Genomic DNA, 144,179 nt, shown 5'->3' on the forward strand with positions numbered 1-144,179 from the left:
ATATTTATTAAGATAAACCATTTTTTGGTTCATAGAAGACTTCAGGGGATAGTTTCAGTTTATGGTTTGAAGTTTAAAGATTATCTCAAGGATACAGTTTCGGGGGTTCATCCAGTCTCAATGGCTCCAGAAAGTCTGGCTTCCATTGAGTGTTTGAAATTCTGACAAACTAATTTAACTTTTAAAAGCCCAAAGGCTCTAATGGTAGAAGAATGGCCCTACTAACACACTTCCTCCCCCCATTTTTTTCACTTTGCCTCTGTTGTGCTCCAAGTGAGCTGTGTGGTTTCCCAGAAAGTGCCTCAGGCTTAAAAGAATTATCTTAGCTTTCCCATGAACTAGCTATCATACCCTGGGCAGGTTACTTAACATCTCAGCTTTCTCATCTGTAAAATGACTAGGATGGATAGATCTCTAAAATCCCATCCCCAAGATTTTGAGCAATTAAAATAAAAATAAGATCCATGAGAGGCGGGACCAAGATGGCTGACTAGGCAGAAGCTTCTGCTGAACCCTCTTGCAACAAAGACTCGAAAAAAACAAGTGAATCAATTACATACATGACAATCTATGAACTCTGACCATCAAACACAGAACTAAGGAATCGACCTGAGTGATAGGGGAGTGAGAGACTGCATTGAAGCGGTGACTAGTGCCAGAGCCAGGCGCTCAGCACCCCAGCCTTGAGCCCTTGGTGCAGTACTTTGGTGCCAGTGCAATGGGGCTGATCGTGTCTTCCTGAGACAAGGCAAGCAAGGGATACAGCCCTAACCCCCTGGGGCAATCTTGGCAGGGAGCCAGCCAGCGCATGCAGGCTACATACCGACCTGGCTGACAGGGGAATGAGAGACCGCGCGGAAGCAGCGACTGGTTCCGGAGCCTGGTGCACAGCCCCCCAGCCCTGATCCCTTGGTGCTGGGCTTTGGAGTGAGTGTGGCGGGGCTGATGGTGGCTTCCTGAGACAAGGCAAGCACGGAACGCAGCCCTAACCCCCATCACTGCAGACACAGGCTACAAACCAACCTGAGTGACAGGGAAGCGAAAGACCGTGCAGAAGCAGTGCCCCAGCCCTGATCCCTTAGTGCTGGGCTTTGGAGTGAGTGCGGCAGGGCTGATGGTGGCTTCCAGAGACAAGGCAAGCACAGAACTTAGCCCTAACCCCCTGCGGCAACCTCGGAGGGGACCCAGCCAGAGCACACAGGCTACACACCCCTCTGGAATCTCAGATAAAACAGCCCTCACCACACAAGATAAGTGATTTTGTCTATTCTACCACACCACTCTCTCCTATCTATCTGATCCCTCCCCTCCATGCTCCAGCTGGCTTCATTAACATTTGAATTCCCTGGGCCAGATAGAGAAGTGCCCTGCTTTTTTTTTTTTTTCTCTAACCCATTCTCCTGGCCTGGGAAAAGCAGCAATTAACAATCAGGGGAAAAATCCTTTCCTGACTTCCCTAAACTGGAAGAACAGAACAGAAGCAGCTCCATCCAGGCATAAGAGATCTACAGTCTTTGGCATTCACTCCTACATGGAACCAGGTGACTATTATAATGCAAAAGCAATTCTGTTAAAGGTCTGACTGTAATTGTTTCAGCTGAGCAGTGGAGAGGCAGGTTTTGGAGGTCTGATACCACCCTACCTATCAAACAGAGCCCTCTCTAACCCACAGCAGGGAACTGAGGACTGAGGCTCCATCCATACCACCTAGCCACCCACGAAAGCGGTCTGAGGATAGTGGTGCCTACCAGTCTTTAGAGGTACAAGCATTGGGTGCCTAAGGTACAGCTGAAGAGCCCACCCACCAGAGCGCTCTAGAGAACAGAGATGCTGCTTCCTCACTGGCACTTGGGGGAAGGCTGTTACCACCCTGCCCTCCTCTGAGTGTGACTCCTTGCCTCTACTAGAAACCAGTGCATACAACCATCACCATTACTCCTCTAAGATAGTAGGTGAGAGCCTACACCACACACTAGGTGACCCACTATCAGGACACCTGAGCTGATACTATTCAAGAAGAGTAAAAGGACTCATAGGCTCATATACCTGATAACAGCTCTAATCATCTGGAAACAGGACATAAGTGACTGAAAGACTCCAACAATCAAGTTAGCACACTCTAGTAGCCCATCTGGGTATATTGAAACCAAACAAGAAGACTCAGTGAGCAGATATAAAATAAATTATTACAATAATGTACAGATGGCTCGGAGACAGCAGTCAATACCAAATCACATAAAGAAGCAGACCATGATTGCTTCTACAAACCCCCAAAACAGAGAATCAAGATCTTTCTTGGATGAAGATATATTCCTGGAATTGCCAGATGTAGAATATAAAAGACTAATATACAGAACACTTCAAGACATCAGGGATGACATCAGAAATGAAATAAGGCAATGTATAGAAAAAATTTTTTTTATAGAAAAAGCCAAGGAACACACAGATAAAGCAGTTGAAGAAATCAAAAAGATCATTCAAGAACATAGTGAAAAATTTAATAAGCTGCAAGAATACATAGAGAGACAGCATTCAGAAATTCAAAAGATTAAAAATAAATCACAGAATTAGACATCTCAATAGGAAGTCAGAGGAGCAGAACTAAGGAATTGGAATGCAGAACTGGGGAGATGGATGATAAGGCAATGGGCACCAATATATTTGAAGAAAAATCAGATAAAAGAATTTAAAAAAAATGAAGAAACCCTAAGAATAATGTGGGACTCTATCAAGAAGAGTAACGTGTGTGATTGGATTTCCAGAACAGGGAGGGATAACAGAAAATACAGAGAATTGTTGAAGATCTGTTGGCAGAAAACTTCCCTGACATCGTGAAAGATGAAAAGATATCTATCCAAGATGCTCATCGAATCCTATACAAGATAGATCCCAACAGAAAATCACCACGATATATTGTCATCAAACTTGCCAAAACCAAAGATAAAGAGAAAAATTTAAAAGCAGCCAGGGATAAATGAAAAGTCACCTACAAAGGAGAACCAATAAGAATAAGTTCGGACTACTCGGCAGAAACCATGCAGTCAAGAAGGCAACGGGTGACATATATAGAGCACTGAAGGAGAAAAATTCTCAGCCGAGAATCATATATCCAGCAAAACTCTCTCTCAAATATGAAGGTGAAGTTAATTCATTTACAGATAAACACAAGCTTAGAGAATTTGCAAAAACCAATCCAAAGGTACAAGAATTACTAAAGGAAATTCTTTGGTAAGAAAATCAATGATACCAGATATCAACACAACACAAGGACACAGAACAGAACATCCTGATAACAACTCAGATAGGGAAATAACAACAACAACAAAAAAAAAGATTAATCAAAAAAACGCACAAAAAGGAATCATTGATGTCATTATGTAAAACATGACAATAATCAATAAAGAGGGACTAAATACAGGACTCATAGATCTTCCATATGGAGAGGAAATCAAGGCGATATAGGGCGATACGACTTAGGTTTTTACTTGGAAAAATAGGGGTAAATATTAAGGTAACCACAAAGAGGACTAACAATTCCATACTTCAAAATAAAAACCAAGAAAAACATAATGACTCGGCAAAAATAAATTCAATTACAATGAAAAACAGGAACACACAATTTACAAAGAAAAACTTCTTAGTGCAAAAAAGTAATTGGAAAAATGTAATTGTCAACAACACACACAAAAAGGCATCAAAATGACAGCACTAAACTCATACCTATCTATAATTATGCTGAATATAAATGGACTAAATGCACCAATAAAGAGACAGAGAGTTGCAGATTGGATAAAAAAACATAATCCAGCTATATGCTGCCTACAAGAGACACACCTTAGATTTAGAGACACAAACAAACTAAAACTCAAAGGATGGAAAAAATATATATCAGGCAAACAACAATCAAAAAAGAGCAGGAGTAGCAGTATTAATTTCCAACAAAATAGACTTTAAAGTTAAATCCACCTCAAAGGACAAGGAAGGACACTATATAATGATTAAAGGGACAATATGCCAGGAGGATATAACCATATTAAATATTTATGCACCCAATGACAGGGCTGCAAGATACATAAAACAAACTCTAACAGCACTGAAAAGTGAGATTAACATTCCCACAATTATGGTAGAAGACTTCAACATACCACTTTTGGTGAAGGACAGGACAACCAGTAAGAAGCTCAATAAAGACACGGAAGATCTAATTGCCACAATCAACCAACTTGACCTCGTAGACATATACAGAACACTCCACTCAACAGCTGCAAAGTATACTTTCTTTCCTAGGACACATGGAACATTCTCTAGAATAGATCACATATTAGGTCATAAAGCAAGCCTTAACAAAATCCAAAACATCCAAATATTACAAACCATCTTCTCAGACCATAAGGCCATAAAAGCAGAAATCATTAACAGAAAAACCAGGGAAAAGAAATCAAATACTTGGAAACCAAACAATACCTTGCTCAAAAAAGACTGGGTTATAGAAGACATTAAGGAGGGAATAAGGAAATGCATAGACTCCAATAAGAATGAAAACACTTCCTATGAGAACCTTTGGGACACAGGGAAAGCAGTGTTCAGAGGTCAATTTATATCAATAAATGCACACATACAAAAAGAAGAAAGTGCCAAAATCAAAGAACTGTCCCTACAACTTGAACAAATAGAAAGAGAGCAACAAAAGAAACCATCAGGTACCAGAACAAATAATAAAAATTAGAGCAGAATTAAATGAATTAGAGAAAAGAAAAACAATTAAAAAAATTAACAAGACCAAAAGCTGATTCTTTGGAAAAATTAACAAAATTGATAAGCCATTGGCCAGACTGATTAAAGAAATATAGGAAAGGAAACAAATAACGCAAATAAGAAATGAGATGGGCCATATCACAACAGACCCAACTGGAATTAAAAGAATCATATCAGATTATTACGAAAAATTGTACTCTAACAAATTTGCAAACCTAGAAGAAATGCATGAATTCCTAGAAAAACACTACCTACCTAAACTAACACATTCAGAAGTAGAACAACTAAATAGGCCCATAACAAAAAACAGAGATTGAAAAGGTAATCAAAAAAGTCACAACAAAAAAAAGCCCTGGCCCTGACGCCTTCACTGCAGAGTTCTACCACACTTTCAGAGAAGAGGTAACACCACTACTACTAAAGGTATTTCAAAGCATAGAAAATGATGGAATACTCCCTAACTCATTCTATGAAGCCACCATCTCCCTGATACCAAAACCAGGTAAAGACACTACAAAAAAAGAAAATTACAGACCTATACCCTCATGAACATAGACACAAAAATCCTCAACAAAATTCTAGCCAATAGAATTCAACAACCTATCAAAAAAATAATTCACTATGACCAAGTGGGATTTATACCAAGTATGCAGGGATGGTTTAACATTAGAAAAACAATTACTGTAATCCATCACATAAATAAAACAAAAGACGAGAAACACATGATTTTATCAATTGATGCAAAAAAGGCATTTGACAAAGTTCAACACCCATTCATGATAAAAACTCACAGAAAAATAGGAATAGAAGGAAAATTCCTCAACATAATAAAGGGCATTTATACAAAGCCAACAGCCAACATCATCCTAAATGGAGAGATTCTGAAAGCATTCCCCTTGAGAACGGGAACCAGAAAAGGATGCCCTTTATCACCACTCTCATTGTGCTGGAGGTCCTAGACAGACCAATTAGGCTAGATAAAGAAATAAAGAGCATGCAGATTGGTAAGGAAGAAGTAAAAGTATCTCTATTTGCAAATGATGTGATGTTATACATAGAAAACCCTAAAGAATCCTCAGAAAAACTACTGAAACTAAGAGTTTAGCAGAGCATCAGGATACAAGATAAACATACAAAAATCAGTTGGATTCCTTTACACCAACAAAAAGAACTTTGAAGAGGAAATAACCAAACCAATACCATTCACAGTAGCCCCCAAGAAGATAATATACTTAGGAATAAATCTTACCAGAGATGTAAAAAACCTCTACAAAGAAAACTACAAGACACTACTGCAAGAAACCAAAAGAGACCTACATAAGTGGAAAAACATACCTTGCTCATGGATAGGAAGACTCAACATTGTAAAAAAAGTCTATTCTACAAAAGCCATCTATAGATACAATGCAATTCCAATCCAAATTCCAATGACTTTTTTTAATGAGATGGAGAAACAAATCACCAACTTCGTAAGGAAGGGAAAGAGGCCCTGGATAAGTAAAGCATTACTGAAAAAGAACAAAGTGGTAGGCCTCACTCTACCTGATTTTAGAACCTATTATACCACCACAGTAGTCAAAACAGCCTGGTACTGGTACAACAACAGATCCATAAACCAGTGGAACAGAATTGAGAATCCAACACAAATGCATCCACCTAGGACCAGCTGATATTTGACAAAGGCCCAAAGTCAGTTAAATGGGGGAAAAGATAGTCTTTTTAACAAATGGTGCTGGCATAACTGGATATGCACCTGCAAAAAAATAAAACAAGACCCCTATCTCACACCGTGCACAAAAACTAACTCCAAGTGGATCAAAGACCTAAACATAAAGACTAAAACGATGAAGATCATGGAAGAAAAAATAGGGACAACATTAGGAACCCTAATACATGGCATAAATGGAATACAAAACATTACTAAAAATGCCAAAGAGAAACCAGATAACTGGGCGCTCCTAAAAATCAAACAAAGACTTCACCAAAAAAGTAAAAAGGCTATCTACAGACTGGGAAAAAGTTTTCAGCTATGACATTTCCGACCAGTGCCTGATCTCTAAAATCTACATGATTCTGCTAAAACTCAACCACAAAAAGACAAATAACCCAATTAAAAAATGGACAAAGGATATGAACAGGCACTTCACTAAAGAAGACATTCAGGGAGCTAACAGATAAATGAGGAAAAGCTCACAATCATTAGCCTTTAGAAATGCAAATCAAAACTACAATGAGATTCCATCTCCAACAAGGCTGGCATTAATCCAAACAGCACAAAATAATAAATGTTGGAGAGGCTGTGGAGAGACTGGAACACTTCTACACTACTTGTGGGAATGTAAAATGGTACAACCACCTTGGAAATCAATTTGGCACTTCCTTAAAAAGCTAGAAATAGAACTACCATATGATCCAGCAATCCCACTCCTTGGAATATATCCTAGAGAAATAAGAGCCTTTACAAGAACAGATATATGCACACCCATGTTCATTGCAGCACTGTTTACAATAGCAAAAAGTTGGAAGCAACCAAGGTGCCCATCAATGGATGAATGGATAAATAAATTATGGTATATTCACACAATGGAATACTACGTATCCATAAAGAACAATGTTGAATCCATGAAACATTTCATAACATGGAGAAATCTGGAAGACATTATGCTGGGTGAAAGCAGTCAATTGGAAAAGGACAAATATTGTATAAGACCACTATTATAAGAACTGGAGAAACAGTTTAATCAGAGAAGAAAATATTCTTTGATGGTTACAAGAGGGGGTAGAGATGGATGGAGGGAGGGAGTATTCACTAATTAAGTAGTAGATAAGTTTCATTGTAGGTGAAGGGAAAGACAATACACAAAACAGGAGAGGTCAACACAAATGGACTAAACCAAAAACTGAGAAGTTTCCTTAATAAACAGAACATTCAAAGGCTAGTGTAGCAGGGGCGTGGGTTTGAGGACCATGGCTTCAGGGGACATCTAAGTCAATTGGCATAATAAAATCTATTAACAAAACATTCTGCATCCCACTTTGGAGAGTGGCTTCTGGGGTCTTAAATGCTAGCAAGCAGCCATCTAAGATGCATCAATGGGTCTCAACCCACCTGGAACAAGGAAGAATGAACACCAAAGACACAAAGTAATTATGAGCCTAAGAGACAGAAAGGACCACATAAACCAGAGACTACATCAGCCTGAGAGCAGAAGAGCTAGATGGTGCCTGGCGACAACTGATGACTGCCCTGACAGGGAACTCAATAGAGAACCCCTGGGGGAGCAGGAGAGTAGTGAGATGCAGACCCCAAATTCTCGTAAAAAGACCAAACTTAATGGTCAGACTGGGACTGGAGGGACCCTGGAGGCCATGGACCCCATACCTTCTGTTAGCCCAGGGCAGGAACCTTTCCCAAAGCCAACCCTTCAGACAGGGATTGGATGACACTGGTGAAGAACGAGCTTCTTAGATCAAGTGAACATGTGAGACTATGTTGGTATCTCCTGTCTGGAGGGGAGATGAGAGTACAGAGGGGGCCAGAAGCTACCTGAATGGACACGAGGAGAGAGAGTGGAGGGAGGTACTGTGCTATCTCATTAGAGGGAAAGTAATTAGGAGTGTATAGCAAGGTATACGTAAATTTTTGTGTGAGAGACTGACCTGATTTGTAAACTTTCACTTAAAGCACAATAAAAATTATTTAAAAAAAAATTATAGTTACATTCTTACGTCACATAAAAAAAAAAAAAAAAGATCAATTTATTTCTAAGGGCATTGATATTCTCAAAGTCTGAAAACTCCCAGAGAGGTGGGATTGTATTTTATTGTTCAGTGTAACTTTCCTAGCATGTATGAAATGATCCCCCAAAAGCTTGTCTTCTTCCATCTTTTTTCAGAAGTTGTAGTCAAACAATGAAATCATTAAAAGAAGGGTATTTCTAGTTCCTCAGCACCTGGGTTGATCTGCTCTATTCCACCTTTCTCAGGCACACAAAAGAATCCTTCTAAGTAGAATATTTAGACTAAATCTATATACGTGCTTACCAGTGTAAAACAATATCATTTTAATAACACAAGAAATAGCCTTATGCCCATCCCTGATTTTTTTTTTAGTTCATCAAATGGTGTCACAGAGAAGTATGAATTTTTAAACTATAATTCATCCACCTTTCATCACACTATGTTAATAGAGCCCTTTATGTGAAAACAATACTACTAATTCCTATTAAAACTTCCCTGAATAAAAAGCTCTTTTATGGACACAGAAATCCACTTTTTCTAAATCTCATTTCTTTTCATCTTTGCCACAGCCATTCTGCTCTTTCTTTGTGCAAAAGAGTAAATCCTTTCACAGCCAACGGGCTCAAATACCACAGCAACTGAGATTACCAATACTGACATCCCAGCTGAATAAACTGTAAGGAACATTTCTCCTCACCTTTCACCTTGAAATAGTCACAGCGCTGGAAGTGCAGGCTCCAATGACAGGGGTATTGTCCCTCACACTTTAGCCTTCAGTAATGGATTATATTAATGGATTATAAAGTTATTTTTTAAAAATAAATTTTGCCAGGAGTAATACCAAATTTAAAAATAAAAACTTAGATAAAACCATCGACAGAACCTCTTTATTTTTTCACTCACTTCTCAGGTGACTCAAATCTTCTCCACCCTTCTGTATTCAGCAAAAATATTTTCACTTATGATCGATTGAACACAGGCAGTCCCTGGGTTACAAATGCCGACTTACGTACAATCCACAGTTATGAACCAACCCCCGTAAAGCCTATTATATTAAAATTTTAAGGTACATACAACGGTTCATAATAACAAACAGGTGCTACTTCACGACATTCATCAAAATTATTATTACGACTGTATTATTATGTTAAAGATGACTTAGTGTATCTGGAAGTTTTTTTAACATTTCTTATGCACAGAATGGTACACTACATACTATATACTAAGACAAGCATTTGACTGACTGATGTTAGATACAAATCATACCTAACTGTTCTGACTTACAAATTTAACTTAAAGACAGACTTAGGAATGGAGCTCTTTAAAAATACTACCTGTATTTTTAAAGCGTTGGTTCTAAGTTTCTTTCATCCTAATATGGATAAATTATTTGAAGGGCACAGATTAACTCTTCCATTGCTGATGACTCCCATTTCATAACCACTGCATAGTTAAGTGCTCTGTGCCCAGAAACTTTTCTAAATACTCAATAATTTAAAATTCCTTGATTAATGCAAGGAAATACATAGGCATATCTAAGCCAATGCCCTCCTGGCAACAAAAACTTAAATCTGGTCAAAACTGCATTCCAAACTCATTATTTTCTCCCTTTTCTCCCCCATATCCTTTGTCATCAACTAACTCTTCAGCTTCACCAAATGAGGAAACATTCAAGTCCTCTCTCACCCATTATATTAACTCATCACTGAATCTTGTAATGTCTTCCTCAGAAATGTCAAATGTGGCCCCACGTCTCTAACCCACCTCCACTGCTTTAACGCAAATGCTCCACATCGCTTGTGTAGAAGACTATAACAGTCTCCACTCCTTTGTCTCCCAGATCCTGTCTCCCCACTTCACTCTGTGCTTGGCAGTGCCCCCTGTTATCTTCCTAAAACGTAGAGATGATCACGTCAGCCTCCAATCCACTGTTCCAGAGTAGGCAGACAGCGCAGCTACTGGCAGAAGGATGCACCAAAGCCGGGGGGTGGGGGGGCGGGGAGGAGCAGGAGAAGAAACAGTCCAACCTCTCTCCTCCACCCTCTGACAGTCTACCAGCGCCTCCCATTGGTTGAATCAAATGGTAACCAGAAGGGAAGGGATTCTGGGTGACACAGACTAAATGCAACAGCCCGCTAGGGTACACAGCAGGACAGAGCTGGAGAGAGAAAGGTTTAGGGAGGCAAATGGAGAATAACTCATACGCTCCCACCCCTTTGCCATCTGCCAAATGTCCACACAACCTATAAGACCTAGCTCAAAGGTTACCTCTCCAGGCAAAATTAATTACCCTCTTCTCTTTTTACTTTATTTTTTTCATATCTATGTCTATATATCACTTATATCATTTCATTGTAATTTATCTGTTTACATACCTAAATCCGTAGGCTCTCAAAGGTTGAAACAGTATCATATGTTTCAGTTACTTCATACAATTCCTGGCATGTTACTGGCCCTCAGTATACATGTTAAATCAACAGACTGAGACACAAACAGGGCTTTCCCCAATGTTTTACATGAAAAGAATATAACAATTAAATGCCATGTATATAAATCCACAGACCCTTCCTAATGCCAGACTGCAGCCTCCTCATCAAAAAGGAACTCTTAAATTAACTGCTTAATGGATCAGCCAGCATCACATCCACCAGTCACACGGACTTCTCTAAAGCTCCCTGGGGCAGCGGGACCTTGACGTCACTCATGGCACCCCTGAAGTACCAGAATTCTGCAGGCTTCTGAATACACTAACATTTGCTGAACAAACGGTTTCAAAGGGCAGCTCGAAAAGACAAAGTAAAGTATTATGATGACATGTGCAAACACATGGAGATAGAAAACCAAAAGGAAAGAACGCACTCAACATGAAAAAACTAAAGAAAGTAATTAAAGCCTCAAGTTGCAATCTGAAGTATTCTACAGGGAAAATACTAAACAACACAGGAAGCATCAAAAGAAGATGAAAGGAACACACAGAGTCACTACACCAAAGAGAATTGGTCTACATTCAACCATTTCAGGAGGTAGCATATGATCAGGAACTGATGGAACCGAAGGAAGAAGTTCAAGCTGCACTGAACGCAGTGGTGAAAAACAAGGTTCTGGGAATTGACAGAATACCAACAGAGATGTTTCAAGAAACAGATGCAGTGCTGGATGTGCTCACTGGTCTACGCCAAGAAATTTGGAAGACAGCTACCTGGCCAATTGCTTGGAAGAGATCATATTTATCCCTGTGCCCAAGAAAGGTGATCTGACTCAATGTGAAAATTATCAAACAATATCATTAATATCACAGGAGGGTAAAATTTTTTGAAGATCATTCAAAAGCAGCTGCAGCAGTATATCAACAGGGAACTGCCAGAAATACAAGCTAGATTCAGAAGAGGAAGTGGAACCAGGGATATCATTGCTGATGTCAGATGGATCCTAGCTGAAAACAGAGAATACCAGAAAAGATGTTTGTTTACCTGTGTTTTATTGACTATGCAAAGGCATTCAACTGTGTGGATCACAACAAATTACAGATAATATTGCAGAGAATGGGAATTCCAGAACACCTATTTGTGTTCCTGAGCAACCTGTACATAGATCAAGAGCAGTCATTCGAACAGAACAAGAGGATACTGCATGGTTGCAGGTCAGGAAAGGTGTGTGTCAGGGTTGTATTCTTTCACCATACCTATTCAATCTGCCTGCTGAGCAAATAATCCAAGAAGCTGGACTACTTGGAAGAAAAATGGACATCAGGATTGAAGGAAGACTCATTAACAACATGTGTTATGCAGATGACACAACCTTGCTTGCTGAAAGTGAAGAGAACTTGAAGCACTTCCTGATGAAAATCAAAGACCACAGCCTTCAGCATGGATGACACTTCAACAGAAAGAAAACAAAAATCCTTACAGCTGGACCAATAAGAAACATCATGATAAATGGAGAAAAGATTGATGTTGTTGAGGATTCCATTTGACTTGGATCCACAATCAAGCAGCAGTCAAGAAATCAAAAGATGCACTGCTTTGGGCAAATTGGCTGCAAAAGACCTCTTTAAAGTATTGAAAAGCAAAGATGGCACCTTGAAGACTTTTAAAGTGTTGAAAAGCAAAGATGGCACCTTGAAGACTAAGGTGCATCTGACCCAAGATGTGTTTTTTTCAATCGCCTCATATGCACAGGAAAGCTGGACAATGAATAAAGAAGATCAAAGTATTGACACCTTTGAATTGTGGCGTTGGCGAAGAATGCTGGACTGCCAAAAGAACAAACAAATTTGTCTTGGAAGAAGTACAACCAGAATGCTTCTTAGAAGCAAGGATGGCAAGAATATGTCTCATATACTCTGGACATGTTATCAGGAGGGACCAGTCCCAGGAGAAGGGCATCATGCTTGGTAAAGCAGAGGGTCAACGAATAAGAGGAAGACTCTCAACCAGATGGATTGACACAGTGATTGCAACAATGGGCTCAAGCATAATGACCGTGAAGATGGTGCAGGACCGGGCAGTTGTACACAGAGTTGCTATAAGTCAGAGCTGACTCAATGGCACCTAACAACAAGATTTGTACAAACATTTGCCCTTTTCACTCTGTGGCATTAAGACATGTGCTCTATGTGTCATACCCACACTGGATGACAATTCCCTCTGACTTGAAATTGGAGCAGCATTGTATTTATTCACATAAACTTGATGTATAATTTTCACTGTCATGGACTGAACTGTGTCCCCCAAAAATATATGTGTCGGTTTGGCTAGGCCATTGTCATGGATTGAATTGTTGTGTTCCCCAAAAATATGTGTATCAATTTGGCTAGGCCATGATTTCCAGTATTGTGTGGTTGTCCTCCATTTTGTGATTGTAATTCTCCTATATGTTGTAAATCCTACTCTCTGCCTGTGGTTAATGACGTAAGATTGGATTATATTAAAGAGGATTAGGGTGGAATTTTAACATCCTTACTAAAGTTACAACCCTGATGCAATGTAAAGGGAGTTTTCCTGGGGTGTGGCCTGCACCACTTTATATCTTACAAGAGATAAAAGAAAAGGGAAGCGAGCAGGGAGTGGGAAACTCATACCACCAAGAAAGCAGTGCCAAGAGCAGAGCGCGTCCTTTGGACCTGGGTTCCTGCACAGAGAAACTCCTAGTCCAGGGGAAGACTGATGACAAGGACCTTCCTCCAGATCCCAGATGAGAAAGCCTTCCCCTGGAGCCGATGCCCTGAATTTGGACTTGTAGCCTACTAGACTGTGAGAGAATAAATTTTTCTTTGTTGAAGCCATCCATTTGTGGTATTTCTGTTATAGCAGCACTAGAAAACTAAGACAGAATTTGGTACCTTGGAGTGGGGTACTGCTCTAAAAGACATCTAAAATATGGAAGCAGTTTTGAAACTGTTAATGGATAGAGGACCTGCAGCAGCAACAGACTGGAAGCAGCAGAGGACCAGCAGCGGCAGAGAAGCTGCAGCAGCACTAGATGACTAAGACAGTCATGTTTCCCAGCAGTGTGTGATTGTCCACCATTTTGTCATCTGATGTGATTTTCCAACGTGTTGTAAATCCTACCTGTCTTAGTCATCTAGTGTTGCTATAACAGAAATAACACAAGTGGGTGGTCTGAACAAAGAGAAATTTATTATCTCACAGTCAAGTAAGCTAGAAGTTCAAATTCAAGGCGCCAGCTAAAGGGGAAGGTTTTCTTCTCTCTGTTGACTCTGGAGGAAGGTCCTTGTCATCAATCTTCCCATGGTCTAGGAGCTTCTCTACCCAAGAACCTCGGGTCCAAAGGACATGCTCTACTCCCAGTGCTGTGTTCTTGGTGGTACAAGGTCCTCCATCTCTCTGCTTGCTTTTCTCTTGTGTATCTCAAAAGAGATTAGCTTAAGACACTATCTAATCTTGTAGATCTCATCAATATAACTGCCGCTAATCCATTAAAAAAAAATTATTTTATTTTATTTTTAATCCATTTCATTACATCATAGTGATAGGATTTACAACATAGGGAAACGACATCAGATGATAAAACAGTAGACAATCATACAATACTGGGAATCGTGACCTAGCCAAGGTGACAAATATTTTGGGGGGACACAAGTCAATCCATGACACTATCTCTACGATGTTAATGAGGCAGGATTAGAGGCAGTTATGGTAATAATGCCAGACTCAACCTACAAGTTTGGGTTGAATCTTTTGAGATATAAAAGACAGAAGTGAGCAGAAAGTCAAGGGACCTCATACCACCAAGATAGCAATGCCGGGAGCAGAACACATCCTCTGTACCTGAGGTTCCTGCACTAAGAAGCTCCTTGGCCAAGGAAGATTGATGACAAAGACCTTCCTCCAGAGTCAACAGACAGAGAAAGCTTTCCCCTGTAGCTGTCACTCTGAATTTGGACTTCTAGCCTACTTGACTGTGAGAGAATACATTTCTTTTTGTCAAAGCCATCCACTTGTGGTGTCTCTGTTACAGCAGTACTAGATGACTAAGACACTCTCTAAAAAGTATTTTCCAGAAAACAACATTTTCACAATCTCTCCTAGATTTCTTGTCTACATTTTTGAATGAGGTTGTATAATTTACATGGAAAATTATCTGTTATGGTATATCCATAAGATGAAACGGAATAATATGTAACCATTAAAATGTTTATAGAGATTTTTAGTGACACAAGAAAATGCTCATAATAAAATTTTAAGTAAGCTGCAAAACTGATTACTATGTCATGTAAAAATCTCAGAATTTCACTATTTTGTCCTCAACTCTGAGGATATAACAAATCTAATACATAAAAATCCCCACTTTTCACTTCTATTTTAAGTTCTGATACCAGTCGCCCATGTGGCACTTCCTTCTCTGGCCTTAGACACTAAAAGGACACTTAGCCATTAAAGGGACACTGTCTTTCAGACTACCAAATACGCAAACATCACCCACAAGTTTGGGAGTTGACACAACACCCTCACTTCTGACCCACTGGCTACAAATTTAGGGTTTCCCTTTACCCTTCAGGATGTCAGTCACAAGCTTGGGAGTCACCCCAGGCTCCCTATCTTCTGACCTGCAGGCTCCCATTACTCCTTTGGGTCCTATAATTCACTTGAATGACCCACAGAACTCACATGAGTGCTATACTTATGATTACAGCTTTATTATACCAAAAAGGATACAATCAAAGAGACACATAGGATGAGGTCTGGAAAGGTTCCCAACACAGAGCTTCCATGTTCCAAAGGGTATGCTACCCTCCCACATGCACAGATGCCTTTCACCAACCAGGAAGCCCACAGAGCTTCCATATCCAGAGCTTTTGTTGGCTTCATTACAATCATGACTGAGGCCCCACTGCATAGGCATGATTGGGGCCTCATTGCATTGGCAAATGAAGGGTTACTACATAAGCACGACTGACTGAGTCATCCTCCCCTCCCTCTCTGAGATCAGTGATATCAGACTAGCAAGTGGTCTTTGAGGCCTGACCAGCCCCTAACTCATTTGCCCAAATCCTCATGTGTTGTCTAGATAACAAAGGTACCTTGATTACTCAGGAAACTCCCAGGGTTTAGAGTTATCGTTCTGGAAACGTGGGTAAAAAACAAATGACTCTGGGTAAAGTTAAATTCTTTACCCCACAATTATAAAATGTGATTTAAACCAGGTGAAACAATATACGCTTCAAGAGGCAAATGCAACAAAATATATCTTACTAACAGCAGTTATCTCTGGTGGTACAATTGAGTGTCACTTTTAATCTTTTGTCTATACTTTTTTGTGTTTATTATAATTTTTTAAAAAGAACCATATTGGAGTTTTTAAAATAAATCAGTTTATTCTGCCGTCCTGTCCTTAAACTGTATTTCTGATGAGGAATCAGTCTACCAGAGCACTGGGAATTCTGGTACAATTTTCCTATTGTCATAGATAGGATCAGCTTACATTTCAGATTTTCTAAAAAAAAAAAAAAATCTATTCTTAATTCAAGACCAATAAAAACAAATGTGGTTTTTAAAGCTCTACATATTTGGTTGAGTTCCTGACATTGTTCCTCATTTCATCATCTCCAGCAAAGAAAAGTTTCCTTCTCAGGCCAGCTTATCTTCCTAATATTCACGGATTTTTTTCTTTCTTTTGATGATACAGCCTCTCTCCCTAGATACTCAGGCTCAGAATCTTGTACATTTTCATTTTTTATTTATTCTTTCATGAAACCAGCATTTATTTGGCACCTACTAGGTGCCAAATACCCAAGCTAGATGCTAATAACATGAGCGTGAAAAGACAGTCCTCCCTTTGGAGAAGTTTTGACTTCATGAAAGCAGACATGAAACAATTTCTATATGAATGTGATAACTGAGGCAGGTGCAAGATTCATAGTTAAAAGGGGCCCAGGTCCACCTGGGGGGAGTCACAGAGGAGGTAATGCTACATTGGTAGTGGGAGGATCAGTAGATCCTTGCCTGGTGGATAAGCAAGGAAGACCATTCCAGCAGGGGAGGCATGCACCTGAAGGCAGCAGAGAGGGTGGTGTGTTCTGCAATGCAGGTTGTTCAGGATGGCTGGCGTGTAAACTGTGAGTAGATGATGAGGCCACACTGCTAATCAGGGCACAGTTTGTAAAGAGCCTCGTATGCCACTCTGTGGAGCTGGGACATTACCCAGTAGGCAGTGGGCAGGTAATGAAGGGTTTCTGATTAGGGACACGACATAACCAGGTTTGCACTTGTGAACGATCACTCTAGAGCTGTGTTGTTCAATACAGAAGCCACTAGTCACACACGGCTATTGAGCACTTGAAATATGGCCCACCTGAATTTAAATGTGCTGTGAGTTTTTGTGAGTGTAAGACGCACACCAGATTTCAAAGACTAAATGTAAAATATCATAGTAGACTAGGTAAGAGAGAGAGTGTCTGAGCTAGAAAGAGGGTGGTGGAGATGGAGAAGCAGCAAATGAATACGGGAGACATTTAACAGGATAAACTGACTTAAACAGTGTGTAGATAGAAGTGAGGGAGGAGTCTAGAATGACTCCAGGTTTTTTGGGGGTGGCCAAGTAAGCGGGTGAGAAATTCACCAAAACAGCTTATCTGAGGGATGAAGCAGGTTTGTGACGGAAGATAATAAATGAACTCAACTCTAGAGCCACAGAAGAGAAGTCAAGTTTGAGAATAGGTATTTTTTAGTCATCAGCATAGAGGTGGTAGCGATTGCCCAGGGAGAGTGAACTAAGCAGGAAGAACAACAATTTTCAGAGCTTTGAAAAACACTGACATTGAGGAGAGAAGTATGAAGTGGTTTGGAGCCAGGCTGTGAGCTCTGAAATCAGATCCCCAGGTTTGAGCCCTGACTCTAACATACGCACTAGTTGCTACCTTGAATAAAGTACATAACCTCTTTATGCCTCCTTTGAGCCTACATACAATAGAGCTACTAATAGTACCTACTTCGTAAGGTTGTTGAGAGGACTAAACAAATTAAAACAGTTAAAGTACACATAACAGTGCCTGAAATACAGAAAGAACCCATAAATGTTTATTATTGTTATTGTAGTTATTTTCTTCTCCTCTTTCACACCCTCCTTCCCAGAAGTTTCCAATTCCTTTACAGTCCACCTTTGCAAAAACAAACAAACAAAACACCAAACCCATTGCTGTCGAGTCAATTCCAACTCATAGCAACCCTATAGGACAGAGTAAAACTTCCCCATAGAGTTTCCAAGGAGCACCTGGCGGACTTGAACTGCCGGCCTTTTGGTTAGCAGCATGTTTTAAATCTGCCCTCCCTTTCCGTTTCTACTCTCACCATCCTAATTCTGACCCTAATTACCTAGTCACCTGAATTCCTATAATAATCATGATCTTACCTCCTCCACATTTAAGTCTCTCTTCACTCTGATTCATCTCACGTCTGTCTGCCAATCACACTTTCTAAAGCACATCTATGTCATCCAATTTCCTGATCAGAAAATGTTTAATGGTTCTCTTTTGCCACAGAACCAAAAAAAAAAAAAACCGTTGTCTTCGAGTCAATTCCGACTTGTAGTGACCCTGCAGAACAGAGCAAAACTGCCCCATAAGGTTTCCAAGGAGCAGCTGGTGGAGTCGAACTGCCAACTTTTTGGTAGGCAGCCAAACACTTAAACACTGCACCTCCAGGGCCCCATGCCTCAGAAATTTCTGGCAAACATTCACCTTTCATTTCTGAACTTTCTGCCTCCTTTCCTATCCTAGCGATGTGGGTCAGAAAAGGAGGAAAGTAGGTCATCTCTTCCTCTCTCTCCTGAACAAGTCTGAAGTAAGCCATTGCCTACAAACTCTTTTCGGGGCCCTACCCTGGTCCCTTTGGTTCTATAGGCTGAAAGTATCTCAGAAACTTGAGACTACTCAATAATCATTCAAAACACCTTGCATCTCATCTCCAAAGTCTCAGAGGAGAGTAAATGCACTCAAAGTCATGCCATTTTCATAATTCTAGGAATATTTAACTACTGCTTTCTGTATTTAGGCTTTTTCTTCTCATAATTTTTTCTGATTTGTGATTTCATCTGTTTTTCACGTGGGTGACACCCTACTATTCCCTCCACATTTCTTCCACTTTGTGTCCTCTGTGATTATTCAGTCCTCCACTAGGGAGATTAGTTAATGTGACCTCATCACTCCGGTCTAAAGTGTATTTCCTCCTTCTTCTAATCTGGGGTGTTTAGTATCCTGATCCTCCCTCATCCAGGTGCATGGTGGTAGGCGCTCACTTAATGCATACCAGTGGAAGGTCAAAGAAATCATGACTTACCTGAGAGAATGTCTTCCACAATCCCTCTAAGATGTCAACCTAGGATCAATAAGTCTTTTAGTCAACAAGAAATCTTCAGGAGCTGAAATGCCTCAGGAATTTACTACAAGTTTCCACCTCGTGTTCTGATAAATGATCTCAACTCCTAGAGGGAGTGGGGAAGGACAACAAGGACATTGGACTACTGAGTCACTGTTGCTGATGAGGCTTATTCTGATGTCAGTACACAGGCTGAGACCACTTCATCAGACCAAGAAATAATATTTAGTCCATCTTTTATTCCAAGACGGGAAACCCTGGGGGCGTAGTGGTTAAGTGCTATGGCTGGCTAACCAAAGGGTAGGCAGTTTGAATCTGCCAGGTGCTCCTTGGAACTCTATGGGGTAGTTCTACTCTGCCCTATAGGGTTGCTATGAGTCGGAATCAACTCGACGGCCGTGGGTATTTTTTTTTTTAATTACTAGATAGCAATGCGGACAAAATTCCCTAAGTGTCAATCAAACAGCATCAATAGAATGTCACCAAAAGTTTTGCAATAGTTTATAGTATCAGCATGTCAAAAGTACATTGCAAAGAATTTAAAACATTCTACCCCTTTTGAAGCTTCCAGTCCAATTGATAACATTTCTCTCCCAGGCTACTGAAGTAATGAAACAATGAAAGATATAATAGTTAAAAGCATACAGCACATGGAATGATACTGAGAGAACAGAAACTTCCCCATGTCTCCAGAGACTGAATGAAAAGAAAAAGATATCAAAATTATATGAGAAAAATTAAGAGACATTGAAAGGGAGATTTAAGAGACATAATACCCATATAAGTGGAATTACAGAGGATAAAATGGAAATATCTGAATCTTCATATCTAAAAGCACCTACCAAATACAAGGCAGTGATAATGGAAAAAAAAAATTTAAATATAAGAGAAAAAAAGACACATCCAGTTGCAATTTCTGAACTTTAAAGATTACAAGAAAAACCTATGAGCTCCCAGAGAGAGAAAACACAGGTCATTTGCTAATGAATGAAAATGAGACTGGCATTAGACTTCTCATTTTCAAAACCGAAATTTAGAACATAATGAAATAACGAAGGATTGTCTACAAAGTTCTAAGAGAAAAGGATTTTGAACCTGGAATTCCATACTCATCTACGTATTATTCAGGTACAAAGGATGAATAGATATTTTTATTGATGTAAAAATTGTAATACTAGCCGTGTATTGTCCCCTACAAAAACTCTCCTTAAGTATGTAGTTGAACCCCCACACACACTTTCATGAATTTAACTTCATTACAAAAAAGAAAGCACCAGGTTCAGATGGTTTCTATCAATGACACCAGTTCTCTACGATATCATCAAGAAGACAGAAGTAAAGGGAACACTTCCTAACCTATTCCATGAGGCCAGCGTTACTCTAACAACAAGACCAAATAAAGACATCACAAGAAATGAAAATTACAAATAAATTATCTCTTATGAACATAAATGTAAAAATCCTCAACAAAACATTAGCAAATTGAAAGCAACAAAGTACAAAAATAATCTTACAACGCAACCAAGTGGGGTTTATTCCAGGCATAAAAGATTAGCTCAATATTCAAAAATCATTTAATGTAATCCACCACATCAGCAGGTCATATAGTTATAGAAAAAACCTTTGACAAAATCTACCACCCATTCATGACAAAAACTCTCAGCAAACCAGGAATAGAGGGAAATTTCCTCGATTTCATAAAGAATACCTACAAAACCCTACAGCTACCATTGTACTTAATGGTGAGAAACGGGATGACAAAGGAGCAAAGTCAGTTCAACGGAGAAAAGCTAGTCTTTTCCACAAACAGTGTTGAAACAACTGGACATCCAAATGCTAAAAACAAAAAAAAAAAAAAGAATCTAGACTTAGACCTTATACCTTTCACAAAAACTTACTCAAAAGCCTAAAAGTAAAATGTAAAACTGTAAGAGCTCTAGAAGAAAACATACGAGAAAATCTAGGTGAGAGTGGGCTTAGCGATGAGTTTTTAGTTACAATACAAAAGCACGATCCATGAATTTAAAAAAATTGATAAGCTGAACTTTATTAAAATTAAAACTTTTGCTCTGTGACACTGTTAAGTGACAGGACCCAGACTTACCAAAAAAATTGCATAACACACATCTGATAAAGGACTCGTATCCAGAATTTACAAAGAACACTTAAAACTCAGTAAGAAGACAAACTGTTGATTTAAAAATGGATAGAGCTGAACAGATACCTTAACAAAGAATATTGTTATTTTTTCACAAATAGCGTGCCCATATAAATAAAGCACACACACATATCACATGCAAAAATGATAAAATTACGTTAAAAAGTTCTGGCAATAGAGCACCATGAGTAAAAAAATAGGTATGCGTTATTTGCATTAAAATACTGCACTCCCGCCTCCAACCCTCTCAGCCTCTCCAACTCTTGTCTACTCTGTTCTCACGCATGTTCCTGACCCTATTTTTCCTGATTCTGGATTGGTGGGTCCTTGAAGGCCCCGCATCACACCCACCAATGAAAACACTGAACGGGGGAGTGACTCTCCCAGCAAGGGCGGAACGACGATGGCAGCTGTACAAGCCTGATCTGTAGAGCTAAAAATTAAGCAGTTCAGTGCCCAGTGGGAGTGAGCAACTGTATCTGGCACAGCCCTCCCCAAGGCCAGAGCAACAAAAGCTGAATCCTGGAGTTGACATTCCCAGGTTCAAGCTTCCCAGGCCAGCTAGGGTGAGAACCTTATAGAGAGGGCCCCATGAGCTTTGGTTGTAAAGAGAGGAGATGCGGACACTAGAGCCAGTCCGTGGAGAGATGGCTCCATAAACAGCTCCTTGATGTTAGCAACAGCTGGACCTAGCGGAGCTAGGGTGACCCAGCAATATATCAGTGTTTGTCAACAGGAGTCCGGGGGCCCTGCCCAAGGGGCAGCCCACATTGCCAGCAATACCTGTCATCCCAAATTGAAAATGAAGTCAGCAACATGTTTTAAAAAATACTGGTATAGCACACTTATGAAAATAATGGGAGGAGGGGTTGCGTACTTTGCAAAAACGTATGCGTGTCATTTGTGTAAAAATATGGTACAGCCAATCCTCGTTATTCCAGATTCCATATTTGTGAATTTGCCTAGTGACTAAAATTTATTTGCAAGCCTGAAATCAATACTCCTGGAACTTCTGCAGTCATTCACAGACATGCATAGAGTGAGGGGTCTGGTATGCAAGGTCCCAGCCGAGGTCACACAAGGAGAACCTCTGTCTTCTTGTTTAAGCTCTCATAATGCAAACAAGTGTCCTTTTCATGACCTGTTAAGTGCCATGTTCTTTGCATTTTTGTGCTTTCTGTTGGCAATTTAGCTGTTTAAGCAGTCCTGGTGGTACACTGGTTAAGGTGCTCGACTGTTAACAGAAAGGTCAGTGGCTCGAAGCCACAAGTGGCTCCACAGGAGAAAGGTGGCAATCTGCTTCCATAGAGATTTACAACCTTGGAAACTCTATGGGGTCACTATGAGTAGGAATTAATTTGACAGCAGTGAGTGTGGTTTGGGTAGCTGTTTGAAATGGCTCCCAAGTATAGTGATGAAGTGCTGTCTAATGTTTCTAAGTGCAAGGATGCTGTGTTAGGCCTTATGCAGAAAAAACATGTGTTAGATAAGCTCCATCGAGACATGTTATAGTGATATTGGCTGTGAGTAAATATTAATGAATCAACAATATGCAGTTGGCCCTCCCCACCCATGGGTTCTGCATCCGTGGATTCAACCAACTGCAGATTGAAAATATTCAGCAAAAAAGAGAGCTCCAAAAAGCAAAACTTGAATTTGCCACATGCCAAGCACTACAATGAATCAACAAAAATGAAGCGATGTGTAGACATACCCTGCTGTAGCCTCCACCATCTCACAGCTCCTCAGTCTCTCCAGCACTTGCTGTTTGAGCATTGTTCACCTTGAGTCTTGTCATTATTCCCTAAACAATACAGTATAACGACTATTTACATAGCATTTACATTGTAGTTGGTATTATAAGTAATCTAGAGATTATTTAAAGTACACAGGAGGATGTGTGTTACGTTATACACAAACATTACACCATTTCGTATAAGGGACTTGAGCATCCGCACATTTTGGTATCCATGGGGCAGGGAGGGAGTCCTGGAACCAATCCCCCGCAGATACTGAAGGACCAGTGTATATTAAATAAGTAAAACAAGGTTGTGTACTGACCATTTGACAAAAATGTTGTGACCAGAGGCTTGCAGGAATTTAACCCTGTATTTCCTTCAGGAGTAATGATTCAGTATTCACTAATTCAGTGCCTTGTGACATTATAGAACATACCCAAAACCCAACCCACTGCCGTTGAGTTGATTCCGACTCATAGTGACCCTATAGGACAGAGTAGAACTGCCCCATAGAGTTTCCAAGGAGCGCCTGGTGGATTCAAACTGCCAACCTCTTGGTTAGCAGCTGTAGCACTTAACCACTACACCATCAGGGTTTCTGTAAATAATGAGAACCAACTGTATAAAGATGGCAAATACATGAAGATGCTCCACATGATTTGTCATCAGGGAATCGCAAATGAAACAAGTATGAGATACCACTACACACCTATTAGAATAGCCAGAATCCAAAACAACAATAATTATGTCAAATACTGGTAAGGATACAGAGCAACAGCAGCTCTTCTTCACTGCAGGTGGAAATGTAAAACGATATAGCCACGTTGGAGGACAGCTTGGCAGTTTCTGACAAAATGAGCATAGTCTGATCATGTGACCCATCAGTCAGGCTCCTAGGTATTTGCTCCTAACTGATTTGAAAACTTACGTCCACCCAAAAATCCGCTCAAGAATGTTTATAACAGCTTTATTCATAATCACCAAAAATTGGAAGTAACCAACATATACTTCGACAGGTATGTGGATAAACTGTGGTACATCCATACAATGGAATATTATTCATCAATAAAAATAAGTAAGCTATCAAGCCACAAAAAACATGGATCAACCTTAAATGCATATTGTTACGTGAGAGAAGCCAGTCTGAAGAGCCTACATAACGTATGACTTCAACTATATATCATTCTGGGAAATGCAAAACCATAGACAGTAAAAAGATCAGTAGTTGCCAGGGCTCAAGGGGAAAGGGGAGTTTGAATAGATGAAGCATGGGGGATTTTCAGGAGATTAAACTATTCTTTATGACCCTTTAAGGGTGGATACATGGCTCGATGCATTTGTCAAAAACCATAGAACCTTATAGCACAAAGAGTAAACCTTAATGAATGCAAAATTAAACAAGTAATCAATGAGGTAGATAAATACCAGGAATGAATACAGACTGTGACAAAACAATCTAACTGTATTGCAAATGTATGAAGGGGTGGGGTATATGCTGACCTAAATAACTGTAGAAATGAGTGGAGTCTGTGAGACTTGAGGCGAAATGAATTGTACATAAACCCTGTACTCTAGTTGATAAAGTTATTTCCCCTGAGTATACAGGTGGACAAGTAGAACTGAACAGTTAGTAAATGGATGGGAGATGGTGAGGAGTCAGGGTTCTCACTATAAGAGTGGGTAACCAAAAAAACCCAAACCTGTTGCCATCAAGTCAATTCCGACTTATAGTGACCCTACAGGACAGAGTAGAACCACCCCATGGGATTTCCAAGGGGTAGCTTGTGAATTTGAACTGCTACCCTTTTGGTTAGCAGCCAAACGTTTAACCACTGTGCCACAAGGGCCCCATTAGAGTGAGTATTTATAGATAAATAAGAGAAGAAGGCTAGAATGATCCAAGTGGAAATGGATTAGGGTTGGAAACATCAGTGTGAACCCATGTTTAGCTTAATATTGATACAGACGTTACATGTAGAAATATTTATAGATATATACATGGGTATATATACATTTATAGATATGTATATATACATGATCCATGTGGAAATGGATTAGGGTTGGAGACATCAGTATGAACCCATGTTTAGCTTAATATTGACATGAAGAAATATTTACAGATATGTACATATATAAGTTTTTTTCTTTTTACATATATGGGTCAGTATACACACACATATATACTTGCTTTGTCAGCTGAGAAGGCCTAAAAGTAATGATAGCTTCAGTAGCGATGCAGAAACCTAGTGCCCAGGTCTTGGTTTCGTATATCATTCTCAAATAAAAGAAACCAGTGCTCCTCTGGATGTGGCTGCTTCTAAGACTAGGGCAGGAAATATACAAGATAAGCCTGGAGCATTCTGTAGTGCCAGAAAGTAAGGAAGTGCTCAAAAACAACACAAACGAACAAACAAAAGAAGTGAACCACACTCATTGGGGGATGTCAAATGGGCATAGGAACCACTGAAAGAGTGCCCAACAGGCAAAGCTGGAGCAGTCTGAGCAACACGATGATAGTATTAGATTATTATAACCCCGCGTATAAAATAATTATACACAAATTCATGCTGATATAAATAAATTATTGAATAAATCAATAAATGAAAAAGAAGAGACAAGTATCTTGGGCAGAAGAATTCTAAATACTATGTAGATACTCTGCCCTCAAGGATGAGAAGCACATCTCCCCACCCCTTATATGTGGGCTGTGCACAGTGTCTTAGTTTCTCAGTGCTGCTGTAATAGAAATGCCATAAATGGGTAGCTTTAACAAACAAATTTATTTAAAAGCAAACATTAAAAAATAAATAATAGCTGAGAAACAAAATCTAGATGATTACAACAAATCTTGATGAGGGATGGGTTTAGTATACAGCTAACCATTTTTTTACATAGGAAAATATGTTTCAGTACGTTCATTGGAAAATTTAAGATAAAGAACAGCTATAGAAAAAAATTTTTTTAAACCATAAGGAGGAGAAAAGGAGCAAAGTAATTTAATCAAGACAAAGTTAGGATAAGAAAAAATATATATAAGAAAGCATGATAAGATGAAATCATAAAATAAGATGGAGAGAATAAGACCATAAACATAAAAAAAAGAAAATTAACATTCAAGCAATATGTGATTTATAATAAACAACAGAAAGGTTAAAAATAAAGCTAAGACAAATACATGCAAGGCACATCAAAATAAAAGCAAGCATGTGTGGTATTATTAACATCAGACAAAACAGAAGGCAAGTAGCTTGAAATGGGATAAGGAGGGATTTATAGTAACATAAGTTTAAGCTATAAGCTATAATCCCCCATGAAGATAACAGTTGTCATAAATCTTCATGTCTAAATAGCAGACCATGCCTAAATAGCAAAAACTGTCAGGAAAAATGTGGATTTATCCAACTCAAAATTTCTGTATAATGGAAAGCCTAAACCCATTTCTTTCATAAAGGGCTGGGTTAAGTGAGCAAAAATAAAGAATTACAGAGAATTTGAATAGCACTATTACCAAATGTGGAATCCTGGCGATGTAATGGTTAAGAACTACTGCGGCTAACCAAAATGTCAGCAGTTCAAAGCCATGAGGCGCTCCTTGGAAACTCTATGAGGCCGTTCTACTCCGTCCTATAGGGTTGATATGGGTCAGAATTGGCTCCGTGGCAAGCGGTTTTTTTTAATCCTACCAAATGTATTTTATTAATGTATATAGAATGAATATCAAACATAAAGGTTATTCTTTTCTTTCAAACAACTCTAAAACACTACAAAATATTGGCCATGTGTTAAACCAAAATAAAACTTCCAATAAATTCCTCAAAGTTGAAATGTCCAGGCCATATAATCTAATTACTACACTAAAAATTCGCTAAAATTATACCATTTACAAATAAACAACTATGAGGAGACTACATATTACAACGCATAGGGTGCAGCTACAGTGATATTTAGACAAAAATATATAATCCTAAGAACCCTTGGTGGCGTAGTGCTTAGGTGCTACGGGTGCTAACCAAAGGGTTGGCAGTTCAAATCCACCAGGTGCTCCTTGGAAACTCTATGGGGCAGTTCTACTCTGTCCTATAGGGTCACTATGAGTCGGAATCGACTCAACGGCACTGGGTTTGGCTTTTTTTTTTTTTCGGTTTAAGTACATTTACTAGAAGACAACTGAAAAAAAACTAAGCATTCAAGTAGGTATCTAGGAAAAAGGATGACAAAATCATTCAAAACATAATTTATAGAAGGAATTAATAAAGACAAAAGCAGAAATTCATACAATAAAAAACCAAATAAATAAAAATGGCAGCCCTAACAGACAAAATCTAGAACTGGTTCTTTGAAAAGACCGCTAAAATTAGGAATATTTATAACTAGTTTAACCAAGAAGGAAAAAGAGATGACACAACTACAAAATAAAAGGATTGGGAAAAAAGAAGCAATCATACCATGAAAAAAATTTTTTTTTTTAATTTCAAGGAAACACTATGCACATCTCCATAAGTGATAAATTTGAAACTATAAAAAAGGGATTATTTCATGAGAAAATTTAAAATTCAGACTTATATCACAGAAAAAAAATTGATAATTAGTCAGAAGTCTATTTCTCAAAAAGACACCAGGCATAGGTATTATCACATGAAAATTCTATCAAAATTTCAAGGAATAATTAAATGCTATGCACTTTAAACTTCTCCAATTCAATATACAGTATTTATCAGAAACCAAGAGCAAATATCTTTACTAATCATAGAACATAAATCCAGGGCAAGAAAAGCATGCCTACAACTCACAACTATGATTCTGATAGTTCTATACAATAAAATAACCCATTGCCATCGAGTTGATTCTGACTCGTGTTACTTGTATACACAATCAACGCCCATGGAAGCAGCAGTCAAGAAATCAAACAACATATTGCACTGGGCAAATCTGCTGCAAAAGACCTCTTTAAAGTGTTAAAAAGCAAAGATGTCACCTTGAGAACTAAGGTACGCCTGACCCATGCTGTGGTGTTTCCATCGCCTCACATGCATGCGAAAGCTGGACGATGAATAAGAAAGACTGAAGAAGACTTGATGCCTTTGAATTATGGTGTTGTCAAAGAATACTGAATATACCAGGGACTGCCATAAGAACAAATATGTCTTCAAAGAGGTATGCTCCTTAAAAGCAAGGATGGCAAGACTCCGTCTCAGGTTCTCTGGACACGTTATAGGGAGGGTCCAGTTCCTGGAGAAGGACATAATGCTTGGTAAAGTAGAGGGTCAGCAAAAAAGAGGAAGACGAAGGGAGCCAAAATGGCTGACTATGTAAACACTACCTCGGATCCCTCTTGCAACAAAGACTCGGAAAAACAAGTGAATCGATCACATACATGACAATCTACGAACCCTGAACAACAAACACATATTTAAAGAGTGGACCTGAGTGACAGAGACGGAGAACGAACAACTACGGAGAAGCAGCGACTGTTTTCAGAGCCTGGAGCCAGCGTCCCAGTCAGGTAACCTTGGCGCCGGGCTTAGGACTAGGCGCAGCGGAGCTGAACATGACATCTGTGACGGCGCAAACACGGGGCACAGCCCTACCCCCCTGAACTGACCCCGGGAGGGGGCCCAGCCGGTCCTCATGGGCGGCGTGGCGACGCGGCTGGTGGGAGGAGAAGTCCCCGGGAGGCAGTGACTGGTTTTGGAGCTGGGAGTGCAGCGTCCCAGCGGGGAACCTTGGCGCCGGGCTTTAGACTGGGCACGGGGGCTGAACACGGCATCCGGTCACGGCACAAACACGGGGCGCAGCCCTACTTCCCTGAACTAACCCCGGGAGGGGGCCCAGCCAGTCCGCAGAGGCGGCGTGGCGACGCAGCTGGTGGGATGAGAAGTCCCCGGAGGCAGCGACTGCTTTTGGAGCCGGGAGTGCAGCATCCCAGCAGGGGAACCTTGACTCTGGGCTTTGGACTGGCAACGGAGGATCTGACCGCGGCTTCAGCAGGCCAGACCCTCGGGGACAATCTCCACACAGCCAGCACACATAGGCGACATGCCCCTCGGGAATCTCAGATAAAATAGTCATCCCAAGCAAGATAAGCAACGTTGGCTATATCCCGGGATGCTACTCTCTCCTGTTTTTCTGAACCCTTCCCGCCCCTTCCCAGGCGGCTTCATTAACATTGGAATTTCCTGAGCCAGAGGGAGAACGGCTCAGGCTCCGTGGCCTTGCTTTCCCCCCTTTTTTTTTTTTTTTTTGGTCTTTTCCTAGCCCATTCTTCCGACCTGAGAGAAGCAACCACAAAAAACCCAGGGACCAAAAATCCTTCCCTAATTGGACTAAAAACACAGAACCAGCTCCAGCCAAGCATATATGATCCAAATCTCTGGCTTTCATCCTTACAGGGAAAAAGGTGGCTGTTATAATGCAAAGGCAATTCTGATAGGGATCTGACTGCATTTTTTTTTTAGCAGATTTACTGGAAAAACAAGTTTCCCAGGTCTGATATCTCTGCTTATTCAACAGAGCCCTAACTGACCCACAACAGGGAACTGAGGGCTGAAGCTCCCCCCAGACCACCTAGACTCCTGCCTTAGGGGTCTAAGGAGGGTGACACCTCCCAATCAGTACAGGTACTTGCATTGGGGGCCTAAGCTACAGCTGCAGAGCCCTCCCACCAAGGTGCTATAGGAATAGAGACACACCTACCTCACAGACACTTGGGGGAAGCCTGTCAGCATCCTGCCCCCCTTGGAGTGTGAACCCCAGCTGCTAATAGAATCTGGTACACACAACTATCACCACTACTTCTCGAGGTGGATAGGTGTTAGGGTGCAGCACACACTTGATGACCCAAAATCAGATTCTACTCAAGAATACTGAATAGACTCAGGCATATATATCTGGCAACAGCCCAAACCAGGTGGTAATAGGTCGTAAGTAAGTCAAGGGCCACAACAAACAAGACAGCACAATCTAGTAGCCCATCCACATATATTGAAAGAAAACAAAACAAGATAAGACTCAGTGAGCAAATATAGAATAAATCACTACTCTTAGTGATGGCTCGGAGACAGCAGTTGATATCAAACCACATAAAGAAGCAGACCATGACAGCTTCTAAAACCCCCAAACAAAAGAATCAAAATCTTTCCCAAATGAAGATACAGTCCTGGAATAATCAGATACAGAATATAAAAAACTAATTTACAGAACGCTTCAAAACATCAGGGATGACCTCAGAAATGAAATAAGGCAAACTGCAGAAAAAGCCAAGGAACACACTGATAAAACTGTTGAAGAACTCAAAAAGATTATTCAAGAACATAGTGGAAAATTAATAAGTTGCAAGAATCCATAGAGAGACAGCATGCAGAAATCCAAAAGATTAACAATAAAATTACAGAATTAGACAACGCAATAGGAAGTCAGAGGAGCAGACTCGAGCAATTAGAATGCACAGTGGGAAATCTGGAGTACCAGGGAATTAACACCAATGTAGCTGAAAAAAAATCAGATAAAAGAATTAAAAAAAATGAAGAAACCCTAAGAATCATGTGGGACTCTATCAAGAAGAATAACTTGCGTGTGACTGGAATCCCAGAAAAGGGAGGGAGGACAGATAACAGAGAGAAAATAGTTGAAGATCTGCTGACAGAAAACTTCCCTGACATCATGAGAGATGAAAGGATATCTATCCAAGATGCTCATCGAAAGGCATTTAAGATTGATCCAAAAAGAAAAACACCAAGACATATTATCATCAAACTTGCCAAAACCAAAGATAAAGAGAAAATTTTAAAAGCAGCCAGGGAGAAAAGAAAGCTTTCCTTCAAGGGAGAATCAATAAGAATATGTTCTGACTACTCAGCAGAAACCATGCAGGCAAGAAGGGAGTGGGACGACATACACAGAACACTGAAGGAGAAAAACTGCCAGCCAAGGATCATATATCCAGCAAAACTCTCTCTGAAATATGAAGGCGGAATTAAGATATTTACAGATAAACACAAGCTTAGAGAATTTGCAAAAACCAAACCAAAGCTACAAGAAATACTAAAGGAAATTGGTCAGAAAACAAGTAATATCAGATACCAGCACAACACAAGGTCACAGAACAGAACATCCTGATATCAACTCAAATAGGGAAATCACAGAAAAAAATTAAGATTAATTAAAAAAAAATGCTCAAAACAGGGAATCATTGCAGTCAATATGTAAAAAATCACAATAATCAAAAAGAGGGACTAAATACAGGTGGCATAGAACTGCCATATGGAGAGGGATACAAGGCGATATAGGACAATACAAGTTAGGTTTTTACTTAGAAAAATAGGGGTAAATATTAAGGTGACCACAAAGAGGTATAACAACTCCATAACTCAAAATAAAAGCCAAGAAAAACGTCAGGACTCAACAAACATAAAGTCAAATACTATGAAAATGAGGATCTCACAATTTACTAAGAAAAACGTCTCAGCACAAAAAAGTAAGTGGAAAAATGAAATTCTCAACAACACACATAAAAAGGCATCAAAATGACAACACTAAACACTTATTTATCTATAATTACGCTGAATGTAAATGGACTAAATGCACCAATAAAGAGACAGACAGTCTCGGACTGGATAAAGAAACACGATCCGTCCATATGCTGCCTACAAGAGACACACCTTAGACTTAGAGACACAAACAAACTAAAACTCAAAGGATGGAAAAAAATATATCAAGCAAACAATAAGCAAAAAAGAAGAGGAGTAGCCATACTAATTTCTGACAAAATAGACTTTAAACTTAAATCCACCACAAAGGATAAAGAAGGACACTACATAATGATTAAAGGGACAATTGACCGGGAAGATATAACCATATTAAATATTTATGCACCCAATGACAGGGCTGCAAGATACATAAATCAAATTTTAACAGAACTGAAAAGTGAGATAGACACCTCCACAATTATAGTAGGAGACTTCAACACACCACTTTCGGAGAAGGACAGGACATCCAGTAAGAAGCTCAATGGAGACCTAATTACAACAATCAACCAACTTGACCTCATTGACTTATACAGAACTCTCCACCCAACTGCTGCAAAGTATACTTTCTTTTCTAGCGCACATGGAACATTCTCTAGAATAGACCACATATTAGGTCATAAAACAAACCTTTGCAGAATCCAAAACATCAAAATATTACAAAGCATCTTCTCAGACCACAAGGCAATAAAACTAGAAATCAATAACAAAAACTAGGGAAAAGAAATCAAATACTTGGAAACTGAACAATACCCTCCTGAAAAAAGACTGGGTTATAGAAGACATTAAGGAGGGAATAAGGAAACTCATAGAATACAACGAGAATGAAAATACTTCCTATCAAAACCTCTGGGACACAGCAAAAGCAGTGCTCAGAGGCCAATTTATATCAATAAATGCACACATATGAAAAGAAGAAAGAGCCAAAATTAGAGAACTGTCCCTACAACTTGAACAAATAGAAAGTGAGCAACAAAAGAATCCATCAGGCACCAGAAGAAAACAAATAATAAAAATTAGAGCTGAACTAAATGAATTAGAGAACAGAAAAACAATTGAAAGAATTAACAAAGCCAAAAGCTGGTTCTTTGAAAAAATTAACAAAATTGATAAACCATTGAGTAGACTGACTAAAGAAATACAGGAAAGGAAACAAATAACCCGAATAAGAAACGAGAAGGGCCACATCACAACAGACCCAACTGAAATTAAAAGAATCAGATCAGATTATTACGAAAAATTGTACTCTAACAAATTTGAAAACCTAGAAGAAATGGATGAATTCCTGGAAAAACACTACCTACCTAAACTAACACATTCAGAAGTAGAACAACTAAATAGACCCATAACAAAAAAAGAGATTGAAACGGTAATCAAAAAACTCCCCCCCGAAAAAAAGCCCTGGCCTGGATGGCTTCACTGCAGAGTTCTACCAAACTTTCAGAGAAGAGGTAACACCACTACTACTAAAGGTATTTCAAAGCATAGAAAATGACGGAATACTACCCAACTCATTCTATGAATCCACCATATCCCTGATACCAAAACCAGGTAAAGACATTACAAAAAAAGAAAATTATAGACCTATATCCCTCATGAACATAGATGCAAAAATCCTCAACAAAATTCTAGCCAATAGAATTCAACAACATATCAAAAAAATAATCCACCACGACCAAGTGGGATTTATACCAGGTATGCAAGGCTGGTTTAATATCAGAAAAACCATTAATGCAATCCATCACATAAATAAAACAAAAGACAAAAACCACATGATCTTATCAATTGATGCAGAAAAGCCATTTGACAAAGTCCAACACCGTTTTATGATAAAAACTCTCAGCAAAATAGGAATTGAAGGAAAATTCCTCAACATAATAAATGGCATCTAGGCAAAGCTAACAGCCAACATCACTCTAAATGGAGAGAGCCTGAAAGCATTTCCCTTGAGAACAGGAACCAGACAAGGATGCCCTTTATCACCGCTCTTATTCAACACTGTGCTAGAAGTCCTAGCCAGAGCAATTAGGCCAGACAAAGAAATAAAGGGCATCCGGATTGGCAAAGAGGAAGTAAAATTATCTCTATTTGTACATGACATGATCTTATACACAGAAAACCCTAAGGAATCCTCCAGAAAACTACTGAAACTAATAGAAGAGTTTGGCAGAGTCTCAGGTTATAAGATAAACATCCAAAAATCACTTGGATTCCTCTACATCAACAAAAAGAACATCGAAGAGGAAATCACCAAATCAATACCATTCACAGTAGCCCCCAAGAAGATAAAATACTTAGGAATAAATCTTACCAAGGATGTAAAAGACCTATACAAAGAAAACTACAAAGCTCTCTTAAAAAGGACCTACTTAAGTGGAAAAACATACCTTGCTCATGGATAGGAAGACTTAACATAGTAAAAATGTGTATTCTCCCAAAAGCCATCTACACATACAATGCACTTCCGATCCAAATTCCAATGTCATTTTTTAATGTCATAGAGAAACAAATCACCAACTTCATATGGAAGGGAAAGAAGGTCAGATAAGCAAAGCATTACTGAAAAAGAAGAAGAAAGTGGGAGGCCTCATTCTACCTGATTTCAGAACCTATTATACAGCCACAGTAGTCAAAACAGCCTGGTACTGGTACAACAACAGACACATAGACCAGTGGAACAGAATTGGGAACCCAGATATCAATCCATCCACATATGAGCAGCTGATATTTGACAAAGGCCCAGTGTCAGTTAATTGGGGAAAAGAGAGTCTTTTTAACAAATGGTGCTGGCATAACTGGATACCCATTTGCAAAAAAATGAAACAGGACCCATACCTCACACCATGCACAAAAACTAACTCCAAGTGGATCAAAGACCTAAACATAAAGACTAAAATGATAAAGATCACGGAAGAAAAAATAGGGACAACCTTAGGAGCCCTAATACAGGGCATAAACAGAATACAAAACATTACCAAAACGGACAAAGAGAAACCAGGGAGCTCCTAAAAATCAAACACCTATGCTCATCTAAAGACTTCACCAAAAGAGTAAAAAGACCACCTACAGACTGGGAAAGAATTTTCAGCTATGACATCTCCGACCAGCGCCTAATCTCTAAAATCTACATGATTCTGTCAAAACTCAACCACAAAAAGACAAACAACCCAATCAAGAAGTGGGCAAAGGATATGAACACACACTTCACTAAAGAAGATATTCAGGCAGCTAACAGATACATGAGAAAATGCTCTAGGTCATTAGCCATTAGAGAAACGCAACTTAAAACTACGATGAGATTCCATCTCACTCCAACAAGGCTGGCATTAATCCAAAAAACACAAAATAATAAATGTTGGAGAGGCTGGGGAGAGATTGGAACTCTTATACACTGCTGGTGGGAATGTAAAATGGTACAACCACTTTGGAAATCTATCTGGCGTTATCTTAAACAGTTAGAAATAGAACTACCATACAACCCAGAAATCCCACTCCGTGGAATATACCCTAGAGAAATAAGAGCCTTCACACAAACAGATATATGCACACCCATGTTTATTGCAGCTCTGTTTACAATAGCAAAAAGCTGGAAGCAACCAAGGTGTCCATCAACGGATGAATTGTTAAATAAATTGTGGTATATTCACACAATGGAATACTACGCATCGATAAAGAACAGTGACGAATCTGTGAAAGATTTCATAACATGGAGGAACCTGGAAGGCATTATGCTGAACGAAATGAGTCAGAGGCAAAAGTACAAATATTGTATAAGACCACTATTATAAGATCTTGAGAAATAGTATAAACTGAGAAGAGCACATACTTTTGTGGTTACGAAGTGGGGGGGGAGGGAGAGTGGGGGGGGAGGGAGGGTGGGAGAGGGTTTTTTACTGATTAATTAGTAGATAAGAACTGCTTTAGGTGAAGGGAAGGACAATACTCAATACATGGAAGGTCAGCTCAACTGGACTAGACCAAAAGCAAAGAAGTTTCTGGGATAAACTGAAGGCTTCAAAGGTCAGCAGAGCAATGGCGGGGGTTTGGGGACCATGGTTTAAGGGGACTTCTAAGTCAATTGGCAAAATAATTCTATTATGAAAACATTCTGCATCCCACTTTGAAATGTGGCATCTGGGGTCTTAAATGCTAACAAGCAGCCATATAAGATGCATCAATTGGTCTCAACCCACCTGGAGCAAAGGAGAATGAAGAACACCAAGGTCACACGATAACTAAGAGCCCAAGAGACAGAAAGGGCCACATGAACCAGAGGCTTACATCATCCTGAGACCAGAAGAACTAGTTGGTGCCCGGCCACAATCGATGACTGCCCTGACAGGGAGCACAACAGAGAACCCCTGAGGGAGCAGGAGAACAGTGGGATGCAGACACCAAATTCTCAGAAAAAGACCAGACTTAATGGTCTGACTGAGACTACAGGAATCCCGGCGGTCATGGTCCCCAAACCTTCTGTTGGCACAGGACAGGAACCATTCCCGAAGACAACTCATCAGACATGAAAGGGACTGGACAGTGGGTAGGAGAGAGATGCTGATGAAGAGTGAGCTAATTATATCAGGTGGACACTTGAGACTGTGTTGGCAACTCTTGTCTGGAGGGGGGATGGGAGGATAGAGTGAGTTGGAAGCCGGCAAAATTGTCACGAAAGGAGAGACTGGAAGGGCTGACTCATTAGGGGGAGAGCAAGTGGGAGTACGGAGTAAGGTGTATATAAACTTATATGTGACAGTCTGACTTGATTTGTAAATGTTCACTTGAAGCTCAATAAAAGTTAATAAAAAAAATTATAGAAGGAAAAAAAAAAAGAGGAAGACCCTCAACAAGAAGGACTGACACAGTGGGTGCAACAATGGGGCTTAAACATAAAAATTGTGAAGATGGTGCAGGACTGGGCAGTGTTTTGCTCTGCTGTCCATAAGGTCACTATTAGTGGGAACTGACTCGATGCCACCTAATAGCAACAGCAAGTAAAACAAGTCAGAGACAAAAGGACAAATAGCGTGTGATCCTACTTATGTGAATTGCCTAGAACAGGCAAATGCATAGAGAATTGCATGCTTAAAAATGATTAAAATGTCATCATTTTTTGTTATTTATATTTTACCACAATAAAATTTTAAAAAAACAATAACATGGTCCTGATACAGGAACTGAAAAACAGATCAACAAGAGAAATAGAATGCATAAACAAAAACTAGGCGCATGTGGGAACATAATATAATAATGGCAGTATTTCAAATCTGTGAGGAAATGATGGATCACTCATTAAATAATATTATATGGGCAACTTTCTAAGGAACATTTAGAAAGTTGTAATTATTTTGATTTGTGTAAAGACAAAGCAATGGTCATACTGAATATGTTTGTTTCCACATTAAGCATATTTTAGTTTGAAATATGTCATTTGATCAAATAAGTTAGAAATAACTTTATATTTGTAAATTGATATTAGCCATAAAAACGTTTTCATTTTCAGTGGCATTAAGCTTTGCTTTTGTAAGCAAGATAAGGCAACCGATTCAATTAAAGGAGCCCTACTTACTCTAGGGGAGATGCGTGCAAAAGACAAGTTCTTGCTTGGAAAGAGAGGCAGCCTGACACAGTGCAACGAAAAGACTGAGCCCTGGCCTCAAGCCCTGACTGCTAGGACTAGCAAACTTCATCCATCCTGATCTGCAACACTGAGACTTAACCATTCTCCTCTGTCTTTCCTGAACCAGCGCTGTGATTCCTTCAGTGTCTGATGCCAACCTCATCAACCCCACAAAAGGCTGTCAGGACTCTGAGATTATCTCCTCCTGAGACCTAAGCTGGGAAGGAGGAACCAGGAGCTGCTTGCCTATCAAAAACAAACTAAACCATTGCTGTTGAGTTGATTTCAACTCATAGCAACCTCATAGGACAGAGTAGAACTGTTCCACAGGGTTTCCAAGGAGCAGCTGGCAGATTCAAACTGCCGACCTTTGGTTAGCAGCCAAGCTCTTCATCACTGCACCACCAGGGTTCCCATACCCTCTTTTTTTAAGAGCCTATGGCATTTTTTTTTTTATGGTTTCTAAGTTCTTGCTATGATTTGTTGACCACTTTTTTTTTTTAGAGTATTAGGAGAGCCCTCGTGACATCAGCAGTGGTTAAGAGCTACAGTGAACTTCGGCTGCTAACCAAAAGGTTGGCAGTTATAATCCACCAGCTGCTCTTCGGAAACTCTATGGGGCAGCTCTACATTATCCTTTAGCTTTGCTATGAGTCAGAATCAACTCAATGGCAACTAAGTTTTTGGTTAGAATATTAGGGAGGAATAGCAGATTACCTAACACTATTGCTTAAACTATTAGACCTTTCTGTGGACCCAAAATTCAGACAAGGACTTAGCTGTCATTTAATACCAAGAAGACCAAGCACAGTTACTTGAACTCAATTAAAACCCACTGAAGACAACCGGATCCCTGGAATATCAGGACAGTGATAAAATTCATAGGACATGCACTGGGTCTTAGAAAATTTGACATTTCAGGGAAATTTCCTGTTTTTCTCCCATGGTGTGCCTGCTGACTTCAGGAGGTGGCCTGTTCTAACTGAATACTGCATCCACCAAACCAGACAGCCTCTCCATTCCCCCGGACAAAACACGTAAAAATAGCACAAATTCAAAGAGTGTCATTTCATATTCCCAAAATTTTATTCCTAAAGTTCTAACCTGGAGCAACTGCAACCAGTAAGGCTGAGAACTCTATGCAAAGAGTATGCAGACTCCGATTGACATCAGTGAGTAAACGCACACAGAAGATGTATGGAATGTGAACGAGCAGGGGCTGCAGGTGGGGATCGCTAGACAATGCACCCTGGGCCAGACAGAGATACTTCCTTATCTGTACCAAGCTAGCAGGAGAAAGATGTGGCAGCCTGCTTCTGTATAGATGTATAGCCTGGGAAACCCTACAGGGCAGTTCTACTATGCCCTATAGGGTCACCATGAGTCGGAATTGACTCGATGGCAATGGGTTTGAGTTTTTTTTTTGGTATACCAATCTAAGGATTTTACTAATTTCCCAGTGAGATCAGACTAGAAAGACATTTATAATCTTAGGAGTAGTTTGTTGCTTATCATAACTTCAGTAAACTTTACACAGTTCATTTCAGACCATATTTTGGCCATTCTCAACTAATCATTTCCATCTTTATTCTTAAAAGTTCCAAGTTAAAAATCACAATAAATCAGGTGGTTTCAAGTGACAAGAGGGCAGTTTTGAAAGTCAGGCACACAGATGAGCAGCCCGACTTTCTTCCTGAACAAAAACGTACTGTCTTCCTCTCTGGGTGTGCCATAGGCACTGCGTCTTTTACTGCAGTTACGTTATCTTCACCTAAAAACACCAAGCTCTCTCTTCTCCACCTGCCAAATAAAGCATTACATTCGCTCTTTTTATCATCTCAGACTTCACTGACTGTTCCTCGTGCCTACAGGTTAAAGACATACAAATAGTGTTTCCTCCCCAGCTTTAGCCTTATTCAGATCAATTCAGCAAAAGAAGGATTATTCAGGTTTCTGATCAAACCTTGAGTCTCTCGTCAACACTTCCTACTTGCAGGGTGATCCACTGGAGCTGGAAGAGGGCCATCAGTCAAATTGGACAGTGATCTGTGACCTCCCAGGCTGAGTGTTTCCTCACCGTCAAGGCAATGTAGAAAATACTGCCTAATCCCTGGCCTGTCATATGTCTCATTTCTTTTTTAAATTTTCGAGGAGTATTAGCGGTGCTTAATAATGTCAAATCACACCAGGAAAATTAGTGTTTGGTATCAAAGCATCACCAAATCCCAAAACCATGTACAACCCCATTTGGCTTATCACCTTGATCCTCCATGTCATTTTGAGCCATGGACTTTGAAGCAGCTATCTATCCAAAAACAGGTAGCAGTCAGAGAAAATGCAAAGAAAAGAAAAAGTCTGTCCTGACTTGGGATCATAAACTTTTATTGGGAAAAATCTTTCCTAACTAGAGATTTACTGTGGTGCTCATATCCCCACTCAGAAATAATCTCCTGGCTCATTAAGCCAAAACCAAAACCATTGCCATCAAGTCGATTCATAGCGACCCTATAGGACAGAGTAGAACTGCCACATACTATTTCCAAGGAGCAGCTGGTGAATCTGAACTGCCAGCCTTTTGGTTAGCAGCTGAGCTCTTAACCACTGTGCCATGAGGGTTCTTTTTTTCCTGAAGAGTAACATTTTTAAACTACCACTCATCAGACACTTATGAAGCATCAGGAGTCCCTGAGTGGTGCAAATGGTTAATGTGCTCAGCCGTTACCAAAAAGATTGAAGGTTTGAGTCCACCTGGGGTGCCCTGAAGAAAGGCTTGGTGATCTACTTCTGAAAAACCAGCCATTGAAAGCCCTACAGAACCCAGTTCTACTCTGACACACATGGGGTGCCATGAGCTGGAATCAACTCGACCACAACTGGATGAAGCACCAAGCACTGTGCCAGAATACTTTGCTTTCATTATGCAATCCCCATAGTAACACTGCATAGTAGACATAATTAGGGTCACTATGAGTCAGGATCAACTCAACGGCAATAGGTTTAATCCCATTTTCAGATGAGTCAACTAAAGTCACAGAGACATTAAATAACAAGATGCAGAAACAATAAACAGATAGAGTGGGACTCACACCAGCTCAGCCTGATTGCCAAGCTTGTGCTCTCTCCACTCTACTGCACCTAGTCCGTCCCTGCCTGTTCACAAATGCACATTCTGGGCTCATCCTAAAACACATCCTACTTCTGCAGCTCTCTCACACATGCTCAACCTTGGGTCTAACAACTCCGGTTTTTCATTTTTTTGATGATATCTAACATTTATTGAGTACAGGTTGTGTACCACACATTGTGCTAAATGCTATACATGCCCTATCTCATTTAACGCTCACAACAACCCTAGAGGGTAAGTACTAATGTTGTTGCTGTTGTTAGGTGCCATCAGTCAATTTTGGTTCATAGTGACCCCACGTGACAGAGTGGAACTGCCCCATAGGGTTTTTTAGACTGTCATTTTTTTTTTTTTAATAACTTTTATTAAGCTTCAAGTGAACGTTTACAAATCCAATCAGTCTGTCACATATAAGTTTACATACATCTCACTCCCGACTCCCACATGCTCTCCCCCTCTTGAGTCAGCCCTTTCAGTCTCTCCTTTCGTGACAATTTTGCCGGCTTCCCTCTCCCTCTATCCTCCCATCCCCCCTCCAGACAAGAGTTGCCAACACAATCTCAAGTGTCCACCTGAGATAATTAGCTCACTCTTCATCAGCGTCTCTCTCCCACCCGCTGACCAGTCCCTTTCATTTCTGATGAGTTGTCTTCGGGGATGGTTCCTGTCCTGTGTCAACTGAAGGTCTGGGGAGCATGGCCACCGGGATTCCTCCAGTCTCAGTCAGACCATTAAGTTTGGTCTTTTTATGAGAATTTGGGGTCTGCATCCCACTGATCTCCTGCTCCCTCAGGGGTCCTCTGTTGTGCTCCCTGTCAGGGCAGTCATCGATTGTGGCCGGGCACCAACTAGTTCTTCTGGTCTCAGGATGATGTAGGTCTCTGGTTCATGTGGCCCTTTCTGTCTCTTGGGCTCTTAGTTGTCGTGTGGCCTTGGTGTTCTTCATTTTCCTTTGCTCCAGGTGGGTTGAGACCAATTGATGCATCTTAGATGGCCGCTTATTACCATTTAAGACCCCAGACGCCACATTTCAAAGTGGGATGCAGAATGATTTCATAATAGAATTATTTTGCCAATTGACTTAGAAGTCCCCGCAAACCATGCTCCCCAGACCCCCGCACTTGCTCCGCTGACCTTTGAAGCATTCATTTTATCCCGGAAACTTCTCTGCTTTTGGTCCAGTCCAATTGAGCTGACCTTCCATGTATTGAGTGTTGTCTTTCCCTTCACCTAAAGCAGTTCTTATCTACTGATTAATCAATAAAAAAAACCCTCTCCCACCCTCCCTCCCTCCCCACCTCGTAACCACAAAAGTATGTGTTCTTCTCAGGTTTACTATTTCTCAAGATCTTATAATAGTGGTCTTATACAATATTTGTCCTTTTGCCTCTGACTCATTTCGCTCAGCATAATGCCTTCCAGGTTCCTCCATGTTGTGAAATGTTTCAGAGATTCGTCACTGTTCTTTATCGATGCGTAGTATTCCATTGTGTGAATATACCACAATTTATTTACCCATTCATCCGTTGATGGACACCTTGGTTGCTTCCAACTTTTTGCTATTGTAAACAGAGCTGCAATAAACATGGGTGTACATGTATCTGTTTGTATGAAGGCTCTTGTATCTCTAGGGTATATTCCAAGGAGTGGGATTTCTGGGTCGTATGGTAGTTCTATTTCTAACTGTTTAAGATAACGCCAGATAGATTTCCAAAGTGGTTGTACCATTTTACATTCCCACCAGCAGTGTATGAGAGTTCCAATCTCTCCGCAGCCTCTCCAACATTTATTATTTTGTGTTTTTTGGATTAATGCCAGCCTTGCTGGTGTGAGATGGAATCTCATGGTAGTTTTAATTTGCATTTCTCTAATGGCTAATGATCGAGAGCATTTTCTCATGTATCTGTTGGCTGCCTGAATATCTTCTTTAGTGAAATGTGTGTTCATATCCTTTGCCCACTTCTTGATTGGGTTGTTTGTCTTTTTGTGGTTGAGTTTTGACAGAATCATGTAGATTTTAGAGATTAGGCGCTGGTCGGAGATGTCATAGCTGAAAATTCTTTCCCAATCTGTAGGTGGTCTTTTTACTCTTTTGGTGAAGTCTTTAGATGAGCATAGGTGTTTGATTTTTAGGAGCTCCCAGTTATCGGGTTTCTCTTCATCATTTTTGGTAATGTTTTGTATTCTGTTTATACCTTGTATTAGGGCTCCTAGGGTTGTCCCAATTTTTTCTTCCATGATCTTTATCGTTTTAGTCTTTATGTTTAGGTCTTTGATCCACCTGGAGTTAGTTTTTGTGCATGGTGTGAGGTATGGGTCCTGGTTCATTTTTTTGCAAATGGATATCCAGTTATGCCAGCACCATTTGTTAAAAAGGCTATCTTTTCCCCAGTTAATTGACACTGGTCCTTTGTCAAATATCAGCTGCTCATACGTGGATGGATCTATGTCTGGGTTCTCAATTCTGTTCCATTGGTCTATGTGTCTGTTGTTGTACCAATACCAGGCTGTTTTGACTACTGTGGCTGTATAATAGGTTCTGAAGTCAGATAAGGTGAGGCCTCCCACTTTCTTCTTCTTTTTCAGTAGTGCTTTGCTTATCCGGAGCTTCTTTCCCTTCCATATGAAATTGGTGATTTGTTTCTCTATCCCCTTAAAATATGACATTGGAATTTGGATCAGAAGTGCATTAAATGTATAGATGGCTTTTGGTAGAATAGACATTTTTACTATGTTAAGTCTTCCTATCCATGAGCAGGGTATGTTTTTCCACTTAAGTATGTCCTTTTGAATTTCTTGTAGTAGAGCTTTGTAGTTTTCTTTGTATAGGTCTTTTACATCTTTGGTAAGATTTATTCCTAAGTATCTTATCTTCTTGGGGGCTACTGTGAATGGTATTGATTTGGTTATTTCCTCTTCGGTGTTCTTTTTGTTGATGTAGAGGAATCCAAGTGATTTTTCTTTGTTTATTTTATAACCTGAGACTCTGCCAAACTCTTCTATTAGTTTCAGTAGTTTTCTGGAGGATTCCTTAGGGTTTTCTGTGTATATAATCATGTTATCTGCAAATAGTGATAACTTTACTTCTTCCTTGCCTATCCGGATACCTTTTATTTCTTTGTCTAGCCTAATTGCCCTGGCTAAGACTTCCAACACGATGTTGAATAAGAGCGGTGATAAAGGGCATCCTTGTCTGGTTCCCGTTCTCAAGGGAAATGCTTTCAGGTTCTCTCCATTTAGAGTGATATTGGCTGTTGGCTTTGCATAGATGCCCTTTATTATGTTGAGGAATTTTCCTTCAATTCCTATTTTGGTAAGAGTTTTTATCATGAATGAGTGTTGGACTTTGTCAAATGCCTTTTCTGCATCAATTGATAAGATCATGTGGTTTTTGTCTTTTGTTTTATTTATGTGATGGATTACATTAATGGTTTTTCTGATATTAAACCAGCCTTGCATACCTGGTATAAATCCCACTTGATCAGGGTGAATTATTTTTTTGATATGTTGTTGGATTCTATTGGCTAGAATTTTGTTGAGGATTTTTGCATCTATGTTCATGAGGGATATAGGTCTATAATTTTCTTTTTTTGTAATGTCTTTACCTGGTTTTGGTATCAGGGAGATGGTGGCTTCATAGAATGAGTTGGGTAGTATTCCGTCATTTTCTATGCTTTGGAATACCTTTAGTAGTAGTGGTGTTAACTCTTCTCTGAAAGTTTGGTAGAACTCTGCAGTGAAGCCATCCGGGCCAGGGCTTTTTTTTGTTGGGAGTTTTTTGATTACCGTTTCAATCTCTTTTTTTGTTATGGGTCTATTTAGTTGTTCTACTTCTGAATGTGTTAGTTTAGGTAGGTAGTGTTTTTCCAGGAATTCATCCATTTCTTCTAGGTTTGCAAATTTGTTAGAGTACAATTTTTCATAATAATCTGAAATGATTCTTTTAATTTCATTTGGTTCTGTTGTGATGTGGTCCTTCTCATTTCTTATTCGGGTTATTTGTTTCCTTTCCTGTATTTCTTTAGTCAGTCTAGCCAATGGTTTATCAATTTTGTTAATTTTTTCAAAGAACCAGCTTTTGGCTTTGTTAATTCTTTCAATTGTTTTTCTGTTCTCTAATTCATTTAGTTCAGCTCTAATTTTTATTATTTGTTTTCTTCTGGTGCCTGATGGATTCTTTTGTTGCTCACTTTCTATTTGTTCAAATTGTAGGGACAGTTCTCTGATTTTGGCTCTTTCTTCTTTTTGTATGTGTGCATTTATTGATATAAATTGGCCTCTGAGCACTGCTTTTGCTGTGTCCCAGAGGTTTTCATAGGAAGTATTTTCATTCTCGTTGCTTTCTATGAATTTCCTTATTCCCTCCTTGATGTCTTCTATAACCCAGTCTTTTTTCAGGAGGGTGTTGTTCATTTTCCAAGTATTTGATTTCTTTTCCTTAGTTTTTCTGTTATTGATCTCTAGTTTTATTGCCCTGTGGTCTGAGAAGATGCTTTGTAATATTTCGATGTTTTGGACTCTGCAAAGGTTTGTTTTATGACCTAATATGTGGTCTATTCTAGAGGATGTTCCATGTGCGCTAGAAAAAAAAGTATATTTTGCAGCAGTTGGGTGGAGAGTTCTGTATAAGTCAATGAGGTCAAGTTGGTTGATTGTTGTAATTAGATCTTCCGTGTCTCTGTTGAGCTTCTTACTGGATGTCCTGTCCTTCTCCGAAAGTGGTGTGTTGAAGTCTCCTACTATAATTGTGGAGGTATCTATCTCGCTTTTCAATTCGGTTAAAATTTGATATATGTATCTTGCAGCCCTGTCATTGGGTGCATAAATATTTAATATGGTTATGTCTTCCTGACCAATTGTCCCTTTTATCATTATATAGTGTCCTTCTTTATCCTTTGTGGTGGATTTAAGTCTAAAGTCTATTTTGTCAGAAATTAGTATGGCTACTCCTCTTCTTTTTTGCTTATTGTTTGCTTGATATATTTTTTTCCATCCTTTGAGTTTTAGTTTGTTTGTGTCTCTAAGTCTAAGGTGTGTCTCTTGTAGGCAGCATATAGATGGATCGTGTTTCTTTATCCAGTCTGTGACTCTCTGTCTCTTTATTGGTGCATTTAGTCCATTTACATTCAGAGTAATTATAGATAAATAAGTTTTTAGTGCTGTCATTTTGATGCCTTTTTATGTGTGTTGTTGACAATTTCATTTTTCCACATACTTTTTTGTGCTGAGACGTTTTTCTTAGTAAATTGTGAGATCCTCATTTTCATAGTGCTTGACTTTATGTTAGTTGAGTCGTTACATTTTTCTTGGTTTTTATCTTGAGTTATAGAGTTGTTATACCTTTTTGTGGTTACCTTATTATTTACCCCTATTTTTCTAAGTAAAAACCTAACTTGTATTGTTCTATGTCGCCTTGTATCACTCTCCATGTGGCAGTTCAATGCCTCCTGTATTTAGTCCCTCTTTTTGATTATCGTGATCTTTTACCTATTGACTTCCATGATTCCCTGTTATGTGTATTTTTTTTTTAATTAATCTTAACTTGTTTGGTTTTGTGATTTCCCTATTTGAGTTGATATCAGGACGTTCTGTTTTGTGACCTTGTGTTGTGCTGATATCTGATATTATTGGTTCTCTGACCAAACAATATCCTTTAGTATTTCTTGTAGCTTTGGTTTGGTTTTTGCAAATTCTCTAAACTTGTGTTTGTCTGTAAATGTCTTAATTTCGCCTTCATATTTCAGAGAGAGTTTTGCTGGATATATGATCCTTGGCTGGCAGTTTTTCTCCTTCAGTGTTCTGTATATGTCGTCCCACTCCCTTCTTGCCTGCATGGTTTCTGCTGAGTAGTCAGAACATATTCTTATTGATTCTCCCTTGAAGGAAATCTTTCTTTTATCCCTGGCTGCTTTTAAAATTTTCCCTTTATCTTTGGTTTTGGTGAGTTTGATGATAATATGTCTTGGTGTTTTTCTTTTTGGATCAATCTTAAATGGGGTTCGATGAGCATCTTGGATAGATATCCTTTCGTCTTTCATGATGTCAGGGAAGTTTTGTGTCAGGAGTTCTTCAACTATTTTCTCTGTGTTTTCTGTCCCCCCTCCCTGTTCTGGGACTCCAATCACCCGCAGGTTATCCTTCTTGATAGAGTCCCACATAATTCTTAGGGTTTCTTCATTTTTTTTAATTCTTTTATCTGATTTTTTTTCAGCTATGTTGGTGTCGATTCCCTGGTCCTCCAGATGTCCCAGTCTGCATTCTAATTGCTCGAGTCTGCTCCTCTGAGTTCCTAGTGCATTGTCTAATTCTGTTATTTTATTGTTACCCCTCTTTTGGATTTCTACATGTTGTCTCTCTATGGATTCTTGCAACTTATTAATTTTTCCAGTATGTTCTTGAATAATCTTTTTGAGTTCTTCAACAGTTTTATCAGTGTGTTCCTTGGCTTTTTCTGCAGTTATCCTAATTTCATTTGTGATATTATTAAGCATTCTGTAAATTAGTTTTTTATATTCTGTATCTGATAATTCCAAGATTGTATCTTCATTTGGGAAAGATTTTGATTCTTTTGTTTGGGGGGTTGGAGAAGCTGTCATGGTCTGCTTCTTTAAGTGGTTTGATATGGATTGTTATCTCCGAGCCATCACTGGGAAACTAGTTTTTCCAGAAAATCCACTAAAAAAAAATGCAGTCAGATCCCTATCAGAGTTCTCCCTCTGGCTCAGGCTATTCAGATGTTAATGAAGCCGCCTGGGGAGGGTGGGGGAGGGAACAGAGAGATAGGAGAGTAGCACCTCAGAATATAGCCAGAGTTGCTTGTCTTGCTTGGAATGACTATTATATCTGAGATTCCCGCGGGGCGCATCGCCTATGTGTGCTGGCTGTGTGGAGATTGCCCCCGGGGGGTCTGGCCCGCTGGAGTCACGGTCAGATCCTCCGCTTCCAGCCCCACGCCCAGCGTCAAGGCTCCCCTACTGGGACGGTGCACTCTCGACTCCAAAATCAGTCGCTGCCTCCCGGGGACTTCTCGTCCCTCCAGCCGCGTGGCCGTGCCGCCTCCGAGAACCAGTTGGGCCTCCTCCCGGGGTTAGTTCAGATGGGTGGAGCAGGTCCCCGTGCTTGTGCCGTGACCGAGTGTCCCGGCTGGGACGCTGTTCTCTCCGCTCCAATACCAGTCGCTGCCTCCCAGGGACTTCTCCTACCGGCTGCGTCTCACGCCGCCCGCGCGACCCGGCTGGTCCCCTTCCCGGGGTTAGTTCAGGGGGGTGGAGCAACTCTCCGTGTTTATGCCGTACCTGCGTCCAGTCCAAATCCCTGCAGGACGGTTCCCCGGCTCGGACGCTGCTCTTTCTGCTCCAAGACCAGTCACTGCCTCCCGGGGACTTCTTCTACCGGCTGCGTCCCACGTCGCCCGTGGAACCGGCTGGTCCCCCTCCCGGGGTTAGTTCAGGGGGGTGGAGCAGCTCTCTGTGCTTGTGCCGTACCTGACTGGTACGCTGGCTCCAGGCTCTGGAAACAATCTCTGCTTCCCCGTATTAGTTCGTTCTCCATCTCTAAATCTGTGTTTGTTGTTCAGGGTTCGTAGATTGTTATGTATGTGACCGATTACTTGTTTTTCCGTGTCTTTGTTGCAAGAGGGATCCGAGGTAGCGTCTGCCTAGTCTGCCATCTTGGCTCCGCCCCTCGGTTTTTCATTTTTAACATGCCTGATATTCTCTTGATGTCCCCTGGGCTTCCTCCCAACACTTGTCTTCTGCTTGTGTTTCTGTTTTGCCAACCACAGTAAATCCCCAGTTTTAATCTCATACTGCCATTTCTTCATTGCCCAAAGATGTCACTTGCTTCCCAACACCTAAAGCAGGACATTGTACATGGTAAGAATTATGCTTTCAATATATAGTTGCTGTATCCTCTTGGAAAACAATTTAGCAATATGTATTAAGAGTTAAAGAGGTTCATACTGTTTAGCTCAATATTCCTACCTGGAAGAATTTATGTTGGGTAAAAAAAATTACATAGGAAAAAAGTCATACGCACTGCAACATTATCTAAAGAGTGAACATTTGGGAATAAATCTAAAATATTCAATGTAGAAGAATGATAAAAATAATCAAGGTACCTACATCCACTGATGCTTTTGAATTACACTGCTGGCAAAGAATAATGAATATACCACAGACTGCCAGGAGAACAAACAAATCTGTCTTGGAAGAAGCGTAGCCAGAATGTTCATTAGAAGCAAGGATTGTGAGACCTCATCTTACATACTTTGGACATGTTATCAGGAGGGACCAGTCCCTGGAGAAGGACATCGTTCTTGGTAGAGTACCGGGTCACTGAAAAAGGGGAAGACCCTCAAGGAGATGGACTGACACAAATGACTGCAACAATGGGCTCAAGCATAGTAATGATTGTGAGGATGGCGCAGGACCAGGCAGTGTTTCATTCTGTTGTACATCGGGTCGCTACAAGTTGGAACCGGCTCGACATCAACTAACAACAACAACATCCATTGAACCATCAAGGATTCACAGAAAAGGATATTTAGAAAGACTATATAGAAACGTGGGAAAATATTTTGTATGTCAAGTGAAAAATGGTAGATAAAACTGGAAATATGAGTGCAACTACGAGCCATATAAGGAATTTCTCAAAGTCTAGAAAAAATATGCAAAATAAATATACACAAATAATTTGTATGTTTTTATGATCTAAAAAAGTTAGGGAAAACTCTGTTTAATTAGTTTCCAAGCGTATCTCTTATGTATTTTGTGTAACTGACATAATGCAGTAGTAAATTCTTGAGCACGAACCCTGACTACAGTCTTACAAATCACAAAGGCCAGTTCGATAGCACTAAAATTGTTATTTTCAGCCCCTTTCCTCATCGATGGCTCTGAGCATGCTATTTATTTCTGATCTAAAACAACAGGAAGAACATGAATCCAAAATGAAAAATTAGTCAAACTCTACAAATAGACAAAACAGCTGCAAATCAAAGGGCAGTCTTAACATAAACACGTCTAGAAGTACCTGTTTCCACATCAGTCTTTTTACCCCTACCTGAACAAACTGGAGGTTCTCTGAGTGTGTGTGTCCAGGAGAAAGTGGTGGCAGTAATCCACACCAGGATGATTCTCCTGGAGACTTCTAGAAGACAGTTCTGTGTCATGGATTGAACTATGTACCCCAAAAAATGTGTGTATCAATTTGGCTGGGCCATGATTCCCAGTATTGTGTGGTTGTCCTCCATTTTGTGATTGTAATTTTATGTTAAAGAGAATTAGGATGGGACTTAACACCCTTGCTCAGGTCACATCCCTGAGCCAATGTAAAGGGAGTTTCCCTGGGGGTGGCCTGTATCACCTTCTATCTTACAAGAGATAAAAGGAAAGGAAAGCAAGCAGAGAGTAGGGGGACCTCACATCACCAAGAAAGCAATGCCAGGAGCAGAGCACGTCCTTTGGACCCGGGTCACTGCATGAAGAAGTTCCTAGTCTGGGGGAAGACTGATGAGAAGGCCGACAGAGAGAGAAAGCCTTCCCCTGGAGCCGACGCACTAAATTTGGACTTCTAGCCTACTTTACTGTGAAGAAATAAATCTCTCTTTGTTAAAGCCATCCACTTGTGATATTTCTGTTATAGCAGCACTAGATGACTAAGACACTCCGTTTTCAGAAAATCGGGCTCACTGCAGTTTTTGCCTTTCTAGTTAACTCTTTCCTCACAGTATCTCCGACATCTAAGGTTTTTCTTGCCACTGCTACCAAAGCAGCTCACACTCTTATCACATCTTGATTGGAACACTCTAAACTGGCTTTATTCTGCCTCCTCCAACTCTTCAGACAACTGTACTATCTCCATGCTGCAACCAGACACACATTAAACCAAAAAAAAAAAACCAAACCCTGTGCCGTCGAGTCGATTCCGACTCATAGCAACCCTACAGTATGGAGTAGAACTGCCCCATGGAGTTTTCAAGGAGCGCCTGGCAGATTCTAACTGCTGAAACTTTGGTTAGCAACCGTAGCACTTAACCACTATGCCACCAGGGTTTCCCCAGACACACATACACAAACTCTATATGCACATATATATATACGTATGTATACATATACACAAGGAGCCCTAGTGGCGCAATGGTTAAGCACCTCGCTGCTAACTGAAATGCTGCTGGTTTGAATCTACTCAGCAGCACCTCAGGAGAAAGACCTGGCAAACCACTCCTGTAAAGATTACAGCCTAGGAAACCCTATGGGGCAGTTCTACTCTGTCTTGTGAGGTCACTATGGATTGAAATCAACTCAACAGCACCTAATAACAATATACATATACACACATACATACATATATATGTAAAATTAGTAAGCATTCATTCAATATCCACCGGTTGCCAGCCAGGCCCTGTGCTAACTCCTGGGAATTCAATTGTGAACCAACCCTACCCTCATAAAGCTCACAATCTATGGAAAACACAAGTATTAATTAAAACAAGTGGACAGTTTCAACTATGGTAAGAGCTACAAAACCAAGGTACATGGTGCTACAGGAGAGGAAACAGTCAGGAGGACAAGAGAGAATTGCCTGGAGAGATGGAGGATCCAGTAGATACTCAAAGCAAGAGCAGGAGTTAAAGGGGTAAAAGCTGAACGAGCCTGGGAAAGTGGCAGGGCCACAATGTGAAGATCCTGTCGGCCATGGTAACGATTTGGTCTTACCCTAAGAGCAATAGGAATGTACTTTAGCATTTTAAGCTTTGGAGGAACATAATAACATGATCATATTGGCCTAGAGAAAAATTCTCTTGGTTGCTAAACAGAGATTTTCTAGAGGAATATCAGAGTGGTTGCAAGAAGATCAATACAGAAACAACTACAGTGGTCCTGGGATGCACTGCTTGCAGCATGGACTGGTGAAGACAGGGAGAAGTGGGCTGACCTGATACTTAGAAGGAAAAATCTATAAAAGCTGGTCATACATGGTGGATAGGAGAATAGGTTAAGGCTGACGCTTTCTCCTTACCCCCCCGCCATGAATTAATTAATAATTATATTGTGGTGAGTATATATAAAACAAAAAATTTGCCGTATCAAAATTTTTTACACTTACAGTAGAATAACATTAATTATTTACATCATGCTGTACAACCATCACCACGAGGCTGACTCCTGGGTTTCCAGCTTATATAACTAGATGGTAGTGGGATCACTCACTAAAATATGAAAAACTAAAGAGAATCAGGTTTTGGTTGGAAATTCTGACATCGGTGAGGAACATACCGACTTTGAAGCACCTTTGGATCAGATATGTCATGAAGGCATTTGAATACGTGAATCTGGAGCCCAAAGGAGAGTTCTAGGCTGGGGGAAAAAACTGATGGGTCACTGAGGCTACTCCTCTTAATTTCTTCATTCAATTCAGACATTGGTGAATGCCCTCTGTGCGCCAGGTACTGTGTTAGAGACAGAACGGAGAAAGTGATAAGACACCATCTTTTCCCTTTAGTAGTAATGCCTTCCTCACTCCATTGAATAAACTCCAAACATTTTATATTAGTAATATATGTAATTGATGCCTTTGAATTATGGTGTTGGCAAAAAATACTGCATATACCATGGACTGCCAGAAGAACAAAGAAATCTGTCTTGGAAGAAGTACAGCCAGAATGTTCCTTAGAAGCGAGGATGGCAAGACTTCGTCTCACATTGGATATGTTATCAGGAGGGATCAGTCCCTGGAGAACATCATGCTTGGTAAAGTAGATGGTCAGCAAACAAGAGGTAGACCCTCAACAAGATGGATTGACACAATGACTGCAACAATGGGCTCAAGCATAACAACAATTGTGAGGATGGTGCAGGACCAGGCAGTGTTTTGTTCTGTTGTATACGGATCGCTATGAGTTGGAACTGGCTCAATAGCACCTAACAACAACCACCACCATATACAGGTTACTTTACAATCTGGTCCCTACTTATTCTTAGGGATAAACACTCAAGTTCTAAATTCTTCAGGCCCAGCTGGTGAGCTTGCTGCCCTCCAGCAATGAGTGATGAGCTCCCACCTCTGCACCCTTGCCCATGATGTACCTACCTCCGCCTCCCCGTGCAGGACAGCTTCTCTGTTCCCTCAACCTATGGAAAACTTTCAGGAGGCTGGTCAAGTCCATCCTCCTCCCCAGATCCTCCTAAAACCTAAGCGTGAAGATGGCTTTGAACATGTTTGGCAAAGACAACCTTCCATAAGGTTAGCCTTACAATGTAGATGTTGTTGCACATAACATTAAACCAAACGGAAAAATAAGAATTCTGGATATCCCTAAATTTGGAATCCCTGGGTGGTACAAACAGTTGACACACTTGGTTGATAACTGAAAGGTTGGAGGTTCGAGCCCATCCAGAGGCACGTTGGAAGAAAGGCCGAGCAATCTACTTCCGAAAAATCAGCCATTGAAAACCCTACAGGACACGGTTCTACTTTGATACACCTGGGATTACCGTGAGTCAGAATCAGCTCGATGGCAACTGGTCCTGGTAAAATAAATTTCACCTTCTGCCTTTCTCATCTTATATCTAAGTATTCCCCATTTTCACTGTCACAATTTTCAGAACTTAAAATTTTCTTTCTACCTCTTTTTTTTTTCAGTCTAGAAAATTATAGTATTTAAAAGAGCTGAGTTTCACGTTTCAGCAAAAAGTACTACCATCTATAACATAACGCCTCTGATCAAGGTCCCAGATTTTGTTATAAAATTCTGTGCACTACTTTATCAGTCTGTGCATTTTTGCAGATCTAGATAACAACACTTTAAGTGCAAAATAAAGAGCAACATGTGCTCAACCTTGTCATAAACTGTGTAAGAAAGACTACAAATCCCAAAATGGTTGACAAAAAGCCATAAAACATCAAGTCTGATGAGTTTAGAAATGTGTGGTCAAGGGCATCTACACTGAAAACAGTAAATGAAACACAAACAATGTAATGCAAACTGCACATGCACAATTACAGGCGGAAACAATACAACAGATGACAAGCTAACATCATGGCTTTGCCCTTGGGAAAAACCTTCACACAACAGCACTTTTAAAATGGCATTTACCCAACCTTAACACAGGGAAATCATTCCACTCACTTCTGAGATGTGTTAACCAGTTGAACGAAATATAGTTAATAGCACAGCCATATTGTAATGTGTTGGACAGGAAGAAAAGTATACATATTTTTCTCTCAGAAAATTCAGAACCACTCATCACAGGGGTTAACAAACAAGCCAACTCCCAAAATATAATTAAAAAGGGCCTCTTGAGTGATCCTTCCCAGAACAAAAATGATCTTTAGAAGGTGACATGCTATCTCTTTCCATACAGAGAAGTGTCAAGCAACTTTTAGATGGAGGCCTTTCCCCCTAAACAAGTGTAAAGAGGTGTAAAGACTGTAGTAGAAAAGAGAATAGCTAACCTTGTCCAGGGGGCATTGGTGGTTCAGTGGCAGAATTCTTGCCTCCCATGCAGAAGGCCCGGGTTCCATTCTTGGCCAATGCCCCTTGTGAGCAGCTGCTACCTGTCGGTAGAGGCTTGTGTATTCCTATGATGCTGAACAGGTTTCAGCAGTGCTTCAAGACTAAGCAGGACTAGGAAGAAAGGCCTGGCAATCTCAAAATCAGCAAATGAAAACCCTATGGATCACAACGGTCCATTCCTAACCAATCACAGCATTTTGTTCCACTGTGCATGGGGTCACCAAATGGTAGCTAGCAACAACTTTGCCCTGGAGAGTCAGGGAAAGCATGGAAAGGGACATTTGGGCTTAGTCTTCAAGAATGGGACGAGTTCAAAAGGTAAAGTAAAGAACTCTCTTGGTAGAGGGAACAGAGTGCAAGAGGCATGGAGATGTGAGGGAAGGTAAGAAGCTGAGGTATGAGAATGAAGGGCAATAGGAAAGAAAAACACAAAATGCCAGGGATATAAGCAGAGAACCAGGAGAGTCATTCTAGGGTGTTTGGAGTTCATCCCCTGGGAGATAAGGAATTACTAAAGGACTTTCAAAATAGGGTGAGTGGCATGCTCAGATGTGTATTTGAGAATAGTAACTGGGATCCATATACTGTCAGCCTTTTTTTTTCAGTATCTTGAAAGAAAGAAGAATTTTTAGATGTGGGCCTGTGGGAGGACGCTAAGGAAAGATGTGTGCACAGAGAAGTAGGAGCGAGAGAGATGTGACTGTCTCAAGAAACACCAAGCTGTGCTGCTCAGCTGCTTCCTTCTAAGGTTTATGTTCCGTTTGCAGTCAATGTTCCAGGATGCAAGAATACCAGCCTGCCTCGCAGGATGCTCAGACGTCTTCCAATGGGAAGGACAGGCAACTCTGTGCAAGGCGGGGCTGCAAGCACCACAGAGGGCCTGGAGTGAGGCATTGGTCACGTTCACCAGACTCAGTCCTCCAAGCATAGGTAATATGGTGGCACGTATAATGATGTTAATTCCATTTCACAGATTAGGAAAGTGAGATACAATAAAAGTTAGGAAACGTGCCCAAGGTCTCACAATTAGTGAATAGAGGAGCCGGGACTGATTCCAATCTAGGCGACCTGGCCCTGGAGCGGCATTCCAACTATATCACAAAAGTGAGCTTAGACATCCATGTTCCTCTCTTAGGAACAAATACCACAAGCTCACTCCCTGTGACAGGCAGTGCTCAATATATCAAAGGTCTTGATAACAAAGAGGGGTGGTGATGGGGTGACATTTAGACGGTAGCTAGAGTACACAGAAGAAAGTGGACCAAGCTCTAGTCTGTCTAGGCATGAATGACACATTCTGTGGAAGGGTCAGCCCTGCCCAATCTTCCCAGCAGAGTGCATCTCCCAGGCTGTTTTCTGAGAAAAGTCCTGAGTCTCTGAGCAAAATAGATTAGGAGACACGTGGTACCATGAGAGTAAAACATGGCGGTGTGGAGACAAAGGGGCAACACAGTGCTCAAGGAAGGCCCGTGTCTAGAGACAGCAGGGACAAAGTGGTCAGGTGACAGCTGAGATGTCTTTTGGGTCACACAGAGGTTACCAGGTAAAAGATGTGGGAGAGGCACCCCAGGGGTATCTGAGTAGAAGAATCAACAAGGGAAAGGAAGGACTCGGTAGACACAAAAGCAGGTCAGTTTACTACAAGACAACGGACAAATGAACTAATCTCTCATGTCTTCTAATGCCTTAAACAACCAATGTCCAAATCTGAAAGCTGGACATTATCTAATGTACAAAACTGTTTTTTTTTTGTTTGTTCATTTGTTTGTTTTTAGAATGAATTAGGTCCTCATAAGTCCCCTTTTGATTCCCTTCAGGAATAGAGATAGATGGACATTGATGTATATACACTTATAATTTTGTCCTTAGCTTTTCAGAATTTAAACCCATAAATTAAATAACGATGTTGTTTCAACTGCAATTAAGGAGCGTCTACACGTGGCTGGCTCCTGGGATTGACACAAGGAAGCAGTCTTATATCGCTGATAAATAATCTGATCTGTGTCATTCTTCCCCTCCCTCAGAGTAATAAATCCTAACAGACGAAATTACAGCAAAAGAAATCAGAAAAAAAAAAAATCACTTGGTTTGATGTTCTCTGAAACCTACACTCTACGTTCTCATAAATGCTTTGCTATTGTTGTTGTTGTGGTTGTGAGGTGCTGTCAACTCATAGCAACCCCATGTACAACGGAACAAAACACTCCCTGATCCTGCGCCATGCTCACAATACTTGCTATGTTCGAGCCCATTATTGCAGCCACAGTGTCAATCCTTCTTGCTGAGGGTTATCCTCTTTTTCACTGACCCTTTTTCTTTTTTTTTTACTTTACCAAGCTTGATATTCTTCTCCAGGGACTGATCCCTTCTGATAACACCCAAAGTACATGAAGTGAAGTCTCGCCATCCTTGCTTCTAAGGAGCGTCCTGGCTGTACTTCTTCCAAACAGATTTGTTCATTCTTCCAACAGTTCATGGTATATTCAATATTCTGTGCCAGCACCATAATTCAAATACATCAATTCTTCTTCGGTCTTCCTTATTCATTGCGCAACTTTAGCATGCATATGAAGTGATCGAAAATAACATGGCTTGGGTCAGGGGCACCTTAGTCCTCGAGGTGACATCTTTGCTTTTCAACATGTTAAACAAGTCTTTTGCAGCAGATTTGCCCAATGCAATGCATCTTTTGATTTCTTGACTGCTGCTTCCATGGGAGTTGATTGTGGATCCAAGTAAAATGAAATCTTTGAAAATTTCAATATTTTCTCTGTTTATCGTGATGTTACTTATCGGTCCAGTTGTGAGGATTTTTGTTTTCCTTATGTTGGTGTGTAATCCATAATGAAAGCCATAGTCTGTGATCTTCCTCAGTAAGTACTTCAAGTCCTCTTCACTTTCAGCAAGCAAGGTTGTGTCATCTGCATAACGCAGGTTGTTAATGAGTCTTCCTCCGATCCAGATGTCCCATTCGTCTTTATATAGTCCAGGTTCTCAGATTATTTGTTCAGCATACAGATTGAATAGGTATGGTGAAAGGATACAACCCTGATGGACACCTTTCTGATTTTAAAATGCAGTATTCCCTTGTTCTGTTCAAATAACTGCCTCTTAGTCTATGTACAGGTTCCACATGAGCGCAATTAAGTATTCTGGAATTTCTATTCACAAAGTCATCAATAATTTGTTATGATCCACACAGTCAAATGCCTTTTCATAGTCAAGAAAACATAGGTAAACATCTTTCTGGTATTCTCTGCTTTCAGCCAAGATCCATCTGACATCAGCAATGACATCTTTCATTCTACATCCTGTTCTGAATCTGGCTTGAATTTCTGACAGATCCCTGTCAATGTACGGCTGCAACCGTTTTTGAATTATCTTCAGCATAATTTTACTTGCATGTGATATTAAAGATATTGTTTGATAATTACCACATTCTGTTGGATCACCTTTCTTTGGAAGGGCACATATATGGATCTCTTCCAGTTGGCTTTGATTTATAACCTATCTATGTCTTTGTGTCTAAGGTGTTTCTCTTGTAGGGAACCTACTGATGGGTCATATTTTTTTTTCCATTCTGTTATTCTCTGCCTCTTGACTGGTGCATTTAACTCATTTACATTCAGTGTGATTACTGATAAGTATGAATTCACTGCTGTCATTTTGTTGTGATTTTTTTTCCCACGGTGTTGACGGTTTCTTTGCTTCACTTACTCTTCTGTGGTGAGTTCTTTTTGTTTATAGATTTTCTTTTCATTTCTTTTGTTGTTGTTGATTTCGTGTTTACTGGGTCTTTATGGTTTTCTTCTTTTTTATTTTGATGAGTAGGTTTATTAATTTTGTGATTATCCTGATCTTAACATTTATCTTCCTAAGTTTAAAACACAGTCTGTTATATCTTGATATCACCTTGGCTTACTCTCCATATGGAAGTTCCACAGCTACACCATTTATTCCCCCTTCTTATTTTGAAGTTGTCATATACAGATTGACATTGCTTGTTCCCTGTTTTCAATCTTTATTTTATTTTTATGAATTCTTTGTCCTGGTTGGTATCTGAGTGATGTTGTCATGTGTCTTTATCTCATGTTGTTGTCTGATGCTGTTGGTTCTCTGCCTGGAGGACTCCCTTTAATATTTCTTGTAAGGTTGGTCTGGTTTTTACAAATTCCCATAATTTCTGTTAATCTGGAAATGGCCTAGTTTTGTCATTGTATTTGAGACACAATTTTGCTGAATATATAATTCTTGGTTGGCATGTCTTTTCTTTCAGTTTTATGTATATCATCCCATTGCCTTCTTGCCAACATGGTTTCTGCCAAGAAATCAGAGCTTAGTCGTATTGGTTTCCCTTTGTAGGTGACAGTTCATGTTTCTCAAGCTGCTCTCCGGATTTTTTCTTTGTCTTTGGTTTTGGAAAGTTTGATTATATGTCTTGATGACTTTCTTTTGGGATCTATCCTGTATGGGGTTTGTTGAGCTTCTTGGATGGATATCTTTTCATCTTTCATGATATTAGGGAAGTTTTCTGCCAGCAAATCTTCAAAATTTTTCTTTTTTTTTGGTATCCTCCTGTTCTGTAATTCCTATCACATGTAAATTATTCCTCTTGATAGTGTCCCATGTAACTCTTAGGTTTTCTTCATTCTTTTTTCTGAATGTCCCTCAAAGAATTAGTATCAAGGGATTTGTCCTCTTTTTTGCTGATTCTGTCTTCCATTGATTCAATTCTACTCATATGTCCCTCCACTGAATTATCTATTTCTGAAATTTTATTGATAATCTTCAGGATTTCTTGTTGCTGTTTTGTGTGGTTTCTAATTGTCTATTTATTTTGTCATTTTGTTCTTGTATTGTTTTCTGAATTCTTCTAGAGTTTGGTCTGTGTTTCTTCAGTTTTGTCTGTTTTCCTTGATGCCTTTCTTAATCTCTTGAATGATCCTATCCATAAGTCTTTTGAATTCCTTGTCAGGTAGTTCCATTACTATTTCTTCCACAGGAAGGTTTTCTGGCCCTTTATTTTGGTCACTTGCTTGAGTAATCTTGTTCTGCTTCCTTATGTGATTTGATATTGTCTGTTGTCTTTGAGACATTGAGGTGTTATTATATTTGTTTATTGGTTTTAGGTTTGTTTGCTTCATCCCAATTTTTTATTTGGTTTTCTTTTGATATATCTGGGTGGGCGGGGCAGGTTAGCTACTCTGGTTGCTAGTCTCGTGACACTGGAACACTGACCACCTGTTTCTGGGAGGGTGAGGCAGTGGCTGGGAGTGTAAGTGTGGGTCTCTATTCACTGGTTGTGCAGGGCAACTGAGGGTAAGCTTGGTGGGCACTGGCTGCCATCTGTCATCAAGCTAGTGGTACAGGAGTGGGCAGGGGTACTCACTAAGTGGATGAGACAGCAGGTGTGGTGGGTGTAGCAGGCAAGTGGGGGGACATGGTCCTCACCACTCGCCAGGTCGGGGGGGTGGGAGTGTGGGTGCATGTGCACTCGCACAGTCGCTACTGCTCACCAGGTCAGGGACAGGGGTGGGTGGTGGATAGGGGAGCTCAGGGGTGTACAGTTGCCACCACTCATCATGTCGGGGGTCGGTGGCAGGAAGGCGTGTGCATGGTCATGCAGTCCCTGCCACCTGCCAGGTTGGGGGGTGAGTGATGGAAATGCATACATGCAGGTATTCAGTTGCCGTCACCCACCAGGTCTGGGCAGGAAGTGGACGGCAACTTACTGGATCAGGAGGGGTAAGTGGTGGGTACATGAGTGTGCAGGTGCAAGCTTACTGCTGCTCTTTTGGTGGGTAGGGGGTGGCAGACAAGGCTGGCTGAGGGGAAAGTAGGGAGAATCGTATTGTGGTCCCTGATCGGACTGGGTGGTGGGGGTATGGAACCTTCTGCTGCTTCTGATCAGGAGGGAGAGGAAGGGAGTGATTCCTTTGGCTAGCAGACATGGGTGCCTGGACACTTCTAGTTCACTGCATCCAGCAGTTGGGACCTTCCCCCAACCAATTTGAGGAGGGGACAGACAGCCCAGGGTCTGGACCGCTGCTCGTTAGTATACCTGGCTCCATCCCAGCTCTGTGGACAGCAGTGTTCCTGGAATTCTCATATCCAACCGATTCTTGAGACGGTCCCTAAATTTTTTGGCTCCTGTGGACTTGCTTTAATTTTCTTCCACTTCAACTTGAACTTGCATATGAGCACTTGATGGTCTGTCCTGCAGTTGGTCCCTGGGCTTGTTCTGACCAATGATATTGAGTTTCTCCATTGGCTCTTTCCACAGAGGTTTTAGTAACATGTAACTGTTAGGATTAAGTGGCTCCAGCTGGTGATAATTATAACTGGAGAGAATGGTGAGAAAGGCAGAGAGTGAGGGGTGGTTGGGGAGAGCTCCATTACCCACCAGGAAGAAGATGATTTTCTATTTCATTTGTCTCTACCACATCATCACCTCCTACCTCTCACTCCTCATCTCCCTCCACCCACCACACTCTCCTTCCTCTCCAGCAGCAGTGAGAGGCTGGTGGCACAGAAAGATTAATCCAACCTGTTTTCATATCTGGTACAATGTTTATGATGATTCTTTGCCATAAATATGACACTTAAGTTTTCTTTCATTCAACAAATATTATTGATTTAACATATGCCAGGAATGGGGAGTTGCTGGTGATGCAATAACAGATAAAGTAAACTTGGCCTTCCATCATAGAACTTACATTCCAGTGGGTGATATGGACAAGGAATGGTGTGATAAGAGCTGTAAAGGCAGAAATACAGGATACGGTTGTTGCTGTTAGTTGCCATCAATCCAGCCCTGACCCAATGGTGACCTCATACACAATGGAACAAAACACTGCCCTGTCCTGCTCCATCCCAGGATTGATTGCAAATCAGGACGTTGTGATCCACAGGGGTCTGTCTTAATCTGGAAGTACCAGCGAAACCTGTTCAGCATTATAGCAGCACACAAGCCTCCACTGACAGATGGGTGGTGGCTGTAAGTGAGGTGCATTGAATCTAACCTGAGTCTCCCGTATGGAAGACGAAATTTCTACCACCTAGACATGGAAGTTTTAAGGGTGGCCAGGGTGGGATAGGTGAGCGTTCAGGGAAGGAGAGAGGGAGTGTCCAAATGCACAAGGAGGAGAGACAGCACAGTCCAAACAAGGAACTGAAAAATAACTCAATATAGCCAGGATATTCAGTGGAAAGCTCCTTGGTGGTGAGAGGCATCTTGTACATAACAAGTTTGAGATGTGTGTGCAACATCCAAGTGGAGATGCCAGGGACAGACGCATATATGGGCCTGAGACCCAGGAAAAAAGTCGAGTGTGGACATCCAGCTCTCTCATCTCTCCAGTGGAATTTTCCTTCTTCATAATACTCTTAAAGAGTACATTATTTCTACAGCAATGAGAACACTTGGTGGATTTTTACAGAATTTCCACTAATGTGAAAGAAGTTTGAGGTTAGGGGCACAAAATTACATTTTTCCTGCTGTTGTATTATCTTGTCTTAGAAAGCCTTTTATTGATGATCTACTCTGCAACCAACTGAAACCTAAATGAGGGTTCATCTTTTGTCTGGGCAAGTAGCTACAAACTTACTTTTTTATGCAAACAAAGGCTTTTATCTCCTTTGTTGAAAGTTCTTTCCCATCGTTTTCTAACTATGATTGCTATTTATCCCTTAACTTAAAAAAAGGGGGGAGGGGAATCCAGTGTTATATTACCGCTTGAAAGTTAACACCCTCAAATCTAGAGTCTGCATCACAAAACTATCAACAAAATATTTTATATCTATATTTTATTTTCATAAATCTCATATTAATTACAATGACAAGAGGCATATATAAACATTTTATGTATTCAAACAAACAAATTTAGATACTTACAAAGAGGTACTTTTCTTTCCAAAACAGAGTCAAGACCTACCCAGCCCTGTTGTCACTTTAGGAAAATCCCTGGTTGCCTCATAATAGGTTGCAAAAATCTTCTCATACCTTTCCCAAGCCTCAGTAGCTTTAAGTGCAAACGGCACTGCCAACAGTCACATTTTTGACTACATCTTTCTCGTCCCTAAAACTATCTACAAGTTTTCCATATGATAAAGTCTAACTTTTATCCCCTCTGCCTATTAATCTCTAATGTTTCCCCAGTTTTCTTTCCCGATTTTTTTGCCTATGTTTTTCCATAGTGTTCCAAACTTTCACAAAAGTATTCTCCAGATATGAAGAGCTACTTTACTTTTTTTAAAGATAGGCATAAATTCACATAAAAATAAAAGTTTTGTAAAAAGATTTATTAAGATGACCATAAATTTTTAATACTGTTCACATGTTGATAACTAAAACAGTGAAGCCCCTTTCAAACGAAGGAAAAACAAAAGAAAGACTACTTGAATTGGGTGAAATACTGGTGCTTGCTGGTAGGTCATCACTTATTAATTCAATAATTACTGAGAGAGCTTCTGAATGTAGGTCCCTCACATCTTACATGTGAACAGGAAGTCCTTTACTCTTTCTACTCTGATGACCCTTGCACCCAGAACAAACTTCCCATACACACCGAAAAGCAACTAAGCTGTCCTTACATGATGGCGCAACCTGGCGGTTGGTTTATAAATCTGTTAAAGACCGTGTCTCTTACGCCCTCGGTTTCCTTTATAGGCACACCTTAGAGATATTGAGGGCTGGGCTCCAGGCCACCACAACAAAGCAAATATCATAATAAAGTGAGTCACATGAGTTTTTTGGTTTCCCAGTGCATACAAAAGTTATGTTTACACTATTCTGTAGTCTATTCAGTGTGCGATAGCATCACGTCTAAAAAAATAGTGTACATACTTTAAAAAATTCTTTATTGCTAAAAATGCTAACCATCATCTGAGCCTTCAGTGAGTCATGGTCTTTTTGCTGGCAGAAGGTCTTGCCTCAATGTTGATGATGCTGACTGATCAGGGTGGTGCTTGCTGAAGGTTAGGGTGGCTGTGGAAATTTCTTAAAATAAGACAACAATGAAGTTTGCTGCATCGATTGACTCTTCCTCTCATGAAAGATTTCTCTGTAGCATGTGATGGTGTGTCATAGCATTTTACCCGCAGTAAAACTTCTTTCAAAATTGAAGTCAGTCCTCTCAAACCCCGCCACTCCTTTATCAACTAAGTTTATGTAATATTCTAAATCCTTTGTTGTCATTTCAACAATGTTCACAGCATCTTCACCAGGAGTATATTCCATCTCAACAAACCACTTTCTTGGCTCATCCATAAGAAGCAACTCCTCATCCATTAAAGTTTTGTCATAAGATTGCAGCAATTCAGTCACATCTTCAGACTCCACTTCTAATTCTAGTTCTCTTGCTGTTTCCACCACATCTGCAGTTACTTCCTCCACTGAAGTGTTGAATCTCTCAAAGTCATCAATGAGGGCTGGAATAAACTTTCTCCAAGCTCTTGTTAATGTTGATATTTTGACCTCCTCCCATGAATCACAAATGTTTTTAATGGCATCTAGAATAGTGAATCTTTTCCAGAAGGTTTTCAGTTTACTTTGCCCAGATCCATCAGAGGAGTCACTATCTACGGCAGCCATAGCCTTAACAAAATGTATTTCTTAAATAATAAGACTTGAAAAATCAAAAGTACTCCTTGATCCATAGGCTACAGAATGGGTGCTGTGTTAGCAGGCATGAAAACAACATTAATCTCATGTATATCTCCATCAGAGCTCTTGGGTGACTAGGTGCATGGTCAATCAGCCATAATATTTTGAAAGGAATCTTTTTATCTGAGCAGAAGGTCTCAACAGTGGACTTAAAATAGTCAGTAAACCATGTTGTAAACAAGCGTGCTGTCATCCAGGCTTTGTCGTTCCATTTATAGAGCATAGGCAGAGTAGATTTAGGACAATTCTTAAGGGCTGTGAGATTTTCAGCATGGTAAATGAGCATTGGATTCAACTTAAAGTCACCAGCTGCATTAGCCCCTAACAAGAGAGGCAGCGTGTCCTTTGAAGCTTTGAAGCCAGGCATTGACTTCTCTCTAGCTGTGAAAGTCCTGGATGGCATCTTCTTCCAATGTCTTGTCTACACTGAAAATCTGTTGTTTCGTGTAGCCACCTTCATGAATTATCTTCACTAGATCTTCTGGATAAGTTGCTGCAGCTTCTACATCAGCACTGGCTGCCTCACCATGTACTTTTATGTTATGGAGACAGATTTTTCCTTAAACCTCATGAACCAACCTCTCCTAGTTTCAAACTTTTCTTCTGCAGCTGTCTCACCTCTCTCAGCCTCCACAGAATTGAAGAGAGTTAGGGCCTTGCACTGGATTTGGCTTTGGCTTGAGGGAATGCTGTGGTTGGTTTGATATTCCATCCAGGCCACTAAAACTCTCTCCACATCAGAAATAATTTATGTGTTCACTGGAGTAGCACTTGCAATTTCCTTCAAGAACTTTTCCTTTGCATTCACAACTTGGGTGTTTGGTGCAAGAGGCCCAACTTTTGGTCTGTCTCAGCTTTTGACATGCCTTCCTCACTAAGCTTAATCATTTCCAGCTTTTGATTTAAAGTGGGAGACATGAGACTTCCTGTCACTTGAACATTTAGAGGCCATTGTAGGGTTATTAACTGGCCTAATTTCAATATTATCATGTCTTAGGGAATAGGGAGGCAAGGCCTGAGGACAGGGAGAGAGATGGAGAAATGGCCGGTCACTGGAGCAGTCAGAACACACACAACATTTATCAATTAAGTTCGCTGTCTTATGTAGGCACGGTTCATGACACTCCAAAACAATTACAATAGTAACATCAAAGATCACTGATCACATATCACCATAACAGATACAATAATAATGAAATAGTTTGAAATATTGGAGGATTACCAAAATGTCACACAAAGTGAGCACATACTGTTGGAAAAATGGCGCCAAGACTTGCTCGATGCAGGGTTGCCACAAACCTTTAATTTGTACAAAATGCAGTGTATGTGAAGGGTAATGAAATGACGTATACCTATATTCCTCTTCTAGAGGTATTTTACTGTCCTTTAAACTCTTTTCTCTCTCTCAAGTTACTTTTCCTTCCATACTCTTTTCTAATTCATTCCTTGTTGTCTCATATAGAGTTATCTTCCTCTTCCTATCTTCTCTGTTTAATTTGTGAGAAAAATAACTAGGAGCAGGAATGAGAAATGACCACATCCTGCAGTGGGCCCCTACCCTGGAATGTAGCTGCCAGGGGAAGGGGCCAAGTCCAGAGATTCAGGAACCTATAAGTTTAGAAGATCTGCTACTGATTGAAGTCCCCACCCTGTGAAAACTCAAAATCCTCATTAGTCAGGTGATGCTTACTTACACAAATTCAACATCCAAAAGACAATTTAGGAAAGTTCATGTAAGATGTGAAAATACGTAGGTCCAGGACCACCCAGGCCACCGAGTGCTCACTCCCACTGCGTCATTGAGAGCCTCTCCCTCCCCATGTGGTTCTGTGCTAGGTGACCTCACAGGAAACCTGGGGAAGGACCTCTCCTGCCTGACTGGCCTGAGGCACTGTGCAGCTCTAGCCTTCTGCTTGTCCTAGGAGCTACAGCTTGTCTGAGGACCTAGCCTCTACAGGCTAACCCAATTTTCCCTTCCTGTAGGCTATGCTTCAGGAAAACGATTCCCTTTTCTTTGGGATATTTGAGTTAACAAAATTCCTGCCCAGCCACTATGCTCCACAAAAGCTTGCTCAGGTGCCGTCTGTCTTCAGGAGGGTCCCCCACCCAGTTATACAATCTCTCTGTACAGTCCTCATCACACAGGTCGGTGAACTGCTCTGAAGACAATTATGTACTATGAAATTATGTACTATTACACAATAAATAACCATAATGCTAGGATTGTTGGGGTGAGGAGGTATTACCAACGTATCTGAAATTGACTGAAATCATGATCTCGATCCAATAAAAATGACAGATATCCTTCATATCCTATAATCTCTTTGAAAAGACACAGGGAGGATGGGGCCCCCTGGACCCATAAGGACCATAAGAACCTACCATATGCAGAAAAAGGATCACAAGGGACTCCAGAGTGGGCAGCAAGAATTCTATGAAGACAAAGTCTTCACATCACTTTCCTACTTCATATCACTTTGCTACTATGACAGAAAAAAAACAAAAGGCCATGTAAAGCAGAATTCTTGAATGGACTGATGGTCCATCTTGGAGAAGATGAAGTTACCAAGAGCTGCAAATCCTCCCTGCATCCCCCCGACCGTGGAGTAAATACATATATTTACTAAACACTCCTCCCTATTCTGACACCTGCATCCCAGAGAAGCTCTCACCAAAAATGACTGGTCTCATTTCTACTGCAAACCATTTGAATCCTTTTGGGTCTACCACTCCTGAATTCATGATTAAGAGTACTGCCCGAAGAAGAAGACGGTTACTTACTGAATACAAGGAGCCAAAGACTACAGATACGGTGAGTGAACTGAAAGACTCAGATGGATTCTCGAATCAAAGACAGGTTATTGGTGCTGTTGTCACCTCTACGAACAATCCCAGCCTGACACTTGAAAAACCTAGTTCATACTGAGGGGTCTACCAACACAGAATAAAGGCCATCAGTTCAAGTATTTTGATGACTTGCTTTTAAATTGGATTTATATTCTGTGATATTTGCTAGAAAGTAAGTCTACAAGGGCAGGAATCCTTGTATGTTTTGTTAAGTGATACGCTTTCTACGTGCCAGGCATTGTATATTTTTCAGTTATTGTGTGTCACTCCATCTAGGAAGAACCAATATTAGATATGAAATAATCACAGAAAATTCTGTAACCTAATGCCCATTCTGTTGAGGATTCATCTAAGAAACACAAACTGTTCAACAGATCTTAATGTTGAAAAAACTTACAAATATCTATGTAACTTAAGCTGAAGCAAAAGAGTTATTCAAAGGATCAGCTGTTAGCTAGATATTGCTAAAATATGAATGTGTTTATTCACTGAGAGAAATAAAAAAGAAATTAAGCAAGATGAAACAGATGCACACAAGTTACGTGTAAATTTGCTCACAAAATTACCCAATTGTCCTACAACAATAAGCAATTATAGCCACCCATAGGCACATACAGTCTTTAAAATGCTCTCCACAAATTCTTAAAGGGACACAGTAAAACTAGTTGTTTCCATATCATCTAACTATATCAAACCAATTTCATACCTAACTCAGTAACCCCAGACTTTAACCCTTAGAAATTTCAAACTTTAGGACTCCTCAGAATCACCTGGAAGGCTTGTTAAAACACAGAGATTCTGGGCAGTAGATCTTGAGTGAGGCCCAATAATTAGCATTTGTAATAAGTTCCCAGGTAATCCTGATGCTGTTGGTCCAGGGACACAATTTGAGAACCACTGCCCTAGAATGTTCGTCTTCCAACACATGTTTGTTTTCAAAATCTCGGGCCCCAGTAACTCATCCTTAGGCCTATGTATCTGATTGTGTGAATAGCAGGTCATACGTGAAAAAGGCTAAAATCAGCTTTTTCGTATGCTTCTCACTTAATTCCAGATATGCTTTAGGTAAAACCGATCTTCCAAAAGTATCTTTTGCTAAGTAAATTTTTCAAAGAAGTTAACTTCTTTTTCTTAGAGCATATTCAAATTGAGATAAATTCCTTCAAACACAGGGTACATTATCTTGAGTTCTGAAACCTTTCAAATGCTTACCCTGTGTCTTTTGAAGTCATGTAATCTCAATACAGCTAAATGCTTTCACCTGAAGGTGTCAAATGAAGTTTTATTATACAATATCAACTACTCTAAAAAACTGTAGAACAAACTGACCTTGACTTCTTTATGAAGAACTTCTCATAATGTGTGAGTTTCTTCAAAGTATAATAAACTCAAACCAAACCGATTGCCTTCAAGTCGATTCTGACTCATAGTGACCCTATAAGACAGAGTAGAACTGCCCCATATGGTTTTCAAGGAGCGGCTGGTGGATTCAAACTGCCAACCTTTTGGTTTGCAACCAAGCCCTTAACTACTACACCACCAGGGCTCCTCAAAGTATAATAATTGGGTAGATTTAGGAGATTTCACTCTTTAAGCCAAAATAAAAATGAACCAGTAAAATGTTGAAGACATTTAGAATGAAAGTAATGATTTACAGGCGCTATGAGGTTTTTAAAAAAAAAAAAAAAATTTTTTTTTTTTTTATGAGGTAATTGTGGAGTCCTGGGGTGGTACCAACAGTTAGCCATTCAGCTGCTAACAGAGTGACTGGAGGCTCAATTCCACCCAGGGGCCACTGGGAAGAAAGGCCTGTGATCTGCTTCTGAAAAATCTGCCACTGAAAGCCTTATGGAGCACAGTCCTAGTCTGACACGTCATAAGGTCACCATGAGTCAGGGTCAGCTTGACAGCAACTGGTTTTTGTTTGGTGAAGTGATCATAAGTTTTAAAAAAGCACTTTTTAAACAATAAAAACTTATTTTAATGTTTTGTTAATACTGAAGACACTCGCTTTCTTCTGAAATGCTGGAAATTCACAAGAAGAGCAGAGAGAATGGAAGCTGGAGGCCACACCGTGGCACATGATGACGCCTGAGACAGCTCTTCTGCTGACTGAGGTGCCCAAGCTCTTTCCTTGGTCCTCTCATGACCTGAGGTCACCAGCATGTCGTCCATGTGTAAGGGCCAGTGTGAGGGCCTCTGCTTCTTCTATGGGAGCTGACGGATACCACAAATTTGGGGTGTTTTTAGTGGTAGTCTCTAGCATCTGATCTTGATGCCAGCTAGGCTTAGCAATGGAAAGAAAAGCAGAGCAAGGTGATAGGAAAAGCAGCCTGGCCAAGCAGAAGCACATAATTGCTCCTATCCCAGTGCATCGTGGGGTCACTCCTGAGGGGCAATCTGGCTTTAGTATCTGCTAGGAAAATATGTAGGAACTATTTGAGTGAAACTCATCAGGCTATTTTTTGTTCTTCACAGTCAGAAACCCCCAAACTCTTTGCAGTATTTTAGATCCCATTGCTATGGGCTGACAACTCTTATACTATGGCAAATATTTAGGTTTATTTTCAGGGTACACCACTGTATACTTCTCTAAAGAATCTTCTGAGCCATGAGGTTCCCCTGAATTTCTTATGAATGACTTCAATAATTCCCTAGAGAATATTCATCTCTAGAATGTACAAGCTATATATTCACCACTCAGGTTAATCTAATTGTTAAATTAGCAGAAAAAATAAGACACCAAAAAGTCCACCCAATTATTAGAGCTATCTTCATGAGGGGGTTAAATACTCTAGCGAGTTATTTGATCAATTGCTGACACTGGTTGGTTCAAAAAGCATACATTGATTTGATCTGTTGTACATGCTTATTGAGTTTCAAATCAGAATTAGCTCATTAGATTGACATGCCAACTTAAGACAATTATTTAAAACATCCTTGAATAATACTGGAAAGGAAGACTGTTCAAATGCACCAACTATACAATCCAGTGGCTCTCAACCTCAGCTGCATGTTGGGATTACCTGAGAAGCTTTAGAAGACACTGACACTGGGCCCTACCTCTCAGAGATTCTTATTCAATCTGCATTTGAGGGATTTAAGTGTGAGTCTGATGTGCAGCCACAACCACGAACCTAGCTGAGAAAATTCCAGAGAATATTTATTGATCAATCAAAACTTTCTATTTTCCTTAAGTACCAAAATACACAATTATTTATTTCCTAATCATTTCTATAATTGGATAAACTTGGTTTATAGGCAGGGTAAGCACATAATTTATTCTCCAAATCAGGGCACTTTAGCAAGTGAAGGAAGTTACTACTCATGATGGGCCCGGGACAATAGGGTAAACCAAGACCGTCCTAACCAAAATATGTGACATATGGCCAACCTACTTACAGAAGACTTACTGGGTACTCTTTTAAACTATGTCGTTTGTATTTGGGATTTTTTAGAAGCAGTGTATAGTTAAAGATACCAGGAGATTTTCAAGGTTTTAATGACATAAGATAGTTCAAGTCACAACACTTGAAAGGTTAACATTTAGATTCTTGATCCACTGGGTAAATGCCTATTTACTTAGAATCATGTGTAACAAGAAGATTTTTCGACTAAATTAAGATTTGCTGGGAGAGCTAACTAAAATAGTAGAGATAATATTCTAAATATCATTATTTTTTCTGTGCCAAGCCTATTTCAGTGGATAATCACATACAATAATGCTGACTCTCAAAAACGGCAGATTAAAATAATTCATCTCTGCTTTTAATTAAAATTGAGAAAGTAGGAACTAATAATATAACTCGTGTCAGAGCTGCATGTGTGCAGCATCAAAGATAAGAAGGGGATTGCAACGAGGGCCTGCTTCTCCAGTTCCTCGGAAATTCACAAGAAGAGCAGAGAGAATGGAAGCTGGAGGCCACACCATGGCACATGATGACGCCTGAGACAGCTCTTCTGCTGACTGAGTGCCCAAGCTCTTCCCTTGGTCCTCTCATGACCTGAGGTCACCAGCATGTCGTCCATGTGTGAGGGCCAGTGTGAGGGCCTCTGCTTCTTCTATGGGAGCTGATGGATACCACAAATTTGGGGTGTTTTTAGTGGTAGTCTCTAGCATCTGATCTTGATGCCAGCTAGCTTAGCAATGGAAGGGAAAGCAGAGCAAGGTGACAGGAAAAATGCATGCTATGAACGGAGGCTTAAATGAAAGAGTCACAGGTGCCTGGGGATAGAGTATGTCGCTCCATAAATAAATCCCAACAGAACTTTAGATAAGGTTGATTTAGTGCTTCCTCCATGCCCTTCCTGAATTACTTCAGCCCTCAGAGTGTAATGAATTAATTGTCTGTTTCCTTATTTTACAAAAAGCATGACATGAGGGTCATCGGGACGGCCCCCTCCACACAGATTACAGACATCACTAACCCAAAGCACAACTCAGTTTACAGGGGCTTTGCCGCTTGTACCAGAACTGCCCATATTTACTCGTCACACTGTGTTGTGACTGCAATCATGAAATTCAGATCCACAGAAGAACTTGTCTGTAGCCAGAAATAGGAACAACAGATTTTAAGAGTATTTCAGGTGACAGAGAGCAGCCTAACTTAAAAAAAAAAACCCTCACTCAGATATTTTTATTTGTATCCCAGAACCACAAGAGTCCTTTGAAAGCTCTCTCGAAGTGTATGCTTCATTATCGCCAGGTGCTTGAGGTCTTTATGAGAGATTACCCAAAACAACAGTTTCCTGATCAAATACCTTTGTGGAATGTTGAATTAACAAAGTTAAACAAATTTTTATCACAGTGGCCTCTTCAGGGTCTAAAATGCACAAGGAATTCCATAAGAGGGAGAGAGGATGTATGCTCTTACAAAATTATGGGACCATGAATCCCTTTTTGTTAGAGAAGCTCATGGCAATGTGTCCTATAGTAGAGTCTAAAGGCTCTACTATAGGACACATTGCATCAAGATCAAAAATTCTTATGTCATCATCCTTCCTTAACCTTCCTGATAAAACTTAAACCAACTACCTTTTGTTCCAACCTTTGTGGAAAGAGAGATACGAACTACCCCTCTATTCTTTCAACTTTTCTATCATCTTCAGTCTATTCTAGGAGATTGCAATTAAGTCCATTACACACGTTAAGGAGCTTCAATGTCTTTCCTTACTCATGAAGCAGAAAAATTCTCAAATAATTTCTTATCTCCTTTACTATAGCCTAAACCAGGGCTTAGAAACTATGTGCTGCAAGCCAAATCATTTTTGTAAATAAAGTTTTATTGGAACACAGCCACACTCATTTGCTTATGTATTGTCTAATGACAGCTTTCACAGTACAAAGGCAAAGTTGAACAGATGTGAGAGAGACTGAAATATTTAGCCTTAGGTGGTTCTCCATCTAACCTCTCCAGTCTCAGCTCCCATCACCTTCTCCCATGACCCACCTCCCCACTCACACTCCCCACTGATCTCACCAAGCTGGTTCCTACCTCAGGGCTTTGCACTTCTGTCTCCTCAGCTTGAGATGTTCTCCCAGGTAAGAGTTCAAAAGGCTTTTCCCAATCACCCTATTTAAAGTTGTCACTCTAGTCACTCTCTATCACATTACTCAGTTTTATTGTCTTTAAAGCGATTATCACTGCCTGAAATAATCTTACTTTTTATTTACTTATTTATCTGTCTCTCCCATAAGAATGTACATAACCCAAAAGAAGGGACATTGCCTGTGTGGTTACCATTGTATCCTCAGTACCTTAAAGACGGCAGGTTCTCAATAAATTAAAAAAAAAAAAATTTTTTTTTTTCTGTGAATAAATGGATAATCTCTCAGATCTGAGCTACATGCAAATTATAATACTTAAATCAGATTGTAAAATACTTCGACATTCTCCTTGTCAATCATTTATTATTCATTTGGTTCACACTTAATAAATACCTGTTGTCTGGCAGGCATGAGAATATAAAGGTAAAGGAGATAAGTACAACGCTAACCTGCAGTTATAGTCTAGTGGTGACTACAAAGAAGTAAATAAGCGATAGAGTCAGTATAGCAGGCTACGCAGATACATCATTTCTATCATCACTGTGTTTTTAAATGAAGTCCTATGTAGCAATTTCCTGGATGCATGCATTATAGTGACCTGAAAGTCAAACATGTTCTAATGAAAATAAGGGGCTGTGGGGAGGTCTAAAAACCAAGAATCTGTTGCTGTCGAGTGGATTCCGACTCATAGAGACCCTATAGGACAGGGTAGAACTGCCCCATAGGGTTTCCAAGGAGTGGCTGGTGGATTCAAACTGTCAACCTTTTGGTCAGCAGCTGAGCTCTTAACCACTGCACAACCAGGACTCCTGACCAGGATAAACTGTTGCAAAAAGCAATCATTTCTATACATTAGCTACAAACAGTAAATGAATTTTTTTAAAAGACACTATCTACAATAGTATCCAACAGTATCAAATACCTAGGAATACAGTGAACAAAAGATATATGAGACCTATACACAAAAGACAGTAGATTTTATTGGTAGAAATTGAAGAAACTCTAAACAAATTGATGGATATACTATGTCCACAGACTGGAAGATTCAATAGTGTTACAATGTCATTTCTCCCAAAATTCATCCATAGATTCAATACAATCCCATTCAAAATCTCAGCAGGTGATTTTGTACAAACTGACAAGCTGATTTTAATATCATATTGAAACAAAAATGACCAAAACGACCATGATACTTATAGATACGGAAAAAGGTGGGAGAATTTACTGTACTAGATGCAGGGGCTGATTATCCAACAAGCAAGGTAAGCACGGTGCTTACCTTGCTTACCAGATCATCTATAGTAAACAATTTCACATTTTTTCACCACATGAAAGATTCTGCTTCTAAGTATGGCTGGCATCTGTCTCTCTCCTAACCCCACAGCATATTCCTACAGAATCAAAGCCTCTTTTCAAATATACAGTCCCTGACAGGTACGCATGGGAACAATTTCATATGTGAAATTGCTCACTACATGATCTGGTAAGCACCGTGCTTACCTCGCCTGTTGGGTAATCTGCCCCTACTAGATGTCAGACATGATTTATTATAAAGCTGTAGTGGAACTGGTGCAAGCACAGAAAAACCAAAGTTAACAGAACAGAGAAACAGATGCATACATACGGGACACCTGAAGAACATCAAATGGAACACTGCAGAGCAGTGGAGAAATAACCACCTTTCCAAAAAAAAAAACGTGCAGGGTCAATTGGATAGCTATCTTTAAAAAATGAAATTTGATCCCTTCCTCACATATTACATGAAAAAATAAATTCAGTTCCAGGTAGAATGTAGATCTACATGTGCAAAGAAGACAACAAAGCTACTAGAAATAATAGATGAGAACATATTCATGACCTTTGGGTAGAGAAAGATTTCTTACACAGGCTACAAAAAGCTCTAATTATCAATGGAAAACTGATAAAGTAGACTACTTTAAAATAAAGAATTTTTGTTCATCATACTGCACACTATAGAAAGTAAAAAATTGAGTTAAAGACTGGGAAAAGATGTCTGCAAAATTTATAACTGGCAAAAGGAAACGGAAAAATAGGAAGAGATTTGACTGGGTCTTCACAAAAACGAAAACCTAAATGGCCAATAAATATTTGAAAATAGGCTTGATTAAACTCATCAGTCCACCACCCGTCTGTCAGTTTGTGGTACTGTGGTGGCTTGTGTGTTGCTACGAGGTTGGAAGCTACGCCACCTGTATTACAAATATCAGTAGGGTCACTCATGGTGGACAGGTTTCAGTGGAAACTGCAGACGAAGACAGACTAGGAAAAAAGGTCTGATGATCTACTTCCAAAAATTAGCCAATGAAAGCTTTATGGGTCACAACAGAACACTGAAAATAACGCTGGCAGGTGAGCCCCTCGGGTTGGAAGACATTATATAATAGCTGTTACAATGGACTCCAACATACCAATGATCATGAATATGGCACAGGACCTGGCAAATTTCATTCTGTTATACATATGATCGCCATAAGTTGGAGCCAACTGGGCGACAACAACAACTAACAAAACTCATCAATAATCAAAGAAGTACACTTAAAACCACAACAAGATCTACACATTCACAGGAATGCCCAACCTTTAAGACTATCGATCACAAATGTATCTCCTATGACCCAGCAATTCCACACCTAGTATACACTCAGTATAAAACTGAGCACATGTGACTCCAAATACAAGTACAAAAATGTCCCTAACAGTAGTATACTTACTAGCCCCAATCTGAAACCCACTAATGTCTTTTAACAGTAAAATCGATGCATAAATTGTTGTATACAACAGAATTCCACACAGCAATTAAAGTGAAAGAATAAGTATATGAGATATGAAATAAATCTCAGAAAAAATACTTAGCGAAAGAAGTTAGAAACAGAAGATATATGTAATAATGGCATGGTGGGGGAGTCTGACCTCCTCTAATCTCAAAGACTGAAGGAGAATCAAGATCAACAGCCCAAGGCTGATTCCTATGAGGCTGAGGTCAGAGATACCTCCTCTCCCCAAACTTTTTACCAATTCTGACATCAGCCATCCCTCCCATGGTACTTTACTTCTCTGCTGGGTTCAATAGTTCATTGCAATGGCCACACAGAACTCACAGACCACACTCACAGTTATGGGGTTTATCAGGGAAGTAACATGTTACAATTCAAGATACGGTTCCTCAATTAGGACAGCCTCTTTTCAGCCATGCCCACAGGTACACCTTTCATTGCCTTTGGCCCCTCAGTCCAGTCTGTGTCCTGCTCGGGCAAGTGTTACAAACCTCTTTAGCTCCAACAATAAGAGCCCAGAGGCACCCCACTCCTCCAGGAAGCCTCCTGCTCAAAGAAGGCACTCAGCTTTCTTGCTCCATGGGCCGGGAAGCCCATCGCATCGTCTCCTGGTTCTGCGCCTCTGCTGCCACCATTTCTCGCCATCTCTTGCCATCCCTGGGATTACAGCTCTCTCTCTGTCTCCTGGGTCTGGGAGGTTCGCAGCACAGGGATCCCAGGCCCAAAGGATGCTCTCCACTCCTAGCTCTTCTTTCTTGGTGGTGGTGACAACCCCTCTTTCCGCCTCTGAGATGGCTCATTTTAAGCCTAGCAGGATAGCAAAACTGACCAATCCCCTCATTAGGGTTCCATACACCTTATTTGTATGGTCCCATCCCCACAAGGGTGCCAGGCACTTTATTTGTATTATTAGCAAGGTTTCCAATTCCTTTGGTGAGCCAAAAGCACCTTATTTGTATAGTCCCACCCAACCACTTGGTGAGAGTTACAAGATCATGGCTAGAAAGGCCATATAAAAGCAATCCATGGCACTACAACATACTATGCAACCTTCCTCACATAAAGTTTAAAAAACAGACAAAAGTATTCTGTGGGGCTGAGTCCTCTTTAAAGAAGATAGAGGGGGACAGACAGCCCATAAGAAAGGCTTCTGGGGCAATGTTCTAGCTCTTGACTTGGGTAGGGATTACATGGGTGTGTTTACTTAATGAAAATGTGTTGAGTTCTAAATTCTGTCTATGCAGTCTTTTCTGTATGTGTGTTATACTTCACTGAAAGTTTTTGAAAGTAGTTAAATCATTTTAAACAAAGATACTTGAGTTTAAAAAAAAAAGGTAGTCAAGTAACAATAATAAAATATTGCAAACTAATTTCTAAAATCTCATTTTAATCTCAGCCAGTCTGTAACTTGTGAGGGAAATAATATGTAAAAAAATATAAAGAAGATATGTAATACATAAGAGGTTCATACAATTGCCCTGATTTCAACAGAAAACCAAAGGCTTTCAGTTGCTATTAGTTGTGATTACTCAGTGTCCTACTGAGTAAAAACTAAACACTGCTGCTACCAGCAGAACCACTCAGCTGTTAAATATTTTGAAAGAGATGCCATTATTTAAATTATCAGACAAGAATCTCAATGTAGAATTTATAGTTTTGTATTGAGATGAGGAAAGGATAAATCATTTGAAGTCATTTCCTAGGACAATAGGATGTTGGATTAGGGAGGAAGAAGACAGATTACCTACTCAGTCTAACAGATAAACTGACACCTGAGGAGGTGGAATAACTATACAAGGTCAAGGTCAAGGTCATGCGCAGGGAGGCAAAGCTGGGCAAGCAACCCAAGTCTATTCCTGGTGCATAGCATTTTCCATGCCTCAAGGCTGCTTCCCACCCCTCCTACCCATACCTGCTTTTTGTTTTTTTTTTTTTTAACTTAAGAATACTGAAAGTAAAGAGTTGTGTAACTTCAGTCTTGACTTGCTCTTAAGAACAGGTTCTTAGTTTTCTTCACGTGACCTTCTTTGTATCACTTGCTCACAGCACTTCTGCCAGAACTTAGACCTTTGCAAATGCAACAAATGTTTTTACTTAGAAATTAACTTCACTGCTTACCTTTCAAATTCTGTTCTTAGGAGACAGTATATGTAACTCTTAAGTAGGTGAAGAAATGTTGTTGTTAGGTGCTATCGAGTCGGCTCCCACTTATAGCCATACCACGCACAACAGAATGAAACACTGTCTGGTCCTGTGCCATCCTCACAATTGTTGCCATGCTTAAACCCATTGTTGCAGCCACTGTATGAATCCATCTCATTGAGGGTCTTCCTCTTTTTCGCTGACCCTCTATTTTACCAAGCATGATGTCCTTCTTCAGGGACTGATCCCTCCTGATAACATGTCCAAAGTATGCAAGATGTAGTCTCACCATCCTTGCTTCTAAGGAGCATTCTGGTTGTACTTCTTCCAAGACAGATTTGTTCATTCTTTTGGCAGTCCACGGTATATTCTATATTCTTGGTCAACACCACAATTCACAGCCATCAGTTCTTCTGTCTTCCTTATTCATTGTCCAGCTTTCGCATGCATATGAGGCGACTAAAAAACCATGGCTTGCATGGTAGCTCCATAGACACATCCAAACTCCCTGAGGGACCGAATTGCTGGGCTGAGGGCTGTGGGGACCGTGGTCTCAGGGAACATTTAGCTCAATTGGCATAACAGAGTTTATAAAGAAAATGTTCACATTCTACTTTGGTGAGTAGCATCTGGGGTCTTAAAAGCCTGTGAGCGGCCATCTAGGATATTCCCCTGGTCTCACCCCTTCAGGAGAAAGGAAGAATGAAGAAAACTAAAGACACAAGGGAAAGATTAGTGCAAAAGAACTAATGGGGCACATCTACCATGGCCTCCACCAGGCTGAGTCCAGTACAACTAAATGGTGCCAAGCGACCACCACTGACTGCTCTGACAGGGATCACAATAGAGGGGCCTGGACAGAGTTGCAGAAAAATGTAAAACAAATTCTAACTCAAAAAGAAAGATCAGACTTGCTGGCCTGACAGAGACTGGAGAAACCCTGAGATTATGGCCCCGGATATCCTTTCAGCTCTGTGATAGGCCACTCCTGAGGTTCACCCTTCAGCCAAAGATTGAACAGGCCCAAGGAACAAAACAAGACTAAAAGGGCACACCAGCCCTGGGGCAGGGACTGGAAGGTAGGAGGGAGCAGGAAACCTGGTAATAGGGAGCCCAGGGTTGAGAAGGGAGAGTGCTGACATGTCATGGGGTTGTTAACCAATATTATACAACAATGTGTGTACTAGCTATGTGATGAGAAACTAGTTTGTTCTGTGAACCTTCATCTAAAGTTCAATTAAAAAGAAAACACCATGGCTTAGGTCAGGTGCACCTTAGTCCTCAAGGTCACATCTTTGCTTTTCAGCACTTTAAAGAGGTCTTTTGCAGCCAATTTGCCCAATGCAACGTGTCTTTTGATTTCTTGACTGCTTCTTCCATGGGTGTTGATTGCGGATCCAAATAAAATGAAATCCTTGACAACTTCAAACTTTTTTCCATTTATCACGATGTAGCTTATTAGTCCAGCTGTGAAAATTTTTCTTTTCTTTATGTTGAGGCATAATCCATACTGAAGGTTGTGGTCTTTGAGCTTCATCAGTAAGTATTCCAAGTTTTCTTCACTTTCAGCAAGCAAGGTTGTGTCATCTGCACAACACAGGTTGTTAATGAGTCTTCCTCCAATTCTGGTGCCAAATTCTTCTTCATACAGTCCAGCTTCTTGGATCATTTGCTCAGCATACAGATTGAAGATGTATGGTGAAAGGATACAGCCCTGACACACACCTTTCCTGACTTTAAGCCATGCAGTAACCCCTTGTTCTGTTCGAATGACTGCCTCTTGATCCATGTACAGATCCCTCATGAGCACAATTCAGTGTTCCAGAATTCCCATTCTCCACAACGTTATCCATAATTTGTTATGATCCACATAGTTGAATGCCTTTTTGGCTAATAAAACACAGGTAAACATCTTTCTGGTATTCTCTGCTTTCAGCCAGGATCCATATGACATCAGCAATGATATCCCTGGTTCCATGTCCTATTCTGAATCTGGCCTAAATTTCTGGATATACTGCTACAGCTGCTTTTTAATGATCTTCAGCAAAATTTTGCCTGCATGCGATATGAATGATATTGTTCGATAATTTTGCACTCAGTTGGATCACTTTTCTTGGCAACAGGCATAAATATGGATCTCTTCCAGTCGGTTGGCCAGGTAGCTATCTTCCAAATTTCTTGGCATAGACAAGTGAGCACCTACTTAGGGGAAAGTAAGCAAAGATGTCACCTTGAGGATTAAGGTGCACCTAACCCAAGCCATGGTATTTTCAATCACCTCATATGCATGGGAAAGCTGGACAATGAATAAGAAAGACTGAAGAACTGATGCCTTTGAATTATGGTGTTGTAAAGAATATCGAATATACCATGGACTGCCAGAAAAATGAACAAGTCTGTCTTGGAAGAGACACAGCTAGAATGCTCCGTAGAAGTGAGGATGGCAAGACTTTGTCTCACATACTTTGGACATGTTATCAGGAGGAACCAATCTCTGGAGAGAGGCTTCATCCTTGGTAAAACAGGGGTTCATCAAAAAAGAGGAAGACCCTCTACGAGATGGATTGACACAGTGGCTGCAACAACGGGACCAAGCACAGCAACAATTCTGAGGATGGCGCAGGACTGGACAGTGTTACATTCTATTGTACATAGGATCACTATGAGTTGGAACCAACCTGACAATACCTAACAACAACAACAGGAGAAAGTACCAGCTATCCAGTAAGCATATATTTGTCTTTTGTATTCAGAGCCTGTGGGTTTCCAAATTGCCCAAGGGAAAAGGGGCAACAATGAATGTCCTCCGTGGAGGAAATCTGCAATAATTCCATTTCAGTTCTCTGTACCTTTTTATTCCCATTATGCCTATCACCTGGTAACCATGGAAGCATACATCACAGAGACACTGCAGGAAAAACAAATCTCAAATATACACTTTGAAATACATTGGTACAAAAGAGGTCCCTTTCAATAACCATTATGCTTTGATTCTTTCTAACAGATTTTAAGTCATCTATTAATAATTGTAAAGAGGGTTATTCTGATAGATAAGGATCACACAGGGGAGTTGATACTGAGGTCATAGAATGAACTATCTAAATGGGATCAATTTGACAATAGCAACTCGAAAGATTAGGCAGGGTCCTTTGAGGGCAGTGAGTTTATGTTAATAAGGAAGGAACAACTCAGAAAAGGAGGGTGAGAATGGCTGCACAACCATAAGAATATAATTAATGTCACTGAACTGTACACGCAGAAGCAGTTGAACTGGTATAGGTTTTGCCCTGTATATTCTCAACAAAAATAAAATAAATAAAACTTAGAGGAAAAAAAACTTGAGAAAAAAAGCCAATGTAATTGAAAAACAAAACGCAATGAAGTAGCCTTTACTTGGGGGGGGGGAGGGGAGAAAATGCCATATAATATTATAAAAAAATATATTAAAAATTATCTCCAAGTATTTATCTGGAAGTATCCTTATCATTTATCATTTGTGTAAAACAAAAATACTTATTACACATAAATAGCTGAAAAGATTCACACACAAAAAAAAAAAAACCTTGAAATGATAGTTGCCTTTGAGAGGGGAACTCTGAGAGAATGAACTTGGAAGGAAATGCATTTTTATTCTCTTTTGAACCATTTAAATATTTATCTGCTATCTTAAAAAGAATTAAAGATAATAAAGATAATAAAGGCCACAGTTATTAGTAACTTGATTTTAAATAATAAAGTATTTTTATATTCCCCTGTTCCCCCTCTTCCCCTTTCAATTGCTGGCCCCTCCTTGAAATACACTCACATAAAAATAGGAGCCTAAAAAAAAAAAAAAATTTCTTTTTTTTTTTTTATGATGAGTTTAATTAAGCCAGTTTTCAAATGCTTATTTTGACAATGAGCCTAGTTTTCAAAAGAGCAGAGAAGAATACCTAGTTACCCTTCCTCCGCTTTCTCTCTCAGAGCATGTTCTTGGATAGTTTCCCCTTTTAAACACTCAAAACATAAAAATTAGGAATTATATCCAGCCAGCTGCTAACCAAAAGGTCAGCACTCGGAATCTACCAGCCGCTCCTTGGAAACCCTGTGGGGCAGTTCTACTCTGCTCTACAGTGTCACTACAAGTCGGAATCCACTCAACAACCACAGATTTGTATTCAGAGCCTTGGTTTTCCTAGACAGCGGGGTCCCTAACTGCACCTACCATTTCCAAATTGGCTGACCTCAGTGCCTCCAAGAGGTGCTAAACTACTTCCCCATTTAAGAGAAGCCACCATTATATTCTCTTGGGGACGATCAAAGTGACTCTGTGATACCTATAATGAATGCTAAGAGGAAAGTTTTGACACTCCTGGCGTTGCGACCAGTCTCTCATTTCCTCGCCTTGCAAGTGGAGTGAGTTAGCCAATTGGAGGACCAGCACCATTGGGCCGGGTTTTTCAGTTTTGTGAAACTAATTTAACCAAACTCCTGGCATGGGAAATTACATCTCTTTCCCCTTTTTTCTCCACCCGGATTAGTGGGAGGCACCAACCAAGATAAATGTTACTATTTAGAGTACTCAAAGTAAGCTTTTCACCAATGAAACTGATAAATTTATTCTCAATCTGTATATTCTATCGTCTTGTTTTTCAATTGGCTTTGAACTGGGGTAGAGAGGAGGGATGCCATTTATTAAAACCCACCAAAAACAACAGAAATATCATCATACAAAATGTATACGCAGGTAATAAAATACGGTCTAATTTCAGAAACATTAAAATGGTGGAAGTGAGGTTCTTTGAATCAAAAAAGCAGGGTGTGTCCTTATTTATTTATTTGTATTTTGTTTTTTTTTTTTTATTGTGCTTTAAGGATGTGCCGTTATTACCCATCAGTTCATACTCACTCTTCCCTCAACTGTTGAATTCACAATTCTGGCATCCCTTATTACCCTAAACCTAGCCACTCCTGACAGCATATTTGGAAACTAATCCTCAGATAATGGGCGACTATATTTCATTGTCTTAAATGAGAAAAACAATAATGCATCCCCAACCCATCCAAACCCCTACTAATCACCCCAAATATTAGTAACTGTTCTTAAATGACTGTATAAAAACCCAAGGATTTCTGCATATCATAAAGTGTTTAACACATGAATAACCTATTCATTAAAACCTAATGAAATTATTAACTAGGTCTGTTTGTAGACAGAACACATGGATATTTGATACTGGACAGTATCAGATAAAAATTGCTTCCTCACTATAAAGAACATGTTTTTAAGATAAATGACAATGAAATAATGTGATAAAAATAATATCTAATTTGAACACTGAATTAGTAGCTCCAGGTACTTAGCAGAAGAAAACACAGGACCCATGAAGGGTTAACCCTTCAAAGACCTTTTTATTCAACCTTTTTACACAAGGGAGGCAAAAAGACAGGATCTTATTGAAAGAACATCTAAGATGCAGCCTTCACTCATTCCACATCCTCCCTCCAGGCAAATACTAATGAGCCTCTGCAAACTCTTTGTAGCTGGTTTCCCAGTCAGACAGTGGCTTCTGTGTAAAATTTCTTGTAAGTCATTAAAGTAAATATTCAAATACTGGGAGTTAGGATAGGGAGGGATATCTGCTTTCTCTCTCGCAGAAATGCTTTTCCCTCTCTCCTCCCTTCTCCCACCTCTGAATTCCCACAGTCACTCTTCACAGTACATCAGCCCCTGTTCTACATGATTGGTTCAATATTTCATTTTGAGCTTAGGGGAGAGAAGGAGGGTTTGTCTGACGGGGACATATAATAGGCCTTCAATAAATAACTTGTTGAATGAATAAATGCCTTCTTGATTATCCTTCCTAAGGAAAGACACAAGGAAAAACAATAGTTAATTCTAGTTAAATCCTTGGTTTTCTCTTTTAGTCATTGATTAGCTCCCCCTGTGGTCAAAAGACATTTCCAAAGTACTAAGACACATTAAGAAGCATTTTTCTGGTACAAACTTTATCCTTTCTATCATGGAAATTAAAAATATTCAACATTTACCATGTACCTCTTCTAAGCACACCACTGAGGAGGGGCTATGGTGCATGAAGGGAGACATCATCCTACCCTTGAGAAGCTAACAGCAGAGTAAGAGACGTAAGACACATTCTAACTAATCCCAGTTAAAAGGTGGAAGTTAATGTGTGCTGTGTTTTAACACTTTATGACATGAATGTTATTACCCTACTTACACTGTACTGCAATGTGCTGGTGTTGCCTTTTGCCACCAATACTAGACTGTAATCAGGGGTAATTACAGTTGGTGTCTTTTCATTAATGTGTTTACAGTCTCTTAATACGTTACAATGTCTACAGTGCTCACACATACTAAATGATCAGTGTATCTTAAACGACTGAATTAATGAAATGCCATAAGAGAAATATTGAAAAAATGCCATGGAATGTCAAAAGTGGGGACAATTATGCTTAGTTAGAAGGACAATGGGAGTGAGGAAGGCCTTAGACCAGTGTACTTCAACACTTAACATACATGTCAGTCACCTGGAGGTCTTATCAAAACACAGATTCTCACCTGATAGGTCTGGGGAAGGGCATGACGTCCTGTGCTTCTAATAAGCCTCCATATGATGCTGATGGTGTTGGCTCCTGGACCACAACTTGGCTAGCAAGGTCCTAGAGGAAAAAGCATTTGAGCAGGGACTTGGAAGATGCACTGTATTTGGATGATTTGATGTAGGGGTTAAAAGAAAAAAGGACTACTGAAAAAGTATGTATGCAGGCTTGTCATGGATTGAATTGTGTCCCCCAAAAATGTGTGTTAACTTAGCTAGACCATGATTTCCAGTATTGTGTGGTTGTCCACCATTTTGTGATCTGATGTGATTATCCTATGTGGTGTAAATCCTAACCTCTCTGATGTTAATGAGGCAAGATTAGAGGCAGTCATCTTAATAAGGCAGGACTCAATCTACAGGTTAGGTTGTATCTTCAGCCAATCTCCTGAGATATAAAAGACAGAATTGAGCAGACAGGAGAGGGACCTCACAACACCAAGAAAGATGCGCCAGGAGCCAAGCACATCCTCTGTACCTGGGGTCCTTGTGCTGAGAAGCTCCTAGACCAGGGGAAGATTGATGACAAGGACCTTCCTCCATAGCTGACAGACAGAGAAAGCATTCTCCTTAAACTTGTGCCCTGAATTCGGACTTCTAGCCCCCTAGACCATGAAAGACTAAATTTCTGTTTGTTAAAGGCATCCATTTGCAGTATTTCTGTTATAGCAGCACTAGGTAAGTAAGGCACACACCAACTGGAGTGATCCTCTTATATCCTAAGTCAGGTCACGTCTCTCCTCTCTTCAAAACTCTCCAAGGGCTTTCCACGGTCATGTACAAAGACCTACAAGGTACTGCTTCATGTATGTGCGTGAGCACACACACACACACACACACACGCACACACCATTCCACTCTGACTCACTCCCCACCACTCTCACCTCACTCACTCCAGTCCACCACTGGAGACGTACCAGGTATGCTCTAAGTCATTGCATCTCCGTGTCATCACACTAGCTGTTCCCTCTGCTTGGCATACTCCTCCCTCAGATATCCACATGATGTTTAATTCCCTGTCCAAGATTTTACTAGAATGTCAATTTTCTCAATAAAATCTACCCTGAAATCACAGCAGCACTTTGTCCACCCCCCTCCCCTACACACCATATTCCTGATGTCTCTTACCCTGCTTTATTTTTCCCATGGTATTTATTATCCTCTACCATACTGTAAAATCCATTATACATATGGTTTATTGTCCATCTCCCCCACTAGAATGTAAACTTCATGAGGTTAGGATTTTTTTTGCCTTTTTTGTTCACTGAAGTGTCAAGAGCCTAGAAAACTGCTGTCTACAGATCTCCCACGACCACATCCGTGATTTATTTTTTGACCTTTTTAAACATCTTTTGTTCATACAGCAATCTGAGAATCTGATATAAACTATGGACTCTCTTTCCAGAAAAATGTATAAACACACATTTAAAAATAATTCTTATATGTAGTTTCGGGGGGTTCATGGACCTCCTCAAGACCAGCCAGGAAGACCTAAACCCACAAGGATCCACAGACTGCTTTTAGGTATTATTGATCGGCCATGTGGGATGCCATGAATGGAGTAACAGTCGCTGACGTGGCAGAGTGAATCCACAAAGCACCCAGTGTCCCATTTTGTGGCAAACACTGGAGAAGGGGCTTCTGGGAAGAGGGCTTTATGGAAGTAGAAGAGGCTTAGAATAAGGCCATGCAGGGACCAGAGGAGCAGGAGTGAAAGACCACTTCAGGGGCTTACTGTTCTCTTATTCCTGCTGTCAGGACAAAGTCACACCTAAAACCCCACCCTGGATTGCACTAAAGTTAGCTCAGGAAACAGGAACTGGCCTCCCATGGGGTGGAGGAGGTCCACAAGTGGCTCTGGGGTCTATAGTGGTGACTGGGGAAGACACTACCAAACAAGGGCAGGTGGAAGAACAAGAAAATTCCAATGGGCTTCCAGCTGGCACAGCCATTCCTACCTGATCACTCACATGTGGGTGTGACTACCTCAGACACTTCCAGAACAAAGAGAAAATAGAAAATGTTTAAGGCCTTTTTATTTCTCCTTACTGCATCTACAAATATGTAATCAAAATCAATCAGAACTTTAATGTACTAAGAAACAGAAAATATGTTTGTTAGACTACAAAAGATGTTTTAGAGAAAATGAGTGGTCTCAATTTTCTTTGTGAAAAATAAAAAAATATAGTAGACCATTAATTGAAAAATTACCATACTGAAAAGACTGACTTCACTTGGAATATTTGGCCTTTGGTGCATTTGCTTTCCCACCACAAAGAGAGCTCAGGTAAACAACGAATGGAGCAGGGATGAGGAGGACTAAAGGTGTCATTCCAGGAACTAGAAAGCAAACACTAATTTCAACAAAACCAGGCCCTCTTTCAAAGTGAGCTATGACTGGAGCTGTGAGAGCAGAATAATGAAGCTGAGCAGAATAATTGCTTCAAACGCCTGTTTAAAGGGCTGGTATAAAGAGAAAGAGGCTGGGACAGTCCCCTGTTGTGGAGAAGGCAGCACTGTTAGAGCCTGGGACAGGCCACTGTGCGGGCTCAGAGGCTGGAACAGCCCACCGCTGCGAAGAAAGCAGCACTGTGCAGGCTCAGGAAGAGGCTGTCAGTGAGAAGGGGGTGCACAGAAGCAAACAAGCAAAGTGGGGAGAAACGTCTCCTGAAAAATCTGCCAGATCAAAACGCAGTTCATTTCATTTTCAGAATTCCAAAAATACTGCAAATGTTGTGGTCAGGCTCCCTGGGGAATGACAACCATGTGGATTGTTCTCAGGAACAGATGTGTATCATCTATGCAAATAAAACCACAACTAATCCCCACAAATGGATGGGAAATAAATACTGTGTGTTTGGGAGCTGCTTGTATAGGGAAGTAACTTGTACAAAGTCCTCTGTCCCCTGTGGATGACCTTGAACGCTGCCCAGCCCTAAATGCGGCACTGGCACGGGGTGGGGGGTAACATCTGTTAGAAACACGAACGCCCTCTACTTGAAGAGCAACCCGAATCTTGCACCTGTAAGATCTCTGAGTGCCTCAAGCAGCCCTGTGACTTAACAGCCCCGTTAGAAGAGCTCACTGAGCTCAGAGTGACTTCCCCAGATGGCACAACGTGAAACGTCTGACTGCCATCTCAAAAATAAATAAGCCAGATTATATGAAATACCTAGAATAAGCAAACTTATCATGACAAAGGATTTAGTGGTTACCAGGGGCCTCAGGAAGGGGGTACGGTGACTTAAAAAAGATATTTTGAGCAAATTAAAATATATATAACAATCAATCAAACAATAAGTCAGAGAGCTTCACTGATGTCACATGTCAGGAAATCTCTGCCTCTGATCTGCAAGCTTTAGAGCCCCAGAGAAAGCCCATGAGGGGCGGGGACTCTACATTGGCTCCTAGATGCTGTCTGTGGAAGCTCCAACTCCTCCCACTTAGGCACTGTCATCCCCACACCCTAAGACCCTTAGGAAGTGCTGCAGGTCTCCAAGGCTAAGGAAGCAGCTAGCTGTTTAAAGTGTCTTTAAGAGCAGGTTGTAAAATTTCCTAGAAAGTTCAGGAAAATCTAGTCCTGATGCCTCAGCACTCCCTACCTCCTCATGGATTTAGAATTCTAATCTCTATAGATTAAACACCATCATTTTTTGTATTTGCTCTTCTTTCTCCAACATGTCCACCCACTCCTGAGTCACTCAGTGTCTACCTAAAACTCCTCACTGGCACAGCTGCTCTGATACATTAAGCTGAAATGTGACCAGCTATCTCTTCCCTCTGCTGACCTCTGATACGGTAGGGAATAAATCCAAGTGTCTTCAGATGAGAGTCCTTCATATATTTGCACAGAGCTACCAGACACATCACCAGTTAATGTGTAAAAAAAAAAAAAAGACAAATACACTTAATTAAATCTCAGACCAAATTAAACACAGTTAGCAAAGTAGTATTTTTTTTTTTTTTAGCAAAGTAGTATTAGATTTACAGCTTCCAATGCCAATTATAGACAGACACAAACATACAGATGTAGAACTCTCTCTTCAAAGTTCTTTGGAATTTGCCCTTACGGTAGTTACCATCAGTCCTGTGCTTATATTTAGCCTTAGGTGGAGTTTACCAAGGCTTTCAGCTGCATTCTCGAGGAACCTGACTCTGGGAAGACCCTGGCCAGTTCCCACAGGTACTCAACACTCAAGACAGAAATGGTGAAAGTCCTTGCTCTCAAAGTTTCACAGTTTCTAGAAACACCTGGAGTCCCTGGCTGGTGCAAGCAGTTAAAGCACTTGGCTGCTAATCTAAAGGCTGGGTGTTTAAGTCTACCCAGAAGCACCTTGAAAGAAAGGCCTGACAATCTAGTTCCAAAAAATCAGCCATTGAAACCCTATGCAACACAATTCTACTCTGATACACATGGGGTTGCCATGAGTTGGAGTCCAGTCAAGGGCAACTAGTAGAACTACCTTGGGTTTTTTTGTTGTTGTTGTTTTAAGTCTTGGTGCTCATTTGAGTCAGAATTTCTATTGGGGGCTGGGAAGGGCTGGGTATTAATAACTTTTTAACTCCCCACATAATTCTAATGCATAGCCTGGGTTGAGAATCATTGCATCTAAGTCAGTGGCTCCCAGACAGTAAGGTGCAGAAAATTGCCTGTGAGGTGGATCCTGTAGATCCCAAAACCCAGGGAATCCAGTTTCGCAGACCTGGGATGCATCTTCAACAAGCTCCAGGTGCTTCTGAACAAGGTGGTCCTTGAAACACATTTTGAGAAACTCTGTCCTGGGTTTTAGATTGGCAGTTTTGAAAGCGTGATCACTGAACCCGTTAGAAATAAAATTCTTGGACCTACACCTCAGACCAATTGAATTATAAATTCAGAAGTGGGGATCAGCAAAGAGTGCTTTAACCAGTGCTCCAGGTGATGTTGATACTCAAATTTGAGAATCTGTGACCTAGAAGTCTAAGCATGTCAAGTAGAGATGGTTCCGATGAAGTAAATAACAGGTCCTGTTGGCACACAAAGTTCTGCATTGTATCCTATAGGGAAAGTAGCCTTTGGAAGCATTTCTGAGTGCCTGTCACAAGGCTGGAGCCCTGGTGGCGCAGCAGTGAAGAGCCTGGCTGCTAACCAAAAAGTTGGCAGTTTGAATCCACCAGCCGCTCCTTAGAAACCCTATGGGGCAGTTCTACTCTGTCCTATAGGGCCGCTATGAGTCAGAATCGACTCCACAGCAGTGGGTTTTGGGTTTGTTGCAATTCTATTCTAAGTTAAAACCTATAAAACTAAGAAAATTTGCCACCAAAATAAAAGAAATTGTTAAAGAGTGATGAGGACTTGTCTCAAAGGAAAAACTAAAGGACAAGCACAGAAAAAAATGTGACTGTGAAAACAAAACTCTAATGGTAAACTCCCAGAATCACTGTCCTGAAAATCCCCGAACCCCCACTAGTGGGCACAGACCATTTTCATAGGTGCCAAGAAAAGCTGCTCCCCCTCAGACAAGCCAACAAAGTCATGGAGCAACAACATTTACACAGCAAAGTATAGGTCTCGGGGCATTTTCACATTCCACGGTTGGACCAAAACTCTAAGACTAAGAAAAAAAATAATGGTCAACAAGGTTAGTTGAAGGAGCCATGGTGGTGCAATGATTAAGCACTTAACTGCTAACCAAAAGGTCTTCAGTTCAAACTCACCAGCCTCTCCACAGGAGAAAAGGCCTGGCACTCTGCTCCCTAAAGATTACCTAGGAAATTCTATGGAGCAGTTCTACTCTACCGTACTGGGTCACTATGAGTCAGAATCAACTGCACCTAACAACAACAACAATGAGAACCATAAAGAAGTTCTAAATTAGAAAAGTCCTAAGTTAAATTCTAGAACACATCTGAATTTTGCAAAAATCCTCCTTTTAATAAATTCTTATCAAATCATATTTTAGACTTTCAGCAAAATTAAATTGCTCTAAATCCTTAAACTTTCCTCAGGGTTGATAATCATAAATCCTAAGTTTCCCAGAATGAACAATCCCGATTTCTTGTCATGTTAATAAAAGATATTTCTTTTAAACAATGTCACTTAATGTTAGACTTTAGCAATACTCTTCAAAAATATGCATACAAAAAAAATTCTTTGGCAGTATTTATGTCCTGTATTCAGTTCTAAAAGTACAGTCACCTTTCTCACAAGTTCTTTTTAGTGGGCTTTTGAATAATGTTCTTCATTGAAAATGTAAAACCATAAGTTAGTACCCTATGCTCACAAATCAAACTCCAGTTCAAACATGTCAGTAACATGCTGGGATAACATGACAAAGTTGGTGTTTGACACTAGAGTAACTAGAAAGGTGAATAAGGGTCAGATCACTCCATTCCAAGGAGCTGGGATTTAATCCCTCAGTTGATATGACGCCATTGAAGAATTCTGAGTTGTGGAGTAGAATGATGAAATGTCTAGTTAGAACGATTACTCGGATTGCAGGGTACGTAATGGAATGGGGGAGGGCAATACCGGAGGTTATTGGATAGTTCAGATGTTGTTGTTGTTGTTAGGTGCCCTTGAGTTGGTTCTGACTCATAGCGACCCTATGCACAACAGAACAAAACACTGTCCAGTCCTCCGCCATTCTCACAATCACTGCTATGCTTGAGCCCATTGTTGCAGCCACTGTGTCAATCCATCTCATTGAGGGTCTTCCTCTTTTTCGCTGACCCTCTACTTTACCAAGTATGATGTCCTTCTCCAGGGAATGATCCCCCCTGATAACATGGTGAGACATATTCTCACCATCCTCGCTTTTAAGGAATATTCTGGTTGTACTTCTTTCAAGACAGATTTTTTCATTCTTTTGGCAGTCCATGGTAAATTCAATATTCTGCATGGCCACCACAATTCAAAGGCATCGATTCTTCTTTGGTCTTCCTTATTCAGCATCCACCTTTCTCATGCATACAGACCACTGAAAACACCATGCCTTGGGTCAGGCACACCTTAGCCCTCAAAGTGACATCTTTGCTTTTCAACACTTTAGAGAGGTCTTTTGCAGCAGATTTGCCCAGTGCAATCCATCTTTTGATTTCTTGACTGCTGCTTTCATGGGAGTTGATTGTGGATCCAAGTAAAATGAAATCCTTGACAACCTCAATCTTTTCTCCATTTACCATGATGTCGCTTATTGGTCCAGTTATGAGGATTTTTGTTTTCTTTATGTTGAGGTACTGAAGGCTGTGGTCTTTGATTTTCATCAGTAAGTGCTTCAAGTCCTCTTCACTTTCACCAAGCAAGGTTGTGTTATCTGCTTATCTCAGGTCGTTAGTGAGTCTTTCTCCAATCTTGATGCTGTGTTCTTCATATAGCCCAGCTTCTTGGATTATCTGCTCAGTATACCGACTGCATAAATATGTTGAAAGGATACAACCCTGACACACACCTTTCCGGACTTTAAACCATGCAGTACCCCCTTGTTCTGTTCGAACACCTGCCTCTTGGTCTATGTACAGATTCTACATGAGCACAATTAAGTGTTCCAGAATTCTCATTCTTTGCAATGTTATCCATAATCTGTTATGATACACGCAGTCAAATGTCTTTGCATAGTTGATAAAACACAAATAAACATCTTTCTAGTATTCTCTGCTTTCAGCCAAGATCCATCTGAGATCAAAAATGATAACCCTCCTTCACATCCTCTTCTGACTCCAGCTTGAATTTCTGGCAGTTCCCTGTCAATGTACTGCTGCAACCATTTTTTAATTACCTTCAGTAAAATTTTACTTGTGTGTGATATTAATGACATCGTTTGATAATTTCCATTCTGTTGGGTCACCTTTCTTTGGCATGGGCACAAATATGGATCTCTTCCAGTCAGCTGGCCAGGCAGCTATCTTCCAAATTTCTTGGCACAAATGAGTGAGTACTTCCAGCATTACATACGTTTGTTGAAACACCTCAGTTGGTATTTCATCTATTTCTGGAGCCTTGTTTTTCACCAATGCCTTTAGTGCAGCTTGGACTTCTTCCTTCAATAGCATTGGCTCTTGACCAATTCTTTTTGGTACAGTGGCTCTGTGTATTCCTTCCATCTTCTTTTGATGCTTCCTGTGTCATTCAATTTTTGCTGCTAAAATCCTTCAGTATCACAACTCGAGGCTTGAGTTTGTTTATTCAGTTCTTTCAGTGTGAGAAATGCCAAGCACGTTCCTCTCTTTCAGCTTTCTAACTTCAGGTCTTTGCACATTTCATTATAACGATTTACTTTGTCTTCTCAAGCTGCCCTTTGAAATCTCCTATTCAGTTCTTGTACTTTATCATTTCTTCCACTCACTTAGCTACTCTATGCTCAAGAGCAAGTCTCAGAGTTTCTTCTGACATCCATTTTGGTCTTTCTTTCTTGTCTCTTTAATGACCTTTTATTTTCCTCATGTAAGATGTCCTTGATATCATCCTACAATTTGTCTGGTCTTCAGTCATTAATGTTCAGTGAGTTAAATCTATGCCGAAGATAGTCTCTAAATTCATGTGGGGTACACTCAAGGTCCTACTTTGGCCCTCGTGGACTTGTTTTAATTTTCTTCAGCTTCAACTTGAACTTGCATGAACAATCGGTGGTCTCTTTTGCATTTGGTCCCTGGCCTTATTCTGATTGATGATATTGAGCTTTTCCATTGTCTCTTTCCATACATGTAGTCAATTTGATTCCTGTGTATTCTGTCTGGCAAGGTGCACATGTATAGTCACCGTTTACGTTTTTGAAAATAAGTATTTCCAGTGAATAGATTATTGGTCTACCATGTGATCTCCAGTGTCATTTCTATCACCAAGACCATATTTTCCAACTACCGAGCCTTCTTCTTTGTTTCCAACTTTTGCATTCCAATCACCAGTAATTATCAATGAATCCTGATGGCATGTTTGATCAGAATATGACAAAGGTGATGGGATGTCACTTCTGTGATTACATTACACATGACTGTAACTTCCACCTGATGACAGACTCTCTCTCTCTCTTTCCTTCTCTCACTCTATCTCCGACAGACTCTCCAGCCTTCTCAGCTCGCACGTTTGACAAAGCAAGAGGCCATGTGGCAAGTTACTGAGAGCAACCTCTGGCCAACAGGCGGCAAGGAACTGAGGCCCTTAGTCTAAAACACAACTGAATATTGCCACAACTGTGTAAGCCTGCAAATTAATCTTTCCCCAAATAAGCCTTAAGATACCTGCTGGCCCAGCCAACATCTTCACCACAGCCTGTAAGAGAGGCTGAAGTGAAAGACCCAGAGATACTTCGGCCAGAATCCTGACCCATAGGAACTGTGAGGTAATAAATGTCTGTGGCTTGAAAACTAAGTTTGTGTTAATTTGCTATGCAGCAATAGAGGACAAATTAAAAAAAAAAAAAGATGACAAATACAGGGGCACAAAACAAGTAAAGAAAAATAAATATTAAGTGGTATATTAAAAACAAAGATTAAAAAAAAAAACGCTGCCCTCGAGTTGATTCCAACTCATAGCAACCCCATAGGACAGAGTAGAACTGCCCCCACAGGGTTTCCAAGGAGTGCCTGGTGGATTTGAATTGCCTGCCTTCTGGTTAGCAGCCATAGCTCTTAACCACTAAGCCACCAGGGTTTCTAAAGATACTGGTAATTATCAAATGTAAATGGAATGAGTGATTCATTATTTGGTATGGGGGACTACTGCACTCATCTCTGCTGCCAAGGCCCACACCACAAAGTCCCCTTGGTAATGAACTCCTCCTGGTGGAACTTCTGCTGCCTTCCTAGTCAAACGAAAATCAGAATTTTAACAGCCCCAGCAGATAGAAAGAGTCTTAAAAATGGAAGGAAGACTTCCTGATTACAAAGAGGAAAAATAAAAATCTGGTCAAAAAATAAGAAGACAGACAAGACAACCCATTACGCAAGTGTGTCCTGTTATTAAAAAAATCATACATTTATTCAACAAATATTTTGGGAGTACTAAGCACTTTGCTAGGCTCTGGGCATATGACAGTGAGCTCTCATGGTGCCCTCAGTCTAGCAGAGGGAGAGGCAAGAAACATCCAGTGTGATCAAGCATCTGAAGGGTCTATCAAGACTGACTGGAGCGTGGATTGTCCTTAGGCAGACAGGATGAAAGAGAAGGCTGCTGAACTGAAGCATGAGAGAAATGAGGGTTGTTAATGGCTCTGAAGTTGGGCTTACCCAAAGAAAAATTAAAAAAAGAAAAACTAGGGAGGTAATTATCCCTGTTTTAAGAGACGTGCTTGAAATTAAGTTTAAAAGTGATACATTATTAACCACATAATAGACAAGTTGACAAGACCCCAAAACAAATAATAGAACTAAGCTCCAAATCTATACCAAAACCAAAAACCCACTGCCATCGACTCGATTCTGACTCATAGCAACCCTTTAGCACAGAGTAGAACTGCCTCATAGGGTTTCCAAGGAGTAGCTGGTGGATTTGAACTGCCAGCCTTTTGGTTAGCAGCCGAGCCCTTAACAACTGCACCACCAGGGCTCCTTAAATCTGCAATGGCCAGGAAATCACTCACAATAAAAAATGGTGATATTTATAAATTTAAACCTTAAGTCTATGGGAAAAGATCTACCTGTTAATCAAATTGGCCTTTTCAGATACTATTTAAAGCAAATTCTTTCAATATTATTTTTCGCATCTAGCTGAGTCTCTAAATAAAGATAAGATCCTTTATTCATCAAATAGAACAGGGCTCCTTCCTCTCTTTTCACTCAATTTTAATTAAGGCAAATCTTATCACAAAGAAACACCTGTTGTTTCTAAGAGGTGGACCTAAAATGAAGGGAATAATAAGAGTAAAGGAAAAATACTAAAAACACAAGATTAAAAAAAAATCAAAGCCACCTCCTTTAGAATAAAAGAACTAGAGATAGCTATAAAATGGCAATTAAAAAGTCCTATTTTTAGCTCAGCTGAAAGGATTAATAAATGTGAATGAAGGGAAACAATTCATGAAAGACTTTAAACGGCAAGAATTCTTGCAAAAAAGAACAAAGCCCAATAATTTTCAGTGGGAGCAATGGACAGACAGTACAATTTTTAATGCATATTCTAAACACAGTCATTAATATTTAGTCATAAATTTAAATGTATCTGTAAACTTCATACAACATTAAAGAAGAGTTTGAGATTTTTGTATTCGTTAAGAGGGAGTATAGGTTAAATAAGTCTCACTCCAGATCTACTGGAGCCCTGGTGGTGCAGTGGTTAAGAGCTTGGCTGCTAACCAAAATGTCAGTAGTTCAAATCCACCAGCTGCTCCTTAGAAACTATATGGGCGCCTGACAAAAACAAACCCATTGCCACTGAGTCGATTCCAACTCATAGTGGCCCTATAGGACAGGGCAGAACTGCCCCATGGAGTTTCCAAGGAGGAGCTGGTGGATTTGAACTGCTGGCTTTTGGTTAGCAGCCATAGCTCTTAACCACAAGGGTTTACAAACGACAACCAGATCTGCTAAATCAGAACCTCTGGTGTCCTTGAACAAGCCTTTGGGAACCACTGCTATAAAACACCATCTTAAGTATATAAAATACCAAAACAATACTATAATTCTTTTAAATGAATCATTTCAAAACGGTTTAAAAGTTGACAGTTCATAAGTGTGCCTTCAAAAGTAAGCACACCAGAAATTAACTCCTTTCGGAGTACATTATAAATAATACAGCACAGTTACATTGTCAAAACATCCCTCAGGCCTTAACGTTGTTTAACAGGTAAAAACCCCAGGATTCAGCTGGCCAGGAGCTCAGCAGACCTCCAATCCAAGCCATCCCATGCCAAGTCCCAGGTACTTTCTGCTGCAGCATGTGGTTTCCCATCAAGAGGTCCAAGAAATGGAGAAGCCCCCGTGTGAGTGGCCTTGAAGAAGGCTTCCTCTGACAGCGCTCTCCTTTCCCTCTGAATGTGGTTGTCTTTGAAGCCTTCCTTTTTTTATGAATAACCTTTCTGGAGATCTCATTTTCCTCTATACCTCATGAATGCACTCCATTATTCATTTACGCTATCTTCTTTTTAGTTGCCTCAGCATCCTGCCTAACTTTCTGAATGGAGTAAAAGTTTAACAAATATCTGTGCTCTGGACCAATTCTTTTTTCTTTTTAATTTATTGTTGTTGTTACTGAAAATATATACAGAAAAACATACACCAATTTAACAATTTCTACACGTACAATTCAGTGACATTGATCACATTCTTAAGCTGTGCAACCATTCTCACCCTCCTTTTCTGAGTTGTTCCTTCCCCATTAGCATAAACTCATTGCCCCCCAACCTTCCTATGTAAACTTCCTAGTTGCTGTTGTCAATTTGATTTGATCCTATATAGTTCTTCAAAAAAGGATAGTGCTCAAGGAAGACATTCTTTACTAATCAAGCTATCGTTTGGCTTAAAGAAGACTTCAGGGGATATTTTTGGTTTAAGGTTTAAAGATTATCTCAGGGCAATAGTTTCAGAAGTTCATCCAGCCTTGATGGCTCTACGAAAATGTAAAATTCTGTAACAATTTCCCCCCCTTTTGGTCAAGATTCTTCTACAGTACATTCAGTTATGATAGCCACGCACTATCTAGTCCCTCTGGTCTCCTGGCAAAGGAGGCAGTTGTTTATGGGGGCAATTAGCCACACATTCCATTTCCTCCTCCTATTCCTGACTCTCCTTCTTTCTCTGTTGCTCCAAGTGAGTAAGAGACAAATTGTTGTACCCTGATTGGCCGCTTGCAATATTTTAAGACCCCAGACACTACTCAATGAACTAGGAGGTAGAAGAGAAACACTAAAAACAATATTAGGCCAATTAACTGGGATGTCCCACGAAACCATGACCCTAAACCTCCAAACCAACAAACCAAATGCCATGAGGTGTCTGGTTCCACATAAGCAGCCTCTGCAGCTGCTCTTCTGTCCTTGTTATTGCTGTAAATATATATATCACACAACATTTGCCAATTCAACTTTTTACAGGTGTACAACTTAGTGACATCAATTACACCAATGGACTGTGCAACCAACACCCTTAATCAATGCAAATTTTCTGTCACCATAAACAGACACTCAGTGCACCATAAGCAGTAACTCCCCCTCCCCCTCTTCCTCATGCCCCTGGACTAACAAACTTTGGTCTCTACATTTGTCTGTTCTTGTCTTCCTGGGTCAATTCTTCATGAGAATAAATCGTCCTGAGAATTGGGACTATGCCTCACTCATCTATTCACCCCGGAAAGCAAATCACTAGATGTCCCATTCTGAAATTTTCTGTGATACTTTTATATTCTTCTGGTTAATAAATCGAGGGCTCTCAACCTTAAAATGTGCGTCAGAATCACCTGGGGAGATCATTAAATCACCTGGGGACCCCACCTCAGATACACTGAGCCTGAACCTCTGCTATCCTTGAACCAGCTTCTGGAAACCATTTCTATAAAACACTGATAGAAACACCAAAAATTTTTTTTATACTAAGATACTCTATTCTTAGGAGTCCCTGGGTGGTGCAAACAGTTTACGTGCTCGGCTGGTAACCAAAAGGTTGGAGGTTCAAGTCCACCCAGAGGTGCCTCTGAAGAAGGCCTGTGATCTACTTCTAAAAAATAAACCATTGAAAACCCTGTGGAGCACAGTTCTACTCTGACTCACAGGGAGTCACCGTGAGTCGGAACTGACTCAACGGCAACTGGTTTGGTTTATTCTGCTCTTAGATTTTTATGTGCTATAAATTGAGGGACTAACACAATTTAAAAATAATCAGAACAGATCTCTGTAGAAAGAGGGATCCTGTCCTGGACTGGAACCAGTCAGAAAACACCAAGTATTAACGGAGACACTGGGCCTACATTTACCTGGCTTCAGTCAGATTCTCTTTGAACTACACACACTGTGGCTCATCTCATCAAACTTCCATGTCTTAAATGACCATCTACTGAAGACTCCCAAACCTGCATCTTCACCAGGGTCCCCAGCTGCCCTCCAATGTACAAGATGGGGAAACGCAGACTTAGAGTAGTAACAGATACCTTTGCCCTCCCCTCATCATCAACCTATTTCCCACCTGCCACAGTGGAGAACGTTTAACTTTTCACTCTTCCGTCTGGAATATCTCTCTTGTGAAAGTTGATAAAGCCAAACTACCAACAATAGGGAAACGATTAGTAAACATGGTTATGTAAATTACGATACCTGTATTTAATAGAACATTATGCAGCCATATAAAACAACTTCATCTGTCTGCTCAGATCTCAAAACACTTTTCCAGAAGTGTCACCGTCTTCTACACAAGGATACAGTATTATGCTTAAGAGGTAGAGGAGACAATTGCAACTAATTTGAAATGGGGAAACTGAAGGACAGGAAGTTTTCAGTACTTACTTAAGGGCCTGTCTTAGTCATCTAGTGTTGCTGTAGCAGAAACACCACAAGTGGATGGATTTAACAAAGATATTTTCTCACAGTTGAGTAGGCTAGAAGTCCAAACTCAGGGCTTCAGTTCCAGGGGAAGGTTTCCTCACTCTGTCGGCTCTGGAGGAAGATCCCTATCATCAGTCTTCCCCTGGACCAGGAGCCTCTCTGCTCAGGAACCCCAGGTCCAAAGGCCACACTCTGCTCCCTGTGCTGCTTTCTTGGTGGTATGAGGTCCCCATTTCTCTCTGCTCACTTCTCCCTTTTATATCTCAACAGAGATTGGCTTAAGACACTGCCTCATCTTATAGACTTCATCAATATAATTGCCGCTAATCCATCTTATTACTTCATAGTGATAGGACTTACAACACATAGGGAAATCACATCAGATAAAATGGTGGACAATCATACAATACTGCGAATCATGACCTAGCCAAGTGGACAGATATTTTGGGGGGATATAATTCAATCCATGACATTGTGGCTAAACACAAGTTAGAGTGGATTTATGACTCATTGATACTTACCTGAGTAACAATCTGGCTAAATTTTGTATTTCCATACCAATTGCTATTAGCTATTAATGGACAATACAATTTGCCTGAGTAAAGGGAACACTATATGACCTTGATTGTTTAATTTTTGAAAACTATGCAGAAGTATGGGGAAATAGGTATGTTGTCACAAAAGAAGATATTAAATTTTATCTCTGTTGTGATTCAACTATGTAAAAGGGACTAGGACTGGAAAGGAATATGGAAAATGACAGTTTATTTATTATGCAGAATTCTGTTTTTCCCATTAAGAGATTTCCATTGTTGTTATTATTATATCATTTATGCAACAATATATTGTTGACATATGATCATATTAATTTTTACAGTTATTTTACTTTTAATAACAAGTTTGTAGAGCTAAACAATGTTATAATAGGTGCTCCTTAATTCTGTAAACAATAAGGTGCTATAAAGCAACCTGGGCTGTTCCTATAAAATGTTTGCTGTATTAACACACTATAGAAATGACAACCACGACAACTGCATCTTTCTGCCCATATCCCAAAACACTTTCCCAGAGGTATCACCATCTTCCATACAAGCATATAGACTTTTTCTTAAAAAGGCGAGGATTATTGCAACTAATATGAAATGGCGAAACTGAGGAGAGAAAGATTTCAGTACTTACTCAAAGGCTAAACACAAGTCAGAGTGGATTTACAACTCACTGATGCTTACTTGACAAAGAATCTGGATCAATTTCATATTTCCATACCAACTGCTCTTGGCTGTTAATACACAGTGTAATTTGCCTGGGTAAAGGGAACGCTATATTACCTTGATTCGTTAATGTTTTTATCTTACAATATGCTCTTCTTTCTATTTGGTTAGCAGATTTAAAAAAAATTTTCAGATCCTCATTTATACATGATGGATCGCTTTCAAAGGCAACACTGTAAATAGAATCTTTGATTTTGGGTACTCTATTTACATGCAAAATAAAGCTGAAACTGAAGTTCAAGTACACATTTCTTCACTTATTTTCCTATTCGACAGAATAATGACGCTTTTGGTAGGCTAATTCTGATACTGTAATGCCTACAGGTTACTGAGTTTTATAAAATGACCAAAAAAAAAAAAAGGTAAATTACTAATAAGTATCTGCTCAACACTCAATAAAGCTCTAAGCCAGAGTTGTTCTGCATTACTTGGTCTATTGATTTTAGAATTGAAAGAAATGAAAACCAGAGCAGGGGTGCTGCTAATCTACCTTGGAAGAAGGACACTGTTACTTAAAAATGGCATTAATCTGACCAGTATTCAGCCCATTCTAACCTTGTTACTTCATGTATGCTAAAAGAGCCCACCACAAGATTCCCTCTGTAAACACACAGGTCCCAAGAGCTCAGAAAGTGATGGTTCCTTTGACTACTTCCTGAACTCTGGGCAGTTACAGACTTGAGAATGAGACAGTTCATACTCCTTTGCATGAAACTGACAGTTTTACATTCCCATCAATAAACTTGAGTTTTACAGATCCCATCCTGCTTTTTTTATTTCCATAAGGACCTATGTCTCGAACAACTCTGTAGAGGGATAGTTCAAGTATTTGGGAATGTTGATAATACAAACTACCAATAAACTGTCAAAAGTTTACTGACAGTGGAGCTTCCAGGCTAAGGCAGACTAGGAAGAAAGGCCTGGTGATCTATTTCCAAACAATCAGCCAAAGAAAACCCTTTGGATCACAACAGTCCTCTCCTGTTATGCATGGGATTGCCATGGGGGCCAACTCGACAACAGCTAACAACAACAACAAAGTTTCATGAAAGATGTGCAAATTCAAGCCCCCAAATTCCAGTAGCTTCTTGATCGAAGCCCCAATAATGAATCTGGTTTTCTCTGCTCTAACGCGGTACTGCAAGTACATTTCATTTTAACCTGTAGCTAAGAAGCACGAATGCACAATATTCGAGCTGTATTCAGTCCACAATCTGTTTTGGTTGGCTCATAAAAAGTTTTTAAGTCAATTTATAAAAATCAGCAAATTCACATAAAAATTCAGAAATCTGGTCTCTCAAAAAATTGGAAAAACTGGCAACCATGGGAAACTTTGGTGGCATAGTGGTTAAGAGCTACGGCTGCTAACCAAAAGGCTGGCAGTGTGAATCCACCAGGTGTTCCTTGGAAATCCTATGGGGCAGTTCTACTCTGTCCTGCAGGGTAGCTCTGAGTAGGAACTGACTCAACAGCAATGGGTTTTGTTTGATTACAGTTTTGGCAACCATGAGCCTGCATTCCCCCAGGATAATAATTCAGCTGGTGCTGAGTGGTGGCTGCCCCCTTTACACAGCAGGTGATCTCCAGTTGCCATGGTCCCTGCCCATCCTTCCCCCAACCCCTACTGTCTTCCTGGCACCAAGATTTCTCTTAAACCCAACTTGCTTCATGTAATTACGCCACTGCCTAGTTTCTGTAAACGTCCCTGGGTGGCGCAAACAGTTTGCACTCATCTGCACTAGTTTTTTTTTGCTAACCCAAAGGTTAAAGGTTTGAACCTACCCAGTGGCACCATGAAAGAAAGACCTGGCAATCTGCTTCCATAAGGATTATAGACAAGAAAACCTTATGGGACCATGAGTCAGAATCGACTGGATGGCAAGAGATTTTTTTGTTTGTTTCTGTAGACATTTGAATGGGACCTCTTGTCATGAAGTGTATTCCATCATATTTCATTAGCACACATTAGCACACCCACTGCATGAAAGGCTCTTTGGGTGGAAAGGGAGAAACAGCATGTTACGAGCCCCTGACCTCAGGGAACTTGCACTCTAGCAGCAGAGACACAAATGCACACGAAGTGTGACAATCCAAGGTGCCAAGCACTGAATGCCATACAATGGTCTGGAGCAAGGCTCTCCAATAGGATTATGATACGAGCCAACAATGTGAGCCACAGACGCAATTTATAATTTTCTAGTAGCCACATTTAAAACACTAAGAGGAATAGGTAAAAATTAATTTAAGTTTTATGTCAACCAATATTATCAAAATATTAGCATTTCAACGTATAATCAATACAAAAAGCTACTAACGAAATAGGTTACATCTTTTTTTTTTTTTTTTATTGTACGAAGTCCTTGAAATCTGGTATATAACTTCTATTTACCAAAAACCAAACCCATTGCCATCAAGTTGATTTCAACCATAGGAGAGAGTAGATCTGCCCCATGGGGTTTCCAAGGAGCAGCTGGTGGATTCGAACTGCTGACTGGATTATTTACAACATTGTCATTTTTATAGAAGTGTGGCTAGATTATTTTATTATTTTTAGATAGTAATTTAGTCATTATTATATTATTACAGTGAGCATTTCCTTTCAAGATAAAACCGGGAGACTTCATGGAAAGACCATGTTTTGACCACTGCCTGCCACCTGTCCAGACCACATGTATATCTGCTTAACTGTCCACTATTGTAGGGATACTTCAGTGGGTAAGTTTGTGACTCCCTGGCCTTAACCATGCCAAGGACTTGCTAAAGACGAGCCCTGAATGGAGATCAGCTGTCCTTCCACAGCTATCTACAAGTAGCCTTTGATTGTATGCCAATTTCTAAGCAGCCCTGGGGACCCATCTGGTAGGCAGCATAAATCGCTTCATTATCATCATCACACGGCATTCAAAGGCGCACACAAATGCAGACATCTGTCTATAAGCTTCAAGTAAAGCTAGATAAATAAAGACACTACCTGCTGTACGGAACTCACAGGCTGGGGTGACAACCTAGCATTCAGCAGAACATACAACACAGGCCATGGAACACATGGACTGCAGTTGCGCGCTGACTGTGCAACAGAAGACTGGAGTTACGACAGACGAGAATATCAGTCAAGCATGATGGCTAAAAGCAAGGGCTCTGGAACCAGCCTGCATGATCCAGAACCTGGCTCAGCCACCTCCTAACACGGTGACCCTGGCATGTCATTTGAAGCTTCTGTTTCTCAGTGAACCAGAGACACCAATTATTCCTGCTTCACAGGGTTTTGAGAAAAATTTAAATGAGATAATATTTGTAAAGCACTTATCCAAGTGCCTGTCACAGACTAAGTGCTCAGTAAATGTCGTCTTTCTCTTTTTTAAATTGAAATGGTCCCATATATGTATTTGGGTGTCCTGGGCACTGTGCTATACCAGAAGGCTCCATGCTAAGACAAAATGCTCTTAGACTAATGAGGTTGCCCTGTAATACAAGACCGGCTGTGATGAACACTACAATAGAGGTAATGAAGTACTAGTAGAATATTAGACCAGTTGCCATCAAGTCAACTCTGACTCATGGCGACCCCATGTGTGTCAGAGTAGAACTTTGCTACATAGGGTTTTCAATGATTCATTTTTTGGAAGTAGACCACCACACCTTCCTTCTGAAATGCCTCTGGGTGGATTCAAACCTCCAACCTTTAGGCTACTGAGTGCATTAATACTTTGTACCACCCAGAAACTCCTGGAGAATATTAGCCTGACCTTCTGGAAGACAGGGACTGGTCTCATTCATCCTTGTATCCTTAGCTTATTACCTAGTATCTAGCACAAAATAAATGCTCAATAACTTCTTAGAAAATAAACAAAGGATTTAAAAGCAAGGGGTGGGCAGAACAAGGAAAGACTCCTCAGAAGAGGCTTGATAATGTAAACGGAATTTCAGGAGGATGTGGAAAAGGAATAAGAGAATATGAGCCAAGGAGAAAAAAAAAATGAATCAAGGAAGCAGTGAGAAAGCAGGGAAAAGAGAGAGCTAGGGTTGTCTCACATACTACATCTCTGATGTAAAAAAAAAAGCAAATCTGTTCCCATGGAGCTGATTTCGACTCACAGCGACCCTACAGGACAGAGTAGAACTACCCCATAGAGTTTCCAAGGAGCGCCTGGTGGATTCAAACTGCCGACCTTTTGGTTAACAGCCATAACACTTAACAACTACGCCATCAGGGTTTCCTGATGTCAAAAGAATTTCCAAAAAAAAAATATATATATATATGAAACCCTGGTGGGGTTATATTATATATATATATATATATATATATAAACTATCCTTGACCTTGATGAAATTATGGCCTCAGCAAGGGTGAAAGTGAAAGCCCACTGTCCAGTTCAGAAGAAACTCCACTGGCAAGGGAAAGAGCCTCAGACCTGTCAGAGAACTGGGCTTATCAGAGATAAATACTGTACCGATCAGGAAGAGCCAGCCCACCTGACCACCTGGAATGCTACCAAGGTTCCAAGTTTCTCTTACCTCAGGAATGAATGCAATGAATGCTTCCTTCCCTTTTCCAGGATGTCTCCCCAAATTGCCCACCACTCCCTCCCCTCCCCCACTCCACGTGTTTAGCTCTCATTTGTCCCAAAGGATTCAGTTCAGATACAGGCCCCTCTGGAACGCCTTCCTTGCCCCTCTCCACCCAACCCTGGGGATAGGTCCCACTCACTCTGTATTTCTCTAGCTACCCGCACTCACTTCCGTATTGTCTTACATTGCAATTGCCTGTTTACTTAGGTATCTTCCCCCATCACACTGTAAGGTCCTCAAATGCAGGGACCAGGTCTTATTTATTGTTAAATGTTTGATAAACTAATAACTTGGAAGAAAACTGAAATTCCCCCCAAACTGCAAATTATATAGATTGAAGCAATGCTGTTTATGTCATTTAGGCAAACTTTTTAATCCAGCTCTGACTGAATCATTTGAAAATTAATGAATAATGTATCACTCAATCTGTTACCCATTACAGCCTGGGTTAAAAGCTCTAGTGTGCCTCGTTTTCCCCATTCCCACAAACAGGACCAGCTGCATCCTAAGTCCAGCACCTCAAGGAACTTCACAGGCACAGTTTCTGTTCATTCTTAAGAAAGTATTGATTTTTCACCTATTAGACTGCCAGGAAGATAAAAATGTAATACACTCCATTAGGATGTGAGGAAACACACACCTTCGTACACAATGGTGGAAAGGTAAATACTACCAAAATTACAAATGCACATACATTTACACACCCTAGGAAATGATCAGGAGGATGAGCTCTGTGCATGCAAAATCATGGATGTACAAGGTTGCTCACTTTTCCATTCTTTATAACTGCAAAAGATTGCCAGGAACCTAAATATCAACCAATACGTGAATGGTTAAATGATGTATGATGCATTCTCTCAATGGGATACTATGCAACCATAAAAATAGAATAAGGACTCCTTTTATTTACAAATAAGGAAAGATTTCCAGCATACATATAAAATGAAAAAGCAAGGTGCAGAACAATGGGTATACTACGCTGCCATTTATGTAAAAGAGAAGAAGAAAATATGTATACATTTGCATTTGCTTATAAATACATAAAATATCTCCGGAAGAGGAACGTAATCATATCTGTTGCTGCTGGGATGGAGAACAACATGGGGGTACAAAGAGTTTTCACTGTATAACCTTTTATATTTTTTAATTTTTAAGCATATGATTATATGCTCTACTTGACAATAAAATTTTTAAAATAAATAAAATACATTGGATTTCCTGAGTAAAACGCATTTGACCCTTCACACTGAGTGCTCACACCAGCATCTCAGGTGGTGGAAGGGGTAGTCTCTCTCCTGCTGCTGCACCACAGGAAGCCATCAGGGAAACTCCTCTCCCTTTTGCTCCACAACCCCCTCCCTCATCCTCCCTGTTTTCTAAAACAAGCAACTGAGCCCCAGCTTTAACCTTCTCCCTCCTAACTCTTCCTCTTTACCTCCCCACAGGGGAGAGGTGACCTCAAAATTATTTTGCCCAAGCCAGAACACCACTCCAAGCCTGTGCCAATGACTTCACCAAAAAGGTGAAATATCAAATGAGGTGAAAATATCAAACACAACAAAAAAATTCAGATCTTTCCTAATATGGTAAAATCACGGCATTAAAATAAAAGCATGCGTAAATACAAAAGTGAATCCATCACCGCAGCTTTGAAACGCCTTACTATCTCAACGTATCCTTGACCCGGTAGTCTTCTGAGCACTCTAGACTGGAAAATGAGGACAGCGTTGTTTTTAGTATCTTTGAGTAAATCCGGAAAAGTAAAGTAGCTGATCTTTCTAGGCAACACCATAACAAGGACAGAATGAAGGAAACGAGAAAATGCTTGTCCTTCCATTATCTAAGTAGGCCAATTCGTTCAACATATAAATACATATACGTACACACATACATTTGTATACACACACGTATATACATACATATATATACAAATATATGTGTGTGTGTATATATATATTTTTTTTTAATGGTTATCCCCAGGGTTCCAAATTACTTCAGCAATATTCCCAATTTGTGCTCCTGTTGACTGCAGGTCCTTGATAAGTTACACATGCTTTGAGTCATTTGCCTTTTTGCTTCTTTCTTGAAAATCCACAGTTGATAATCACAAAATTCAAGCTGAGGTAAAATATTGTCAGTATTTTTACACACCATTTGGCTGAAAATACTGCCCGAGGACACACACACACACACGCTGGTGAGTCATAGACAGATTGTGGTGTGTGATTTCGAGCCTTCCCTGCCCACCATGACACCACCACACATCTGGCCCATCTTCAAAATGGTGACTTGTTCTCGCGGTGTTCAGTGCTTCTCTCCCAGGCAGGTGGCACTAATGCAAAGATGGTGCACCCCTTCCGGCTCCCTGCTTCCAGAGTTTACACAGGAAGCATGAAAGAAAATACTTAAAGCCAATGTGGAAAACACTTGCTTTCGTAATCTTAAATTAGCCTTTAAATTAATTCTTTTCGCAACAAATTTAATTGATGTGGAAATACGCTGCAGTTCTTTGGAAAATTGTAGATTTAAAGATTTGAAAACTATAGTTTAATGTTTTCATGAAAAGAGCAGGGATAATGATCAGGACAAAAATGTAACAGAAACATTTTTTGGAGCAAAAGATGTACAACAAAGACGTGGAAATTTTTCAAAGCGATGCCCAGTGGTTTGCTGCCTCTGTACTCATCTGGTTTTGAGCTAACATTTGCCTTGCGTTATTACTGTAACAAGGGTGTTATCTGGATCAGCAGAAAAATACACATTTAGAGCTCCTCAATATTCCTGTACTATTCACCTGGCAAATTTGCATTATAAGGACTTTTATTTTCTTCTAATAAAATAATTTTTAGTTAAAAAAAAACTAAAAAAGTTTTTTTTTAGTTACATCATATCAATAAGCATATGACAAAAAATGCTTTGTAATATGATGCAAGTTAACTCTCCTACCATCAAAATGCATAATTAAAATTCTGAATTGTTCTTCATTTAGCCAAACCTTGTTTTTAACGGTATATATTTACTTTAAAGCATAATTTTTAAATTCATCATAAGTACGGAGGTAAATGAATGTGAACATGGACTATAATTCATAATCAACTTCCTACAGTCATTCAGTTAAATACTCTATATAATTAATAGGCAGATTTAAAATTAAATCTCAGGAATTAAAATATTCCTTTTATAAAGAGCCAGGTTGCAGTATAATCAGAGTATTTTCAGAAGAAGAACGAAGGCAGAATCAAAAGCTTTAGATAACAAGCCCTGACAATGAAATGGGAGAAAAATGTGTGTGTTTGTTGCTGTGATGAGGTAGGTGTATTTGACTCTGTTATTCGGAAACAGGATCAAAACATTACCTGGAAATAGTCATTGGAACTCACTGTTACTAATCCTGCCTGTCTGGTAAGCAGAAGCTTCTGGGCCTTTTTGAAATAATAACAAATACGCAAACTGTCACTTTCACACAGATTCTACAGGTCAGTGGTTTTCTTCAAAGGAAAAAAATTAAAATGCCAAAGTCAACCCCAAGCCTTTTATAATCTAAATAAACATCTACATCCAGATTTACCAAAAACAATGCATTCAAAGGTAAAGTGGCCATCTTTTGTTTTAGGGCAGCTGAATGCAAAGCTTTGGAAGAACAATAGGTATGGCAACAGCAAAGTGGATTTACATATGTCTAACTAAATCACCTTTCTTGTTTTTCACTGGGTGCAAACAACTTCAGAAATAATTCAGCACAGTTAATTTACTCTACATTTACAACCCTTAAATACAAGCTCCCTCACATGAACAAAGGCTTGGTCAACTGCATGCTAAATACTTTAAAATAGAAATATATCCCCAGTACAACTGTACATCTGATGCTGCCAACAAAAATAAATCGGAATATGGAAAATTCCCATCCAAAGTAGTGGAATCTGAAGAAGATTATTGTTACATTACTGTTATTTTTTTTTTTCACTTGTTTCTTTGGTTTGCGTTGTTTGTTGCTGGTATTTTTTTTCCTGCCACAGCAAAAATATTAGATCACTGTAGTATCCCTTTCCCAGGAAAAATACCTGATCAGCGGAACAACCTGCTTCGCAGAAAAGTAGCAGGACATTTACATTTACCTTAGCAATACAATTAGTAAATTTAAACTCATGGAGTATTAGAGGTTATGATATATAAATCATGTTTCATGTGGACATATAAAAACTTACACATATTCTATATTTGTGTCTATTATATGCACTTAGTCCTAGACATGGAAATCTGATTTAAACATTTTAAAATCCATTGATGATTTTAGAACTGATAGGAAAGTCAAACAGACATGAAGACCGCTACCCTTGATGGAATATTTCTCTAGCAATCAGGCTGAAACATTTTAATTTTTTAATCATCAAAAGATTTTTCCTCTCATTAAAAACAATACTCATTTTTGTCACGCCTAGGGTCTCATGTATAGGGATATACATTTTAATAGATTTAATATTAACAACGAAGATATTTCCCAATTTCCTATAATAAAGCTAAGATTCAACATTTGTTTAATACCAATTAAAGGTGGATAGTGTACTAATAAAGGGAAAGGTAAATAATACGTTAAGACCCTATTGAAAATTTTCTTTCCTTCAGTAGAGAATGTTACTCGAGAAAGTTATTTATTAAAAGGCGGGGGCGGGGGGGAGCTTAAAAGGTGGAAAATGTAAAACTTTATTCCTAGCATTCAGTTATTGCCCCAACCAGTTTTTTGAGTCGTACAAACTATTAATTTACAAATAGTAAGCCTTTCCCATGGCAAGCTTCCAGAATGCACAGGATGGCCATGATTCTATTCAAAATCACAACCCACGGCATATTAAGTACAGTAAATACATAAGCTAAAGGTCAACTGAATTCCGACCGTGTTCCAATAAAATCTGAAATGAATTATTTTCATAAACAAACATAAATTTCACCTGCAAATGGGCAAAGTTCCTACGTGCATATAAGGCACTCAACAGGCAAAGTTCCTCAAAGGAATTCCAATAATTTCAATAACATCAAAATCTGAGATGGAAAGGTAAAGTTAGGGAGTAGAGAAATTTCAGTTCTTATTATTTTCCAATTTTTCTGTGTAAGCAGCAAACCCTAAGAGGATCAACCATATTTTATGTCATCAGCATTTTATAAGTGCCATATTTAAGAACCTCACTGAAAATGCCATGAGTATGTATAAAGATGAAAGGCTTATGAATATAAATAAAGCTAAGACTCCAACTGCAAACCTTATCATTTTCTAAAATGCATTTTGTTAGAAATAGCTAAGGATACTTGAATTTTGCTTTCTAGGTTCATACTTATGAGGATTCAAATGCCAAAATATGCATTAAAGAATTTATCATAAAACTAGGCTGAAATAAAGAAAAATCAATAACTAGCCCCAATTCAAAATAACCGAAGGTCACTCGAACCACAGCAATCTATCTGGCAATATCCTATGTGATGGCTCCAACCCTAAAAACAAAGTCATTGATATTAACCTTGCTTATTGACTAAGAAGAAAGCTATTAAAGTCAGGTTAGCGTACCAACAAGGAAGCCCAAACTTTCAAGGCTGATGCCTCCTCGCTGCCCTTGAGAGTTCACCTTTATCTCCCCTGAAAAATGCCAATATAAAAATTCTAAAATACCTTCATAAGCCCCAAGGAAAGCCTGTGGATAGACAGATGATGATGTGATATATTTCCTCCTTCCCATTCTTGGGCAGCTTCTTCTCTCTGCGGCTGAAAGCAAATGCATTGAGACTCAGTCGCATATTTAATTAGAAGCAAGCTGCTTGCACTATCAATGTGTGAATCTACCTCTCCCATCTCTCGTGAGTCAATCTTTCCCATCTCTGATTTTCTTTTATATTTATGCTAGAATATTTAATTGTAGACAAAAGGTTACTCTGGCTGTATTCACGGCACAGAGGCAGAATAATCTGCTTTAAAAGGCTTGACATTTCAAGCTTTTCAAAAAGGCTGAAAAAATTATATCCCTGCTTTTGTTAATCAATGAAGTAGAACTCTCCTGAACAAAAGAATTAAATTGCTTGGTTGGTTTAATAAAACCAACAGAAATAGCTGCTTCCTCTGGGCTTTATTGTGTAGGCATGGCACACACACCCAGCACTGTAATTTCAGATGATTCAGGGGCAAAACTCTAATTTCTGCACACAGTTGGGTTTTTAAATCCTATTCAGACCCTACCCATTCTGGCTGGTTCTCTAAGGCCAGATTTATCATTCAACTTGACTCTTTTCCTGAGGTGCAGCAGCATATAGCAATTTTATTTTTGTTCCTCTGCTTTTACCCTCCCCTCCCCATGTTCATCAAAAATGTATTAATCTAAATATTACCTTTTTCATTTTGTTTAGCTGAGAGCTAATAGTTTTCCACTTTTCCCCAGCTATTTAATTGAAAAAAATAATGAATTTGAGGGAGTGGACAAGAACTAATAACTTTGACATGAGCATGTAAAACAGTAGTTACAAAAGCCACCCTAAGATCAAGCCAGAAAACACTGTTTTGTTGAACTTGCATTTTCAGCCTAGGCTTACTAGTAATAAGGGACATGTTTTTGGCAGAGGACTTGGAAACTTCTAAAAAGATCATCTGGAGGACTACAAAAGACCAAAGGGACAACTCTCTTTTCAAATCTTAAGGTATCTCATGAGAAGCCCTGGTGGCACAGTGGTTAAGTGCTTGGCTGTAAACGGAAAGGTCTGTAAAATGTCAACGGTTCAAACCTACCAGCTGCTCCATGGAAGAAAGATGTGGCAGTCTGCTTCTGTAAAGACTACAGACTTGGAAACCCTATGGGGCAGTTCTACCCTGTCCTATAGGGTGGTTATGTGTTACAATCGACTCAATGCCAACGGGTTTTTAAAGTATCCCACAATTTTACTGAGAGCCCAGCACTGGACAGAGGAGGGAGGTGGCCCTTTCTCAAATGCTTTCATCTGGGTCCTTTTGTTCTTTTCATGACCCCAGACATTATAAAGGGGCATGTTCTTATAGGGTTCTACACAGAGGCAGCTGGCATTTCAGATCCCTGATGATACACTCTCACTCCCTTGTACCCATAATGTTGCAGCTTGCAGGGGGCAAGATGGTGGATGTGGGTGGCAAAGAGCATTGGTCAGACCAACCATTACCACCCAACCTCAAGTTTTTTATACAGTTGTCGTTACAGAGTGTATTCTCTAGAGATAATAATGGAAATGGAAGCCAACAAAGCTATACTACACACAGACATATTATGTCGTGCTGTTTCCTAGCTCATAGAGTCATGGGGGATCCTGGGAAGTCATTTAGTCCAATAACCTGTCAGCTGTTCCAGTTCCCTGTTGAGATAATGAATGGACAGAACAGTATCTGGTCATAGTAAGTGTTCAATAAATAATAGCTATCATTTCATTTAAAAGAAGACATTTATCCTCTAATCCATCTCACATTGGCAGTGATTCACAATGGCCAGGCTCATGATCAATTGGTAGAAAAGCCCTCATCTCAGCTGTGATCACTGTATCTCGAATGGTTTTTCTAACAAAAATATGCATCATTGTATACATGTAAAAATATTACTTACCTCAGACTTGTATTTATAAAAACAGCATATGCCCAGGATTTAAGTTACTTGTGAAGTGACTTGAGGGTAGCAACTTCCTTTGTGAAAATCTTTCTGTATTTTTTTTTTTTCTGAGAACAGTTATTCCAAATGTTTTCTGTGTGTAGAAGCTTTTATTAATCCCTACCCAGCATCAAGATCTTATAAGAATGTTGAAGAAGAACAAAAAAGAGTGCTATATCTTTAAAACCTCATGCTGGCAGTGTGTGTAGCTTGATCCTATACTGGCCAAGATCCCAGAACCTGGAATGAATTCTAAGTGTCAAGGTTAAGGCAATATAGGTTGAAGAGAGCTGGAGGAGAATCTTATATTGGGTACAGTTTAAGTTGAACACCAAGGAGACCACATTTAAAAGGCTGACAAACAGGGTCAGGATTAGGACAGCCAAGTCACAAGCTCTGAAACATACAGAGGCATAAAACCAAAAAAAAACCAAACCTGTTGCCGTCAAGTCGATTCTGACTCATAGTGACCCCATAGGGCAGAGTAGAACTGCCATGTAGAGTTTCCAAGGAGCGCCTAGTGGATTTGAACTGCCGACCTTTTGGTTAGCAGCTGTATCACTTAACCACTATGCCACCAGCAATTCCTCACAGAGGCCTATCAGAGTAATAATATTTAGGAACCAAGAAGAGAAGGGTGTGATGATTACAGAGAACAGTCTTCAAAGATCAGCAGCTTGGCTCCTGGCTGGTATGATGATTGAGCGTGTGCATGTGTCAGACTGGCTTGAAGGGCAAGGAACAGAGTGGAGGCTTACAGCAATGTCCCTGAGAGGGTTATGCCAATGATGGTACCTTCCATACTCTCTCACATAGACCTGATGAATGCTGGAGTCTCAGCAACATGAATCTAAGGGAAAGAAAAAGGAAGAAGCCAGATCTACAAAGAACAGGGAATGATGTATGTTTCAGAAGCTGGCCTCAGAGAGGCCATTGGGAGGCCTAACTTCCAACAACCAAAGGACAAAGAGATCTTAGGATAAACTAAGTAACAGTTTAGCCCAAAGAATAAAGAGCGTCATCACCCGAGTATTGCATTACTTTAACACAGAGACAAAGATATGGGGCAGTTCTACTCTGGGTCGCTATGACTCAGAATCCACTCAACAGCAATGAGTTTTACATATATACATAACACCAAATGGCCAACAGCTATTTCAAAGCATAGAGGAGGTTGGAGGACAGGTAGATTAAGTAAATGGAAGTGAAACAACAAGAACAGAAATAACGAGAATGTTGACACAATGTGAAGTATGTAACTAATGTCACTTATTATATATAGAAACTGTGGGAGTGGGTTTTGCTGTGTATATTTTCAGCAAAAATAAAATTAAATAAAAGAGAGAGAGAGTGCTTAGGAGTTTGTATCCAGGGTGTCTGTTCTGTCAGCATGGGATGCCATCAGGAGCGCAGCCCAAACAAAAGGCTAATGCCCAGCCCGCAGAAGACCAGAGACCTGGCCTATGCTCCACCATCTAAGACCTGGAATGCTCAGTGGGAGACCAAAATGGAAGTCTTGTTTTAGAGTAGCCTGGCCCATGGAGAAGCAGGGAATATCTCTATGACTTGGTGCCTCATTGAGAGGGTGGGATGAAGTTGCTGATGGGCCAAAGTGTGGACTCTGTGTTTGAGGACTTAACTTGATTTTTACTATTTCTGAGACACATTCATGTCAAAAGTAAAAATGAAATAAGGTAACATATGTGAAGTGCCTGGCTCAAATCTGAATAAGATGAACTTCCTCAGTAACATCTGGAAGCCCCCTCAGTTGTAAAAGCTTTGTTTGCCCCAACTGGTACCACCACCTCAGGCAGCTGCAATGTTAAATAATTGCCACTGATTTTTTTTTTTTCTTTAACACCCTGGAAATGGGGCTTTTCTCACAAAGTGAGTTCTTAGGTCAAATAACGCCAAGCCCTGTAAATGTGGCTATTTCAGGGATCTTTCAGAAAGGCCAAGTAGTGAAAATTCCTTGGGGATGTGACTTTTAGGAGCATTCCAGGTCTGGTGTGTACCTCCAGTAGCTGCTGGTTTTCACAGACACTATGATCGCAAGGTTTCTGGTTTTCAGGGAGTTGGGGTGAGAAGGATGGGACTAGTGAAAGTTAAAACACCACAAAACTCAACGTTCTCTCTGAGATTCAGTCATTTTTTGTTTTGCTTTGTTTTCTTAAAATAATATTCCTCAGATTGTTACAAAATATTTGATTAATTTCCAGAGTTCTGAAAAAGTTGATTTTGACAATTTTTGCCACTGTACTCACTGCTTTTACGGTAAAGTGGAATTTTTGAGGTCTTTATTCCACCATTCGAAAATGAGTACAGCCACTTAGGTAAAAAGCTTGATATTTCCTCACAATGTTAAGCATGGAGTTACCATATCACTCAGAATTCCACTCTTATATATAATCCAAAAGAAATGAGAACACATATCCAGGCAAAAACTTGTTCACGGCAATGTTTTTCATGAAGCCCCCCCCGCAAAAGAAAACAACTCATTTCATCAACTGTGATATATCCGTACAATGGAATATTATTCAGCAATAAAAAGTAATGAAGTTGAACAGTCAGATACCAAAGGACAAATATTGTATGATCCCATTTACATGAAATATCTAGAATAGGCAAGTGCATAGAGACAAAAATGTATTAGTGATTACTAGGAGCTGAGTGGGAGAAGGAAATGGGGAGTTATTGCTTAAGGGGTACTGAGTTTCTGTTTAGGGTGATGGAAAACATTTGGAAATGCAGAGTGGTGACAACTGTATAACATGGTTAATGTAATCAGTGCCACTGACTTATACACTTAAAAATGGTTAAAATCACAAATGTTTTGTTATATATATTTTAACACAATTAAAAAAAAAGCCTATATTGCCTTAAAGGTAAAAAAAAAAAAAAAAGGAAATGTAATGAAGTACTGAAACATGCTACAACATGAATGAACCTTGAAACCATTACAGTAAGGGAGGGAGGCCAGTCACAAAGGACCACATATTTATATGACTCCATTTCATATGAAATGTCCAGAAAAGACAAATCTATAGCGACAGAGAGTACATTATTGGTTGGATAGTCGGATTGGGAGCTAATGGCTAAAAGGTGCAGGGTTTCTTTTTGGGATGAAAAAAAATGTTATAAAATTAGATCGTGGTAATGGTTGTACAACACTGTGAATATACTAAAAACCACTAAATTGTACTCTTTAAAGGAGTGAATTTTATGCTTTGTGAATTATATCTCAATAAAGCTGTTTAAAAAAAAAAAAACCCTCAATCTTGTCCCCCTAATCCTGAATGTCTTATGGGATTCAGGTTCCTTTGTTCCCCATCCAGAGAACTGGCTTTGAGGAGACTAGGGGAAGCCTGGTTCCATCTCATTTCTCTCAGGCACTTGTTGGGCCCTGTTCCCTGCTTCCTCTTTTCATACAAAGTAAAAGCCTTAAGCTGCTGGGAGAGGAACAAGAAGCCCTCCTACTCCTAGGGCCCAGGCAAAGATTCACTACTTCTAGAGAAAGGGTAGAAAGAATATTTGAAGAAATAATGGCCAAAACTTTCCAAACATGATGAAAAACATTATTGAACACCAGCTGGTGTTCTTCCCTGCTCAAAATCTCCTTATGAGTACCCAAAGGAAGCCCATGAAAAAGAGCTTACAGTTGAGTGTAGCCTCCCTTTCAGTCTGGGGTTCCCAATTATTTTAAAATGTTAACTCACAGTCAGCTTTATAAACTCATTAAAATTTAGCTCTTGTCTTTTTGGCAGACACTTTTCCAATCTGCCAGAGATTGCATGATAGAATTTTGTAAGAACAATGACTTATTCACTGCAAATATCTTTTTTCAACAACATAAACAGCAACTATACACATAGACCTCACTGGATGGAAAACATAGAAATCAAATTGACTACATCTGTGGAAAGAGACGATGGAAAAGCTCTATATATCATCAGTCAGAACAAAGCCAGGGACCACTTGTGGAACAAACCATCGATTGTTCATCTGCAAGTTCAAGTTGAAGCTGAAAAAAATCAGAACAAGTCCATGAGAGCCAAAATACAACCTTGAGTACATCCCACCTAAATTTAGAGACCATCTCAAGAATAATATGACACATTGAAGAATAATGACAAAAGACCAGATGAGTTGTGGGATGACATCAAGGACATCATAAATTAAGAAAGAAAGAGGTCATTAAAAAGACAAGAAAGAAAGAAAAGACCAAAATTGAAGTCAAAAGAGACTCTGAAACTTGCTCTTGAAAGTACAGTAGCTAAAGCAAATGGAAGAAATGTTGAAGTAAAAGAATTAAACAGAAGATTCCAAAGGGCAGCTCAAGATGACAAAGTATTGTAATGAAATATGCAAAGACCTGGAGCTAGAAAACCAAAAAGAACACGCATTGCATTTCTCAAGCTGAGAGAACTGAAGAAAAAACTCAAGCCTTGAGTTGCAATTTTGAAGGATTCTAGGGGCAAAATATTGAATGACACAGGAAGCATCAAAAGAAGATGGAAGGAATACAGAGTCGCTGGTTGATGTTCAGCCATTTCAGGAGGTACCACATGATTAAGAACCAATGGTACCGAAGGAAGAAGTCCAAGCGACACTGAAAGCATTGGTGAAAAACAAGGCTCCAGGAATTGACGGAATACCAATTGAGATGCTTCAACAAATGAATGCAGCGCTGGAGGTGCTTACTTGTCCGTGCCAAGAAATTTAGAAGACAGCTACCTGGCCAACCAACTGGAAAAGATCCATATTCATTCCCATTCCAAAGAAAGGAGACCCAACAGATTGCAGAAATTATCGAACAATATCACACACGAGTAAAATTTTGCTAAAGATAATTCAAAAATGGTTGCAGCAATACATTGACAGAGAACTGTCAGAAATTCAAGCAGATTCAGAAGAGGACATGGAACAAGGAATATCATTGCTGATGTCAGACAGATCTTGCCTGACAACAGAGAATACCAGAAAGATGTTTATCTGTGTTTTATTGACTATGCAAAGGCATTTGACTGTGTGGATCATAACAAATTATGGATGACATTGCGAAGAATGGGAATTCCAGAACACTCAATTATGCTCATGAGGAACCTGTACATAGATCAAGAGGCAGTCGTTAGAACTGAACTAGGGGATACTGTGTGGTTTAAAATCAGGAAAGGTGTGAATCAGGGTTATATCCTTTCACCATACTTATTCAATCGGCATGCTGAGCAAATAATTCGAGAAGTGGGACTATAGGAAGAATGTGGCATCGGGATTGTAGGAAGACTAACAACCTGCAATACGCAGGTGACACAGCCTTGCTTGCTGAAAGTGAAGAAGACTTGAAGCACTTACTGATGAAGACCAAAGACTATAGCTTTCAGTATGGATTACACCTCTACATAAAGAAAACAAAAAAATCCTCACAAATTGACCAATGAGTAACATCATGATAAGCAGAAAAAGGACTGAAGTTATGAGGAATTTCATTTCACTTGGATCCATAGTCAACGCCCATGGAAGCAGCAGTCAGGAAGTCAAATGAAGTATTGCACTGGGCAAATCTGCTGCAAAAGACCTCTTTAAAGTGTTGAAAACCAAAGATGTCACCTTGAGGACTAAGGTGCATCTGACCCAAGCCAAGATATTATCAATCAATACGCATGCAACAGCTGGACAATGAATAAGGAAGACTGAAGAATTGATGCCTTTGAATTATTGTGTTGTTGAAGAATATTGAATATACCATGGATTGCCAGAAAAACGAACAAGTCTGTCTTGGAAGACATACAGCCAGAGCGCTCCTGGAAGCAAGGATGGTGAGACTTTGTCTCATGTACTTTGGACATATTATCAGGAGGGACCAGTCCCTGGAGAAGGGCATCGTGCTTGGTAAAGCAGAAGGTTAGTGAAAAACAGGAAGACCATCAATGATACGGATTGACACACTGGCTGCAACAATGTGGTCAAACATAGCAGCGAATGTGAGGTGCAGGACCGGACAGTGTTTTGCTCTGTTGTACATAGGGTCATTATGAATCAGAACTGATTCAACATCACCTAACAACAACTCCCAAGCTCTGACAAAGGTAAAACAATTCATGTGTCCTACCTCTCCTCGGAGGGCCTTCTCACTCTTGAATTCAGTTCCCCTAGTTGTTTTATACCCTCAGCTCTCTGATGGTCTTGACAAACGTTTTGACTTTGCAGATTGTCTTAGTTATCTAGCACTGGCATAACAGAAATACCACAGTGGATAGCTTTAACAAAGAGAAATTTATTCTCTCACAGTCTCGTAGACTACAAGTCCAAATTCAGGGCATCAGCTCCAGGGGAAGGCTTTCTCTCTCCGTCAGCTCTGGGGGAAGGTCCTTGTCATCAACCATCCCTTGCTCTAGGAGCTTCTCAGCACAGGAACCCCAGGTCCAAAGGATGCACTCTGCCCCCAGCGCTGCGTTCTTGATGGTATGAGGTCCCTTGTCCCTCCACTCGCTTCTCTCTTTTATATCTCAAAAGAGGTTGGCTTAAATTTTAGATCTTGTAGATTGAGTCTACATAACTGCCACTAATCCCATCTCATTAACATCATAGAGACAGGATTTACAACACATAGGAAAATCACATCAGATGACAAAATGGTACACAATACTGAGAATCAGGACTTAGCCAAACTGACAGATATTTTGGGGGGAAACAATTCAATCCATCACACAGATTATCTGGATTATGTTCATGGTTAGAAAGGGAGCCATGTTCTCTTCAGCTTTCTACATTGTAAGCAGAAGCCCATTCAATGTATTTTTTTCATTTCAGTCATCATGCTTTTCAGGTCTAGAAGTTCCACATGGATCTTTTTTGTATCTTCCATTTCTGTAATGTTTTCCTTTACATCCTTCAGGATATTTATATAATTTGTAATAGATTTTTTAGGTCCTTGTCTACTAATTTCATCTTTTCTGGTTATCTTTCTATCAACTGATTTTTCTCCTGTTTGTGAGTCTTTTTTTCAGCTTACTTCTATACCTGGTAATTTTTCATTAAATATCAGACATCATAAATTTTGCATTGTAGGATAGTGGATTTTGTTATTTACCTTTAAAAGGTGTTGGATTTCGTTCAGAGGCATAGTTAAGTAAATTGTGGATCAGTTTGGTCCTTTTGAGGTTTACTTTTACACTTTACTATGACAGTTTCTGTATTCTAAAACAAATTATATCTTAACACTAAGGCATGACTCTTCTGAAGACTCTACTTAATGCCATGTGTATTATCTCTTGCTTTTTCAGCCTTTTGCAAGCCCATTGCTTTCTGATTCTTCTGACTCTTCTCTGGCCTTAATGGGTTTCTTTTCATGCATGAACAGGATAATTGTCAAAGACTTGAAACTATTTTCAGTGCACCTCTCTTCTCTCCAGTTCTCAGCCCCACAAAGTCTAGCTACCTACCTAGGTGTCTCCAAACTCTAACCTACCACTTCAATTCAACGTGGCTACCAGTCTCAGTTTTGGTTTTTCCTCCCCACACGGGAGCGTAGAAACTGCCTCCAGGAAGAAAATTGGTTTAATCACAATCCTCATGTCATTTGTTTCTGTTCTGTCAGGATTTCTCTCTCTCTCTCACACACACACACACACACACACACACACAAAAACAGCTGCCATTGAGTCAATTCTGACTCACTCCAACTCCATGTGTTTCAGTGTAGAACTGCATTCCATACGATTTTCATGGCTGTGACCATTTGGAAGCAGATCACTAGGTCTTTCTTCCAAGGTGCCTCTGGATATGTTCAATCCACCAGCCTTTTGGTTAGCAGACTAGCGCTTCACCATCTGTGCCACCTAGGGGGGTCACGGAACACAGTTCTGGGCTATCTGCTATCCAGTAGTTGTTTCATATATTTTGTTTGATTTTCTAGTTATTCATAATGGATGTAATGAACATATGAGAGGAACTGGAAGTCTCAATAACAAGTCAGCCTCACATTTTGTGGTCTGCATTCCTCTGGAGAGAAATCTGGTTTTTAAAGCCAAAACTAACGATCTTAAAGTAATTTTTCTTCACCTCAATCTTCAAGGCCTAGTCTATATGCAGTGTGGAACATCCAGAGCTCTCATCCAGCTTGCTGCCCTTAGATTCATTCTCCCACCCTAAAAACAATCCCTCATCTCAGAATTTCTCCCAACTCTACGCCTTCCCTGTCCAGCATTCCAAACCTGCCTGGCTCTATTTTAATATCTCTGTTTCTGTCTTGTATCACATCCCTAATCTCCACCTCTTGAATCCAAATTTCCTTCAAACTGATATACCATTTGACCTACCACCTTAGCCTAAGTTTTTTTCCCCCTTATCTCTTACATCATACGGCATGCATTAGGTTAAAAGTGACAAAAAAAATCTAGCTCAAATTATCTTTTATAAAACACAGAATTTATTGGCTCGAGGAACTAGAAATCTGGTGGTAGTTCAGTACTCTGAGTTGACTTGATTCAGTGACTAAAAGATGCCTTCAAGAATGCAGTCTCTCACCCTTTCTTGGCTTTCCTTGCACAGTACCAGCTTTATCCTAAGGCCAGCTTCACTCATAAATGCAATACGGCTGCAGCAATTCTAGGTTTCCTATCTTTACAAAACAGCCCAGAAGATGAGGAAGATAAAGAGGGATTCTTTCTTAGAAGCCCCAGAAAACGTCTTTTCTAGTGTCTTTGGCTCAGATCAGCCCATGGGTCCACCTCTGAGCCAAAACGTAGACTTAGTATTATGTTGATTAGCACATGCAGCCCCTTTCTTAGAGACAGGGCAAATGGACTTTGAGGAAACAACCACAATGTGCACTACGCCCTAGACTTTGCCATTCGGCATTCCCTTGATTCTATGTTCTGAAATTCAATGGCCATATTCAAGACAATACAACCTGAGGTCTGACCCCAACCCCAGGAAGCAACCATAGCCTCCATTTCTCCAGAAGGGGCATCAGAATAAACGATACCTTAAAAATAAATTTCTGGACCTACAGAGGCAGAGCCAAGATGGCGGAATTGACAGACGCTTCCGTCGAGCTCTCTCTACAACAAAGACCCAAAAAAACAAGTGAAACGAGTATATTTGTGACAAGCTGGGAGCTGTGAGCATTAAAGGCAAGCTTAGCAAACGAACTGAGGGGCGGGGCAAGGAAGAGACCATTCAGAAGCAGAGAGGAGTTGCTGGACCTGAATCGCGGGAAGCCCTCAGGCACCATTCCCAGAGTAGCTGCAGCGGCCAGCTGGTCCTAGCATTCAGCCGCAGTTTCCTCAGGGAGAAGCAGCCAGCCACACAGCCCACTCACACCTCTGGAACCTGAGGAGAAGGATACTCTTGGCAAAAGCTAAGAACTTGCATATATTTTACCACGCCCTCACCCACCCCCAAGCCAGCTTCAGCGGCTGAATCCCTAGGCCCTGGTGAGCACCTGGAGCCATCCCCCTGGACTTGGGGAAGGAAAAAATTTCCAGCTGGGGGGAAAAGATGATTTGCTAGCTCCATTAACTGGGGGAGCTCAGGACAGAAGCTGCTCCTGTCCAGGCATAAACCGTCCATGGACCTTGAGCACCTTTCCCTTCTGCATGGAACTGTGTGGGCCTATTTCGGGAGAATAGGCCCTTGTTGGCAGACTCCAACCATTTCAGCAGTGTGCTGGAGAGGTGGGTGTTTGACGTTTGACATTGCTTTGCCTATAAAACAAGGTCCTCACCTACCCACAACAGGGACCTAAGGACTGGTGGCTCCACTTGGGTCGCCCAGCTACCTGCAGCAAGGGCCCAGGGATAACTGGTACCTCCCAGTCCTTACAAAAAAACCTCTGGGTGCCCGTGGTCCCTCTGCAGAGCGCAGCCACCAGCACACTCTAGGGAACAGAGACGCGTTTTCCTCAGAGACACTTGGGGGTTGGTTCTCAGCCCCCTGCCTTGTTCAGAGCATGACCCCCTGCTCCAATCAGATACGGGTATATACGCCAATCACCTCTGCCCCTCTAAGACTGTAGGACAGAGCCTGTACCACACACTTCATATCAGCTACCTGGAAACCTGAACTGAATTCATACAAGAAAACTGAATGGACTCCTAGACTGATACATCTGAGAACAGCTCTAGCCAGCTGGGCACAGGACACCAGAGCTCCAAAGGCGAACATGATTAAGCTAGCTCACTCAAGCATCCAATAGGGGTATACCAAAACAAAACAAAGCAAGCAGCTATGACATAGTAAGCAAGCATAAACTAATACAATAACTTATAGATGGCTCAGAAACAGCAGTCAGTATCAAGTCACATAAAGAAACAGGCCATGATCACCTCAACAGGCTCTCAAAACAAAGAATCAAGGGATCTTTTAGATGAAAGTGCATTCCTGGAATTACCAGATGCCGAATAAAAAAGTTTAATATATAGAACCCTTCAAGCCATCAGGAAGGAAATGAGGCAATACTCAGAACAAGCCAAGGAACACACAGATAAAGCAACTGAAAAACTCAGAAGGATTATTTAGGAACGTAATGAAAAGTTTACTAAGCTGGAAAATTCCATAGACAGACAGCAATCAGAATTTCAGATTAACAATAAAATTACAGAATTAGATAACTCAATAGAAAGTCAGAGGAGCAAAATTGAGCAAACAGAAGCTAGAATTTCTGAACTCGAAGATAAATCACTTAGCACTAATATATTTGAAGAAAAATCAGATAAAACAATTTAAAAAAATGTAGAAACCTTAAGAATCATGTGGGACTCTATCAAGAGAAATAACCTACAAGTGATTGGAGCGCCAGAACAGGGAGGGATAACAGAACATACAGAGAATTGTTGAAGATTTGTTGGCAGAAAACTTCCCTGATATTGTGAATGATGAGAAGATATCTATCCAAGATGCTCATCGAACTCCACATAAGGTAGATCTTAAAAGAAAGTCACCAAGACATATTATAATCAAGCTTGCCAAAACCAAAGATACGGAGACAATTATAAGAGCAGCGAGGGATAAAAGAAAAGTCACCTACAAGGGAGAGCCAATAAGAATAAGCTCGGACTACTCGGCAGAAACCATGCAGGCAAGAAGGCAAGGGGATGACATATTTAAAAAATTGAAGGAAAAAAATTGCCTCCCAAGAATCATATATCCATCAAAACTGTCTCTTAAATATGTAGGTGAAATTAAGATATTTCCAGATAAACACAAGTTGAGGGAATTCGTGAAAACAAACCAAAACTATAAGAAATACTAAAGAGAGTTCTTTGGTTAGAAAGTCAATAATATCAGGTATCGACCCAAGACTAGAACACTAGGCAGAGCAACCAGAAGTCAACCCAGACAGGGAAATCCAAAAAATGAAAATAAATAAACAAGATTTAAAAAAAAAAAAGAGGGCGGGGCCAAGATGGCTGACTAGGTAGACGCTACCTCGGATCCCTCTTGCAACAAAGACGCAGAAAAACAAGTGAATCGATCACATACATGACAATCTACAAACCCTGAACAACAAACACAGATTTAAAGAGTTGACCTGAGTGACAGAGACTGAGAACGAACAACCATGGGGAGGCAGCGGCTGTTTTCGGAGCCTGGAGCCAGCGCCCCACTTAGGAAACCTTGGCGCCGGGCTTTGGACTGGGCGCAGGGGAGCTGAGCACGGCATCCTGAGATGGCGTAAAAACGGGGTGCAGCCCTAACCCCCTGAACTGACCTCAGGGGAAGCCCAGCAACTGCACGCAGGCAGCGCAGTGAGGCGGCTGACAGGATGAGAAGTCACCAGGAGGCAGCAACTGCTTTTGGAGCCGGGGGTGTGGCATCCCAGCCGGGGAACCTTGGCGCTGGGCTTTGGACTGGGCGCAGGGGAGCTGAGCACAGCAACCTGAGACGGTGAAAACATGGGGCGCAGCCCTAGCCCCCTGAACTGACCTCGGAGAGGGGACCCAGCTGGTGCACGCGTGCGGCGCGGAAACGTGGCTGGTGGGAGGAGAAGTTGCCGGGAGGCCGCGACTGGTTTTGGGGCCGGGAGTGCGGTGTCCCTGCTGGGGAAACTTGGCGCTGGGCTTTGGACTGGGAGCAGAGGAACTGACTGCGGATTCTGGGACAGTGAACGCATGGGACGCGGGCCTGACTCTCAGCGGCAATCTCTGCGCAGCCAGTGCACACAGTCCACGACGCACCCCTCGAGAATCTCAGAAAAAACAGTCATCCCAACCAAAATAAGTAACTTTGTCTATATTCTGGGGTGCTACTCTCTCCTACATATCTGAACCCTCCCCTCCCCTTCCCAGGCGGCTTCATTAACATTGGAATTTCCTGAGCCAGAAAGTCAACTGCTCTGCGGTTTTTATTTCTTCCTTTTGTTTTTGTCTTTCCCTAACCCATTCTCCTGGCCTGAGAGAAGCAACTACAAAAAACCCAGGGACTAAAAATCCTTCCCTAGTTGGACTAAAAACACAGAACCAGCTCCAGCCAAGTATGTGTGATCCACAGTCTCCAGCTTTCATCCCTACAGAGAACAAGGCGGCTATTATACTGCAAAGGCATTTCTGATAGGGATCTGACTGTAATTGTTTTAGCGGGTTTCCTGAAAAGACAAGTTTCCCAGGACTGATATCTCTGAGTATTCAACAGAGCCCTCACTCACCCACAACAGGGAACTGAGGGCTGAAGGTCCCCCCAGACCACCTAACCTCCTGCCTTAGGGGTCTAAGGAGGGTGACACCTACCAATCTGTAGAGGTACTTGCATTGGGAGCCTAAGGTACAGCTGCAGGGCCCACCCACCAACGTGCTTTAGGAATAGAGACACACCTACCTTACTGACACTTGGGTGAAGCCTGTCAGCATCCTGCCCCCCCCTGGAGTGTGAACCCCAGATGCTACTAGAATGCACACAACTATCACCACTACTTCTCGGGGTGGATAGGTGACAGTCTGCATCACACACTTGCAAGAATAGTGAATGGACTCAGGCTAATATATCTAGTAACAGCCCAAACCAGCTGGTAATAGGACATAATTGAGTCAAGGGCTACAACTCTCAAGACAGCACAATCTAGTAGCCCATCTACATATATTGAAAGAAAACAAAACAAGATAAGACTCAGTGAGCAAATATAGAATAAATCACTACAATATTTTAGTGATGGCTCGGAGACAGCAGTCGACATAAAACCACATAAAGAAGCAGACTATGACTGCTTCTACAATGCCCCAAACTAAAGAATCAAAATCTTTCCCAAATGAAGATACAATCCTGGAATTGCCAGATACAGAATATAAAAAACTAATTTACAAAATGCTTCAAGACATCAGGGATGACCTCAGAAATGAAATAAGGCAATCTACAGAAAAAGCAAAGGAACATACTGATAAAGCAGTTGAAGAACTCAAAAAGATTATTCAAGAACATAGTGGAAAAATTAATAAGTTGCAAGAATGCATAGAGAGACAGCATTCAGAAATCCAAAAGATTAACAATAAAATTACAGAATTAGACAATGCAATAGGAAGTCAGAGGAGCAGACTTGAGCAATTAGATGCAGACTGGGAGATCTGGAGGACCAGGGAATTAATACCAATATAAAAAAAATAGCTTAAAAAAATCAGATAAAAGAATTTAAAAAAATGAAGAAACCCTAAGAATCATGTGTGACTCTATCAAGAAAAATAACTTCCGTGTGATTGCAGACCCAGAACAGGGAGGGATAACAGAAAACACAGAGAGAATACTTGAAGATCTGTTGGCAGAAAACTTCCCTGACATCATGAAAGACGAAAGGATATCTATCCAAGATGCTCATCGAATCTCATTAAAGATTGATTTAAAAAGAAAATCACCAAGATATATTATCAAACTAGCCAAAACCAAAGATAAAGAGAAAATTTTAAAAGCAGCCAGGGATAAAAGAAAGGTCTCCTACAATGGAGAATCAATAAGAATAAGTTCAGACTACTCAGCAGAAACCATGCAGGCAAGAAACCAATGGGATGACATATACAGAGCACTGAAGGAGAAAAACTGCCAGCCAAGGATCATATATCCAGCAAAACTCTCTCTCAAATATGAAGGCGAAATTAAAACATTTACAGATAAACACAAGCTTAGAGAATTTGCAAAAACCAAACCAAAGCTACAAGAAATACCTAAGGAAATTGTTTGCTAAGAAAACCAATGATATCAGATACCAGCACAACACAAGCTCACAGAACAGAGCACCCTGATCTCAACTCAAACAGGGAAACCACAAAAACAAATTAAAATTAATTTTAAAAAAATTAAAAAATTCGCTCAAAACAGGGAATCATTGAGGTCAATATGTAAAAGATCACAATAATCAAAAAGAGGGACTAAATACAGGTGCCATAGAACTGCCATATGGAGAGGGATACAAGGCGATATAGGACAATACAAGTTAGGTTTTTACTTAGAAAAATAGGGGTAAATATTAAGGTAACCACAAAGAGGTATAACAACTCCATAACTCAAAATAAAAACCAAGAAAAACATAACGACTCAGCAAACATAAAGTCAAATACTATGAAAATGAGGAACACACGAGTTACAAAGAAAAATGTCTCAGCACAAAAAAGTAAGTGGAAAAATGAAATTGTCAACAACACACATAAAAAGGCATCAAAATGACAGCACTAAAACATAAACACATACCTATCTATAAAAAAAAATTTTTTTTTTTAATCTATAATTACGCTGAATGTAAACGGACAAAATGCACCAATAAAGAGACAGACAGTCTCAGACTGGATAAAGAAACATGACCCGTCTATATGCGGCCTACAAGAGACACACCTTAGACTTAGAGACACAAACAAACTAAAACTCAAAGGATGGAAAAAAATACATAAAGCAAACAATAAGCAAAAAAGAGCAGGAGTAGCAATATTAATTTCTGAGAAAATAGACTTTAAAGTTAAATCCATCACAAAGCATAAAGAAGGACACTACATAATAATAAAAGAAACAATTGATCAGGAAGACATAACCATATTACATATTTATGCACCCAATGACAGGTCTGCAAGATACATAAAACAAATTTTAACAGAACTGAAAAGTGAGATAGACACCTCCACAATTATAGTAGACTTCAACACACCGCTTTCGGAGAAGGACAGGACTTCCAGTAAGAAGCTCAATAGAGACACGGAAGACCTAATTACTACACTCAACCAACCTGACCTCATTGACTTATACAGAACACTCCACCCAACTGCTGCAAAGTATACATTTTTTTCTAGCGCACATGGAACATTCTCTAGAATAGACCACATATTAGGTCATAAAACAAACCTTTGCAGAATCCAAAACATCAAAATATTACAAAGCACCTTCTCAGACCACAAGGCCATAAAAGAGGAAATCAATAACAGAAAAATTAGGGAAAAGAAATCAAGCACTTGGAAACTGAACAATACCTTGCTCAAAAAAGACTGGGTTATAGAAGACATTAAGGAGGGAATAAAGAAATTCATAGAATGCAACGAGAATGGAAACACTTCCTATCAAAACCTCTGAGACACAGCAAAAGCAGTGCTCAGAGGCCAGTTTATATCGATAAATGCACACCTACTAAAAGAAGAAAGAGCCAAAATCAGAGAACTGTCCCTACAACTTGAACAAATAGAAAGCGAGCAACAAAAGAATCCATCAGGCACCTGAAGAAAACAAATAATAAAAATTAGAGCTGAACTAAATGAATTAAAGAACAGAAAAACAATTGAAAGAATTAACAAAGCCAAAAGCTGGTTCTTTGGAAAAATTAACAAAATTGATAAACCATTGGCCAGACTGACTAAAGAAATACAGGAAAGGAAACAAATGACCCAAATAAGAAATGAGATGGGCCATATCACAACAGACCCAACTGAAATAAAAAGAATCATATCAGATTATTATGAAAATTGTACTCTAACAAATTTGTAAACCTAGAAGAAATGGATGAATTCCTGGAAAAACACTACCTACCTAAACTAACATATTCAGAAGTAGAACAACTAAATAGACCCATAACAAAAAAAGAGATTAAAACGGTAATCAAAAAACTTCCAACAAAAAAAAGCCCTGGCCCGGATGACTTTACTGCAGAGTTCTACCAAACTTTCAGAGAGGAGTTAAAAACACTACTACTAAAGGTGTTTCAAAGCATAGAAAATGACGGAATACTACGTAACTCCTTCTATGAAGCCACCATATACCAGATTCCAAAACCAGGTAAAGATATCACAAAAAAAGAAAATTACAGACCTATATCCCTCATAAACATAGATGCAAAAATCCTCAACAAAATTCTAGCCAATAGAATTCAACAACATATCAAAAAAATAATCCACCACAACCAAGTGGGACTTGTACCAGGTATGCAAGGCTGGTTTAATATCAGAAAAACCATTAATGCAATCCACCACATAAATAAAAAAAAAGACAAAAACCACAGGATCTTATCAATCGATGCAGAAAAGGCATTTGACAAAGTCCAACACCCATTCATGATAAAAACTCTCAGCAAAATAGGAATTGAATGAAAATTCCTCAACATAATAAGGGGCATCTATACAAAGCCAACAGCCAACATCATTCTAAATGGAGAGAGCCTGAAAGCATTTCCCTTGAGAACGGGAACCAGACAAGAATGCCCTTTATCACCGCTCTTATTCAACATTGTGCTAGAGGTCCTAGCCAGAGTAATTAGGCTAGACAAAGAAATAAAGGGCATTCGGATAGGCAAGGAGGTAGTAAAATTATCTCTATTTGCAGATGACATGATCTTATACACAGAAAACCCTAAGGAATCCTCCAGAAAACTACTGAAACTAATAGAAGAGTTTGGCAGAGTCGCAGGTTATAAGATAAACATCCAAAAATCACTTGGATTCCTCTACATCAACAAAAAGAACAACGAAGAGGAAATCACCAAATCAATACCGTTCACAGTAGCCCCCAAGAAGATAAAATACTTAGGAATAATTCTTACCAAAGATGGAAAAGACCTACATAAAGAAAACTACAAAGTACTGCTACAAGAAACTAAAAAGGACCTACTTAAGTGGAAAAACATACCTTGCACATGGACAGGAAGACTTAACATAGTAAAAATGCCTATTCTACCAAAAGCCATCTATAAATACAATGCACTTCCGATCCAAATTCCAATGACATTTTTTAAAGTGATAGAGAAACAAATCACCAACTTCATATGGAAGGGAAAGAAGCCTCGGTTACTGAAAAAGAAGAAGAAAGTGGGAGGCCTCACTCTACCCAATTTTAGAACCTATTATACAGCCACAGTAGTCAAAACAGCCTGGTACTGGTACAACAACAGGCACACAGACCAATGGAACAGACTTGAGAACACAGATATAAATCCATCCACATATGAGCAGCTGATATTTGACAAAGGCCCAGTGTCAGTTAATTGGGGAAAAGACAGTCTTTTTAACAAATGGTGCTGGCGTAACTGGATATCCATTTGCAAAAAAATGAAACAGGACCCATACCTCACAGCATGCACAAAAACTAACTCCAAGTGGATCAAAGACCTACACATAAAGACTAAAACGATAACGATCATGGAATTAAAAATAGGGACAACGTTAGGAGCCCTAATACAAGGCATAAACAGAGTATGAAACATTACCAAAAATGACGAAGAGAAACCAGATAACTGGGAGCTCCTAAAAATCAAACACCTATGCTCATCTAAAGACTTCACCAAAAGAGTAAAAAGACCACCTACAGATTGGAAAGAATTTTCAGCTATGACATCTCCGACCAGTGCCTGATCTCTAAAATCTACATGATTCTGTTAAAACTCAACCACAAAAAGACAAACAACCCAATCAAGAAGCGGGCAAAGGATATGAACACGCACTTCACTAAAGAAGATATTCAGGCAGCTAACAGATACATGAGAAAATGCTCTCGATCATTAGCCATTAGAGAAATGTAAATTAAAACTACGATGAGATTCCATCCCACTCCAACAAGGCTGGTTTTAATCCAAAAAACACAAAATAATAAATGTTGGAGAGGCTGTGGAGAGATTGCAACTCTTATACACTGCTGGTGGGAATGTAAAATGGTACAACCACTTTGGAAATCTATCTGGTGTTTTCTTAAAAAGTGAGAAATAGAACTACCATACGACCCAGAAATCCCACTCCTCGGAATATACCCTAGAGAAATAAGAGCCTTTACACGAACAGATATATGCACACCCATGTTTATTGCAGCACTGTTTACAATAGCAAAAAGCTGGAAGCAACCAAGGTGTCCATCAACGGATGAATGGTTAAATAAATTGTGGTATATTCACACAATGGAATACTTCGCATCGATAAAGAACAGTGACGAATCTGTGAAACATTTCATAACATGGAGGAACCTGGAAGGCATTATGCTGAGTGAAGTTAGTCGGAGGCAAAACGACAAATATTGTATAAGACCACTATTATAAGATCTTGAGAAACTGCATAAACTGAGAAGAGCATATACTTTTGAGGTTATGAGGGGGGGAGGGAGGGAGGGTGGGAGAGGGTTATTTACTGATTAGTTAGTAGATAAGAACTACTTTAGGTGAAGGGAAGGACAATACTCAATACACGGAAGGTCAGCTCAACTGCACAGGACCAAAAGCAAAGAAGTTTCCAGGATAAACTGAATGCTTCGAAGGTCAGCGGAGCAAGGGCGGGGGTTTGGGGACTATGGTTTAAGGGGACTGCTAAGTCAATTGGCAAAATAATTCTATTAAGAAACCATTCTGCATCCCACTTTGAAGTGTGGTGTCTGGGGTCTTAAATGCTAAGAAGCAGCCATCTAAGATGCAAGAATTGGTCTCAACCCACCTGGATCAAAGGAGAATGAAAAATACCAAGGTCACACGATAAGTATGCGCCCAAGAGACAGAAAGGGCCACATGAACTAGAGACTTACATCATCCTGAGACCAGAAGAACTAGATGGTGCCCGGCCACAACCGATGACTGCCCTGACAGGGAGCACAATGGAGAACCCCTGAGGGAGCAGGAGAACAGTGGGATGCAGACCCCAAATTCTCATAAAAAGAGCAGACTTAACGGTCTGACTGAGAGTGGAAGAATCCTGGCGATCATGGTCCCCAAACCTTCTGTTGCCCCAGGACAGGAACCATTCCTGAAGACAACTCATCAGACATGGACTGGACTGGACAATGGGTTGAAGAGAGATGCCGATGAAGAGTAACCTACTTGTTTCAGAGAGACTGTGATGGCATCTCCTGTCTGGAGGGGAGGTAGGAGGGTAGAGAGGGTTAGAAACTGGGAAAACCGTCAAAAAAGGAGAGACTGGAAGGAGGGAGCGGGCTTACTCAGGGGGAGAGTAAGTGGGAGTATGGAGAAAGTTGTATATAAGCTTACATGTGACAGACTGACTTGATTTGTAAACTTTCACTTAAAGTATAATAAAAATTATTTAAAAAAAAAAAAACTACAACGAGATTTCACCTCGCTCCAACAAGGCTGGCATTAATCCAAAAAAAAAAAAAAAAACACAAAATAATAAATGTTGGAGAGGCTGTGGAGAGATTGGAACACTTATACACTGCTGGTAGGAATCTCAAATGGTACAACCACTTTGGAAATCGATTTGGCACTTCCTTAAAAAGCTACAAATAGAACTACCATACGATCCAGCAATCCCACTCCTCGGAATAAGAGCTTTACATGAACAGATATATGCACACCCATGTTCATTGCAGCACTGTTTAAATTGCAGCACTGTTTACAATAGCAAAAAGATGGAAGCAACCAAAGTGCCCATCAACAGATGAATGGATAAATAAATTAGGGCATATTTACACAATGCAAAACTACGCATCGATAAAGAACAGTGAGGAATCAGTGAAATATTTCATAACATGGAGTAAGCTGGAAGGCATTATGCTGAGTGAAATCAGTCAGTTGCAAAAGGACACATATTGTATAAGACCACTATTATATTAACTCAAGAAATAGTTTAAACTGAGAAGAAAACATTCTTTTGTGTTGAGAGTGGGGAGGGAGGGCGGTGGGAGAGAGGCATTCACTAATTAGATAGTAGATAAGAGCTACTTTAGGTGAAGGGAAAGACAGCACACAATGCAGGGGAGGTCAGCACAATTGAACTAAATTAAAAGCAAAGTTTCCTGAATGAACTGAATGCTTCGAAGGTCAGCGTAGCAGGGGCAGGGTTCTGGGGACCATGGTTTCAACCAAAAGCAAAGAAGGTTCCTAAATAAACTGAATGCTTCGAAGGGCAGCATATTAAGAAAACATTCTGCATCCCACTTTGAAGAGTGGCGTCTGGGGTCTTAAACGCTAGCAAGCAGCCATCTAAGATGCATCAATTGGTCTCAACCCACCTGGATCAAAGGAGAATGAAGAACACCAAGGACACAAGGCGATTACGAGCCCAAGAGACAGAAAGGGCCACATGAAACAGAGACTACATCATCCTGAGACCCCCAGAACTAGATGGTGCCTGGCTACAACCAATGACTGCCCTGACAGGGAACACAACAGAGAACCCCTGAGGGAGCAGGAGAGCAGTGGGATGCAGACTCCAAATTTTCATAAGACCAGACTTAATGGTTTGACTGAGACTGGAAGGATGCCAGTGGTCATGGCCTCCAGACCTTCTGTTGCCCCAGGACAGGAACCATTCCCGAAGCCAACTCTTCAGATATGGATTGGACTGGACAATGGGTTGGAGAGGGATGCTGGTGAGGAGTGAGCTTCTTGGATCAGGTGGACACTTGAGACTATGTTGGCATCTCCTGCCTGGAGGGGAGATGAGAGGGTGGAGGGGGTTAGAAGCTGGTGAAATGGACATGAAAAGAGACAGTGGAGGAAGAGAGCTGGCTGTCTCATTAGGGGGAGAGTACTTGGGAGTGTGTAGCAAGGAGTATATGGGTTTTTGTGTGAGAGGCTGACTTTCACTTAGAGCACAATAAAAATTATAATAAAAAAAAAAAAGAAAAAAAATGATAGCACTAAATTCATACCTGTCCATAATTACCCTGAATGTCAATGGATTAAATGCACCAATAAAGAGAGAGTGTCAGAATGGATTAAAAAACAAGATCTGTCTATATGCTGCCTACAAGAGACAAACCTTAGACTTAGAGACACAAACAAAATAAAACTCAAAGGATGGAAAAAAATATATCAAGCAAACAACAATCAAAAAACAGCAGGCGTGGCAATATTAATTTCTGACATAATAGACTTTAAAGTTAAATCCATCAGAAAGGATAAGGAAGGATACTATATAATGATTAAAGGGATAATACACCAAGAAGGTATAACCATATTAAATATTTATGCACCCAGTGACAGGGCTGCAACATACATAAAACAAACTCTATCAGCATTGAAAAGTGAGATAGACAGCTCCACAATAATAGTAGGAGACTTCAACACACCACTTTTCATGAAGGACAGAACATCCAGAAAGAAGCTCAATAAAGACACGGAAGATCTAAATGCCACAATCAACCAACGTGACCTTGTATACATATACAGAACACTTCACCCCACAGCAACCAAGTATACTTTCTTTTGTAGTGCACATGGAACATTCTCTAGAATAGACCACATATTAGGTCATAAAGCAAGCCTTAGCAGAATCCAAAACACTGAAATATTACAAAGCATGTTCTCTGACTATAAGACCATAAAAGTGGAAATCAATAACAGGAAAAGCAGGGAAAATAAATCAAACACTTGGAAACTGAACAATACCCTGCTCAAAAAAGACTGGATTATAGAATACATTAAGGATGGAATAAAGAAATTGAGCAAATAGAAAGAGAGCAACAAAAGAAACCCACAGGCACCAGAAGAAAATAAATAATAAAAATTAGAGCTGAACTAAATGAAATAGAAAACAGAAAAACAATTGAAAGAATTAACAAGACCAAAAGCTGATTTTTTGAAAAACTCAACAAAGTTGATAAACCATTGGCCAAAGTGACAAAAGAAAAACAGGAGTGGAAGCAAATAACCCGAATAAGAAATGAGATAGGAGATATTACAACAGACCCAACTGAAATTAGGAAAATCATATCAGATTACTATGAAAAACTATACGCAAACAAATTTGAAAGCCTAGACGAAATGGATGAATTCCTAGAAACACACTACCTACCTAAACTAACACAAACAGAGGTAGAACAACTAAACAGACTCATAACAAAAGAAGAGATTGAAAAGGAAATCAAAAAACTCCCAACAAAAAAAAAGCCCTGGTCCAGAGGGCTTCACTGCAGAGTTCTACCAAACTTTCAGAGAAGAGTTAACACCACTACTACTAAAGGTATTTCAGAGCATAGAAAAGGATGGAATACTACCAAACTCATTCTATGAATCCACCATATCCCTGATACCAAAACCAGGTAAAGACACAACAAGAAAAGAAAATTATAGACCTATATCCCTCATGAATGTAGATGCAAAAATCCTCAACAAAATTCTAGCCAATAGAATTCAACAACATATCCAAAAAAGAATTCACCATGACCAAGTGGGATTCATACCAGGTATGCAGGGATGGTTCAACATTAGAAAAACAATTAATGTAATCCACCACATAAATAAAACAAAAGACAAGAATCACATGATTTTATCAGTTGATGCAGAAAAGGCATTTGACAAAGTTCAACATTCATTCACGATAAAAAAAACTCTCAGCAAAATAGAAATAGAAGGAAAATTTCTCAACATAATAAAGGGCATTTATACAAAGCCAACACCCAACATCACCCTAAATGGAAAGAGTCTGAAAACATTCCCATTGAGATCGGGAACCAGACAAGGATGCCCTTTATCACCACTCTTATTCAACATTGTGCTGGAAGTCCTAGCCAGAGCAATTAGGCTAGATAAAGAAATAAAGGGCATCCAGATTGGCAAGGAAGAAGTCGAAGTATCTCTATTTGCAGATGACATGATCTTATACAGAGAAAACCCTAAGGAATCCTCCAGAAAACTACTGAAACTAATAGAAGAGTTCAGCAGGGATACAAGATACACAGACAAAAATCAGTTGGATTCCTCTTCACCAACAAAAAGAACTTCAAAGAGAAAATCATCAAATCAATGCCATTTACAGTAGCCCCCAAGAAGATAAATCTTACCAGAGATGTAAATGACTTATACAAAGAAAACTACAGTACACTTCTGCAAGAAACCAAAAGAGACTTACATAAGTGGAAGAACATACCTTGCTCATGGATAGGAAGACTCAATATTATAAAAATGTCTATTCTACCAAAAGTGATCTACACATTTAATGCAATTCCGATCCAAATCCCAATGACATTCTTTAATGAGATGGAGAAAAAAATCACCAATTTCATATGGAAGGGAAAGAGGCCCGGATAAATAAGGCATCACTGAGAAAGAAGAACAAGGTGGGAGGCCTTACTTGACCTGATTTTAGAACCTATTATACCACCACAGTAGTCAAAACAGCCTGGTACTGGTACAACAACAGATACATGGACCAATGGAACAGAATTGAGAATTCAGACATAAATTCATCCACATATGAGCAGCTGATATTTGACAAAGGCCCCAAAACAGTTAAACGGGGAAAAGACAGTCTTTTTAACAAATGGTGCTGGCATACCTGTATATCCATCTGCAAAGAAATGAAACAAGACCCATACATCACTCCATGAACAAAAACTAACTCAAAATGGATCAAAGACCTAAATATAAAATCTAAAATGATAAAGATCATGGAAGAAAAAATAGCGACAATGTTAGGAGCCCTAATACACGGCATAAACAGTATAGAAAACATTATCAAGAACGTAGAAGACAAACTAGATAACTGGGAGCTCCTAAAAATCAAACAGCTATGCTCATCTAAAGACTTCACCAAAAGAGTAAAAAGACTACCTACAGACTGGGAAAAAGTTTTTAGCTATGACATTTCTGATCAGCACCCGATCTCTAAAATCTACATAATACTGCAAGAACTCAACTCCAAAAAGACAAATAAGCCTGTTAAAAAATGGGCAAAAGATATGAATAGACACTTCACTAAAGAAGACATTCAGGTAGCTAACAGATACATGAGGAAATGTTCACGATCATTAGCCATTAGAGAAATGCAGATCAAAACTACAATGAGATTTCATCTCACTCCAACAAGGCTGGCATTCATCCAAAAAACACAAAATAATAAATATTGGAGAGGCTGTGGAGAGATTGGAACACTTCTACGCTGCTGGTGGGAACGTCAAATGGTACAACCACTTTGGAAATCGATTTGGTGCTTCCTTAAAAAGCTAGAAATAGAACTACCATACAATCCAGCAATCCCACTCCTTGGAATATATCCTAGAGAAATAAGAGCCTTTACACGAACAGATATATGCACACCCATGTTTATTGCAGCCCTGTTTACAACAGCAAACACATGGAAGCAACCAAGGTGCCCATCAATGGATGAATGGATAAACAAGCCATGGTATATTCACACAATGGAATACTAAGCATCGATAAAGAACAGTGAGGAATCTGTGAAACATTTCATAACATGGAGGAACCTGGAAGGCATTATGCTGAGTGAAATTAGTCAGTTGCAAAAGGACAAATATTGTATAAGACCACTATTATAAGGGCGTGAGAAATAGTTTAAACTGAGAAGAAAACATTCTTTTGTGCTTAGGAGAGCAGGGAGGGAGAGAGGGTGGGAGAGAGGTATTCACTAATTAGATAGTAGATAAGAACTACTTTAGGTGAAGGGAAAGACAGCACACAATACAGGGGAAGTCAGCACAATTGGACTAAACCAAAAGCAAAGAAGTTTCCTGAATAAACTGAATGCTTTGAAGGCCAGCGTAGCAGAGGCATGGGTCTGGGGACCATGGTTTCAGGGGACATCTAAGTCAACAGGCATAATAAAATCTATTAAGAAAACATTCTGCATCCCACTTTGAAGAGTGGCGTCTGGGGTCTTAAACGCTAGCAAGCAGCCATCTAAGATGCATCAATTGGTCTCGGCCCTCCTGGATCAAAGGAGAATGAAGAACACCAAGGAGAGAAGGTGATTACGAGCCCAGGAGACAGAAAGGGCCACATGAACCAGCGACTGCATCGTCCTGAGACCAGAAGAACTAGATGGTGCCCAGCTACAACCGATGACTGCCCTGACAGGGAACACAACAGAGAACCCCTGAGGGAGCAGGAGAGCAGTGGGATGCAGACTCCAAATTTTCATAAGGCCAGACTTAATGGTCTAACTGAGACTGGAGGGACTCCGGTGGTCATGGCCCCCAGACCTTCTGTTGCCCCAGGACAGGAACCATTCCCGAAGCCAACTCTTCAGATATGGATTGGACTGGACAATGGGTTGGAGAGGGATGCTGGTGAGGAGTGAGCTTCTTGGATCAGGTGGACACTGGAGACTATGTTGGCATCTCCTGCCTGGAGGGGTTAGAAGCTGGTGAAAAGGACACGAAAACAGAGAGTGAAAGGAGAGAGCAGATAATTGGGAGTGTGTATCAAGGAGTATATGGGTTTTTGTGTGACAGACTGACTTGATTTGTAAACTTTCACTTAAAGCACTATAAAAAGTATTTAAAAAATAATAAATAAATAAATTTCTTTCTCACCTCATTTCTCTGAATAAAGCTAAAGATGTCTGTAACGCATTATTTACCCTCACTGAGGGGAAACAGTTTCAAATACTTAAACCAGTACTTAAGTATTTCACCCTAGCTCTGACTCTTAAGGATTATGTGACCTCAGGTAATTTATCCATCTTTTCTGTGCATCATTTTCCTTATTTGTAAAATGGTGATGATAATTTACTTAAGGAATTTTGAGAATAAAACAAGCATAAATGTTTATTAATCTATGTAAAACACAAAGAACATGCCTGAACATAGTAAACATTCACTGTGTGTTTATTATTTTCATTATTTTTTAATTATTATTTTTAGTAGTAGCATTACTATTAGTATTGGCACTTGAATATGCTGAACCCTGATTCAGAGCACAATATTTTGACTCAGGTCTATTAATGAAGTTATTCAATTTCAGACAATTATTCCTGCTATATTTAGCCTTTGGTCATCTCAAAGCATATACACAAAACTGCCCCAAAGCTTATATATCCATGCCAAGTTTGTATCCCTAGGAACTTATGAGCTAAAATAAATTATATCGATGTGGACAGTTCATGGAAGGCCTTCTTTTCACATCAGTGCCCAGGTCTGTGTTACACCCACCGCACTGGCACTAAGTTGCATTACTGTAATTGCTAAAAGCTAAAGAGGAAAAGGCAGACTGAGTAAGTAAGTGATATGTTTGTACTTAGTTGGATGGTTGTACTTACCTAAGGTCAAATAACATGCAAGTTTGCTGTTCAAAAAAAGGAAATTGGTTAAATAGCTGCGTCATGATGTGGCACTATTAAATTACCCGTTGCCATCAAGTCTATTACGACCCATAGCGACTGTATAGGACAGAGTAGAACTGCCCCACAGAGTTTCCAAGGACCCCCTGGCAGATTGGAACTGCCAACTCTTTAGTTTAGCAGCAGTAGCACTTAGCCACTACGTCACCAGGGTTTCCATACTATTAATTTAAGTACGCCAAATTCAAAGAAACTTGTCTCATAAAAGTCAGGATTAATGCAACTTGTAACAGATGGTTTGATTTTAGCAAAACAATATCATCCAACTCCATAAATTTAATTTTTATTTTGTTTAGGTGTACTTTATCAATTTGCTTCAGTTCTAAAGAAAGTATGCCTAATTTTGTTTTTAAACATTTAAATAATTTAACAGTAAATAACTTAAGTCATCATCAGGAGTCTAAAATATTTTATCCTCTAGAAACAGTCTTTACATTACTCAAGTTTTAAAACAATGAAGTAGTTTAACTGTGCATCAAGAATTAGGAATTCAAGCTGAGAAGAGGCTGTCCTGATCGATGAACTGTATTCTGTGTCATCCCTGATACTGAATTGTAACCTGTTACTTCCCTAATAAACCCCATAATTGTGAGTAAAAAAAAAAAAAAAAAGAATTAGGAATTCAACCAATTTCTTAAAAGATTTACTGTAAAACACTAACTGAGCTTCAATACCATTGTGGTTCTATTTTCATTCATCGAAGTGGGGTTAACTTGAAAAATATTCTGCAGAATAGTTCTATTATCCAGAAAACTTAAGACTATTGTAAAACATCCAGTCCAACTCCTTCTTTTACAAACAAAGAAGCTCAGGGGCATTGGAGAGACTTGCCCAAGGTCACCCAGTAAGTCATGGTAGGAGTGGGCTGCAAACATAGATCTAATCATTGCATCCAATGAAAAACTCCAAGCTTTGTGAAAACACCTCCTAATGACAGTGATGCTTTAACTCAACAGTCTATCGTTGTTCAATTGATTCCTGGATGCTGTTCTTGTTACATTCTTTAGGTACAAAAGAAAAGCAACATAGTGTTCTGGACTTATACAATCAGATCTGAGGGCTGACATTATTGTAATTGCTTGGTCCTTGAGTCAACTGGCAGCACATCAACCATTAAAATCAAAAGCATGTAAGGAAGCAGAAAGATCTTGGCAATGCATAAATGCATTTAGGAAGAAAAGTCAAATATGAACTGATCAACCTTGGCGGAATTCCTTTAAGAGAGCCAAACGGCCAAGTAAATTAAAACTGTGCCCTAAATGAATGCGAGGTGCTGCAGATAGGAGGCTGAGAGGAAAGGATAACAAGCAGTTGAAGCCTCTGGACAGCAGCAATCAGGGTATTCAAGATACACCTGGGATTCCATGCACTAGATGAGGCATTGGAGAGAATAATAAGACCAAACTGTAACAATAATTCTCTTCTTCTTATCCTAGACTCAGACCTATCTGTGTAGCAGTGCAGAATTTATTTTTAAATGTAATTTTTTTGAATAATTTCAATTTCCAAATAGCAGATGGTAATTCAGTTAGAAATACAATCAAAAGAAAGATTCATTCAATTTGCTAAAAAGGTTTTCACAAACAGGGTAAAAACAAAGTTCATACTGGTCACAGGCTTCATAAAACCCACTGGAAGGCGTGGACTTCCCACAGATATTTTAATCAATTCCTTTTCATTAGAGTTCAACCTGAACCAGATCTCCCTGGTTTCTTTCTGAAGTTGTTAAAAAAGACTTACAGAATATCCAGGATCAACCCATTCCTACAGAGGTCCCTCTGGTGGTGCGGTGGTTAAGAGCTTGGCTGCTAACCAAAAGATCAGGAGTTTGAATCCACCAGGTGCTGTCTGGAAACCCTACGGGACAGTTCTACACTGTCCAATAGGGTCACTATAAGTCAGAATAGACTCAGCGGCAATGGGTTTTTTACCAGGATCATGAGTCCCAGTTTTTTGGCTAGGAAAACATGATCTCCATGACATTGGCGCAAAAGTGAACTAAGTCTCCCTCAGGGGCTTTCAAGTCTCTGAAGCGGGCCTAGAATGTGGCATTAAAGCTGATTTCCTTGTTAACATCTTGCGGAAGCCAATTTCTTGGAAAGAGGTCCAAGGAATAGTGAGGTAGCATGTTACTGGGATTTTAATGTCCATGAATTGGTGAGTCAAGAGCATCCTCCCATTCTGAAGACCTTGCACATAACTAGTTTTACCATAACTAAGTACATCTGCTACAGCACAATGCTCCTGACACCACTGTCTGAATTATGGGTGTTTAGAGAACATTCTTCAGTGAGGTAGTATGCATCCCCGAAGCACCATCCAAAAGGAAACTATGATATTTATACAATTCGATTTCCCTTTGTGGAATAACTCCTGAGCATCCTGGTTTCTTCACTGCTAACGGCATCTACACTTGTTCTACTTAGACTACCAGGAAGCTTTAACTTTTATCATTATTTCTTTGCTTTTAAATGGAACTAGTAAACAGTTGGAGTCCCCGGGTGGTGCAAACATTTAACGCACTTGGCTACCAACTGAAAGGTCGGAGGTTCAAGTCCACCTAGAGGCACTTCAGAAGAAAGGGTTGGTCATCCACATCCAAAGAATCAGTCATTGAAAAGCCTATGGAGCACAGTTCTACTCTGACACACATGGGGTCACCGTAAGTCAGACTGCAACTGGTAACTGGTAGGACTCATAATTATTCAGATGACTCCTTCCATACAATAAGCTCTTGTTTGTACTAGCAGGGAAGCAAATCCAAGGAGAGTTTTGGCAAACAACTGTCACTTGGCCAGTAAGGAGTGGGCAATGACACAGCTCACATTTCAGGCATTTTCTTTAGAAAGCTGACTTCTCTTTCTCTGTGTCTCTGGCTCTTTCTCTCCCTTCCCCTGCTCCCTCCTTCTCTCTTTCATTTATCCATTCATTTCTTTTTTTTAATTTTAAATGCCTGGCTAGGAAGAGCAAGCTCAGCTCTCCTTGAACTCTATTATGTCAGGAGACCAAGAAGATGCCAAATACTCAATATAACTTTCCCTATGAGATGGTGCTGGGATATCACCTTAAGTACTCCTCTTCCCTGTACGTGACATTTGGAGCACTAAAAATCAGATAGAAATATAATAAAAGCATACAGTCTCACTGGCTTGAAGTGCCAAAGAATAACTTTAGGGCAACCACAGCATCTGAAAAGAGAGGACATCCCAAAAAGGAGAGAATCAGAGAGAAGTATTCCAAATTCTATGTATAAACTTTGTCCAAATCTCTGGTGGCTCCTGAACCAAGTTTGCACAGGGAAAACTCCTATCAGCCCAGCTGAGGCTAAAAGAACTAAACTGAAATTTCAGCTATTGCCCTCCACAGAGAACACCAAACTTTCAGTTTGAATTGAACCAACAAAAGAAATCAGTATCTTGAAAAAAAAAAAAAAAAAAAACAGGATCCAGAGCAAGCAAAAGCCAGAGAGCCTTGCCAGAAAGTTTACCTACATTAGATGCAGGCCACAACCACAAGAAAATTCCCTTTTAACTGACTGGTTGCTCACAAGAGATCTCATCATGGAGGTGATCACATTATACCAGATCTCATTATGGAGGTGATTACATCATTAAAACACCAAACTACATCATTACATAATTGCCAAACCACTGAGAATTATGGCCCAGCCAAGTTGACACACAACCTTAACCATCACAGTGAGGATGTGGAAAAATCAGAATCCTCATATACTGCTGATTAGAATATAAAACTGCACAGCCACTCTAGTAAACAATCTGCCAGTTCTTCAAAGAATTAAAAGCAGAGTTATCACATAACCCAGCAAGTCTACTCTTAACTATGTACTCAAGACAACTGAAAACAGATGTCTCCCTCATTTGTACACAAATGTCTATAGTAACATTATTCATAATAGTAAAAAGATAAAACCAACCTGAGTGTTCACCAACTGATAACACATAAACAAAAAATGTTACATCCATAAAATGAAATTTTATTTGGCCATAAAAAGTAATGAAGTAAATACTACAACATGGATGAACCCTGAAGACATTATGCTGAGTGAAAGAAGCCAGTCACAAAGGACCACATATTATATGATTTCACTCATATGAAATATCCAGAAGAGGAAATTCAATACAGACAGAAAGATTAGGGGTTACTTAAGGAAATGGGAAGACAGGGCTTACAGGGATGACAGATAAAAGGTACAGGGCTTCTATGAGTAGACTAAAAACTACTGTACTGTATACTTTAAATGTATGGTATTTTTTTTTTAAAGCTGTTAAAGAATTCAATACCCATTTACAATTTTTAAAAACTGCAAATCAGGAACAGAATAGAATATCCTCAATCTGATAAAAGACTTCTACAAAAAATTAAAGGTAATATCATATTCATTGGTAAAATAACTTCCCCCTAAGATCAGAAACACAGGAAAAAACGCCCACTCTCACTACCTCTATTACATAGTGTACGAAAAGTCCTAACCAGTTCAATAAGGCAGGAAAACAAAATAAAAGGCACAGATACTGGAAAGGAAGAATTAAACTGTCTCCTTTTGCAAATGGCATAATTGCTTATGTAGAAAATCACAAGGAATCTACCAATTAATGAAGTTAGCAGGTAAATCAGCAAGTTTGCAGCATACAAGGTCAACATACAACACAACTGTATTTCTATATACTTTTTGTTGGCTGATGTCAAGTTGGCCCCAACTCATGGCAACCCCATGTACATTGGACCTACATGCTCCCCATGGCCAGCTGTGGATCAGACCATTGTGATCCACCCCAAGGTTTTCATTGGCTGATTTTTCTGAAGTAGACTACCAGATCTTTCTTCCTAATTTCTATATATTTTAGGAGCATATATATTCATTTATTTATAAACCAAAAACTGAACCCATCGCCATCCAGTCAATTCTGACTCATGGCAAACCCATGTGCTACAGAGTAGAACTGCACTCCACAGGGTTTTCTTGGCTATAATTTTCAGAAGCAGATTTGAAGCCTTTCTCTCAGGTGTCGGTTGAACTGCTAACCTTTCTGTGAGTAGCCAAGAGCAAAGATGCTCTATAGAAGAGTCAAAAAACATAAAATAGTGCAGGATTAATTTAACAAAAACAGTACCACTACACTATAAACTACAAAATAAAAACAATACCACTACACCATAAATTATAAAATAGCTGAGAAAAATTAAAGATGACTTAAATAAATTGGGAGACTACATGTTACCAAAAGGTCATTTTCCCCAGACTGATCTATAGATTCAATGCAATCACAAACAAAACCCCACCAGTCTTTTTTGCAGAAATTGACTAGCTGACTCTAAAATTTATATGAAACGCAAAGGACCTAGAACATCCAAAGCAATTTCAAAAAAAGAACAGAATTTGAGGACTTATACTACCTGACTTCAAGATTTACTATAAATCTACACTAATCAAGATAATATCGTATAGCATAACATTAACAAACCAATCAAAGGAACAGAATAGCACACAAAAATAAACCCACATTTATAGTCACTTGATTTTCATCAATGGTGCCAAACTGATACAATAAAGAAAGGAAGCTCTTTACATAAATGGTGTCAGACAACAGGATATCCACATAAGAGAAAAAATTAATCTCAACTCCTACCTCATGCCAAACACAAAAATTAATTACAGATGGGTCATAGGACCTCAATATAAAGCTAAAATTATAAGAGTTTCTAGAAAAAAACATAGGAAACTATCTTCATGATTTGGAGGTAGGTAAAGTTTCTTGAGACACAAAGCAATAATCATAAAAGAATCAATAAATCAAATTTAATCAAAATATAAAACTTGTTCATCAAAAGACCTTATAGAATACGAACTGGCAAATCATGACTGAGAGGAAATACTGATACGCACAACACAGATGAATCTCAAAAACACATGTTCGGTGAAAGAATCCAGATGCAAATGTATGATTTGATTTATGTAAAATGGCAAATTATAAAGACAAAAAGTAGACCAGTGGTTGCCTAGGGCTGGCAGTGGTAACAAGGAGTGACTGTAAATCAGTACAAGGTTTCTGTTTTGTTTTGTTTTTTGGAGCGTCTGCATGAAGGATTTTTTCTATATTGACAGTTATGCAACTGTCCCGTAACTCCTTGCCATCGAGTCAATTCGGACTCATAGCAAC

This window comes from Loxodonta africana, chromosome 1, assembly GCF_030014295.1.
Source record: "Loxodonta africana isolate mLoxAfr1 chromosome 1, mLoxAfr1.hap2, whole genome shotgun sequence".
Classification (NCBI taxonomy): Eukaryota; Metazoa; Chordata; class Mammalia; order Proboscidea; family Elephantidae; genus Loxodonta; species Loxodonta africana.